Source organism: Ostrinia furnacalis, unplaced genomic scaffold (assembly GCF_004193835.3).
Source record: "Ostrinia furnacalis isolate ACB-3 unplaced genomic scaffold, ASM419383v2 OfSCF7395, whole genome shotgun sequence".
In the NCBI taxonomy this organism is placed as follows: Eukaryota; Metazoa; Arthropoda; class Insecta; order Lepidoptera; family Crambidae; genus Ostrinia; species Ostrinia furnacalis.
In genome coordinates, this window is record NW_021137634.1 from 179,217 (window position 1) to 323,395 (window position 144,179).

Consider the following 144,179-nt stretch of genomic DNA (forward strand, 5'->3'; position numbering starts at 1 on the left):
CTTAAAAGAACAGGATCTCCCGTAATATTTTTATAAGTAAACAATTTAATGAATTGCTCTATATTTTTATGAAAAACTTATTATTTCACTCTCAATATTAATTCGTTTAGGGACCAACTACAAAATAAGTTTCTACAATAAAAGACAGATATTCATATTCGTACAAAAGTTTATTAATAGATATAAAAAATGACAAATATCAATTTTATTTTATTTTAGAAGTTTATAATTAAAATATTCTTATTAATCTTGCAAAGACTCGTATTGACTAAAATATATAATAAAAAGTAAAATGTAAAGGTATTATAAAAACTTATGGATTATTATTTTTGGGAATTCTTCAATTAATTTTGTTATTAACGTTCGGGTGCCATCAACATGTCGTCATAACCATGTCTGGCGCCGCATCTTTCACACAGCACGATGAAATTCTGTAACAATTGAATGAACAAAATTAGGCTTATAAAAGTAGTACATTCGGCGTCAAATATTTCGTGACACCCAAAGTGGCCAAAAAGTTGATAATACAACCTTATTCCAATGTAGCAAAGACGTGTTGCGTAACTTGCGAACTTATTGGTTAGGTACTTTGGGTGTCATGAACTATTTAACGCTGACTGTACTTGCTCTCGAACACACACTACAACCCTAATTTCTTCAAAGCAAGAATGAGCAGACATCTTCTGGGCAAGCTCGCTTTTCTATTATTAGATCGCATTTGCACTCTTCGGGTGATATAAAAAAAGTTCAAGCCATCTTTTAAAGTTACTATCATGAACAAAAAAATGCCTAAAAGTTACAATTAGAAAATTTATGTCTATGGCATTTAATTAATATCATGATGATAGATCATTTAATAATGATAAGTACAGGTATCAGCGCATAGGATTAGAACGCGAGTTCGTGATTGCAGTGGTAGTTTTTCAATAGGTAGAAGTTGACTAAGCCAAACTCATGGGATTATGCAAGGAACTGATTTGAATTTTATCGAACAAATCTGTAATGATGTGATCCACAATAAGTATGAATCTAACAGTCATACTCTCTTATCTGTGCTAACAGCATAATGCAGTAGTTCGTAAAACACATTTCTTGAACAAAAATAAAATTTAAAATGCACGTCACACACAAAGTCTCACGAAACCCTGAAAAGTAGTAGTTACTTGGACTCTCATTAGTATCATTAGCGTAAGGATGTGACCCATTTTCGAAGAGTTTTTATTTTTGTTCCCCTTGGACTCGGATAATGAACATATTATACGTATAAAAGTGTAGAGCGCTTTTTATGAACGTTTCTTTCTCTTGCATAAAACCGGATCACTATAAGTGTAAACGCGAAATACGACATAAAGTCGTCTAGACCACATTATTGTTTTATAGCAATAGTTACGACTGTACACGTAGGTAATTAATTATAGTGATGAGCTATGCATTATTTTTGATGGTTTAATAATTGGCAACGTAATGGCAAAATTGTACCAGTGTTTTATTAGAAACTAGCGGCCGCCCGCGACTTCGTACGCGAGAATCCCGTTTTACCCCCTTCATCTAAGTAGGTATCTTACGCGATTTAGATTTTTTCATACAAATGTTTTTTCCCGCTAACTCCCGTTCCCGTAGGAATTTTGCAATATCCTGTTGTAACTAAACTTTAAGTTTACTAAGGTAGGTACCTGCATGACAAATTTCAAGCGTCTAACTTAAGCGGTTTAGATTTTTCATACAAAAGGATTTTCCCCTTAATTCCCGTTCCCGTGGGAATTCCTAAGTATACTATAACCTGCTCAGGAGTATGAAGAATAATTGTACCAAGTTTCGTTAAAATCCGTCGAGTAGTTTTTGTTTCTATAAGGAACATACAGACAGACAAAAATTTTACTGATTGCATTTTTGGCATCAGTATCGATCACTAATCACCCCCTGATAGTTATTTTGAAAATATATTTCATGTACAGAATTGACCTCTCTACAGATTTATTATAAGTATAGATATAGATTAATTCTAAATGGACAACGGTGTATTATTAATTAATATAATATACGATAAAACGCGAATTAATAATTATTATATACGAAATTACTTACCATGTTATACTGTAATCTCAAAAGTTCCATAGCGGTTTTGAAACTTTCAGCTACCGTCCTCCCTTTATTGGACTCTTGTTTTAACATTATCTCAACGGAGCGCCAGGCTAGCTCCTCGAGTTGGTGCAAGCTTGTGGGCTCGGCAATCCGCATCTCCTCGCGACGTCTCCCAAACCGGTGCCCCCACTGGCGGAAGCCCCGCTGAGCGCGCTCCCGACTCCTCTCACCCATTTCCCGTGCCGGCTGTTCATTTGGGCCTGGTAAGTTCACCATCACGAGAACACAATAAAACACCGCACCCAAAAGTTTCTTAAATATATACGAATTCAAACAAACGCTTTTCTAATTACTTAAATACTTAATAACGATGCACTTAACAATGATCTCTCATAAACTAATCGATTACTAATTCAAATAAACTACGAGGAAAGTATGTAGGTAAGTACTATCCCCTTCCGTAATTCGCGATAGAATGATTTGAGAAGCATATTTTGTTGAAAAATTTTAAGAAACCCTAAAATTACCACGTGCAAATAAAAGGGATTCAACAACGTGTTTACAATAGAAACAAGTTTCGAAAATTACCACGGGTGAAAACAAAAGAGTGGTGTAAACTCAGGTACTTACTTGAACAATTAAACAAATGACTGCAAGTGCCTAATCCTTAAAAAGGTATTTCCAGTCTGGTATTTGAGGCAGGTAGATGTTAATTTCGGAGTGTCTCGGTCATTTCGAAGATGGTGCAGTTGCCTGAGGCCGCGTCCGGCGAGGCTCGCCCGAGGGTGGTGCTATTCCAGTACGACCACCACCAGGTGTTCCTCCAATACGGGCCGATGCGACTGCTGGAGCTGGAATACCTGGCGGACATGGTGGCCTTACTCTTGTCACCCTACACTACCCATGAAACTAACTTTCGTCAGACTGCAATGAATAGGTTGCGACATGAATTCAATTTAGTAAGTGTTTATTTTATTTAAGGGCTGCTTTTTCAATAGTCGGATAAGTTTTATCTGAAGAATAAGTTTAGCATATTGACAGTTTCAGTATGGGAAAAATGTCAAGTTTATTCTTCGGTTAAAAGATATCTGACGATTAAAAAATCAGCCCTAACCCAATGAAAATAGATGCACCTTTTTTTAATTTTGTTGAATTTGTATGTCTTGGACAAATAGTTGTTAGGTATGGGTATGGCGAATGAGATTAGTCCAACTTAATTTTACAAGGATCAAACTAATTTTCTCAAATAACTTACTTATTAGTGACACTTTGAGTTTTTAGTAAATATTTAAGGTTTTTATTTCCTTACAATTACAGTAAACAACACGTATTTACTTAATTTATTTCGTTTCTTGTTAAATTCTGATATCGTTAACATAGCGCTTTAATTCCAGGAGTTCAAGTTACTCTGCGATGAGTGTAATCACTCCCACTACCAGGATGAAATATCGGCTCCAGAACGATAGGTTTTTGATAGTCCTAAATGGCTTCCAGCCAAATCTGCTCTCCTAAATATTTCCAAAAAAATATTTAAAAATATTGAAGCCGTAGTTAGAAAAACTATTCTATTATTGCAACATCCTACAGTCATATAAAACCGACTTTACATCGATAAAATAATACCTTTTAACTTTTAAAAAAAACTATAGTATCATTCTTCAATAGTTGTAATTAATAACAAATTGACCATCTAGAATTTAGGAGGTAGAAAATCAGCACCAATTATGTAAACTTAAGAACAAAATTGAGATAAACCAAAAATATACAAATTTTACCTACTTGAATGAATTTTTATTTTAACACCTTTTTGTATGGAAGTAAGGTAGGTATGTACAGTACATTAATTTCTTTCATTTCAACCCCCAATTTTTAAAAGCCTACTCGTACAATACTTGTATGAGCGCAGCATTGCTTGCATAGTAGGTATTCCTATCTTGTTGTTTTCTTTATTTTTCCCTTCAAGTTAGTCTAAGTGTCGTTGTTAAAAAATACAAAATTGATACAATGCTGCAATCGTCTATAACATTGTCTATAATAAAGATTTGCTATAATTCTTTCAATAAATTTACCTACTGTGATGAAAGAAAAGATGTCAATACCTTTTGTTTAGTTTTAGTCAAGAAATACCACAAAAAATTGAGTGAGAAAGTCAGTGTTGGGGCTCTACAATAAAGGATAAAATAAAAAAAAGTATAGGCAAATGTTAAGATTACCCGGGACGACTGACAAAGACGGATTTGAACCACAAAGAGGCGGCATTACGCCGGAGCCGCCGTAAGCCGGGCAGAGGCGGCAATTAAAATACTTATCCCGCCGGTCATAGTGATATGCTGAGTCGATTTTTCATTGAATCGACTTGGTAACTTGTGGAGAGAAGAATCTGGCTCAACGCTCCGAATACGTTCTTAGTAAAAGAGTGAGTAAGTACCTACTTATAAAAACCTTCTTGGAACTGAATCTAGAGTCCTACATTTATGGCGACCCGGCCTGGCTGCACACGGGGTAATTAAGAGAGGTGATTTTTCGTGAAAAAATGTTTAAATGGTTTGGGTCCAACAGATTTTAGTGTAGGTAATCCTACATAAGTGTACTAGTACGCATTTATTTTGTTCTGACCTAGTAATACTTATTTAACCATTAAAAAGTTACAAATTGTTAAGTAGGTATATTTCGATACAAAATTGCTAAAACCCATTAGCTAACAATTTTATTATAAGTTAGGTAGGATCATTTTATCGAATTCATGAGTCATCATCACTAAAATATCGCCGTAGAGAAGTATTTAAACCAATCCCAAATTGTGGCGCCCTTCCAGAATAAGTACAGTCGATTGCTATATTCGCTGAATATTTTGAGAGCAAAGGTAGGTAGGCTACATGTTTTTGTTTAATTTATTTCATGAATTATTTAAATACCACGGAAATCCATATTATTTGTTTAGAAACGTCTTTAAATAGTTCTTTAAACGTAAATAACATAATATTTTGAATGTTTATAAGTATTAATAATTTTTATATCTGTGAATTCATCTCTTATCGCTTCAATAAACAAATATTATGACCGGACAGAAAAACGTTCACTGAACTCATTTTTCCGTATCCCGTAACACAAAATCCTAGGGCGGNGTAAACTTGCCAAAAATCTGAGAACCTTTACAATTGTCGTATTCCATTCAGAAAGAGTGATCACAGTCCAATAAAATAAGCAATAATATACTGGTAGAGTAAGTAAAGGTTAGTTAGCTGTGCCCGCGACTTCGTATCGAAAATAGTTAGAATAATATTTCCAGTTTTTGCAAATTTATTTACTGCTCCGCATCTATTGGCTGTAGGATGAAGTCAAATGGGCTATTGGCGTAGTTATGAGATTAGTGTGTTCAAGCAAACAAACTCTTCAGCTTTTTCGGGTGGAAACGATAAATGATCTCATTCGATTAATTTCTATACTCATCTATCAAAAAAAATTAATGTTTCTAACTGAAATAGATCCAATTTATTCTGTTACGGTGTATGTTCTGTGTGTGTAAATTGATACCGTTTGATAGAGCTCGATAAGCACTTCTGGATCAGTAACCAATTTTTCGATATTTTGTATAAGTAGTTCAGAAATAATCGAATGAGATCTCAATAGGTATCGTTTCCCACCCTGTAGATGTATAAACCCCTCCCCATACAGGCTGCCCGAGATAAAGCCTGTCGTGCGGCCCCAAATTGAATGAATCTGTTTGCTTGGGAAGTTAGTTACGGGTTCAAGTAAAATATTGACATTATCCGGAAGTTCAGCAGGACACCGATACTCCGATAAGCTAATGAAATTCCCCCAAACAAGTTACTTATAGAACTGATAATGGACTTAGTTTATTATTGTATCAGTTCGGAGAGTAATTGATTAACTAATAAACGTGGTAATAACTTACCGTTGTTGTGATCTACTATAACTTTGTGTTATTTTGTGGATGAAAAAATAGTATAATTTAATGAAAATTATTCTTGTACGTATTACAGAGAGGGTCGAATAAATAAGTAGTCAATGTAAAAAATCGAATAGGTAAGTAGGTAAGGTACGGTTTTACTATTTTTACCCAATCACCGAAAAAGGTATAAGATACGTTAAAGCATAAAATATTCACAATAATTACTATTAATTACTTTAAGCATCTTCATATTAGAAGCTTGTTACATAACGACCTTGCTGGGAAATATCGTTAACGTAAATAATATTTCAATCAAAGCTTCCATGCATATTGCCGTTTGGTTCGAATCCTCTCGTTTGGCCTCGGCCTAATAAACTTTTGAATTGTTTTAATTAAACCTTCTTGCTTCGCGAAATATTAAAGCTTCCAGTTAGATTAAATTCTGCACAAGATTTCTATTATTTTGTTAAGATAAAATTGACTGACATTTATTTATAATGAGTAAAGTTAAATAATTACTTATCATAATGCATTTTTTTGCCGTAGAATTAAAACGCTGGCAGCTATTTCGATATGATTATTGATTTCGATATGATTTAATAACCTATCTTTTTGATTATTTTTCTCAATCAAAAGATATGTAATCGGTACGATGGCGATTTAGATAAATATTAGCCAATTGTAGTCATCAAAACAAACTAATTTTAGAACGTAATTAAAAAAATATTTTAATTATGAATAGTAGGTATGGCAAGAAACACGTTATCTGCAAGATTTCACGTTCCTAGATCCTAACGACTGCTCCGCAAGTGACGAAATAAATGCAAATTCTTGCCAATCCACTTATACTTACTCAAGTCTGACATCGTATAATCATATTATAATCTTTGTTACTCATAGGCATGCCCTCGGTCGATTCTGTGACGAGCATGAATATCCATATATCATCTTCTATCTTATCAACAACGTGACGCATATGTTACGAAAAACCTTAGTCACCTTATTTTCGGTTACGAATTATCTGAACATTCTTGCTTGATAAATGCATCCGCCATCCGTAGATTCATTAGTTAGCAATGTAAAAAAAAACTATACTTGATCATAAAGAAAATTAGATGAGCTTTCAAGAAAATGTTTGAGAAAAAGCATTATTTTGCTACAAAGTATGTTTCAGCATTTGCTAAGCTTGGATATTACACATAATAGAATGAATGATAATTAACTGTTTCAATCATGATAACAAACAGGTATCTACGTATTATTTCAAAATAAGTCTTAGATAAAACATCTATATATGTATATAAAAATGAAACCCGTTTTCCGTTGTCACGACATAACATGAAAACGGCTTGACCGATTTGGCTGATTTTTTTTTTGTAGTTTTCTAATACTCTGTACAAGGTTTTTACGGAAAAAAATATAAAGAAAATCTCTACGCTAAGGCGGTACGAAGTTCGCCGGGTCAGCTAGTTAGGTAATAAAAAAAGTTCTTAACTTATCAAATATCCTACTTATTATCTTATAATTCAATCATGTAATCTGAAACCTTACTGCGTCCGCCTGATAGATTGATCGATATAAATAAGTTACATAGGTACGTCCTCCTACCAACCACCTAACCTAATTTAGGTATGTAGATAAAATATGTCTTATTTAATTATGATAACAATCCATTTATTTACAATATAAATTCTAAATGTAGCATTGACGTAGAGTTAGATAGATCATCCTACTACCTAGTTACGCCTTCTTCCAGTGGCGTAGCGTGGCTTTTCGCCGCCCGGGGCCGTCCGGAAATCCGCCGCCCTTTATTTTAATTATAAATATTTTAAAGTTTAAATATTATATTGAATGGACTTCAGGTACACTATTCACCTTATTTGTTGAAAGTCAAAATAAACTACCACGCACTGCTTCAGAAGGAAAATACATTAAAGAGAAGAGAAGCAATGGCTTGAAACCCACAGGAAGTTTGATTTTCTTAAATAGCTCAGCTTTATTATGTAACACTAGGTATACAGTGTGAGTCACGTTAAAGTGTACATATGAAAATAGATTAAAATAGACCTATTTTTATCGACAAAAAAGAGGTCAAAAATTTTTTGAGACTTTTTTTGAATTTTTTATAGAATTTTTTTTCTTCCAATTACTTATTGTAAAAAAAACCTTATAACTTTTAAACTGAGCGGTATATCCTGATAAAATAAAAACAGTAATAATGCTAAATAACAGACGATACTGAAAAAATACATAAAATACCCAGAAAATGCCAACAAATAATAAAAAATGATAGTTTTTGAAAAAAATCTGCTTATAAATTCGTATTTTTTTGGTTATTTGATAAATTTCTCAAAAAAATGCTCCTATAACAGGTGGTTTTTATTACTTTGTATTATTTTCTATCGTATTATCTTTGTAAAACCAAAAATCGCATGTCTCTATCCCTATCACAACATTTGCTATGATCATTTGAACAAAGGCCTGCCACAACATTATTCTCCGCTACAGGTAGAGACAATTTTAATTGTAACTAAAATGCTTATTTTACTTCGAAATCTTTTGTTTTTATTTGAAATCTAACTTGTCTTTATCAAAATTACAAATCTAGAGCCATTTTCAGTTTCGTTGCAAACGTTGTGATAGGGATAGAGACATGCGATTTTTGGTTTTACAAAGGTAATACGATAGAGAATAATACAAAGTAATAAAAACTCCCGGTCATAGGGGCATTTTTTGGAGAAATTTATCAAATAACCAAAAAAACACGAATTTTTAAGCACATTTTTTTTCAAAATGTATAATTTTTTATTATTTGTTGGCCTTTTTTGTGTATTTTATGTATTTTTTTAGTATCGCCTGTTATTTAGCATTATTACTGTTTTTATTTTATCAGGATATAACGCTTAGTTTAAAAGTTATTACGTTTTCTTTACAATAAGTAATTGGAAGAAAAAATTTTTTATAAAAAATTAAAAAAAAAATCTCAAAAATTTTTGGACCTCTTTTTTGACGATAAAAATAGGTCTAGTTTCATCTATGTTCATATGTACACTTTAACGTGACTCACACTGTACAACAATAAACAATAATAACAAGTATTAAAGTATTTATTTGTCAATTGAGAGTAAATATTATTTTAAATTATACAGTGTGTCCGGGCATGTAGTGATCAAACTTTAAAGGCGTAATCTATGAACAATTTTATCGATGAAAATACTTCAAATTTGGGGCTTGACCCATTTCTCGAAAAATTACATCGATTTAAGTTTTTAATTTTTAGTTTACACCTCTTCTTTAAAAAAAAAGTGAAAGCGTGGGTAGCTTAACATTAATAGGCAAATTTTTTATATCATGCGATAGCCAATAAAATTATCTATTAGTAGAAGAAGAAAACAGACACAAATTTCATACATTTTATGGGAGTAAAAATGGATTGAATTAGAAAAATACATTACTTTTTTCACTTCTTTTTCAGTTATTTTCCAACACAAGAAAAACCAGGTCGTTAAGGTATGTTTTATTTGCATTGTATTATTAGTATTTGAGCTATTCTACAAAAAGAATGTAAGTTTATTAGTTTACGTCTATTAGTTTCGACGTAATTGTTGAACAAAGATACCCCTTCCCAGCGGTTTCCATAGCGCACGCGACATGCGAAAATGCACTGCCTGAAAGAATCACACAACCGATTTCGATTACTATGGAAACCACTGGAAAGGGGTATCTTTGTTCAACAGTTATGTCGAAACTAATAGACGTAGACTAATAAATTTACATTCGTTTTGTAGAATAGCTCAAACACTAAGAATACAATGCAAATAAAACATACTTTAACGACCTGGTTTTTCTTGTGTTGGAAAATAACTAAAAAAGAAGTGAAAAAAGTCATGTATTTTTCTAATTAAATCCATTCTTACTCCCATAAAATGTACAAAACTTGTGTCTGTTTTCTACTTCTACTAATACATNGCTTTTTGGTTTTTGTGAATTTTACTCAATATTTCAAATTTTTTGTATGAAAAGGCAAAAAGTTTGTTCTAGAAATGAATTCGCCATCCTTTAATTATCCGAAAATGATACCACACTTGCCCTAATACCCATAATTTTGAAGATATGGGCCTTAAAGTGAAGCGCGGCGGAAGGAAAGTTGCCCCCCCTCCCCCTGCTATCACAGGGGGGGCTCCCAATGTCTACCGACGGAAATCCACTCAGGAGCACCCAAAGAACCACTGTTGCAAAAATGAGCCTTCTATACCAAAGTGGAGGGGTTCTTGCACTAAATTCCCTACTAGTAAGGTATCCTATTATTTTATGACCGAGGTAAAATATTTAACGCTTGTCATAGCAACATGCTCTTATGTAATAAAAACTACCGATAATATTTCGGTGAAACCCTATTCACGCGCCCGGGGAATATCTAAAAAGGTCCATGTCCATATTTCAATAAGCTTCAATCCATATTTTAAGTATTCAATGCTTTTTCATTGAACATCTTATTAATTTTGAATAAGTGAATGGTTCCTATAAAATACAACTTCAAACGTGCAATTCAAATTAAAATGCCTATAGGTAGATATGATTGCAAAATTAAAAGAAAATAAATATTTTTAAACCTTTTGGAACTTTAGATTTTCATTTCAAATTCTGCACACTCAGGAAATACCTAGTGTGTATTGAGGCAAAGGTTTGTTTGAGATCATTAAACAGATCATCAATAAGTAGTCAGCAGGAAATGTTAAACCTTTTTTAAAACATGAAAGCCGCGTGTAAGTAAACTGTAAATTCAGTTAATAAGCTGCATAGACATAATGCGTATTTTCGGACAAGATTTGTATTTGATATTCAAACTTTTCTGTTCGATTCGATTCATCACTGCGCCATCGAGCCGTACAAACTTAGACTTAGTACTATTTTCAGTAAGTTAGTTACTTACTTAGTCGCTACAATTTCTCAAAGTGTCGCTAAGTAAGAGGTACTACCAGGAAGTAGGCAAGTAGGTAGGCTTAATTTAACGTCTGTTGTTCCTTTTCCGATCGTTCGGAAATAAATGATGAATAGTTAAATCGCTAAAGGCTACCTACTTGATTGTTCAAATTAACAAAAAACTTCTTTTGTTTGTTTTGTCAGTCTACCTAGTCGGGTGTGGCTTTCATAGAAAGAAATAAGTAGGTACTGTTCTTACATCATTGTTTGTGTGGTGAGAACTTTGGTAATTTACCCACAGATCGTGGAAAGAAAAGAACATAGTTATTGGATACCTACCTGTACCTACCTATGGAAATGGGACCTAGATACTTGCCTACCAGGACCGGTAATGTTTTCAATCTTAGGACCTTGGGAAGGTTATTTCTTTGGAATAGGATCTAGCAAAATCATNTTAGATTAATAGGATCTAGCAAAATCATAAATTAATGCAGTACAGTAATACTCGTAAGTACCCGGGAATTTTTTTTCGCAACCTATTTCTTGGGGGTCGATTCTTGATGGCTAGCTGAATGTTATCCTTGAACTAGAAACTGAATATAGAATCACGAGATAATATTTTCAATATTTCTTCAAAGTAAATCAATTATTTTAGTAATGATGAACAAATATTATCATTTAATAAAGGAATATTAAATGATAGAGCATAAAAATTCACATAAATTACAAAAAGTACTGTACTGTTTTCAAACGAAATTAAAATTTGTCTTTTGTATATTCCAATAAAGTAAGTGATTGACATGCATGGTATGATAAAGAAAGTCTATTGCACAATCTGTGGTCTATTGTATTTGGTACTGACTTACTGAGTGACTGACTATACAGGGTGGAATTTTGTAATGCCACCTAGAGGGAAAGTACTCTTAATACTGTAGATAGAAAATTTTACTCAAAGGAAACATTGTTTCATTTTTTAAAAGGAAAAGAACAGCATTCAAAGATTTCCGGTAATTTTTCTAAAATTCACCATCACCAATAGCATACATCTGTAAATAATTAAAATAATTTAAGATTTCATGGTTTTCCTTTCATTTAATTTGTTAAGATTGTTAGAGAGATTTCATCCTTCCATCATCACTAACGATCGATGCAATAAAAATACTGTAATTTTAACAGATTTTAGTTGGTTCGATTCCCGGGTGTGGCAAGCAAATGTTTGGAAAACTTTGAATGCAGTTCTATTTCTTTTCAAAAATAAAGGAATGTTTTCTTTGAGTAAAATTTTCTATCTAGATTATTATGAATACTTTCCCTCCAGGTGGCATTTCAAAATTCCATCCTGTATAGTGACTTGTTGAGACTCACAGAATCGGCGGCGTCTTTCATAATATTTCTTATCTGTAATGTGTACATACTCTGTATCCGTCATCGTCAACTGTCAAATTGACTTTTGTGATGGTACGACGACAGCTCATCGCTTTTATTTTTGATTCGATTGATGGTTTACATTAAAGTGCATTTTGATACCAATTCGCCTTAAAATCACAGAAAAAGTTATAGCACAATGTGGGATCCAACTCATGTTCAAGTGACTATACAAAGGGCTCGAGGACTTCTAATAAAAGGTAAAAACGGTACCAATAACTGCTTTGTGACCATCGCCCTGGGTAAAGAAAAATTCCAAACTTCCGTCAAACACAAAGCAACTGAGAACGTCGAATGGTTGGAAGAATGTGAGCTACGCATACCTACGCAAGGAAACACTGCAGAGATTGTATTGAAAGTGTATGATGAGGATTTTGTAAAGGACCATTTACTAGGTCAAGTATCGATTCCGTTAAAAGACCTCGATGTTTACGAGCGCCCCAGAAACCGTTGGTATGTCCTGCAAGGAAAATCAGGTAAAGAAAACGACAAGAAAAGAGGAGAACTTGAAGTCAAAATCGGTTTTACAGTCAAGGAAGGCAGTCTCACTGACCTCAGTAAGAAAGATAAACATCGATCATCTTTGTCGAGTATCGCTCAAAATGTCGGTGGCAGCCTCATGAGCATTGGAAGCATTGAGAAACGTAAAGGTCTGAAAAAATTCGCCAAAAATCTTGGCTCTAAAATGAACCTTAGCAAAAAGGACAAGAAGAGTGACTCATCATCTCTCAGTGGCAGCATAGGCAATCTAAAAAGTTCAGCACTTTCCACCCCTGAACATTCCACCCCTAAGAGGCTATCTGGTGATGCAGACCCTGGAGTAATCAGTGAAGATGAAGATGAGTTTGCTTTTGATGATTTGTCCCATAAAAGTTCAGGTAGTTCCTTGAATGTAAACACTTTACCTCGTGGACATAAATACACTCCATCTCCTATGAATGCTTCTCTAGAAAACCTTGGGGGTGGTGAAATTTTGAGAAGATCCACAAGCAGCAACTTGGCTAATTTAGACAAGGCCGCTCCACATAAACCTGTGCGCCTGAGCCTCAACTTGTTCACTCCACCACAATTACCCTCTCAAGTGGTCAACAAGGATGACGAGTGGTCCCAAAAATTATACTCAAAACCAAAGTCAAACAGTCAAACAACTATTGACAGAGAAAAGTCTTCAAGCCTTGAGAGAAACAACAAACTCGACAGTCCTAGCTCATTCAAAGAAAAACCCAGCCCAAAATTTTTCAAGAAGTTTGGAAATAACAATAAACAGAAGAAACTATTAGAAGAACGCATAATTGTTGGTGAAGAAAACATTGTTGAAGAAGATTCTGTAAACCCTGCCTACAGTAACATCCCTAAAAGTGTGGTTGAACAGTTTGATGGGAAATCCAGAGAAGATCTGATTGTTATGATTTACAATTTGCAAAAAGATGCTGAATCAGAGAAAAAGAAAAACAAAGACTTGGAAAACTATTTGGATGAGTTGTTACTCAGAGTAATGGAAACTACTCCAAGAATTCTACAAAATCCTTATGTAAGAAACAACAGCATGCATATTAGAAACAAATAAAATGGTCTGGTTTTGTTACCTGACAAATTCATCAAAAAATCCTTTTAGCATGTTTTACTTGTAAACTTGTTATCATTGTTATTTTTGTCTTGCATTATCTTATATCAAAAGTGTATGTATCTATACTTGTTCTATTTTCAATATTATTTTCTCATTACAGTAGACCCATGGTAATCTGACAAATGCTTTGCAAGTCGGTGACGGATTATCAAGTTTTCCGGATTATCGAGTGCTACCCCTTAAAGTCAGCAACTTATGGGAATGAAGTACCTTTTTAATCCGACAAAAATTACTAAAATGGTGAGATTGAATCATTATGTCAATACCTATTCCATCCATAATCACCACACTGAAATGACACATCATTTATTTTAGAATCATTCTATTAACATTATGACTGGCAGTTAAGGAAACTGAATACACTAACAAAATATATTTTTACTTAGTAGCTACTAAATTTATATATGGGATGTCGGATTACAAGGGTGCCAAACTAGCCGGGGGCTGGATTACTGCGGGTCTAGTTAAGAATATTATTTAATCTTGTCACATCTGAACTTAGTGCCTTAATAATGTAGTCTGTGATAAAATTGAAGTGTGTAAAAAGACAAATATAATTGATTGTAGTATCAAATACACTGAACTGTTCATCAACATTTATACAAAAAAGTCTGCCACTTATCAAAATATTTATCTATAGAGCATCTAAAGATTGTTGTTTGGAAATCACTAATAATATTAAGTGCCAAAGTTTTATCCTTTATCCAGTTAATATTTTAAGCAGTTTATTATATTTGTATTAAACTTGTATGGGGTTTATTAAGATTTGTAGAGTACGTAATTTTATAATACATATACTATCACACTGCTTTAGATAATTTTTCTTTTAATTTTAAAAGTGCTTAATTTCGGGCATTACACAAAGAACTGCATTATTAATTAGGTTAACAAAATAAAGATAATAACAGAANGTATCGCATTTTATGAAACAAAAATATATGAAAAAGCTAGGGTGGCAAACAGGTTTTTGTATGAAAGGTAAAAAAGGACTATTTTTAAAATATCTAAATATTTGGTAATAAGTAGGATTATTGCTATAATTCTTCGTTGTCTTAAAGATAAATATTCATACTTCAAAATTGTGTGTGTGTTTTTTTTGTGTGATGATTTATAAATATAAAACTTTTGAACTGTTTCAAAACACACTTTTTTTTTTCAAAATGTACATTTTTTTTGAGAAATACTCAGATAGCATGATTTCAAAATTAATTTTATTATTTAATGGATCCCTAATTAATATCACTTGGAGAGTGCTTTATTTTTAATGATGATTACATTCTCAACATTGATATTAACATCATTATTTAAATTTTGTTATTATTAAGTTAAAAAAGCTAACTACCTACCTGATTTTAGAAATTTGTTTTACCTAACAATGCCATTGTGCAATATGATAATAGTAGATAAGTCTATTGTATTCCAATTTCCATTAAAATAATCTTAGATGATATTAGGAATATAGGTAGGTACATTATAAGAATGTTATATTATAAGTGAATTGAGTAAGATATTTTCTTTGAATTTATTGAACAGGGAATGATCTGAATGATTGGATATTTAGTAATTTATGTGTCATATGAATGATTAACAAAAACAGTATAAATGTATGCCAAGATTAAAGGTATTTTGTTAATTTTCATTATAGTAAAAACTTATTCTTTAACCTAGACTAAAGCAAAGCAATGTTCAAACAGTAAATAGAAGAACAAAGTAAAGTAGGTTGTATGTTTAATGTTATTTACTGATTTACAATAAGCTTAATTTAGAAGATTTCAAGTTAACAGGTACATAAGTTAATACTTGCAATTTTAATTTAACAATTAAAAGTACCTAATGCATGCGTGTGAGCAGTAAGTCAATTGTTTAAAAATGTTTAAAACCTTATTGTTTGAATTATATGTATTCTGAAAACTATGTAACTACTCACAATGAATATAAACTACTTCCTCTTTGTAATTTAGTTTAAAATATTCTAAGGCATAAGAGAAAGTTAAGTTTATTTACATTTATATCATTTAATCATACTTGTGATGAATGATTATGTAAACAAATTATAAATAAATAAACCTTATAATTTATTGTTTTAAAGTGATTGAATTTAAATAAATATATTTTTTAAACACCTTGTTTCCTAATATAAACCTGCCCGATACATATAATAAGCATTATTCCACTGAAAAGTTAATCTGTTTGCCATTAATTAAAACAAAATATAAAAGAATGTATAAGAAATTTATTGTGACAATGATAATTTCATTTTATTCAGTACATGAAATTATTTGTGACGACGACTCTTGACGGGTGCTGCCGCTGGCACTGTAGTGCTGTAAGTTTTCTGTGATAACTTATTCATGTAATAAATAGTTATCAATGAAAATATCAAGCTGAAACAAAAGAAAAGTTTTTTATAGCTAATTTTAAATTAATATCAGGAGCATCTTGACTTCACATTATGAGTGACACGTGTTTTATGATTTACTAGCTGACCCGGCGAACTTTGTTCAGCCTTAATGGCAATAAATAAGCTGACTTTTTTTTAAATTTCGAACGGGATAAAAAGTATCCTATGTCCTTCTCCTGGCTCTAAACTACCTCCCTGACAATTTTCAGCTAAATCGGTTTAGCCGTTCTTGAGTTATAAGCGAAGTAACTAACACGACTTTCTTTTATATATGTTACAGGAAATGTATGAATTCTAGGAATTGTATACTATTCCTAGGAAATGTATACAATTCCGAAGCTATTTAGGAAATGTATAAAATATTGCTTCAGAGATTTTTTAATACGCACATATCCTAGGAAATGTATACTTTTCCTAGGAATTTTATAGAATTCCAATATTGTATTAGGAAATGTATAAAACTAAGCGGCACAAGCGCGGTCGCGTGATCGGGTGTCCCTCGGTACGCCTAAAATATCATTTAGCCAAACCACATTGGCCTATAGGTACTTTTAACTCACAATTATTATTGTTTAGCCTGACAGTTGTTTTCGCAATATTATACCTTTCTTTCGGCATCACGCATATTACGCTGAAGTATTGGAAATCCCTAATTTTAAAATCTCTTTTATTAAACTATTATTGACGTGAAGGTTTTAGTACTCCTGTAGCTGGATAACAAAGTCTCGGTTAGGTTAGGTTAGACTTGCGACCTTACACATACACAGCTGCCGCGACGCGGTAGCGCCATTTAAGTTTCGGAGAACAAAAAGTGGCGTAATAAAAATAATTTTGTGTAAAAAAAAACATCTTAATTACATTTCCGATTGCTGTTTAGGAAATGTGTAATTTTCCTAGGAAATGTGTCTAATATAATTTACATCACACATTTCCGGGTGATTTTAGGACTTATACACAATTCCTAGGAATTGTATACAATGACGGATTTCATACATTTCCTGTAACATATATATAGATATAGATTTATTCACTCCAATGATAGTCTCTGTGTTCATTCTATCGCATTCAATTTAGGAATCTGAACAAAGTTAGTGTTAATTAGTTTCGCTGCCAAGGTTTCGTGGTAGAAGTGTGCTACTGGTGTTAATGTTCACAATTAATTTGTAAAAAATGGCGCACGAGTTATTTTTGCGCAACGACGTACCTAACCAGCCGACTATACGTTTTTACAGTAGACTTAAACTAAATTGGCTCGCAAACAGCCTGAATCTGAACATTTGAATTTTAAGTAAAGACTAAATAATAATACTAAACATGCACTTGCCACCTTATTTGAACACACAAAAAATACTTTCTGGGTGGTAAAATAATTATGTTTTATTATTTAAAAGGTAAAAAGTTTTTGCATAAAAGTTAAAATAATTTTCAATCAATACCTACACATTACAGCACTAGTGAGGTAATCAGCAAAGCGCAGATGTTTAATGAGCCTCAAAATAGATGTAAAAAACTATTGCTCAATAGAATTCCCACCATTATAGTGCTAATAATTTATTATTAACTAGCTGACCCGGCGAACTTCGTACCGCCTTAGCGTAGAGATTTTCTTAATATTTTTTTCCGTAAGAACCATCCTTGGACTTCCACAAACATTTAAAAAAAAGAATTATCGAAATCGGTTCAGCCGTTCACACGTGATGCCGTGACAACGCGAAACGGGTTTCATTTTTATATATATAGATTANATTAATTGTGTATTAGCAATTATTTTAAAAACACAATGTTAGAAAAATCTTCTACTGTTGGAAACAGTAGAAGTAGAAGTGGAACTAGCAAAAACATCAATCATATTTTTTATTCAACTGCTAAAGATTATATTTATTGCTAGTTTTTACAACCTATTATTTTAACTAATTGACATTTAAAAACCAAATAAACATACATAATATTTTTAATTACTTTTTTGAGTAACAAATATTTTAGTTACAGACAATGGGAATGTTAAATTACTATGTTTTCAGAACGTACCATGTTGTGAAACAAATTCTATGCACCATACCAGCTGCAACTAATGACACTCCCATGGACAGTACGATTTCTGGAAGCTTCAATTGGAAGTTTTTGCCGAATAATGTGGCTTCTAAATTACCGACGGCCTGTGACATGCTAAGGAAATTATGTGAAACACACAATTAATTAAGTTTACATAACATAATGTTTGGTAAGATTTAATAGCATTATTACTTAAATTGTAATTGCTCAAGTGTTTTATTTTTTGTTAACTAAAAAGATTATGTAAGCATAATATGAATCAAGTCTGCTATATTACTACTAGCCAAACACCCTTAAAAATACACAGAAACATATTTTACTTGGTGGTCCATTTTATCTAATTGGACTCAAACAATTCAAAAGCCAAAAATTTAAGTTTCCTTAGGGCACATCATAAGGTATAGTTACAGAAAGTTACACAGTGTAACATTCTCTTCCAAACAAGCAAACCCCTTTTTTTACAAATTGTTTTGCTACGAATACTTTGATCAATATAATCTTGGTACAGCATTTAATTCCATCTCATTACTGATTAGCTGTTAGCTGCACCATAAGAGTAGGCGCACACTGTTGATTTTTAGTTGGCCGATAGTTGTGCCCGATTTTAATTTGTATAAAGAATCGGCCAAATCGAATCGGCGTAATGTGCGCACTCCCATACATGCCCATACTGATCAACTGCCCGACTAAACTATCGGCCGACGAAAAATCAACGGTGTGCGCCTACTCTTAGAACCAGGATTTCTTTTTAAAAAAGGATACAGTTACGAAAAACATAAACATCACCGATCCGAGGTAACCTCCAAATATAATCATTATTGGAGATTTTACAATCAGTGGTTTGTACATTTGCATTCCAGAGAATATCAGTAAAGCTAAAATAGACGATAATATGAAGGAAGTCGCACTATTCACCGCTGAAACAGAAAGTAAGGCTGGTTTAATAAATTATTATTTTTAATACAATGAAAGTTATCGATCAGCCAAGTCTCTTAGCCATAATATAAATAAGTTTTACCCATTTTTATGTAGTTTTAATTAAGGTTTTGTTTGTAAGATAAAGGTGTCAGAATATAGGATTAATCTTGGTTTTTGAGAACAGAAACAGTAAAACACAGTAAAACAGCAACACGTAAGCCGGCAACTGTAAATGTCAAAGTGACAATTTTGACAGTCTGACTGACCTTTTTTTTTAATGATGAAAGTTTTTTTTTTTTTTATGCATAACAAGGCTGAGCCCCGATTACGGTAATTTTTAACGTCAACAATCCAGACACGCTTCTCGATTCTGCGATACGATTGGTCGTTCAACAGCGTACGTCAGCTGTTTTGACCAATCGTATCGCAGAATCAGAAACGCGTCTGGATTGTACACGTTAAAAGTTACCGTAATCGGGCCTCAGGTATTTGACCACAATCGCACCTGATGTTAAGTGGGAATCAGTGGGATGCAGACATGCAGTCTAGGATGGCTGGATGGTACATAGTAATTTACTGACTGCCACTATGTTAAAGTCGGGAATCGAAAATCGAATCCGTTTGCGGATCGATTTAAAAAAAACGACGGTGCTTTATTATAAATTAAAGCCTTTCGACCGTCTATCGATATTACGAATAATCTGTGCAGCCCCCCTAGACAAGCGGCACATTTTGAGCGAATCGAAAATCGAATCCGTCAAAACTCCTTACAAAAAAAGGCTTTTCGAACATCTTTCGACAGGTCTGCGATTTTAACTCAAGATAACATTACTGACAATGACAATCCAACTGAATTCGAGTTTACTGAATGAAAATTTATTTATCAACAATTAAAAATTAATGTCCGCTTTCTATTTGTTCTTTGTCAAAATATCTACCGTTTCGATGCTCAACTCGAATTAATTTGAGCTAGCTAACCTTAATCTCAATACTCAATACGTTTATTTAATTTAATCTAAGGCTAGCCAATGCCAACGCGAGTTAACTCGATTAGTAAATCGAGTATAATACACTTAACATCACTAAATATGACTGAGGACGTTTGACGCACGCACGGGTTTTTGACGTTCGTTTCTTTGATTCGATGGCTGATAACTCGTCGTCGTCGTTATCAGTAACAATACAACTTTGAAAAACATGAAATAGTGAGATAACATCCGCGCGAATTAGACTTATTATTATCTTACCATAATTGGATGTCTCTAAGATAAAGTTACAATGAATTTCATCAGTAAGAATTCAAAATTGGCCCGGAATATTTTATTCAGCCGGAACTTGGTAAGTATATTTCAAAACTTTGTATGTTTACGTAAACTAAATTGACTTTATTAGATTTATTCAAAAGTTAAAAACTCATTACGCAATGTTATTTAAAAGAAAGAAAGCTGATTATTATTTATTAGCTGATCAGTGCTGTTTTACACTAAAGCTATAATTATTAGTCAGTCATCGCCGAAGTCGGTGTCGAAGACTTCATCGTTAAAGTAAAATATTATTAGTATTCCACAAAGCTACCGGAGTCTTATGTGCATTTCTGAATGTCTATTGAATAGTATTTTTTTAGTCTAATTAGAATTGTAAATTTTTTAGTAGTGGCACAACAAGGCATACAAAATAAATAGTATTGTGATAAATCAAATTTATTTCCTATTTCAGAGTTCTTCTACATCTCAAATAAGAATTTATGAAGTAGGCCCAAGGGACGGCCTACAAAATGAATCTAAACTTGTGCCGACAGAAGTGAAAGTGGAATTAATTCATAAGTTGGCTGAAGCTGGCCTAAAGGATATTGAGTCTGCTAGGTGAGCCTTTTGTATGTCCTCAAGATTTGGTCAACTTTATTATTTTCCTACATCCTTTACATACTTTTTTTACAGTTTGCCTTATTTTATGTGTAACCAATACTTAAATAGAGGAATTTTAAACTGCATTGCTGGTTATAAATTGTTATAGCTAAGCATAATCTTTATTTTTCATATGATTAGGTACTTTACCAAGATCACAAGCTTAATACCTATTTCAAGCTTATGGTGCAACTTCTCAACAAAAATGTAAAGTCTGATCTGCTGTTGATTTGGTAAATAATTAATTACTGTTATGTATTTTGTTAATAATATTAATTATATTTGATAAGCAGTTTCATGACTTGCTTCATTCACTTGTATGGACAATTATACAGCCTTTCTAATAGTAGTCCTACTTATTTCAATTCACACATATTGTTTTTGTTTCAGTTTCGTCAGCCCAAAATGGGTTAAGCAAATGGCTGATGGAAAAGATGTTATGAACACTATCAAAAGAGTTCCTGGAGTCAATTACCCTGTTCTTGTGCCAAACCTTAAAGGCTACAGTATAGCTGTAAGTAAAAAGGAATAAAATTTTTCATAATTAAATAATGTTATGTACTTTTGTTAATAATCAGTTCATCATATCAATACTCACTCTTTTTAACCAAGACAAGGTGAAAATGAAGTCCTATTTTGAACCCTATTCAGTGGAATTCAAATTAAGTGATGTAAATCTGTAAATATACATGTAAATAATTTGGAACTAATTTAATATAATTTTTATTTTACATTAATGCCAACTTACTGGACGTAGAATCTAAAAAACTTAGTATTGTTACCTCAATATCCATTTATTTTATTTCTTTATTCATTTCCCTTAGAGAGAATGCAATGTAGAAGAAGTGGCGATATTTCCAGCAGGATCTGAGGGATTTTCACAAAAGAACCTGAACTGTTCTGTGGAAGAAGGTCTTAAACGGTTCAAAGAAGTTGCTGTGCAGGCAGTAAAAGATGGACTGCGTGTCAGGGGATACATTTCCTGCGTGGTTGGCTGCCCTTATGATGGTCCAGTTAGTCCAAAAGCTATTGCCAAGGTAAATACATCAACACCATAAATTAAGTAATTAGCTAGAATGCCCTAAAAGAGCCTGTGGGACTGTAAAATAGATCATAATGATGTTGCTAACATAAATCAAAAGTTTTACACATACAAATAACATCATTTTTAAAAACTTACTGTAGTTAGTCCTATACTGGTTACCTGGTTAGGGTAATGGGGTAGTAAAAATATGTAATAAAAAATGTAACAAATACGTCTTCATTAATTTATTAACATAAAATAAGACAAGGCAAACGTCACTAATGACCCTGGCCTGCATACTTAGATGTTCATAAACACGTTTTAGAAAAAAAAATCATTGTGCTCTAAAGAGTTCAATTCTCTTTATTCCGAGCGTGTTCGTCACCGGACCGAATATAAACCGGCTGAACACACGCCCTTGTGATATGCTGATGAGCTTTGTTTTGTTTAGATAACCGAGGAGCTGTTATCCATGGGGTGCTATGAGGTGTCCCTGGGCGACACCATCGGCGTCGGCACCGCGGGCTCCGTGCGGCGGCTGCTGCGAGAGGTGCTGACGGTGGCGAAGCCCCAGCAGTTAGCTTTGCACTTCCACGACACATATGGCCAGGGCTTGTCCAATTTGCTCGCTGGATTGGAGGTAAGGACGACTTAGAAAGATTCCACTATTCCATTTAGGGCCCTTGCCCACGGCGACTTTTGCGACAGCATCGCTGCTAACGCGCGTTAGTCGCATTTGCAACGCACTACAGAAGTGATGCCAACGCACTACTGACAAAGTGAAAAAGTCGCCGTGGGCGAGAGCCCTTAATCTTAAGACGACAATAGCTCATCGTAGTAGTCCACGATGCTGAATGAGGATTCACTCGAGCGTCGTAGACACCTATGGGCTGCGAGGTATCCCCCCCTGTGTCTTTATCTGCCGCGCTTTAGTAAATCTAAAAATCACCGCTTGAGTCGGTGACTATTTTATATCGGTGTCAAAGTCAATGGTCGGGCTACCGATTGGAGGGTCGGTAGTTCAACAATTTCCGCCATCTGCTGGACTATTGTTGTGAATCGACTCCTAACACAAACATAATATCTAGAAAGAGTATTATTTAACGAGAATAGTACTCTTTCTAAACTCATTCAGCAAAAGATGTGCCTGTCTCATTACATGATAACACAAGTTAAATGAATTCCAAGGCTCATAAATGATACTTTCGTTTTAGTTTTGTCAATCCAATTAGTTTCCAATTATTATCTGTATTTTTAGATTTTTAGTTCCATTTAGAGTAGGCGCACACCGTTGATTTTTAGTTGGCCGATAGTTGTGCCCGATTTCAAATTGTATGAAGAATCGGCAAAATCGAATCGGCGTAGTGTGCGCATTCCCATACATGCCCATTGCCCATACTGATCAACTGCCCGACTAAACTATCCGCCGACGAAAAATCAACGGTGTGCGCCTAGTCTTAGAGTCTCCGCTAAAATTCGCGCGACTGCACGCGCGAGTTTTTGTCAATTTGACACTATTGATCAAGAGTTCTAAGATACAATTTCCTTAAAAGCACTTTATGTTAGCCTTTATGTGCTGTAAAACTTGATTTTAGTAGCTTTGAAATTAATACTAAATCTATGAGAGTAACACGTTTTAACTTACGTCAATTAACTATTGGTGTCAACAACCTTATTTCCTGGTGGTGTCAACAACCGATGCTTCCTACCACCATACCAATATAGCAATATAAAGTAAGCAAATCTTGTAGATGTGATAAATAACTATCACCGTTACCCTAAACATTATGACTGCGAGAAACATCATAAGTCACACTTATCATTTAAAACCCTACGAGATTCAAACCATAACCACGGCCATAACCGTACCCAACCGCCACTCAGCTCACATAACTTTTGTAAAACCACGAATTTAGTTTTTAATTCATTTATCTACTTACGAATGTTAAGAAAAATAAATGGTTTAAAATTATGTAATAATGGTTCGTGGGTGAACCATTATCTCATATTTTTATCAAAATAGTAGGTACCTACTGTTTGTTGACATTGCTGAAATCTCGTGTTGGTAATCCAAACATGGCTCTCAGCAAATACAGATATTACTATCGGTTGATACGGTCCCTTATCTTTCGAATAAAGTAAATTCTTCATTGTGAATATAATGAATGCCAAAAACAATCGCGCGAAAATTNGTTTCCTGCGTGGTTGGCTGCCCTTATGATGGTCCAGTTAGTCCAAAAGCTATTGCCAAGGTAAATATATTTTTAATACATCAACACCATAAATTAAGTAATTAGCTAGAATGCCCTAAAAGAGCCTGTGGGACTGTAAAATAGATCATAATGATGTTGCTAACATAAATGAAAAGTTTTACATACACATACAAATAACATAATTTTTAAAAGTTTACTTACTGTAGGGTGATCGCTATAGTAATTAGCCAATACATAGTTATTGACCAACTTGCCTAAAATAAAAAGAAACAAGCCTAATAGAAGTTATTAAGAGAGGAAAAGAGACAAATATTTTTTTGAGCAATATGCAGTCCAATGTAGTAAATATTTTTGTCTCTTACTTATTACCAATCCAATATACCAATAACTATGTATAGGCTAATTACTATAGCAATCACCCTAGTTAGTCCTTTACTGGTTAAGGTAATGGGGTAGTAAAAATATGTAATAGTATTAATTTTCTTTTTGTTTCTTACTTAATTGAGACAGGTGAGACATTCAAAAATTACCTGTAAGAAAGCTTATTTACTACAGAGGTTTAAAAATGATTATTAATGAATATTTACAACTCATTATTATTTTAATAGACTTTTAAATACATACCTAGTTACAATATTAATATTTTTATAATTAAGTAAAATAAAACAAATATGTATTACCTAATTAATTTATTAACATAAGACAAGGCAAACATCACTGATGACCCTGGCCTGCATATTTAGATTTTCATTGCACATTTTAGAAAAAAAAAACATTATGCTCTAAAGAGTTCAACTCTCTTTATTCCGAGCGGGTTCGTCACCGGACTGAATATAAACCGGCTGAACACAACGCCCTTATGATATGCTGATGAGTTTTGTTTTGTTTAGATAACCGAGGAGCTGTTATCCATGGGGTGCTATGAGGTGTCCCTGGGCGACACCATCGGCGTCGGCACCGCGGGCTCCGTGCGGCGGCTGCTGCGAGAGGTGCTGACGGTGGCGAAGCCCCAGCAGTTAGCTTTACACTTCCACGACACATATGGCCAGGGCTTGTCGAATTTGCTCGCTGGATTGGAGGTAAATACGACTTAGCATAGGCGCAGACCACCGATTTTTTGTCGGCCGAAAGTTGACTCTGGCTGTTAATCAGTATGGACATGTATGGAAGTGCGCACATTACACCGACTTGATTTTCATATAAATTAAAATCGGGCCCAACTGTCGGCCGACTAAAAGTCGGTGGTCTGCGCCTAGGCTTAGGAAGATTCCACCATTACATTTATTAATCTTAAAGCGACAAACGTCCCTCGTAGTAGGGGAGCCCACGTTGCTGAATGGGGATTTACTCGAGCGTTACGACGCTCATCATCCAACCACCATCATCACTATGGAAACCTATTATGGGTTGCAAGGTATCCTCCTGTGTCTAAATCTGCCGCGCTTTAGTAAATGAAATCACCGCTTGAGTCGGTGACTATTTTAACGGTGTCAATGGTTGGGTTACCGATTGGAGGGTCGGTAGTTCAATCCCGGCTATCCGATGGATTATTGTGGTGAATCCACTTCTAACACAAAAAACATAATATCTAGATAGAATTAATATGTAACGCGAATCTCTTTCTAAAATCATTCATCTTTGTGCCTTTCTCATTACATGATGACATAATTAAACGAATTCCAAGGCTCATAAATAATACAGTCGTTTTAGTTCTGACAATCCAATTAGTTTCCAATTGTCTGGCTGTCTAATAGTCTTATTAGATTTTTAGTTCCATTTAGAGTCTCCGCTAAAATTCGCGCGATTTTTTGTCAATTTGACACCATTGACCAAGAGTTCTAAGATACAATTACTTTAAAAGCACTTATGTTAGCCGTGAAAACCGATTTAATTTTCAGTGCCGTAAAATTTTATTTTAGTAACTTTGAAATAAATAAATAGTCATAGGTTCCTCAGCCATACCAGCCATACTAAATCTATGAGAGGGTCACGTTCTAACTTACGTCAATTAACTACTGGTGTCAACAACCCTATTTCCTGGTGGTGTCAACGACCGATACTTCCGAGCACCATACCAATTTAGCTATATAAATTAAGCAGATCTTGTAGATGCGATAAATAACTATCACCGTTACCTTAAACATTATGACTACGAGAATCATCATAATCGTCACACTTGTCATTTTAAAACCCTACAAGATTCAAACCATAACCGTACCCAACCGCCACTAAGCTCACATAACTTTTTTAAAACCACGAATTTAGTTGTTAATTCATTTATCTACTTATGAATGTTAAGAAAACTAAATGGTTTAAAATTATGTAATAATGGTTCACCCACTTATCTCATATTTTTATCAAAATACTGTTTGTTGTCATTGCTGAAATCGCGTGTTGGTAATCCAAACATGGCTCTCAGCAAATACAGATATTACTATCGGTTGATACGGTCCCTTATCTTTCGAATAAAGTAAATTCTTCATTGTGAATATAATGAATGCCAAAAACAATGCACGAAAATTGCCTGCGATACGATATATCACACGCCCATGTTGTTTTCATGACGTCATCGCTTTTTTGTACAACAAAACTTATTTTTGCAGTTCGATATTACGACTGTGGACTCGTCTATCTCCGGCTTAGGAGGATGCCCGTACGCGAGGGGAGCCAGCGGCAATCTGGCTACAGAGGACTTGGTTTATTTCCTCTACGGACTGGGCGTCAACACCCACCTGGACCTAATGAAACTCGTCGAGGCGGGCCGCTACATATCCAACTTCCTAGGCAAACCCACCGAGTCCAAAGTGAACCGAGCACTCAGCGACAAGTTCAAAAACCACAAAGACGTCGCCCGGATGGCCTCCTGCGCCGTTTGAACTTTAAACGCGTAATGAAATATGAAACATTACCGCGATAAATACGTACCTACGCAATTGATGTAAATACATGTAAATATGAAACATCTGTTGTTGTGTCTACTTAAATAAAGTTTTATACGACGCGAATGGTCCGCTTATTTGTGTTTACGAGTCGCGGGTGTGTGCGTGGTCACAGCGTCGGCCGGCATACTGGTTTTTTATCAATTATCATGCGAGCGGGTACCGCGCCTCGGCCAGCGCACTAGTGCTGCGGGCGCGCTCCCAACAGCTCGCTTTATATTGAATTGACCTTATTTACTCAATCTGATCTTGAGCGAGGTCGATAAACCCTCGTATTGCGAGTGACAGTCCCTTTATTAAGCTCGCTGCGTGTCCACGATCAGTTTCGTTTGTTTGTGTCTATGGAATACGTGCATCAGCTGTGAAGATGGTCGAAGTTACGATTAGAGGCAACATTAAAGTTGGCGGCAACAATCCCTGTTTTATAATTGCGGAAGTTGGACAAAACCACCAAGGTGACATTGAAATCGCGAAAAAGTTGATAAAAGCAGCGAAGGTGAGTACTGACTTACAATACTTTTCTTTGTTACACAGGAACGACGTTGTAGTAGGAAGCAAAACAATGAAACTGCATTTGCGAATTGCCTCACGACTCGATGTAATGAGAGAATTATGCACAGACTTGTAAATCATTGCATAGCGTCGTGGAATGCTTAAATAATAATACCGATAGGTACCTACTTATTAACATACCAAATCAATGTAGGTACCTACTTTAAACAAACATTGCTGATTAGTCTCTGTTAGTTTGGTATGTTGAAGTATTGAATGTAACACATGAATCACTTGTATCAGAGCGCAATAAAAGAGATTTGAAGGATAATCTTATCTTCAGAATATACTCAACGTCGTTAGTTTATTCTAAACTGCATAAAGAATTTTCATTGGTATCTTTCTAAAATGTGTGTAAATGTTGGATATTGTATTTCTGGTTTCAGGATGCGGGTGCTAACTGTGTCAAATTCCAAAAGACTTGCCTCAAAGATAGATTTACGAAGAAATACTTAGAGAGACCGTATGAAAACCCGAATTCATGGGGGAAAACGTACGGGGAACATAAAGACCACTTAGAATTTAATGAAAGTCAATTTAGAGAGCTGTTGAAATATGCGAATGAGGTTGGGATTCCGCTTGCGGCCTCTGCAATGGACATGGTAAGATCTTAGCTCTAACATTACAGGTTACCCCAATGATCAGTCACTTGTGTGATGATTATCATTATAATATCTACTCTTCTAGATATACCTACTTAACAAACTATAAATTTATTAAAGATTATCTAACATGTTACTAAACCAATTCATAAAACATTATTACTTTCTATTAAAAACGCGAAAGTTAGTATGGATGGATGTTTTTGTTACTTTTTATGCAAGAACTTTTTTTTACCCTTATGCAAGAACTACGTAATAATTTAAGAAAATACATATAAAAGTAAAATACTAAATACATCAAAATATACTCATTCCAAACCAGTCCACTCTCGCCTTCTACTTGGCGAATTATGACTAAATGACTTTTTGGGTTAAAAGTGTAATGAAGGTAGAAATTAACTTCTGTCAATTCTTAAAATTCCAAGTTACTTATAAATAAATTAGTTAAGCTTGAAAAACTTACATCCAGCTAACCGTTAATTTATGACGATATTAATTATTTATTTCAGGTGTCATTCGATTTCCTGGTCAACAACAAAGCGCCATTTATAAAAATAAGTTCTGGGGACTCCAACAACCCCTTATTCCTGAAGTACGCAGCATCAAAGAACGTTCCTCTCATCGTATCAACGGGGATGGTGGACAAAAAGGCCGTAAAAGCCATTTACGACATCATATCGCCTTACCACAAGCAGTTCTGTTTGCTGCACTGTATCTCAGCGTACCCTGTTCCTTACGAGGACTGCAACTTGGCGGTTTTGCAAGACTACGAGAAGACGTTTGATGTGCCCATTGGATATTCGGGTCACGAAGTCGGGACGGCAGTTGCATTGGCTGCTGTTGCTTTGGGGGCTAAGGTATGGCTTGTTTTTTTACATATTAAGAAATGGGTACCTAATCGTAGGTAGGTGTTTATGCGGTGCCGATTATGACTGTTAGGTATTGATTAAGGACTACATCAAAATTCATTTAAGATTAGTAAAATACCTCCATCTGTTGAACCATACTTTATATGCCACTATGCGCGTGCGCCTATAATGTAAGTTTAAAGAAATCAAAGTTAAGAATGTATTATTAATTTTATACAATTTTTCTGTCTGATCCGGTTATCTTCAAACACTTAAGTGTTTTATGGCCTTTTGTCTTGATAATAAATTTATATTTATCTTGGTGTCATGGCCATACCATTGCTAAGTGTCCAATCAATTTATCAGTCAATAATTTGTATTGTTATATCTTCAACTAACTGTCTCTACAGTCACATAATGGATCACTATCAATGAGGATAATAAATATTATTCCGAGAAACAGTAAAAGATAATAAATAATGTATTTACACTTGACTTTGACCACTGTACCTACTGAGCGCATCGTTATGAACTGCCACGGAATTACTTTTGCGCATCGTCTTTGCATCTTTGTGTATTTCGTACAAGTACTATATTAATTTATCCTTATTATTTCAGGTTCTAGAGAAGCACATAACGCTTGATAGGAGCCTCAAAGGCACCGACCACGTGTGCTCACTGACCCCGTCCGAATTCCAGCAGCTAGTACGAGATGTGAGGATCATAGAGACCGCGCTAGGAACGCCCGTCAAGAAAGTCGTCACGTCAGGTTTGTAGTAAACAATGAAACTTATTTTCAAAGCATGAGAATATCAATTCGTGTGCGGAAGAACACAAATAGTTTTCGATATCCTATAGGTACGATTTGTGCAATTCGTATGCAAATTGAAATTCTAATGCTCTTTACAAAATGTCGTTTAGGCTACTTCATAAGTGTTGAAATCATGGTTATTGCAACGTACAACAATATTTCAAGTACTTTAAGACCATACAGAAGGCACAGACATTCCTAGAAAAGTTCTGAAGCCGTTATCTTTTCATAAATATTTTCAGAATTGAAGTGTTTTTACAATTCTTCTTCCTCGTTCCCTCACTGATGAGGATCGCGACCACAGATAGTGTTCCTCCACAGACTGCGGTCATAAGCTGTGTGTGTTTTTACAATATCGACATTGAAAATTAACTTCATAACTTTTTCTACTCCTGTTTACAGAAATCCCTTGCATCGACAAGCTACAGAAGTCGCTAGTGATGGGCAGCACTAAAAACAAGGGTGAGATCCTCTACCCTGGAGACGTCAAAATTAAGGTCGCAGAGCCGAAAGGTCTCAACGCACTGCACTTCGAAGAAGTCATCTACAAAACCCTCATCTACGATAAGAAAGAAGATGAACCTCTTAATGAGGGCGACTTCTGCTAAAACCTCCTTTAATTTAGGTGAGGTACAGTCAATGGCGCATCAGACTAAATATGGTAGTTGCCAAATAGCTTTTATTACAACTTTTTAGAATGCCATAGTGTATTGTTTGATGCGCTATTGTCTGTACAATCAGGAAAAACTTCACACCATAATGCCATGAAGATCACTAAGACTTTTTTATAAAGACTATCACTAAGATTGTTTTGCGGCCATTACACAATGAATTAATAAGAAGAATCTGCGAATAATGAGTAAATTGGCTCCAACACAAGAAGTCGAACTAAAATGTATGTATTTTATATGTATCGTAAATGTTACAGAATATGAAATATTGTCACAAACAGCTCAGTATAATAAAATAGATTTCTGATACAAGTTTGTATGTAATATTGAGTGCTAGCCAAAATAAACAACTGTATCAGTAAATTGTGTGAACATAAACAGATACCTAATAATGTCACTTTACAATAACATTTATTTTAAAGTAGGTACTTTCTTATGTAGACACGAACACGAGCAGTTATACAGGGTGGTTTTTTGGAGTGTGATGTAGATTTTATTTACAAAAGGTCGATTCTTAGTCATACTTAGGTCTTGAGACTTGAGATTTAATAAACCTTAACATCGTTTCACATACTGAGCTACGCATAAATATTAGTTACCTACTACTCCTCTTGTCATTTTAAAGGTATGATCTGGGCCATCATACCTACATCCAGATTATCTGCCCTTTTTAATAATTTTCTTTATAAGATTTTTACTCGTATTACATAATTAATGCATAATAACATTTTGTTGAGCTCAATGACGATAGGTATTAAGAATTATTGTATAAATAAGGTATATTGTTCAAATGGTTGTTTGTAAGAAAATACTCCGTTACTTAAGATGTTTTAAAATGTACAATACACACAAATGTATCAAGCATAATATTGTTGTACTTATTTCAATCCCTTTCACGATCTGAGGTGGAATTGTGTAAAGCAATCGTAATCATTCGACAGTTCATAACGTACGATAAAGTCAGTTAAACAAAGTGTTTGACAGAATAATCGTACGTTATGAACTGTCAAATGATTACGATTGCTTTACACAATTCCACCTCTGAATCCACTGTGAATTTTAAAATTCACAGAGCAGAACCTAAGAATGTCCAGAGATCGTCCCAGCAACGTTAATATCGTCGCAGATATTCATATTTACAGAAGAATTTGCCACGTTACGCACTTCGACGTCAACGCCCATTCATAAAGATGTGATGACGCGTGCCGAATTATTTGTAGAGGTATTTCTCATCCGTCGAGCGTCACAGGAGAGCTGCGCAGCGGCATATTGTCCAACGTCGGGGCGGCAGGCTGCGCGGCCGACGCCGAGCCACCCCGACGTGGCTTATTAGACTAGGTTTTATTTTTATTGTGGATCAGGATTGTGTGCGTGGTCGCGGGCGGTGGTGTAATAGAGCACTCGTGCCAGCGGGCAGTGTTGGCGGGCTGCCCGCGTCAGTCCCCGGAGCGCCGGCCCGCAGCCGCCCGCCTGCCGCCGCCCAGAGCCGCCCGCCCGCGCTCTGTCGAGTGAGGAGCACCCGTCGCCGCCTGCGCCGGTACCCGCTTTCGCCGAGAACTAGTGTTCGCGTTTACGCGGCTAGAAAGTCCGACAACACTCCGTAACTCGGTCTGAGCTTCCGATTTAGGTCGCCCGGTTCGGTGCTAGCAGCGGGATATTTTTATTGCCACCGTTGGGTGCAGACGTCCGACGCCACGGGCGCGCCGCCGGTTAAATAAATTATTATTTATAGAGTAGAATCGTAAAGCTCATTCCATAAACGTTAACATTTGTGCATTCGATCCTAGTTTTCTCGTCGGGCGGAATGCGGTGCCAAGACGCGCGTGCACGGTAGGAGTAGGAGTGAAGGCCGTGGAATGCGTTGAGTGAAGGAGTCGGAGTCGGTGGCATTTAGGTGTAATCGTTGACATTTGTGAAGTGCATTTCGTTGTGTTAGTGTGTGAGCCCGTGAAGGATGCACCACCTGTACCCGCTGGCGAAGGGCGACCCGCTGTGCCCGCTGGGCTTCCACCCGCAGGTGCGCTGGCCGACGCGCTGCAAGCGCTGCTTCCGCGACTACAAGGAGCACGGCGGCGGCCGCAAGAAGGAGGACGACTTCACCGCCTCCACACCCAGCCTCTCTTCTTGGAACTCACCGGCGTCACGGTTAGTCACTCTGACTTGATTCTCTCTCTCTCACTTGACTCTGACAAGCCGTAGCGTGCAGGGTTAATATTTAAAACAGTTATCAAATTATGGCTTTTTCAAACCAGTTTTACGAAAGTGCCCTAATTGTTTTGCGTTGCGCCTGTACGAGCATATAAGCTAAAACTCATTCCAATCATTAGATTTGCGTTTCCTTTCCTGTGTAACATTTACTAGGTTCTTACTTGATCGGGACTATTATAACTTGAGTAAACAGACCAAAATTTACAAAAAGAAAGTAGGAGTTGGAAGCTTAAGACCGACCAGGACTTAAGATTTTGGAGGACAAAACTGATGGAATAACTAAATAACACCAACCGATTACCGGAACTTTGCTAACATCAGATATTCTTCATTGCCTAACGGGACACCTACCTACGTATCCTCGATAACCTGTTAAGCTCCTTTCACTTGATGCAAAACACAAAATTGTTCAAAATTTCTGCATAAAATTGACACAAAATAGATCAAAGGAATAGTCAGTCCTTTCTAGTTTGAAACAAGGGAAAAGTATAATTTTATGATGATACAAATATAGCCTGATATCTAAACGTTCAAATTCAAATTGTTTACAATAAAGCAACAATAATTGATTTTGAGAACCTATTAGTAAATATCAATGTATGCGTCTAGTAGGCATCAACAATAACAATCAACATCATTTGACGACATTCTTCGAAGATTTGGCCGAGTTCCTAATCCTAAGGATGATACGGTTTCGATTTGTTCAATTAACCTATATCTACCTTCGTTATGATAAGATGACTTTATTATTCTGGAATTAGTGAAACAATAATTGAATTTCAAAAATAAATTGAATTCCTCTGATGAACCGTATTAATTTTGGCCTGATTTCCATGGATGAAGCTGGGTCTTTATTGAACCAAATAAGTTGTTAGAATATGTTAAACTTGTAGAGACACATTGCATTGATAGGTCCATGGACACATTGTAGGTATATTTATTTGGTTTCCGTTTTTGTTGCTGATACATTCATTACTTATGTGGTTTCTATAGCATTGTTAGAAATCCTTTTATACCAAATATGTAATACGTCATATCAATTCCAGACTACGAATGTCCATAGCTCGGTAGTAAAGAGCAGTCATGGCAGGCGAAAGGTCGTGGATTCTATAACTAACTCAAACGAGTCTGAGTGAAAAGTCAAGTCCATAATATTCAATCATTTCCAAAACTCACACAAAAGTGTAAAACAGGAATCTGTAAAGAATCGTGGCACAATTCCAAAAATCCCAAGCGATTTAGCGAATTGTTTGTACTTCGTGATGCAGCACTGATGGATTGACGCAACCGCCTTCGTTACAGCGATACACGCCCGGCCATGTTGCCGGCACTGATTCAGTAGGTATAGCTTCAAACAACTGGCCTGCAGAGAGATTAAGAGCGAGTCTCTGATACAGAAATACAATGGAATTCAGGAATGCGCTATGTTACAATGTCAACAAAACTCACGCAACAGATTTGCTGCTGTAAATCTTGTAGGTGAAAAAACAAACATTTAGGACGGGATGATTATTGAATTAATTAAGATGATTTGACAGTGATTGGATAACATTTGAAAAATACTTCGCTACTTCGGCATCGTAATCAGCATTGCTAACTCAGCTTATCAGCTACCTTTTTAATAATTGCTACGGGTGAGCTATAATTTTGTCAGTTTTTTTTTTGCTCTCACATTGTATTAAAACTGGGAATGTTGGTGTCTCCTCCAGTTTCCTCCAAAATTATCAAACTTGGCCTTGACTGATTGTATTTTTATTGGCGGCCTGTCAAGATATCTAGAGGCTACACCAAATACACAGTAGTTACAGGGGGGTGGAAACTAGAGTTCCCATTCGGGTTGGTGTGTTGAAACTGAAAACAGGCATTAACCACTTGACTATCGTACAACCATTCCTGGTCCCTGAGGTTCAAGTGCTTAGGTACTTTGTGTTCGATTCTATGCACTATGAATAGCCGAACTTGATCACTTTGGATACGATGACAGTTATATGATTGTTACAGAAGTCGTGATGAAGATAATGGTGCAGAAGTGGAGAAGACAGGCCGCGGTTGGGCGTCCAGCACCAACCTCAGTTCCATCGACCCTTCCAAGAAAGACGCCTTCTCCACAGGTACTGCTGCACCACATCATGAGTCATTCATCATCATCACCATTTCAGTCACACCATCCACTCTAAACATAAGTAGGTGTCCAAATGATTTCCAGGTCATTCGAATAATAGTAGTCTGCATTAAGTGCCTTTCTTTATAAGATGATCTGTCCGCCTAAAAGACGGACGTCCATAAACTATTCATCATCATCATCATCAGTCATCATTAGCACACATTTTAAACATTCTGACTGAAGAAAAGGGACCTCAATTAAACCTTGAACCTCTTGCCAAATCATCACGCCCTTGTGTTAAAAAGCGGTCATGTGTTTCTTACTTGCATTTGTGGAACATGCAATTTATAAACGTGGGCGCAAACGATACGATCAGTTGATTCCAAATGGGCATAAAAATATAATCATTGGTGAATTCAAATCTATAAAATCGACCAAGTTCTATTTCTATAATTATGAATTTTCGTTAACTAACTTTTCACAAACCTACTCATCATGAGTGACTCATGAAAACATTGTTCATGTGAAAACTTTTCCAATTTGTGATTTCTTCCGAGTTTTCTTAGTTGTATTGTAATCATGTACAATTAAACTGACATTAAGACTTTCCAAATGGTTATCTATCCCTGCTTTTTAATTTTCTCATATTTTTCCTTCGTAAGTAAAAAATAGGCCACGAATCGAAAGGATAGGGACAACGACACGACGGAAACATCGTGAGGTTTTTTTAGGTAGGCTACTACTCGTCTGGTAGAATGAGCCTTACATTACCCTCTGTTCCTTGCCCTTGGAGTATTGGGTATGACTATGCAATTCAAAGCATAGACGAAAAAAAGATCTGCCTGGAAGACAATTGCTTATAAAACTCCGAACTGCAGTATGCCCTCAAACCATAATCTTCCAGCAGGGTTCAGCAGAACCAGTGCCTCGTGGACGTCGACGCCGGACTTGGGGGCCAACGACGCCGACGCCACGCACGCCGTCACCGTCAGCCTCAAGCTGCCCAAGCGCAGGCTCACCGGCCCGCTGCCGACCTTGGACACGGGGCAGAAAGATACCACCACCACCACCACTACTACAGGTAGAAAACCTCGAACGGGTCTGATGCAGAATGCAACTTCGCAAAATGCACACTTTTCTCATACTAATATTATCAATCTTTTCAGCTTTTGTATAGAAAAGTGCGCATTTTGCGAAGTGCACATTCTCTGCATCAAAGAGCCCCTCGAACTCCCTCCTATGTTCTTCTGATTAATTTCGTTGCGGGTCCAATGACAGTTATAATAACTTTCCCTCGGGACAAACTTGACCTTCACTGGTTGGGTTTTTATTGTTGGTCAAGCTGCAGATTCTCGTTCTCACTTCTGCTGCAACTCCTGCTACACAGGGGTTGGTGGGAACGGGAGGTGGAAATAGGCCCGTACTATAGGTTTGATGAGATGTTTTTCCTAGCCACATAAAATTCAGTTCAAGATCAAGCATATTTTATTTTGAGCATGGGCTATTTTATTTAAATTGATTGAAACATAGTCTGGTATCTATGTTTCATCATCATCATTCTCAGCCATAGGACGTCCACAGTCACTGCCGATCATAGGCCTCGGGGTCTCCTCCCTATCTAAGTACCTACCATTGAATTGAGTTGCATCGTTTTGAAATACACGACCTCTGCTAAGAACAAATGAGACATTTCACTGCTTTTTCCTACGTAATAGTAACATTGAATCCCCTTATGAAGAACTAGCTGACTTATTTCACGTGAAATTTCACGTTGGGGTTTAAAATACTTTGTTCTTAAGAGTTTTCTCATTATGTTACAGTAGTCCCTTGTTCCTATCGTCAAGCGTACCTAATGGGAATGTCTACTGCATTGAAAGCCCCGACATCCCATACCACCCATGTGCCAAGTCCATAAATCTTGTCTTTTCAACGAAACCGACGTCTATAATGGACGTTCGTGTAATTCATAGTCGCTGTTAGTAACAGTTGATTCACTTCAGGGAGTAGTAAACTTCATAATAAACATTAATAACGTCAATTTTTTTGATTTGCTAAAAATAAGCTTATTATTTGAGCGATAAAGTTGTATTTATAATGTGCAGACACTGTGACGCTGAGGCGGCCGTCGCCTTCGCCGCCACCGGTGTCGGCGCAGATCACCATCTCGAAGAACGACTCGCTGGCGGAGCGCGTGCGCAAGGTAAACAATCCGGGCGCACGTAAACACGCCCTATTTATTTTACGCACGGAACAGAACGGCATAACATCGATTAATTGTGTTGCGCAACACCAAAACAAATTCTGAAAGCATCTTTACTTTATAGGAACACTGACTTGTTTGTTTTCTATCCTGCATTTTTAGAAGTTGCGCGTAGAAGCAAAGTAGGTAGTCACTGGTTTTAAAATACGTGCTTATAGTAGGAACAGATACTAAGGTACTTTATGTACTTAAGTCACTTTATTATTATTATTGGTTTTTGGGCCTTTATTTGCGCCATCTCGACCAGATTTGATCTATTGTGGCAGCCCTTGTGTTTAGAGTTCACTGCTTAGTCCCGTTGAATCTATAAATTTCCAGATTCTTTGGAGCGTGATGTCTGCTATCTCATCCGGATGCATGATGTGTCGCCCGAGATGGATACTTCTTTTGCTCATAAGCGGGCCGCATGAGCAGAGAACATGCATGGCCGTTTCTTCTTCTGTATGGCAGAATCTGCACAGAGTTTCTTCGGTCATGTTCATGTTTGATTTGTGTTTGTTTAGTAAGTCACGTTAGGTATACTCGTACCTACTCACTTTCACATCAGGTTACACATCAGAGTAAAAGATTACCTAATAACAAATATTTAATTTCTTTTATATGTCCCGATACATAAAATCATTATATTATATCTAAAGTACCAACGTATGATAGCCTAATAATAGCATACACAATAGAACTACGCATTAATTACATGCCCACACGCGGCACTATTAATACGTTTACAAGGAAAGGTTTAACGCAACAGGATAGAAATATTTACACTTCTCACCTTGAATGTTTAGAAAAACATCAAGAAATAATTTAAGTGGGTCACGCCGATAGAACTGTCCGCGGATTGCTCTCGCGTTTGTGGTGCGTGGCCCGAAATAAACATAAAAGGTCGCCATCAACTTAGCTGGCAGTGCGCGAGACGTTATAATTAATTGAGGAAATGACCTGCTACTATTCCGCTTTACTTGCAGTTACGCAGACGTAATATATTACGCTAATCATACTTATGATCATTTATGAAGACAACTGCATAAACTGAAAGTTGTTTGGCCACTTAGGTGCAATGTTTTGACAAATATTTTGTAATCAATCGTACGCTTTGCGAAACGTGTTTCGCTACAGGCCAATTTGGGATTTCCTTCACAGAAATCATTTAGGGCGGTTGCTGATTTGTGCTATAAATGGCTGTGTGTAACTGAAAGCACATGGCCAGGATATTGTTACGCTTACATGGTTATATTTAGACCATACTTACGTATACATTCATTGTAGGTAATTTATTTAATGTTGCTGGAAATAAAGACTGGAAAACCATACATAGAATTGTCGGAAAAAACGTCTAACTTATCTAGATCAAGTTGTTATTAGCATTAGTAATCCACATACATTATTTAACTGTATGCTAATCTATTACCCTTCTTCATTGTGAAATTAAGCAAATCTTGTTGATTAATCGTAATAATTTAAACGTTTCAGATGAACCTAATAAAAAGTCAAAACAGTTTTGAAAAAGAATCCAGTATAGAGAAAGAAAGAGAAAAGCGAAGTGTATCTAGAAGTAGAGAAGAAAAGAGCAGAGAAGAAGAAAAACCGCCGAGACCAAAAGAAGACAGACCATCCAAGGATGACGTTAACTTTATGATGCAGGTAAGGCGATTATTTTATTAAAATTATTCATGTATGAATGTGTGAAAGTGTCAATCTCGCTATGAGTGAGAAACTTGGATAGAATACATAAAGACATATTAAACCGAAAATATGTCCTTTTCTTTGGTTAACTCATCTACACAAATCAGCAAAGTCAGTACCTTTGCAAAGTAAAAATATGTCGATGAACATTTTTTGATCGCAAGATCGGGTTGAGACCATGCTGAGGCAAGCCTTGTGTAAATTATAATATTTTCCAGATATGTAGGTAAAGTGATGTGTTGCGGAACCTCACTAGCAAAAGCTAGTTGTTGTTAGAATCCGAACATAGGGTAAAGTGGTGCCTATTGGGATCCCTCAAAAGGCAACATTTTACCACCACCTATGCATAGTAGTAGTCTCATATAAGTTAATGACATGAGATGTTCAATAAATTGTATATGAAGTACATTTAAATGCCTAAATTTAAAATTTCTGTTCCAGGTGAAAAGTTCGAGAGGGACGTCAACAAATTCCAAGCCACCGATGAGGGGCGGCCCCTCTCGGGACAAGGAGGAATCAGACGACGACACGAGTACCGCCGGCACAGTTACTACGGAGACTACGCTGGTGGACGCTAATATAAAGGATTACCAGGTAAATACATCTTGCTACTGCAACGAGAGCTAAAGATAAACCACCCAAGAATTAAAAAAAAATCTTCATAAAAATTATCTGGCGCGTTCGAAACCATAAGTTCGTTGGAAGTATCGAGAAAACACTTTGTCATACATTGCTGCTAGTAACGATCGATATACAATCAGCTAGGTACGAGTAGTTATAGTTCTTGCAACTCACGAAGGCGAGTGAGCTTTACTTGTGTGTGTACATGCACAAAACGACAGTGTAATGTCTATCAAAACTTTTGAAAAAACGAACAGTAGCGAGCCACCACACATGTAAAGCTCACTCGCCTTCGTGAATTGCAACAACTAAAACATTTCATATAGCTATAATTTATTATCGCGAATTCGCTAGTTTTACTACTGTAAAGAATGAACCACAATCTCAATAAATGTTTACTGTTTCATGTCAGTAACGGAGCCTGACGTTTTCTACATTGTTACCTAAGAATCTAAGATTGTTGTAGAACGTCAGGATCTAAGGCTTAGATCGACAGATACTACAATGGTTCAATTTATCGATGCCCGACGTTCTGATTTGCAATTATGAACACATTTTGGTAGAACCCAAAATACAACATTCTAACATAGAAAAACTGTTTTATTTCCAGGAGCAAGTCGAAAGTCTGAAGCAAGAGGTAGACACACTTAGAAAGCGTTGCGAGCGGGTCGAAAAGGAAAAGAGTGACATACTGCTAAGACGGCTGGCGAACATCGACACTGCCAATAAGTACACCTCAGGCCGCTCGTCGGAGGTCCTCAAACTGCAGCAGAAGGTCAACGAACTGACCTCCCAGAACGAAGACCTTAGGGATGAGAAGAAACACCTTTCGTTGAGGGTGAAAGAGATCGAGTGTGAATTGGAGGTGAGTATTATACTTACCCCTGGGCTACACACATCGCGATAACATTCGGGCCACAGTGGAGCGAAGTCTTGCGACTATACAAGAAAATACCTAAGTATACGCGAATACATGGCCGCACACCTCGCGTTAGTGCGAATCTTCAGGTTATCTCGTAGTGTGTGGCCCAGGGGTTACAATGATAGGTAGATAGATAGTATTCATATTATGAGAATCCGATAACTTTATGAAAACGAAATATCGTACCCAGATACATAAATAAATAAATATCCTTGGACATTTTACACTGCGCTTCTAGTCCCAAACTAGTTCAAAACATAAGAAAGATATAATAATGAAGTAATTCAGCATGTAATATCACACAAGGCAACATTATATCTGTGTACTAATCTCTTTCACTCTCTTAAATAAAATATTTCCATAGCAAATGATAACTTTAGATGCACTAATAATAATAACAATTAATGGTCGTATATTTTCTTAGTAACCACAGGTGGAATTGTGTAAAGCAATCGTTATCATTTGACAGTTCATAACGTACGATTATTCTGTCAAACGCTTTGTTTAACTGACTTTATCGTACGTTATGAACTGTCAAATGATTACGATTGCATACACAATTCCACCTCTTGTTTTGATGTAGTCTTAGTAGCATAATTGACTACCATTTTTCATAACAAACCACTTGCATTAACTGTATTTTTGTTTGTTTACATTTCAGGCACGACCGTCAGTAGAATCGCAAACGCGACAGATTGAGCAGTTACGAGCGAAGTTACTGGCAGCCGAGACTCTTTGCGAGGAGCTGATGGACGAGAATGAGGACATGAAGAAAGAACTTCGGGACCTCGAGGAAGAAATTGAGGAGATGCAGGACAATTTCAGGTCATTTTTGTAACTAATTCTCAGCAAAAAAAATCTCATACTTAAACTTAAAAGTCATATGTAAGTGCAAGTAGACTTTAATAAAGCATTTTGAACCTTAAAACCTTTATGTTTTAGAGAGGATCAAGCAGACGAATACTCGTCACTTCGAAGAGAGTTGGAACAAACAATCAAGAACTGTCGAGTTTTATCGTTTAAGTTAAAAAAGACTGAAAGGAAAGCGGACCAGCTCGAGCAGGAGAAAGCGGACCAAGAAAAGAAACTTCTAGAGGTAAATACATAGGCTTTACAAATGTTTCTTTTTATTTCTGGTTTTAAACCCATATCAACATTCATGCATACTTGTAAAGAACATGAAAGATGCGTAGAAATTAAATACAAGCCTCATACGCCTCGGACTGAGGTGCGCTTTCTCTCCGACAAACACCATAACTAAATGTATCTAATGTTTTATGTTATACACCAATTTTAATGACAAATAGTACTTACCTATAGATTACTCCAGGGACCAGCGTGTTAAATAAGAAAATGCTAGATTGTGGCTTAATTATAGATAATTTATGCTTGCATTAAAGATTATGACAAAAGTTTAAAAATCTCTGACTTAATTTAATGTGTCTTGCAGATAGTCGGCGGCAAAGATGGTCTTCAGCGAGAGAACCGCATCAAGGAGTTGGAACAAGAGTTGTCGCGCTCCAACGAGGTGGCGCTGCGGTTGCAGAGAGAACTAGCTGACGCCGTAGCCAAGTTGGGGGCGCCACCTGCCAACTTGAAGAAACAAGCGCCGCCTGCCGATGGGGTACGTAACTAACTGTTCCATTTTCCATGGTAATCATCCTGAGCGTATAGAGTTCATTGCTTAACAAATGCCTCCCCTAATACGAGACAGTTTATCCCGTCTTCGGCTTGTTGCATTGAGTTTTTTCTCCACTTTACCTATAGTCTGGTCAGCGAGAACGTAGAATTTTGTCCAATGACCCCAAGCTACCCATCCTTGTCGCTCGCGCGTAGTAATGTTGCTGTCGCGCTCGCACACTCACTGCGGGCGCCCGTCACACAGTCGCGACAGCAACATAATTACGCGCGAGCGATAAGGATGGGTAGCTTGGGGTCATTGGACAAAATTCTACGTGCTAATTGCATTCACCAATTGGCGCCACTGGCAACTTCTTCTTCTCACCTTACCCAACAGTGGCGCCAACCTGGTGGTTGAGAATGCGATAATCCTCCTAACGTTTCAACGCCCCCTTGTCTCAGCCACGAGCATGTAAAAGGACTGTGGCACCAACTGATGAGTGCAATAAAATAAAAGAAACGCTCATTGAATTGTTATTGTTAGTACCCACTCTTTAACAAATGTTAAAAAAAACGTAAAACATGTTCTGTTTGTTGATATGGTAAAACCTGTATGTATAACTCCTAAATTCAAGTCGAGGGAGAAAGTACCCCTTCTAATAAATACACATCAGAGGAGTGCAGCTGTGCACAGCCACTTGAACAAGCTTTGCTTACTTTAGAACTAGATGGCGCTGTAGGTATAATATGATATTAATCTTGTTGTGTTTTACCAAAGTAAATACAAATGAGTAGGTCATCTTCATAGAAACGCACCGAGCGCGGTTTGTATGTGAGCGCTCCAATATACGTATGCGGCGCGCACGCACACACTGACAAAATTCGGCGCAACACCCCGCTAATACACGCTAAATTTTGTCAGTGTGTGCGTGCGCGCCGCATACGCATTGGCGCGCTCACATACAAGCCGCGCTCGGTGCGTTTCTATGAAGATGGCCTACTCATTTGTATTTACTCTGACACTACAGGCTTGGCTTAGTTTAGGGCTAGATGGCGCTGTGTCCGAAGTCCAATGATATTAATCTGATAGTTATGTTGCACAGCAAAAGGTGTCCCGGTCGTCTCTAACGCGCGGTGGCAGCCAGGAGGACCCGGCGCAGTTGCTGCGGGACCTGCAGGACTCGCTGGAGCGCGAGGCCGACCTGCGCGAGCAACTGCGAAACGCCGAGGAGGAGGTAAAACAACTTCAACCTTGTTACAAGCGGATAGAGTTCAAAATCTATGTTTTACTTTACTCCTCATTCAAGTTGAACTTTGTTATTAAAGCCCGGTCTCTGAGCAGCTGCTCGCGCAGCATCTCTANTTTTTTTTAAATGCCTATTATTTTGAAAATATGCCACATAGATTTTTTTTTATATTTTTCTGATAACCAGCACAACTTGCTCCAACACCCAGTTCCGGCTTGACGTTACAATACGGGACACCCTGTATATGTGGGGGGGGGGGGTGACCGCCCGGGGTGCCAAGCCATGCTACGCCGCCACTGGCGTCAACATTTTTTCATATTTTTGGATCTTAAAAAATCCATCAGACTCCGCCCTAACGCTATTTTAGGGGTGAGCCTTAGCAGTGCTGCAGTGGGAGGCCTGACACACTACGTTTTCCGGCCTGTGATTGCTAGTCGCTACTCGAGAACTTTTATACCCCAATGGCCATCAGATCTACGAGCTACGTGTCCCGGCTACTGCCATTAAAGTTTGACAATTCCTAACAAAGCATTACCATAATAAAAACTCGTGAAAGTACTCGGGAAACTCTTTTTAAAAAGCTAATTACAAAACAAAATACTGTTAATCAACGGCTTCGTTTGCTCCCAGTCATCGAAGTCCCGCTCCCGATCCGCGACTCCCGAAAGCGCAGAGACCAGCGGTGCGGACGCGGCCGCCACCGCCGCGCGCCTGCGCCGCCTCACCGACGAGCTGCGCGCCTCGCGTATCGCGGAGCGCGCGCGCAGACATAACGCTACTGCTCGACGGTAAGAGATATCGCATCGCCGAGTCATCTTTTCAGCTTNGTCGCCGAGCACGTAGAATTGTGTCCAATGACCCCAAGCTACCCCATCCTTATCGCTCGCGCGTAATATTGCTGTCGCGACTATGCGACGGGCGCCCGCAGTGAGTGTGCGAGCGCAACAGCAACATAATTATGCGCGAGCGATAATGATGGGGTAGCTTGGGGTCATTGGACACAATTCTACGTGCTCGGCGACCAGACTATAGTGCTATCGTGCTATGGCTAATATTAATTTATGTAGAGATGCTGCGTGAGCAGCTGCGCAACGCAGAGGAGGAGATAAATAACACTTCTACTTTATTACAAGCGGATAGGCTTCAAAATCCATTTTAATGTAAACGCCTTCACACTTCACTCCTCCCTATAGTTGAACTTTGTTACAAGCGGATAGGATTTAAAAGCTTTAAAGGTCAATATTACTGCTGAGCTGAGCAGTTTTGCTAGGCCGAGGAGTAGGTAAATACACTTCACTACTCACTAAAGTTGAACTTTGTAGATATGTAGAGATGAGACGCGAGCAGCTATGCAACGCGAGGAAGCCCGTTATTGTATGTAACTCACGCCCGTTTGAGTCCTTTACTTTACAAGCACATCGTAGATGCATTGACAATTAAACTTTGCCATCGACTGTGAAAATGCGCATGACTTTGTGGATAAAAAATATGCATACATGCAGAGTTAATTCAGGATTCATTCATTAGTATTTGCATATTATTTTCGTAAAAAAAATATATTTCTCCAAAGCATAAATAAAAGAATAAAAATAATTTCCAATCATTGGCAAATACAATAATTAAATAAAACAAACAAATATATTTTTCGTTGCATGCGTTTATTTTCGATTTCTTTATCCTTATTCTAAAATAGCTCTAGTAAGCATGGTTGGCATCTTGTCAGAAAGTTCAACTGAATCTGACCCTGCACCTTACACGACGAGCGCCTATGACGTAAATAAATATGAAGGCAGACTTTTAAGTGGACGCAATTTACAACGCTACAAATAGAAGTAGTAAATCAGCACTGGTTAATAGCTTCACGACTATTACAATTATTTCTCCAATTACTTAGTTTTACTAGAGAACAATTGCATTTAATAGGGCATTAGCTCTCGGCGGCCGCCAGATGGCACTCTGCCAGCGCCCGCTGACTCATCGCGCGACACAAATATACAACCCATAAATAATGAATGATACCCAACAAGATATTATTATATTTAAAGAACACTTTATTTGCCGTCCCGCCAACCCACTGCCGAATGCAACAAGTTTATACAATATTATTTTCGAACAGGCGAACCGATATCGGCAACGCTTCGGAGGCCGCAGAATTCCTCCGCCGCCGAAACTTCCTTCACCTTTCCATCCTGACCTCATACCACCTCAGTCCGCTAACGAAAGTTACGACAAAGATAAAGAACTCGAAGAAAGTACTACTCGAAGAATTATGGAGATGCAATTAGCATTAGAAAAAGGGTTATCGTCTCTAGAAGTCAATCATATATCAATCGGAGTCAATCAAATAGCTCAGTCGCCTCAAGATCTAATACTCCGTTATGCCCAAGGTTGTCAGACTGACCTTATAATGGTCCACGACGTTGCTACAGAGACTAAAAAGATTACATTAGATTCCTCAATACAGAGCGATAATAACTCCCTAGAAATGTATACTCAGACGGAAATAGCTTTCATGAAGAACAAAAACGTGCAGACTGGTTTCATGAGAACCAACGGTTTCACGCAAACAGAGAAACCTAAACAGAGAAGTGCTAGTGTTCAAACACCTAATAAACTTTACAGCGACAAATGCCAACAAATTTTAAGATCTAGTATTGAATATATTGAAAGCAGCACACAAACAGATGTAAAATCGGATATGTATAATCAAGGAACTTGTATGGAAATCGAATTAAATGGAGAAAATGGGCAGTTTGTTGATAACCTTAGTTTAGAATCGGTAGTACGAAAAGAAAAGTCTGAGAGTCCACCACTCAGCCGCGACAGAGAAGTAGCGGGTCCCTCATCCCCGCTCATGTTCCCTTTCGTATCATTGTTCAACCCACTGGCAGTAAGATTGCCGAACATAGGTACATAATATCAATTTTCACAAATATTTTACATGTTTATCCCATAAAAAATAACGTGTCCGTAACAAAATCTTAAATAATACTGTAATTAGTTTAAAGTGTCCAATAATAATAACTAACGAATATTTTCAGGCAAATAATTTACGTAAAACTGCGTCACGGGTCGAAGATGACAATGAATCGTTGCTTCTACAGCTGAAGAAAATGGCTACCAAAGCCAGAAGTACGTCAACATAAATGTTTTTAAAATTCTTTTTAGTTATTTTATTCAAACCATGATGCATATCCGTATGTAAACATTATTAATTAAGATCATAACATTCCACATCCTTTAACATCCTACTATCTTTGCTGATGTTTTATTACCTGCCACCTTTCAAAATTACTAACCCGCTTTTTAAGTTCAGTCGCAGGAGGCGTATCAATGGTAGCCATTTTCTCCGGTTATGTTAAAATATATGTTGTACATAAACAAAAGAAATGTATTTTTACCATCACGATGCTTGATTGGGCTAAATTAAAACCCGCGATGATATGCGGCATATAATCCTACTAATATTTCCTAAATGATATAACCACTAATTACATCGTATTCTAATTTTACCCGAACGATTGTTTTGTGATTGGATTTGTTCTTGTAATAAATTAATAAGCCCACATCATGTGTAAGAATGTGGTGATTTTGTTCAGGTCGTAAACTCTCACCAACGCCTCCAACTAATAGACTGTCAATTGAAGCACCCAACGAAAAAGATGAAGGAATATCTGATGAAGAGGATCCAGCGGAATTGCGGTTGCTTCTAGAACTTAATGAACAGGTATTAAACACATAATCATTTTTATAAAGGCTAAGTTTATTGTCGTAACTAATTAATATATTTCATATTATTTGCAACAGGAGGCTGCAGTTTTACGACGAAAAGTAGAAGAACTAGAACAAGACAGAGATTCACTGAAGAAACAAGTCAAAGAACTTACCGATAAAATAGCTAACACAAATTCCAAAACTCTCACAAATTCCACTACTACTGTTAGGCGTAACACAACAAAAAGTAATAATTTAGCGGAAGAAAAAGTTAAGGTGCGTTTATTCCTTATTTAATAAAAAAAACTAAAGTTAAAAGTACCTAATGTTCCCCAAACTTATAATTTTGTTTGCTTTCAGGTATTAGAAGATGAAATAGACGAGTTGAGAAAGAAACTCATAGAAAAGGAAAGAGACTGTGAAAGATTACATGCTGAATTAAGTTTAGCACAGAAGAAACCGAAGGCATCCCTTAGCAAAAGCAAGTTAGTAAAAAAAAAACAATATTATAGTCGTAGTAATATTAAAGCAAATCATCTTTGGATTCATTGACTTTATCTAACCAAATATTCCTCTTTCATTAGATCTCTGGATAGTAATAGCGAACAACAGAATGTCGACCTTAAACGGCAACTGCAAGTAATTGAGCAAGAAGCTAGCGTACTAAGAGCTAAAACGCAAAGTCTTGAATCAGATAACGAAAAACTTCAAGCTGAAAATAAGAAATTACTGGTAAGTTAATATAATATCATTGTAATCACATTACAAATTTTACGATATTATGCTAATCTTTAAAATCTTTTGCCTAAATTTTAGTTGTTGAAGAATACCAAAACATTACGATCCGACAAAGCTGTTGAACAAAATGCTGTTAAAGTGACTCAACTAGAAAATGAATTGAAGGAAGCACTGGCCAAAATCAAAGAATATGAAAGTAATAAAGACAAAGATGAAAAAATAGAAAAGAAAGTAAGATTTGGAGGAGAACTTACCAAGAAAGATGCTGACACTCTTAAAGCAAAACAAGATGAATTAGATAGACTAAAACTAAACTTCACTAAGGTAAGCAAATTGTTTTTCAAATTTAAGATTATTCAGAAAATGTTGTACCTAATTCAAATATTTATATTCTAGCTGGAAAAAGAAAATGCAAAACTACAAGCAACATTGAAAGCATTAAAGGAAGATGCAATGAAATCATTTAAACCACGTACACCTAAAAAACTGACTGATCTCACAACTAAATTACAAATGAAAAGGATGGTAGAAGACTTAGAAAGTGAAATTGGTATTTATTACGTTTTATTTGAAATTTTAAACTGTTTCTTTAAAACTACAAAGTATTTACTTCCGTGTCTATGCTAATCTTATAATGGTCGTATCTGTTGAACAGGGGAATTATACGTGGTAATGAAAAATGCTGGATTATCTTCCAACGAAATCAACGCTAAAGCTCAACTAGAAAAAGACATTGAGGAGATTAGAGCAAAGCTGTCCAAAAATGAATCTGAATTCACCAATGAAAAGAATAAATTACAAACGGAAATCGCAAAGTTAAAAGATCTCAATAGTAAATTAGAAGGTGATAAAAGTAAAGTCACTGATAAATGCAAAAGTTTAGAAACAGAAAAGGATAAATCACTCAATGAATTGAAGGCATTGAAAGATGAAAAGAAAATCCTTGAAGCTCAAATCACGAAACTGAATGCAGATCTCAGTAAGAATTTATTATAATATTCCATTAATGTTAGTGTAATTAGTGATTAATTCAGAATCAACAGACTAAAAATATCTAACTTAATTTTCAGAAAATTCTAGCTCTCAACAGACAGCGATGGCTGATTGTATGAAGAAGATAGAAGATCTTAAAAAGGAAATGGATGCAAAGGACAAAGAAGTTGATAAGTTGAAGAAGCAAATAGAAAATATAAATAAATTGGAACAAGACAAAAACAAATTGCTCAAAGAGGTATGTAAAACAAGGATATAACTTTTACTTCATGGATGACGCAGCTTTTATATGGGTGATCAAAAGCTTAGTACAATTATTTTTTTCCAGGTTGGAGATAAAACTAAGAAAATAGGAGAGTTAGAAAAGAAATTCAAGGAATCAGAGGAAAAGTGTAAGCGCATTGAAAAGCAACTGTCAACACGAAAGGATCGGGTAGCTAAATTAGAAAAAGAAGTAAGTTTCACTTATTTTTATTTATCATGCATTTAAGTGTCATAAACAATACTAAACATTTATTCATATTAGCTCTCAGAGGAAAAGGAGCAAGCTGAAGCGCTGGCTAACTCTCATAGGCGGCTTTCTGTTGAATTTACTTCAGAGAAGGACGAAATTCATACAAAACTCATTAAATCTGAAAGCAAACTCATAACATTAGAGACAGAAATGAGAGAACTGAAGACTGATTACGAAAGTAAATTAACTAATTTGGAATCGACTATAGCAGCTAAAGACATTCATATTAAACAACTGGTACAAATAAGTTACGGTTATGGCGTGGAATTACAGACCACTGCATGCCCCCTTCATTTTACCCTTTGACTTTTATGCACCTTTGAAATAGTCACCCTTAGCGTAGGCAGTGTGTGAACTTGTTAGAAATCCACACAATATGCATGTCACATATTCCCATTGCAACTAGTAAATGTACACCAAATTTTTCAGAGTTAGCACTACTTGTATTATAAACTTTGGAACCCATTTTGCGGACATAATAGATTCATTATATTTTAGGAGGATGCTTTAAGAGAGACGTCAAATCAAAAATACGATGAAGCCATATCGTCAGTGGAAATGGCACAAATGCAAGATAAATTGGAAAAAACAATAAGAGATCTTCAAGAAAAAGAAGAAGAATTATCTACTGCTAAACAAGAACTGAGTAAAACAGAAAAAGAATTGTCTTCATTGCAAACGGAAACGTCAAGAATAAAGTCTGATCTTAGTAAGCTAGAAAATGAAAAGAAGGAGCTGGAAAACAAATTACAGACTGAGAAGAAAGAGTCAGGTTACTGGGAAAGTAAGGCGTCAGAACTTGAGACTGATCTACAGGTAAGTAGTAATAATAGGATTGTTCCATTATAACATGTATATGAAATTGAATAGAAATTGTGTGATGACAATGATAATATTTTGTATTCTTCTGTTGCACTCCTCATATCACAAATACTCATTTCCACTGTGCGATTTTCCGGTAAAAATTGTACTACTTTTCAACTAAATTTCATAAGTAATTGTGAACCAATTTTAAAACCTGTGACTTATCCCTTACCTAAACAGGCAGAGAGAAAGAAACTGGAGCGTATGCGCATTGCACACGACAAGGATGTAAAGAACAAGGAGGCTGAACTAGCCACTTTGAAGGGCAAACTGAAGGTCCTGGAACAGAGCACTGGCGCAGGGGTCAAGAGGATTGCTGACCTTAAACAGGAATACGAAGAAACTGTTAAAAGTAAGTTATATTCATTTTATCCGACTACGGCAGAAGGAAGGTGTTATTTATTGTAAAGTTTTAAGATTAGTGTTTTAATTGGGATTATTTAATTTCAGAGTTAGAACACTCGCTAGCAGTAGAAAAGGCAGAGTACGAAGAATTGACAGGCAAATATGAGATATTGGAAGAGGAACATGTAGTCACTAAAGCTCGACTGACTGTTGAGAAGGAGCAAGCTCAAGGGTTCGTAATGCAAATATTTTTATTCTTTTTAGTTTCTTAAGCCACCTTTTAAAATAAAGCAACACTATGATGAACGTTTGATTTTTCAGGGAACTAATACACGTGCAAAAAGAATTGACTGCAGCGTTAGCCGAAATAAAGAGTCACCAAGACTCCTACGAATCACAGTCTTCAGCGTGGCACAAAGAAAAAATGGAACTCCAGGTACGAAATTGACCTCCTTACTACTACACTTTTACTTTAGAATCCCGATTCTCAGGGATTAAATCACCTGAACCTCCTCCTATAAAATCACGTTAGTTAAAAATGAGTTGTGCACAATGGGGTGAATAAGTATCGTCTAGACTTATAGAATACTATATTTGTCAAAGTAATAGTGTTTTAAAGCCTTTTTGCAGTGAATTCGCTGCCTACTGCTGTCTTTCCCGATCATTATAATCCGGGCCTTTTCAAGGCGAGAGTGAAAGGCATTTACAGGGCAGATATGTACCATCCTAGACTGCATCTCAATCAACACCAGGTGCGATTGCGGTCGAATACCTGCTGTTATGCAATGAAAAATACTTTTATAACTTTTTTAACATCTGTTTATTTATTGATTACAGACCGAAATATCGTCCCTTCAAGAGCGGCTGTGCGGCGGCGGCTGGGAGGTGGAGAAGGCGCGGCTGACGGCCCGTCTGGATCAGCGCGAGAAGGAGCTCCGGTCCGCCACCGACCAGTTCAATGTGGTGACGCATCACCACGAACAGGCCAAGAAAGAGGTACTACTAAATGCTTCTTTTTTTATAGATCGTTTCATCCACGAAGACGCGCCCCACCACTCCGCGGTCGAGGGAAGCGCGGGGTGCGGGGAGCCTGATCCGACCAATCCGAGCGTCATCATTGTAGTGAGCGCCTGCACTCACGGACAACTATCCAATGAGGGCTATCGTTTTTATACTTAACAGTTGGCACCCCTGGCGATTGACAGGACCTTACTCTACAGTGGCGCCATCTCGATTAGTGCAAATACGATAGTCCTCCTACCACTTTAGCGCTCACCAGTTGGTGCCACTGTCTTCGCTACTAGCAAGTGACAGGACCTTACTCTACACTTCTACAGTGGCGCTAACTGGTGAGCGCTAAAACGATAGCCGTCATTGCAACGCTGCCAATGCCAACAATGACGCTCGGATTGGTCGGATCAAACTCCCGCACCCCGCGCTTCCCCCGACCAAAAAGTGGTGGGACGCTCCTAGAGGATGAAACGATCTATGCCTTCATCTCTATTCTAGATAGTGTCAATGAACGTGCTACTACCAGTGCAGCCCCATCAGATAAGTAGCAAAATATGACAGTTGTAATTTTGAAACCACTTCACAAAGCGAAGTACCTAACAACACACAAAAAACGCCGTAGCGAAGGGATTTCAAAATTACAACTGTCACTTTTGCCACTTGTATAAGGGGACTGATTCGGTCCCCGTTGCGTTCTTTAATAGTGTCTGAAGAAATCCTAAACCAATCTTACCATACTTCCAGGTCCGAAGTGTCAGGTTTTGTAACTCAAATTGAGCGAATCTAATTCGTGTCTGTCATACATTATTTGACTGTATTATTTAATATTCTTTAGCTGGAAGAAATAAGGCAGAAACTGGAAGACTACGAACGAGTGTCCAAGATCCAAAGGAACTTGACTTCTGAGAACGCCGAGTTGGAGCGAGAGGTGGCCGCTGTGAACGCGCGCCTCGACCAAGCAGAGAAAGCGAGAAAACTCGAGCTCACCGACACTAAGATGAGATACGAGGGACAGATGAACAGCATGCGGGATGAGCTGAAGTCTTTGCACAACCAGGTAACTGGCACGAAACGTTCACAACAGNCTGCAACAGTAATTGTTTTATAAAACAGCGCAGAGTAGGACGTCCAGTCACAAGGTAGACCGACGACCCCATAAAGGTAGCAGGAAGGTGCTTGATGCGGGCCGCTACCAAGAGGTCATTATGGGAATCATTGGGGGAAGGCTATGTTGAGCAGTGGACGTCCTATGGCTGAAATGATGATGATGACGCTTTACCAGTATTTTCTTCCACATAAAATATATTGTACACACGGCCACACTGTTAACTATCCATTTCGTTCGTTCGTTTTTGCTCTCGCTCTAATCAAATGGGGATTCTTTGCGATAGAACGAGATGACATGACTGGCAATGGGCAGTTAACACTGTTGCCGATAGTACATAGCATAGCGCTTTGTAATTATTTTCCTCTTTGACAAAAAAGAATGGAATAATAACGCTTGACATGATTGTTTTAGGTGTCCAGGTTCAGACGAGAGAGAGATAACTACAAACAAATGCTAGACGCCGCCCAAAAGACAATGGCGGAAATAAAGAACGGCGACAAAAACACCAGAACGCCGAGGACTTCCATATCGAGCACTGATGAGGTTAGATTACATGATTTCTTTATTTGATTTTCTTTTTTTTTTTAATTTGTCCCGTTAGCCCCTAGTACTAAGCTAAATATGCTTGTGTAGTGGGTTCACCACAATAGTCGAGCGGCGGCGGGATAAAAAACCCGCGTTCCCTGGATCACGAGTCAGCCAGTCCAACGCATTGAACGGTCGGCTATCGTGGCTTCGTTATTATTAATGTGACTGACTCACACACTCATCACAAAATCTCGGAAACTACAAGTGCTAGGGGTCTCAAATTTTGCATGGGGGTTCCTTTTAGAACGTAGGTGTTCACTAAGACGGGATTTTCTAAAATTTTAACCCTAAGAGGGTCAAACGGGGTCCACGCGTACGAAGTCGCATTACGGTATGTTGCGTTTTGGGGCAGAACGACTGCTCCATAAAGCAGGTTGAGGATACCGGCTCCCTTACGTAGCCATTAACCATTTCATTCAACTGTTTAAATCAAACAAAAATAGATTAGTTTAGCAAAAACTTTACCTCTTCCCAGGAGGAATACCGCAACAAAGTGGCGACATTAGAGCAGCAGACGGCGTGCCTTGAAGACGAGTTATGTGAGGCGCGGCTGCTGGCCTCCAAGCTCAAGACCGAGCTCGTCAGCGAGAAGTCCGCCGCCGAAGTGCGCATCGCTGAGATGCAGTCCCGGCTCAATGAGGTAAGGCTAGCAAGTGGCAACTACATATTATACAGGGTGTTAGGCAAATGGGTATATGCGCCGACACTAGCTAGCCCATGTTAAAATGGGCATATAAATGGTATAGTGAAGTCAGAAAATTGATATGTTCATTTTAATTATTTAAATTTTCACACAAATCGGGTTTTATAAAAATTATTTTGTAAGTATGAAAATTAAAAAAAATAAAATGATGTTATCAAATTTCTGACTTCGCCATACCATTTATATGCCCATGTTAACATGGGCTAGTGTCGCCTCATATACCCATTTACCTAACACCCTGTATATTCCACATCGAACAAAAATAGGATCACGTAAATCGGATCTCGTATCTAACGGCCGGTTCACACACGTCTCCGTTTTACTGTTCCGTTTTATCGTCTACGTTTTTTTTTCGTCGATGTATGTATTACTGTATATAGAATACTGTGTCATGTGTGAAGTCGCTCATACAACTACATACGCCATCGACGAAAAAAAACGTACACGATAAAACGGAGACATGTGTGAACCGGCCGTAATGGGTGTAAATACATTAAAAAAAACACCAATCGAATTGAGAACCTCCTCCTTTTGTTAGTCGGTTAAAAAAGAACGAGTCAGTATTAAATCTCATTTTTAATGGCATTATTTAAATCGAATATCATAATCTGGTTGCACCCGAAAATCCACATGACCAGATATTTTTAAATCAATATTTTAATTTCGTTTAAACTCGACGACGACGTAACAACCGCTCTATGACTCGAGCGGTGAGGGAAGGGATGGTGCAGGGTGGGAGGGCAAACCATAAAATTAATATTCCTCCTATGAGGCAAACTAGCACGTAGCGAGCTCAGTTTGCTTCGTGCGCCCGGACCGTTCACACGTTTAATTATTACTCTGACAAAAAAAAACAACAAATGGAATATCTGTGTAGTTAATTAATATAGTGTAAATTTTGCAAATAAAATGAGTGATTATTTTCTATGTGTTTTAATAGTGGCTTTAAAAATCCTAAATGTTCTTTACTGATTTAAAAATCTTTGTTCCACCCAGTACGAAGAGGAGCGGCTTCTGTCTTCTGGGAGGGCGCGAGTGGCAGGACTCGCCACTCGGATGGAGCTGGCGTGGCACAAGGAGCGCGACGAACAGCAACGACTGTTGCAAGAAACCTCCACGCTCGCGCGTGACTTGCGACAGACGCTCTTTGAGGTGAGTTTTTTTTAAATAAAATTGATTTTGTTTTTCACTTTTTCAATATTTGCATGACTAATTAAGTCAACATGTGGACATGACAATTGTAATCATATCTTGTAAAAAAACATGTTAAAAGCAAATAAAGAATCAGAATTAGAAAGACACCGTGTCTCGGGACAATAATGTAAGTCAGTGTTGAGAAAATCAGTCACTATTCTCATCTTCTTTTCCAATCTAATTAAATATTTTGTAATGGTACTGTTTAGAGTACTTAAGTACATAGATTAAGTTTAGTGTCCAATTTATTTATTTAATTCCCTTTTGGCACCTTTTGGGTTGGATCACTAAAAGTACACAACTATAACTTGTTTTTTTACAGGTGGAACGCGAGAGAGATAAGGAAAGGTTAGACATGAAGAGAAGAATAGAACAACTAAAGAGAACGACCGAAGAGGAGACTGAAGAAGCTAAGAAGAAGGTATGTTATCATGTTCATGCACACTGTTTTAAAGCGCATATTTGGCGGGTCTGTAAGATTTCAATTTCGATTTTAAACTTCTGCAATCTACAGCCTTATCCTATTACATTTTATGACTATTATCCCGTGCCAGGTATCCGAGCTACAGTGCGACCTGCTAGAACTTCGTGACGCGCACGCTAAACTGCGCACGGCCAACGAAAAGCTGCGGCGCGACAAAGAACGCAACGACCGCGATCGCGACCAGAACAAGTTGCTGGTTGCCTCGCTGAAGCGCGCGCAGCAGGTAACAAGCTATTTACACCTTTAAGTCAATGCCCTAGATCCTTTATTCCCGTTGTTCGCCTATAACTACGACGCGCACGGGCAACTTCGTACGGCTAACGAAAAGCTGCGGCGCGACAAGGAACGCAACGACCGCGACCAGAACAAGTTGCTGGTTGCCTCGCTGAAGCGCGCGCAACAGTTAACAAGCTATTTACACCTCTAAGTCAATGCCCATAGATCCTTTATTCCCGTTGTGTGCCTATAACTCCGTGACGCGGACGCTAAACTTCGTACGGCCAACGAGAAGCTGCGCGCGACAAGGAACGCAACGACCGCGACCGCGACCAGAACAAGTTGCTGGTTGCCTCGCTGAAGCGCGCGCGCGGGTAACAAGCTATTTACACCTTTAAGTCAATGCCCATAGATCCTTTATTCCCGTTGTATGCCTATAACTCCGTGACGCGGATGCTAAACTGCGCACGGCCAACGAGAAGCTGCGGCGCGACAAAGAACGCAACGACCGCGATCGTGACCAGGTTGCTGGTTGCCTCGCTGAAGCGCGCGCAACAGGTAACAAGCTATTTACACCTTTAAGTCAATGCCCTAGATCCTTTATTCCCGTTGTTCGCCTATAACTACGACGCGCACGGGCAACTTCGTACGGATAACGAAAAGCTGCGGCGCGACAAGGAACGCAACGACCGCGACCAGAACAAGTTGCTGGTTGCCTCGCTGAAGCGCGCGCAACAGGTAACAAGCTATTTACACCTCTAAGTCAATGCCCATAGATCCTTTATTCCCGTTGTATGCCTATAACTTCGTGACGCGCACGCTAAACTGCGCACAGCTAACGAAAAGCTGCGGCGCGACAAGGAACGCAACGACCGCGACCAGAATAAGTTGCTGGTTGCCTCGCTGAAGCGCGCGCAACAGGTAACAAGCTATTTACACCTTTAAGTCAATGCCCTAGATCCTTTATTCCCGTTGTATGCCTATAAACTCTGTGACGCGCATACTAAACTTTGCTCGGCCAACGAGAAGCTGCGGCGCGACAAGGAGCGCAACGACCGCGATCGTGACCAGAACAAGTTGCTGGTTGCCTCGCTGAAGCGCGCGCAGCAGGTAACAAGCTATTTACACCTTTAAGTCAATGCCCATAGATCCTTTATTCCCGTTGTATGCCTATAAACTCCGTGACGCGGATGCTAAACTTCGTACGGCCAACGAAAAGCTGCGGCGCGACAAGGAGCGCAACGACCCCGACCGCGACCAGAACAAGTTGCTGGTTGCCTCGCTGAAGCGCGCGCAGCAGGTAACAAGCTATTTACACCTTTAAGTCAATGCCCTAGATCCTTTATTCCCGTTGTTCGCCTATAACTACGACGCGCACGCGCAATTTCGTACGGCCAACGAAAAGCTGCGGCGCGATAAGGAACGCAACGACCGTGACCAGAACAAGTTGCTGGTTGCCTCGCTGAAGCGCGCGCAGCAGGTAACAAGCTATTTACACCTTTAAGTCAATGCCCTAGATCCTTTATTCCCGTTGTTCGCTTATTACTACGTGACGCGAATGCTAAACTTTGCTCGGCTAACGAAAAGCTGCGGGCGACAAGGAGCGCAACGACCGCGTAGGGGCAGCAGATTTCAGATGACGCTTACTCGATTTCAGAAGATAAAAGTTAAATAAAGATCCAACCCACCCTAGTCTACGGGCGGCAAAACTGTAAGAATAGGCGCACACCGTTGATTTTTCGTCGGCCGATAGTTTAGTCGGGCTGTTGATCAGTATGGGCATGTATGGGAGTGCGCACACTACGCCGATTCGATTTGGCCGATTCTTCATACAATTTGAAATCGGGCACAACTATCGGGCAACTAAAAATCAACGGTGTGCACCTACTCTAAATCCGCCAATGCAAGGAGCGCAACGATCGCGACCGCGACCAAAACACTCGTGACCTCGCTAAAGCGCGCGCAACAGGTATCCTTTCTTTACCAAGGGCAAACAGAGTGCAAAAATCTGTCTTACAAAATACTAATATCCCTGTTAATATTATTCCTAGAAAAAAAAGGAATCGTTAAGTTAACGGACATAGTTTGCATACATACTGTTTTTTTACCGAAATAACTACATCATGGATGGTATGGTAATGGTATTCATATGTAAAAATATTCACATAGGTAATAATGAAATGCATATTTCCCACTACAGGAAGACGACAGGATCATAGCGCAGCTGCTGGAGACAATAGAAGACCTGATGAAGCAGAGCCCGGAACTGTTCCGCAGCGAGCCCGCCGTCAAGCCCGAGAAGAGCTTGCTCACGCCTACTCCGCCCAGGCGAAACAGGGTATGTTATTTTATCACTTGGGATTCTATTTTAAGAGTCTCCCAATTCAAAGATTTTAGAGCGTCAACCAGTAACGGCGTAAGGGGGGGCGGTGGGGGCGGTCCGCCCCGGGTGCCAAGCATCAGGGGGTGACAAAAGTCGCGCAGATTAGTACTCACTGGCGCATCTGCATGACAAAGATCATGATACTTGGGTGCGATTGGTATCATTATAGCTGATTCGTATCTTTTTTCTTCAAGTCGGTAACCCAAAACTCCTGGGGGGTACCAGACCTGACCATTCTGGGGTGCCATAGCCCCGAGATATACAGGGTGTCCCGTAATGTAACGTCAAGCCGGAACTGGGTGTTGGGGCAAGTTGTGCTGGTTATCAGAAAAATATAAAAAAAAATCTATATGGCATATTTTCAAAATAATAGGCATTTAAAAAAAATCTAAAAATTCTACTCCAGGTGACGGTTCTTTTACTCGTGTTGCCACAAATCTTCACTTTTTCCAATTTTTTTTTTGTTATGTAACCCTGAATAATGCTTCTCTAAATCGTTATCAAAATTACAAAACCAGCTGCTCCAGCTTGGATGAAAAAAATACATTATTCCCAAAAAAAATTTCAAAATAAAAATTTTGCCTAGTTTAAACTGACTGTACTGAAAAAAAATTGTACTACGCGAGTGTGGCAAGTGACATCATAATTTGGCGCATTTAGTAAGGATCCCAAAATGGTATAACACTTGGTAAATCCATGCTGTAATTGTCGACAATTTTTGGTTTTTTGGAAATAATCCCGTTTTTAACTTTATCTACCTTGGTTAAAAATATTATTCTAATGTGCCCAAAATTCAAGTTTCTGGCTTAAGTGAGGTGGAGAAGCCATTTTAAAAGGTATGAGCGGGACGGAGAGGGCCATCTTACCAAGCAGGGATGTTATGGATATCCGTAACCGTAACCGAAACTATCGGATATCCGAAATAAAATAATATCCATAACCGTAACCGAAACTGATTCAAAAGTTACGGATAGTTTCGGATAATGGCGGAGTCTTAAGGGTACAATTCCAAACTTCAAAACTCTATGAAATCTGCAGTATACACGCCGCAGCTGCAATGCCGCGCTGCCGATTTCATAGTTTTGCAGTTTGCGGTCTGCGGCACGTCTTGGAATTGTACCTTAAATCTTAATATTTGTTACCAACTTGTCTGGCATTCCCTGGCACCATCTAATATGCCAGCCTGTTTGACCTTTATCATACATAGGTGTCGTCTTAGTTGGTACATAAAGTAGCTATGTGGGTCACGCAGCATATTGCTATTCCTATTTCTAATAACTCCGTAACCGAAATTATCCGAAACTTTCGGATAATCTGAAATGATTTCATATCCGTGACCGTAACCGGAACCGGTATAATATTATTCTGCTGACTGTACGGTTGTCAGTCACAGAAACTTGAATTTTGGGCACATTAGAATAATAATTAACCAAGGTAGATAAAGTTAAAAACGGGATTATTTCCAAAAAAACAAAAATTGTCGACAATTACAGCAAGAATTTACCAAGTGTTATACCATTTTGGAATCCTTACTAAATGCGCCAAATTATGACGTCACTTGCCACACTCGCGTAGTACAATTTTTTTTCAGTACAGTCAGTTTAAACTAGGCAAAATTTGTATTTTGAAATTTTTTTTGGGAATAATGTATTTTTTTCATCCAAGCTGGAGCAGCTGGTTTTGTAATTTTGATAACAATTTAGAGAAGCATTATTCAGGGTTACATAACAAAAAAAAAACTTGGAAAAAGTGAAGATTTGTGGCAACACGAGTAAAAGAACCGTCACCTGGAGTAGAATTTTTAGATTTTTTTTAAATGCCTATTATTTTGAAAATATGCCACATAGATTTTTTTTTATATTTTTCTGATAACCAGCACAACTTGCTCCAACACCCAGTTNCACAACAGATATTGCATCACCTTAACTTTAACCGTAACTATAAATTTTACCGGTGTTTCTGTATGGAGTTTGGCGGACTTTTGACGTTTGTTATAGTTAAAGTAAGATGGTGCAACCCAGGGTTATTGTTTCTTAAAATTAAGCTTTATTTTCTTCCACAAATTTGTTCATAGCACTTTTTTTTTCCCCTCTTTGGCAAAAAAGAATGGAATAATAACGCTTGACATGATTGTTTTAGGTGTCCAGATTCAGACGAGAGAGAGATAACTACAAACAAATGCTAGACGCCGCCCAAAAGACAATGGCGGAAATAAAGAACGGCGACAAAAACACCAGAACGCCGAGGACTTCCATATCGAGCACTGATGAGGTTAGATTACATGATTTCTTCATTTGATTTTCATTTTTTTTTAAAGAATTTGTCCAGTTAGCCCCTAGTACTAAGCTAATAATGCTTGTGTAGTGGGCTCACCACAATAGTCGAGCGGCGGCGGTATTCGAACCCGCTTTCCCCGGATCACGAGTCGGCCAGTCCGACCCCTTCATCGTTCGGCTATCGTGGCTTCATTATTTATTATTAATGTTATTTTTTTATTATTAATATTCTGCGCTCCGGGTGTTAGGGTCGCCGCACATGGGCTTCACGCCTCAGCCACAAAACGCCGCCACTGGCGTTACGGTATGTGGCGTTTTGTGGCAGAACCACTGCTAATAAAGCAGGTTGATAATACCGGATCTGTTAAGGTTGATTTACACGTATTTAACTTAATTTTAAGTGATCAAGTTGCATTGTAATTTTAAGTTTATGTTCAAACGTCAAGCTCCTGTTTACTATGAAACTGCTTGTCAAAACGTGTCAAGTGACAAGCTCCGCCCACCAAATTGACATAAAAATTAAGTGAAAATTCAGTTACCTACTTATCTACTTAATACGTGTAAATCAGCTTTTACGAAGCACTACCATTTCATATTCAACTGTTTAAATCAAACAAAAATAGATTAGTTTAGCAAAACCTTTACCTCTTCCCAGGAGGAATACCGCAACAAAGTGGCGACATTAGAGCAGCAGACGGCGTGCCTTGAAGACGAGTTGTGCGAGGCGCGGCTGCTGGCCTCCAAGCTCAAGACCGAGCTCGTCAGCGAGAAGTCCGCCGCCGAAGTGCGCATCGCTGAGATGCAGTCCCGGCTCAACGAGGTAAGGCTAGCAAATGGCAACTATTCCGCATCAAACACAAATAGGATCACGTAAATCGGATCAGAAATCTCGTATCTAATGGGTGTAAATACATAGAAAAAAACACCAATCGAATTGAGAACCTCCTCCTTTTGTTAGTCTGTTAAAAAAAGAACGAGTCAGTATTAATTGCCATTTTTATGGCCTTGACAGTTTCATCAATTAATGAGGGTTTTCGCGAATGAAAGATCCGCTAGATGGCGGGACGTGGATGTGGGGTCTGATTGCTGCGTGATTGGTGGATTTTGACATATCTGTCAATGTCATGTCAAAAATAACCAATCATGCAGCATTTGGACCTCGCGTCTACGTATTGCCATCTGGCGGATTTTTCATTCGCGAAAACCCTCATTGTCCAAAATCGAATATCATAATCTGGTTGCACCCGAAAATCCTAATGACTAGATATTTTTAAACAAGAATTTTAATTTCGTTAAAAAAATGCCGCTCTATGACTCGAGCGGTTAAAGAAGGGATGGCGAAAAGTGGGGGAAAACTATCACATAGCGAGCTCACTTTGCTTCGTGCGCCCGTACCGTTCACACGTAAAAAAAAAACAATTTAACAGTTGGTGTTGTTTATTAATATAACCAGTCACCAGTGTAAATTTGCAAATAAAATTAGTGATTATTTTCTATGTGTCTTAATAGTGGCTTTAAAAATCCTAAATGTTCTTTACTGATTTAAAAATCTTTGTTCTACCCAGTACGAAGAGGAGCGGCTTCTGTCTTCTGGGAGGGCGCGAGTGGCAGGACTCGCCACTCGGATGGAGCTGGCGTGGCATAAAGAGCGCGACGAACAGCAACGACTGTTGCAAGAAACCTCCACGCTCGCGCGTGACTTGCGACAGACGCTATTTGAGGTGAGACTGGCTAGATAAAAACCCAAAAAAAAAATAGGACATGTTTACGAATGGGATCGCGATACATGCTCTTGTCGTGCTACGAATAGAGCGACAAGCAACAACGCCTTGCAATAGACGCTCTTCGAGGCGACATTGATTTTATGTTCACTAAGTATAAAGACGGATCAAGTGGGAATCAGGCAAGCACATGAAAGGATCCTTAAAGGGCTCGCAAATGGATTTCCGTTGGCACCGTTTGGTTACTTTTAGCAACTATCGTAAAATAAGATTTTTTTGTTTTCACAGGTGGAACGCGAGAGAGATAAGGAAAGGTTAGACATGAAGAGAAGAATAGAACAACTAAAGAGAACAACCGAAGAGGAAACTGAAGAAGCTAAAAAGAAGGTATGTAATTATCTTCATGGACACTAATGTTATCTAGCTTATATTTAGCGGGTATGTAAGATTTCAATTTCGATTTTAAACTTCTACAGCCTTATCCTATTACATTTTATGACTATTATCCCGTGGCAGGTATCCGAGCTACAGTGCGACTTGTTAGAACTTCGTGACGCGCACGCTAAACTTCGTACGGCTAACGAAAAGCTGCGGCGCGACAAGGAACGCAACGACCGCGACCGCGACCAGAACAAGTTACTTGTGGCCTCGCTGAAGCGCGCGCAACAGGTAACAAGCTATTTACACCTTTAAGTCAATGCCCATAGATCCTTTATTCCACCTACAACTACGACGCGCACGCTAAACTGCGTACCGCCAACGAAAAGCTGCGGCGCGACAAAGAACGCAACGACCGCGACCGCGACCAGAACAAGTTGCTGGTTGCCTCGCTGAAGCGCGCGCAGCAGGTAACAAGCTATTTACACCTTTAAGTCAATGCCCTAGATCCTTTATTCCCGTTGTTTGCCTATAAGTCTGTGACGCACATGCTTAACTTCGTACGGCCAACGAAAAGCTGCGGCGCGACAAAGAACGCAACGACCGCGACCGCGACCAGAACAAGTTGCTGGTTGCCTCGCTGAAGCGCGCGCAGCAGGTAACAAGCTATTTATACCTTTAAGTCAATGCCCTAGATCCTTTATTCCCGTTGTTCGCCTATCACTCCGTGACGCGGAATCTAAACTTTGCTCGGCCTACGAGAAGCTGCGGCGCGACAAGGAGCGCAACGACCGCGACCGCGACCAGAACAAGCTGTTAGTGGCCTCGCTGAAGCGTGCGCAGCAGGTAACAAGCTATTTACACCTTTAAGACAATGCTCATAGAGCTGGGATCCTGTATTCCGGTTGTTAGATGTTATAACTCCGCGACAAGGAGCGCAACAACCGCGACTAAAACAAGCTACTCGTGACTTCGCTAAAGCGCGCGCAGCAGGTAACAAGCTAATTGCATCTTTACAGTGCTTATAAAGATGAAACTTCAGAGAAATACTTTATTCCTAACTAAATGCAGTACCTAGCGTATACTTAGTTGCGCATGTCGCATACGAGCATGGCACTCCAATAATGGCATAATATTATGTCTTCTTGTGTCTCTTCTGCGATCGATTTCCCGAATAGGGCACGGAAACAGCATGCAAAAACACTTGAACCTGATTTCTATATTCCTATAAAATACTCTTTGCTGACGGACACAGTTCTCATATACTCTTTACAATTTTAACTGGTATTTCCAGAGATCGCTAAATCTTGGGTAAAAATATTTAATGACATGCATATTAATTGCCACAACAGGAAGACGACAGGATCATAGCGCAGCTGCTGGAGACAATAGAAGACCTGATGAAGCAGAGCCCGGAACTGTTCCGCAGCGAGCCCGCCGTCAAGCCTGAGAAGAGCCTGCTCACACCCACTCCGCCCAGGCGAAACAGGGTAAATTTTTATCACTTGGGATTCTATTTTAAGTCTCCCAATTTAATTATTTTTTCAGCGTCAACAATTTTGCATAGTTTTGGATCTTAAGTCAACCGTCAGACCCCGCCCCATAAGGACGCTAACCCTAGACAAATGCTAGTATGGTGTGAGCCTTAGCAGTGGGAGACCTGCCAAACTACGTCTTCTGACTCATGGTCGCCGCTTGAGAACTTTTCTACCCTAATGGCCACGGCCATCAGTTCTACAACCTATATTATGGGCTCCGCCCATTTCCACTTTTAGTTTGGCAATTGGGATGTTTCCTGGGTCGAAAAGCAAGAGTTTTAATTAGTCCGTCAGTTAACTTATCAAAAAATACTCTACACGTANAGAGTGTGGATCCGCGACTCCCGAGAGCGCAGAAACCAGCGGCGCAGATGCCGCAACCACCGCCGCGCCCCTGCGCCGCCTCGCCGACCCCATAACGCTACTGCTCGACGGTAAGTGGCTCGAGGCATCATTTCATATTATAGAAGTCTATTTGCCTTCAACCATCGAAGTCCCGATCCTGCTCGGCCACACCGAGAGTAGCGGCACGAGGCCTCGTGAATTGCCGAACGCGAGCGCAGACATAAAGCAACTGCTCGTCGGCAAGTGACAATACTGAGAAATCTTTTTAGTGTGTAAAGGTCTATAGCTCCAGTCGTCTAAGTCCCGCTCCCGATCGGCCACACCCGAGAGCGCAAAGACCACGCGCCTACGCTGCCTCACCGATGAGCTGCGCGCCTCGCGTATCGCGGAGCGCGCGCGCAGGCATAACGCTACTGCTCGACGGTAAGTGGCTTCACTGAGTCATCTTTACAGCCCATGGAAGTGTTATATAGCTCCCAGTCATCGAAGTCCCGGTCCCGATCCTTGACGTCTGAGAGTGCAGACTAGCGGCGCGCGCCTGCGCCGCCTCACCGACGAGCTGCGCGCCTCGCGTATCGCGGAGCGCGCGCGCAGACATAACGCTACCGCTCGACGGTAAGTGGCTTCATTGAGTCATCTTTACAACCCATAGAAGTGTTATATTGCTCCCAGTCGTCAAATTCCCGAGATCCCGATCCGCGACGCTTGAGACCGCAGAGACAAGCGGCGCGGACGCCGCCGCCACCGCCGCGCGCCTGCGCCGCCTCGCCGACCCCATAACGCTACTGCTCGACGGTAAGTGGCTCGAGGCATCATTTCAGCTTATAGAAGTCTATTTTCCTTCAACCATCGAAGTCCCGATCCTGCTCGGCCACACCGAGAGCAGCGGCACGAGGCTTCGTGAATTGTCGAACGCGAGCGCAGACATTAAGCAACTGCTCGTTGGCTGGTGACAATACTGAGAAATCTTTTTAGTGTGTAAAGGTCTATAGCTCCAGTCGTCTAAGTCCCGCTCCCGATCGGCCACACCCGAGAGCGCAAAGACCACGCGCCTGCGCCGCCTCACCGACGAGCTGCGCGCCTCGCGTATCGCGGAGCGCGCGCGCAGGCATAACGCTACTGCTCGACGGTAAGTGGCTTCACTGAGTCATCTTTACAGCCTGTAGAAGTCTATTGCTCCCTGTCAGCACCAATCCGCGTCACACCGGAGAACAGCGGCACGAGGCCTCGTGAATTGCCGAACGCGAGCGCAGACATAAAGCAACTGCTCGTCGGCAAGTGATAATACTGAGAAATCTTTTTAGTCTATAGCTCCAGTCGTCAAAGTCCCGATCCCGCTCGGCTACGCCCGAGAGCGCAGATAATGGATGGATACTCACCGACGAGCTGCGCGCCTCGTCGTATTGCGGAGCGCGCGCGCAGACATAACGCTACCGCTCGACGGTAAGTGGCTTCATTGAGTCATCTTTACAACCCATAGAAGTGTTATATTGCTCCCAGTCGTCAAATTCCCGATACCGATCCGCGACGCTTGAGACCGCAGATACAAGCGGCGCGCGCCTGCGCCGCCTCACCGACGAGCTGCTTGCATCTCGTATTGCGGAGCGCGCGCGCAGGTGAGTGGCTTCACTGAGTCGTCTTTACAGCCCATAGTAGTGTTATATAGCACCCACTCATCGAAATCCCGCTCCCGATCCGCGACTCCCGAGAGCGCAGAGACCACGCGCCTGCGCCGCCACACCGATGAGCTGCGCGCCTCGCGTATCGCGGAGCGCGCGCGCAGGCATAACGCTACTGCTCGACGGTAAGTGGCTTCATTGAGTCATCTTTACAGCCTGTAGAAGTCTATTGCTCCCAGTCATCGAAGTCCCACTCCCGATCCGCGACGTCTGAGAGTGCAGAATAGCGGCGCGCGCCTACGCCGCCTCACCGACAAGCTGCGCGCCTCGCGTACTGCGGAGCGCGCTCGCAGGCATAACGCTACCGCTCGACGGTAAGAGATATCGCCGAATCATCTTTTCAGCTTATAGAAGTCTATTTGCCTTCAACCATCGAAGTCCCGATCCTGCTCGGCCACACCGAGAGCAGCGGCACGAGGCTTCGTGAATTGTCGAACGCGAGCGCAGACATAAAGCAACTGCTCGTCGGCAAGTGACAATATTGAGAAATCTTTTTAGTGTGTAAAAGTCTATAGCTCCAGTCGTCTAAGTCCCGCTCCCGATCCGCGACTCACGAGAGCGCAGAGACCACGCGCCTGCGCCGCCTCACCGACGAGCTGCGCGCCTCGCGTATTGCGGAGCGCGCGCGCAGGCATAACGCTACTGCTCGACGGTAAGTGGCTTTACTAAGTCATCTTTACAGCCTGTAGAAGTCTATTGCTCCCTGTCATCACCAATCCGCGTCACACCGGAGAACAGCGGCACGAGGCCTCGTGAATTGCCGAACGCGAGCGCAGACATAAAGCAACTGCTCGTCGGCAAGTGACAATACTGAGAAATCTTTTTAGTGTGTAAAGGTCTATAGCTCCAGTCGTCTAAGTCCCGCTCCCGATCAGCGACTCCCGACACTCCCGAGAGCGCAGAAACCACCGCCGCGCGCCTACGCCGCCTCACCGACGAGCTGCGCGCCTCGCGTATTGCGGAGCGCGCGCGCAGGCCTAACGCTACTGCTCGACGGTGTCACTGAGACAGCATCACTTTAAGCTACTAGAAGTCTACTATGGGACAAAAGCCTCCCAAGGAAGGGGGCTACCAGCTTTCTTATTGAGGTACACATCGGTCCATCGCGCCATCAGCACATTTTTCACGCAGACCCATACGTTAATTCAAAGCTGGAGATATTGTCGGTCTCACAATATTCATTTTCCCGATTTCAAACACTAAAGATGAAGCGTGTTACGGGACTCGCTCGATCATCTAAACGGGTTCGAAACGTTACGAGTCCAATGAGCTCTTCCCTCAAAAACTTCGGCTATGGTCTTATAGCAAATAGCTTTAGGTTGTAAAGATTACATTTGCATCTATCGGAAAACCCATCTTGATGTTATTCTAAAAATAGCATGAAAACTTTTTAAATTCTACTTAAAATACATATTCCAGCGCAATGTCGACGGAGCCGCGCGACACACTCTCAGTGGCACCAGCTAGCCGAACACCATCGCGCGCTCCTTCTCTCAAGAAACGATCCGTTTCCTTGGAACAGACTACTAAGGACCAGGTATGTACTGCATATTACTTATACTTATTAATAATGATTGCTACAGGTTATCTGAATTAAGCGAAACTAAAAAATCATTTATTGTACACACAGAGCGTAATTTGGAAGACGGTGGATGACAGCAGCGTATCTTCAATGCAATCCTTGGATGGAGACAACGACGTTCGCTTGTTCACGATGCAACGCGACACTAGTATGGACAGGTATTTACTAAATATGTACATACAAAAAAATCTATTTTGTTTTTAAGTCCAGTACGAAATAGGTCTATGATATTTATCTTGTTTCAGTCGACTTTCTGGTGGATCGGCCCAGAGTGACGTACTCCCAACAGATAAGAAGAAAAAGAAAAGCATTTTCAACAAACTGAAAAAGCTGACCAAATCGCGATCTATAGATGACCAAGTGGACTCCGATACTGTTGATTTCAGGCCTATCGGCACAGTATCACAGGTAATATACATATAACAGATCTCGTTCGGGTGTAAAATTGTTAAGTAAATGAAACTGTAACAATGTTTTTGTACCAGGGTTCGGATTCGGACATGAGTGCAGCAGGCAGCAAACGAGATTTACGTGGTCGACTGTCAGACATGTTCAGTAGGAAAGGGCAAGCGTCTCGAGGCAACAGGTAATATAGTAGTGAATGACGTTTCTTCTTCGCTGATGTATGTACTTACTAATCGAAATATTTTCGTGGTATTGTCAACATAATCATTTCTTGGATGTACTATAAAGTTTAAATATTTTCGTGAATATGTCTGGTTTATGTCAAGCTAAAAATGTATAAGATTTTAATGCTTTGTTTCTCAGCAAAGAGAAGAGCCCAGAGCGGCCGGCCAGTGCGATGGCGAGCGTGGGCTCCCGGCCCATGCTACGTAACTCCAGCAATTCGCTGTTGCCGCGCGCCTCGCCCGCTAAAGCCGTATGTATCGATCACACCTGCTAGTAGTGGCTTATTCCACTATTCCCCGTTGACAATCCCCGTTAACGCCAATTGGAGCTTATAATGGGGAATAATGAACTAAAAAGTTCATTAGTCCCCGTTATATTAGGATTTTATTTTGAACGTTCCAATAAGTTCCAATTTAACGTTAACGGGGAATAGTGAACAAAAAGTTCACATTCTATTTATTTTCACTAATTTTTGCCCACGCCCGCGTAAATTCAGTTTGTCGCAGATCGTTATAACTGCTATCTTTTTCTGATGTTTAAACAATAATACTGTATATCATCAAAATCCGTTCAGTAGTTTTTGCGTGAAATATTAACATTCTTACTTTTATGATGACATAGTCTTAATCATGTTAAACTGTAACGTGATCATATAATTACTTACGTAGTTTTCTTCTCCAGATTGAAAGTTTGTTGTATTTTGTGTGCTCCGCAGAACGAAGTGCCGAGCTCAAGGGCATCCAGTGCGACTCCCGCCGCGAAGAGAAAAGGGAAATAACTAATACTATTCGTGTTTCGCTTCATTATTGTGTATTTATCCATTCTCCTATGACTTCCACATAGCATGTAATATCACAATACATATCAATCTGTATAACTATCGACAACACGGTGCCGTAGAATTTTTCTAAATATTTTTAGCAACGCAAATTATAACTCTCTTGACATATAATGCGGTACAGTAAAATTAATTTTACTTATTCCTAAAACAGAACGATAATAATCGGCGAGTAGAATGAGGTTCTCGTCCGACCTACATCAAATAAAAGCTTGTAAAATATCAGTCGTATTTTTTTTACTAGAATCTGCAGTATTTAAACGATTATTCTACTATCTTCTAAATGCACTGGTGATAAAATTTTAATTGAACTCCAATTTTACATTAAGTACAGTCGTTAAAAGACGAACACTTTTAATAAACGTAGCCAGAACAGGTCGATAGTTATGCAAGGCTAGTCTTACATTAGTCACAATATATTTCTACAGTGACAGCCTAAATATTCCTTATTCCTACGTCCTCTCCTTAGTGAATATCGCAAGGATTCCGACGTGTCTGTACGTCGGGAAGTTCAGTAGCAACGTTTGTAGTTATGTAATTGTAATTTTTTAATAAAATTGTTGATCGAAATTTTGTCTTGTCATTTACAAAGTAAGATTTTAAACTTTCGCGTTCCATTTCAATTAAATAGGAACACATTAAGTAACTCGTATTTAAATGTCGTTTTTCTCTAATTTAATTACAAAGTGCCTCCGTAAGATAGCGTTTGTAATATCTAGAAAAAAACACCAAAACCCGCCACGACTCGATCGCCCAACTAAATAAAATGAAAATAAATGTTGTATCATCTGTCTATTTCGAATGTTTTTACAATATAAGCCAGATGAGTGAGTACCGGTTCGTATAGAAACCAAACAACGAAATAAACTAAAGTAAATGTGAGGAGGCGTAGGAGGTGCGCGCGCGGCTAGCGCTAGCTCTGGTCCATGAGGTTGGCGTCCACGCCGCCGCCGCTCGCGTCCTTCAGGATGGCCTCGAAGATGGGCTGCAGGTCCGGGAACGACTTGATCTGCGTCACGAAGTCCATCAGGTGAGGGTTCTTTTCTGTAAATTAAATTATCGTGACGTAAAATATGCCCTCTAGTCAAAGTAGGCTTTGAAGGTAATTTCAGAATTACAAGTGTCAAGTTTGTGACTTTGTCTAGGCACCCTGGTTCTAGGTTCTGGTATACCTAGGAACATAACAAGGATCACTTGAATAAACCATAAACACGTTCTTCTATTGTACTTAAAATCGAACTGAAAAGAGACTGTGCCTTACAATCCCCTAAGATCCACATTTGGAGATCCACAAGCTGGAGCAAAGCAGAGAAATGTTTTGAATAACCAATCAGATTTCATTCTATCAATTCGAATGGCTGGTTTCCCTGCATGATAGATAAGATAGATTCCCTTGCTCCTCGATATACCCATGAGTTTAAGGCTCCCCGCAATCTACAGACTTACGCCTGTATTCACAAACATTACTATGAGGTCTCACAGTGCGCATGGATGCACCAATCACAGAGCTCTATTCAACGCTGTGCGTTCGATTTGCTGCTTCACTTAAGCAAGCATCGTTTGTGAATACGGGCGTTAGTTTGGTAGGGCTGGGCTTACCGGCTTCAGGTATCTGCAGCAGCGCGGCGGCCGCCCGCAGCGCGGAGCGCTTGAGCTCGTCCTGCTTCTCGTACTCCTGCTTCACCGAGTTGGCCTTCACCTTCATCGTGCACGTCGCCCTAAGAGGCTCCACTAAGCTTTCTAGCCCTGTAAATAAATATTAATATGAATAGAACGAATAAAAAGACACGTGGCATGTTTATGTGCTTGAAAAATAGGTTCTCGAATTGATAAAATACGTCTCCTAGTGCACAAGGGTTCAAAAATGTAAAAGGAGTCCTAATTTACACGAGGGGGCAAAATGAGACGCCCAGTATGTCCCAAGGCGTAAAATATAAGTCGCCTAGTCGTGCGAAATGAGTTCCCACTAATCTCCTAGTCTTGATCTTCAAGCGTGGCGTCTACTAGAGTACCTGAGAGTGTATTCTAAGTACGGGACAGTGTATTCTAAGTACCCGAGAGTGTGTTCTAAATACCCGAGACTGTATTCTAAGTACCCGATACTGTATTCTAAATACCCGAGATTGTATTCCAAGTACCCGAGAGTGTATTCTACTCACTCTGCAGCACGACAGCGGGGCACAGCTGAGCCAGCCGCGCGCACATGAGGTAGGTGAGCATCTTGATGTCGTAGTGGTCGCGCAGGCCGTCCTCCACGTGGCGCAGGAACTCGAACACGTCGAGGCGGTCCAGGCAGCTGCCGAGCAGTGTGTACATGCACTCGAAGGCCGCCTTGCGTAAGTCCAGGCCGTCGTCGACCGAGTGCTTGAATGGACCCATTTCTACTTCGCGGATGAGCTCTTTCTGTTTTGAAAAGAGAATGGGATTATTAGACTAATCGCGGGCAATCTTTAGGTATAGTAACTTAGCACAACTGTTTTTCTTATGTCGATGTGGAAGCAACGGTGACGTGTTCACACTAATCTTTACAGGGCCCACGTCATCTGAAGACGTCAGACTAAACGTTGGCTTTTTCTGGAGCAAGCATATAGTTTCATGGCAGCAGCAGGTTGGAGATGAGCAAAGACTTCAAGGTGAGGTGGAGGGAACACGTCAGATTGAACTAATGCATAGCATACCTTGACATTGGTCTTGCTGTAGATGGTGGGCAGCTGGTCGTAGATGAGCGGATGTTGTGCGTAGCGGAGTTGAACGCCATATAAGCTTCTTCATGTCACCAACTTTGCAAATGCCTTGTCAATAATCGATAAGATACCATACCTTGACTTAGGTCTCGCTGTACCCAGGTGGGCAGCAGGACCCGGACAAGCGAGATTCCATGCTGAATATAAGGCACACATTAAAATTAACTTTCGACTTTTTCTAGAATGACGTGTTAGTTGTGGAAGAGTTCCCGTACCTTGACTTTGGTCTCGCTGTAGATGGTGGGCAGCACGCTGGGCAGCAGGTCGCGGATGAGCGAGGGCTTGTTGTGCGCGGCGGAGTTGAAGGCCACCAGCGCCACGCGCCGCACGCCCAGCGCCGGGTCGCGCAGCGGGACCAACAGCTCGGCCATGCACGCGCGGAGCAAAGGGTCGATGGCTTGTGGCTGCGTAACACGAGAATGGACTTATAATAACAGTGGACTCGACAACAGCGAGTCTGTCAGCTAATATATGAAACTAGCTTTTGCCCGTGGCTTCACCCGCGTGATGTCTAGTGTCACAGATCGGCATAAATTATAGCCTATATGTTAATCTTAGGGTTACAAACAATAATACTGTAAAGTTTCAACAAAATCCGTTCAGTTTTTGCGTGAAAGAGTAACAAACATCCAGGCATCCAAACTTTCGCATTTATAACATTAGTAGAATTGACAAGAGTAGGCGTCTAGTCGTCGCGATTGTCACCCAGTGTGCGCAGTCGCTCACTACACATATTATGTATTTACACAATATTTGACAACGTTAAAACACGCACTAAAAACGATGATGAATGAGGGCTACCGTAATTGCGATTATTACTCATGGTGCCACTTGCACTGTCTTGCCAGTAACAAGCGACAGGAGCTTACTCGCTTTGCTCCCCGAAGCGGTAGGAAGACAATCACATTTGTTGCACTCACTGGGTTGATGCAGTTGTATACTATTTGCAATGTGTATGACTTTTTAAAATATACAATTATAATGATTTGGCCAAAGCCGTGGCTAAAGTAAATAGCGTTATAACTATAGCTTTTTGTAAACTTGACAAACGCTAAGTGAATTAAATTATAGCAGAAGGCTTTAGTAAACATTCGTACAGTGTGATAGGAATAATAAACGTATGGTGATACAAAATACAAATAAAATAAATTACCTGATCCGAGATGGTGAATTTGACGGCAGTTACAGCGGTTGTTCTAGTCAGTGGCTCGGGCGATTTCAGGAACTCTTTCAAATGCGGCAATAAGTCTTGGGGTTCTAACAAGCATAATTTTCCTAAGCATTCGGCAACCTTGAAAAGAAATACATTTTGTTATTTTCTAACGAATACAACCCACAATGTTCATTATTTTATTAAATTCAAATAATACTTACAACATTACGGGATCCTTCTTCGGCACATTGACAATGTTTAGATAGTTGCACCCAGATTTCAGGGATAAATGGCCTAAGTGCTTCTACACCTTCAGGTGTGCAAGATTCACATGAAATAATCTGTAACAATAAACAGGTGAGGTTAGCAAGGTACTTACTTCTTTCTCGTATGTTAAAATTCATTGCTAAGTAATATGCGTGCTTCATTTTATGAGCCATACGGCCCAAACTCACGACAAAGCATGTTACGTGGATTATCAATAATATTTAGACTTTAAGACAAAGCAGTAAAGTTCAAAATATGTTGACAATATGTTGCCCATAAGGTGGAACAACACCTCACAAAGGTAGCACAAAGGTGCTGGATGCAGGCCGCTACCGACCAGTCAATATGAAATCATATATTGGGGGAGACCTATACTCAGCAGTGGACGTCCTGTAGCTGAAATATTATGATGATGATGTATGTATGTATGTATGTAATATGGATCAGCCTTTGAGTTAAGCTTATACATGGTGTGGTTTTTTTTTTTTTTTCATTTATTTTCATAGGACCACAAACAGATTCACAATCAGAATTTATATAAAGAAGATAGTATAAAATAATGTACATTATTATTATGAATCCAACAGCGCTGGTCTCAGTTTACTTATCAACTAGTGTTAAGGTGGAGTTCGTCTTTTACATAATTTTAACTAAGTATGCATGTAAAATAACTTATACAAAGCAATATTTTGTACCTACACAGTAGATAAATCAAAACAGTACGGAAGCTTCATACAAATGCTCGAAATCAGACTCACGCACACAGACGCACGCTTTACACGAGCTCTAAGCGAACCTCGCAGTCCATCCGTCGCGGGTGTCGCGCGCGTTGCGTTTTTAATAATAATTTTTAGGCATCCACTGTCCGCTGTATTGTTAAAAACATGCCACGAATGTATTGCGTAGTATACGGCTACTTTAACTCGGCATCTTCAAGACCAGAACTTACATTTTTTAAACTTCCTAATAATTCTGAATGGTAATAATGATTAAATATTACTTTTTAAATAAAATGCTTACATCTGATATGGTAATAGTTATTTTTAAATTACGTAATTACGCTTCTTAACAATTTGTGTGTTCTATTTGATAAAGTAATTTGCTCAGCGCGCTTTTGTACTAAGTGATGAATTGTACCTAATTTAATATTTTTTTAACTACTTAGTCAAATAATTTATTAAATTACGTATTTGATAATTAAATAACCTAAATAAACGTTTTAATAAATAAGTAAGTAAAAACCTTATCTAATATATAAAGATTAAGAGTGACAACCCTAACACTCAGTTGAAGTGTAGGTATTTAACTCGACGAAAGGGCTTAGTTTCCGTACTGCTTTAGCTCATATATTTACTGTGGTACCTACATAATTTCAACAACCCAACCGTGCATGTTGGTTGGCGATGTGCAAGAGATACCACACACCTGTCCGCCCTACGGTGATCGAAGTGAAACCTTGGGTTCAGAGGCATTTCTCGCGAGTGGGTGCATCTACAGAGCAGGCGTGTGATATCAATTATAGCCTGACCAGGNTTCTCTCCTTAGTGAACATCGCAAGGATTCCGACGTGTCTGTACGTCGGGAAGTTCAGTAGCAACGTTTGTAGTTATGTAATTGTAATTTTTTAATAAAATTGTTGATCGAAATTTTGACTTGTCATTTACAAAGTAAGATTTTAAACTTTCGCGTTCCATTTCAATTAAATAGGAACACATTAAGTAACTCGTATTTAAATGTCGTTTTTCTCTAATTTAATTACAAAGTGCCTCCGTAAGATAGCGTTTGTAATATCTAGAAAAAAACACCAAAACCTGCCACGACTCGATCGCCCAACTAAATAAAATGAAAATAAATGTTGTATCATCTGTCTATTTCGAATGTTTTTACAATATAAGCCAGATGAGTGAGTACCGGTTCGTATAGAAACCAAACAACGAAATAAACTAAAGTAAATGTGAGGAGGCGTAGGAGGTGCGCGCGCGGCTAGCGCTAGCTCTGGTCCATGAGGTTGGCGTCCACGCCGCCGCCGCTGGCGTCCTTCAGGATCGCCTCGAAGATGGGCTGCAGGTCCGGGAACGACTTGATCTGCGTCACGAAGTCCATCAGGTGAGGGTTCTTTTCTGTGAATTAAAAGATCGTTACATAAAATCTGCCCTCTAGTCAAAGTATCATTCCCGAGTCCATAAGAGATACTAAAAACGCGGAGCGAAGCGATTTATTACAACTGTACTCAAGCTTGTAACTGTCTAAAGACCGGTCGCCGAGCACCTAGAATTTCGTCCAATGACCCCAAGCTACCCATCCTTATCGCGTTATTCAAACTCATCCTTATTCTATCGGATCTAAAAAGCGACTGTGCGAGCGTGACAGCAATATAATTACGCCCGCCACAGTGCATTATTTGTATGTATGCTAAAAGTTTAAATAAATAAATAAGATTTATTATTTATTTATTATTATTAAGGATGGGTAGCTTGGGGTCATTGGACGAAATTCTGTCTGCTCGGCGACCGGACTTTAGGCACCCTGGTTTTTTAGATCCGATAGAATAAGGATGAGTTGTGAAATAAACCTTAAAATTATTATACTTTAATCGAACTGAAAAGAGCCGATGCCTTTACAATCAGATTTTTTTTAAGCTGTTTCTCTTGCATGACAGTAAAGATATTATTATACTCTCTTCTTCTCCTTCCTTCGATATACTCATAGGCTTAAACCTTTTTCTGGTGGTGACAGGAATTGATGCCACCATAATTGGAACTTTAGTTTGATAACATAACGTTCGAAACCAATGAAAAATATCTTCCTTACCGGCTTCGGGTATCTGCAGCAGCGCCGCGGCCGCCCGCAGCGCGGAGCGCTTGAGCTCGTCCTGCTTCTCGTACTCCTGCTTCACTGAGTTGGCCTTCACCTTCATCGTGCACGTCGCTCTAAGAGGCTCCACTAAGCTTTCTAGCCCTGAGAAAAGATATTATTATAAGTAGAAAGAATAAAAAGGCACGTGGCATGTTTATGTGCTTGAAGATAGCTTCTCGAATTGATAAAATACGTCTCCTAGTGCACAAGGGTTTAAAAATTAATCGCTTAGTGTATCTGGGGGGGTAAAATGAGTTTTAATCTACGCGAGGGTGTAAAATTAAACAGTGTTCCCAAAGGGGTAAAATGAGACGCCTAGTATGTCCCAGGGCATAAAATAAGTGTCATGAGTCACCTAGTCGTGCAAAATGAGTTTCCACTAATCTCCTAGTCTCGATCTTCAAGCGTGTCATCTACTAGAGTACCTGAGAGTGTATTCTAAGAACTAGAGTGTATTTTAGGTACGCGAGAGTGTATTTCTAAGTACCGGAGAGTGTATTCTAAGTACCCGAGACTGTATTCCAAGTACCCGATAGTGTATTCTAAGTACCCAAGTGTATTCTACTCACTCTGCAGCACTACAGCGGGGCACAGCTGAGCCAGCCGCGCGCACATGAGGTAGGTGAGCATCTTGATGTCGTAGTGGTCGCGCAGGCCGTCCTCCACGTGGCGCAGGAACTCGAACACGTCGAGGCGGTCCAGGCAGCTGCCGAGCAGTGTGTACATGCACTCGAAGGCCGCCTTGCGTAGGTCCAGGCCGTCGTCGACCGAGTGCTTGAATGGACCCATTTCTACTTCGCGGATGAGCTCTTTCTGTTATGAATAGAGAATGGGATTATTAGACTAATCGCGGGCAATCTTTAGGTATAGTAACTTAGCACAACTGTTTTTCTTATGTCGATGTGGAAACAACGGTGACGTGTTTACACTAATCTTTACAGGGCCCACGTCATCTGAAGACGTCAGACTAAACGTTGGCTTTTTCTAGAGCAAGCATAAAGCTTCATGGCAGCAGCAGGTTGCAGATGAGCAAAGACTTCAAGGTGAGGTGGAGGGAACACGTCAGATTGAACGAATGCTTCAGTAGGTACCACTTTGGACTCTTTCTGACGTTTTCTAAATGAGATAGCATACCTTGACTTTGGTCTTGCTGTAGATGGTGGGCAGCTGGTCGTAGATGAGCGGATGTTGTGCGTAGCGGAGTTGAACGCCATAAGCTTCTTCATGTCACCAACTTTGCAAATGCCTTGTCAGCAATCGATAAGATACCATACCTTGACTTAGGTCTCGCTGTACCCAGGAGGTGGGCAGCAGGACCCGGACAAGCGAGATTCCATGCTGAATATAAGGCACACATTAAAATTAACTTTCGACTTTTTCTAGAATGACGTGTTAGTTGTGGAAGAGTTCCCGTACCTTGACTTTGGTCTCGCTGTAGATGGTGGGCAGCACGCTGGGCAGCAGGTCGCGGATGAGCGAGGGCTTGTTGTGCGCGGCCGAGTTGAAGGCCACCAGCGCCACGCGCCGCACGCCCAGCGCCGGGTCGCGCAGCGGGACTAACAGCTCGGCCATGCACGCGCGGAGAAGCGGGTCGATGGCTTGCGGCTGCGTGACACGAGAACGGACGTATAACGTCATTGAACGTTTACTCTACTCATATTTATATAAGGGTATTTGATAACGTTAAGGCACGCACTAGAAATCGATGATCAAAAATGAATGAGAGTTGCCGTATTTGCGATGTTTTTTTTATTATCATTAATCATGACGTGACGGGGGCTTACTCGCCTTGCTCCCAAAGGAAAATCACATTTGCACTTACTGGGTAGATGCAGTTATGTGTGTGTAAAAAATGTAATTGAAATACACAATGATAATGATTTGGCAAATATAAATAGATATAGCGTTTTAACTTTAACTAAAGCTTTTTGTAAACTTGACAAACGCTAAGTGAATTAAATCATAGCAGAAGGCTTTAGTAAACATTGGTACAGTGTGATAGGCACAATAAACGTATGGTGGTTATTGGTGGTGCAAAATATTTAAATAAAATTTATCAGTTTTAAGTATTTCTATGTAGTTTAAACCACAAATAATACAACCCAGTCACAGTTCCCTTACCTGATCCGAGATGGTGAATTTGACGGCAGTTACAGCAGTTGTTCTAGTCAGTGGCTCGGGCGATTTCAGGAACTCTTTCAAATGCGGCAATAAGTCTTGGGGTTCTAACAAGCATAATTTTCCTAAGCATTCGGCAACCTTGAAAAGAAATACATTTAGTTATTTTATGACCCACAGTATTCATTTTATTTTACTAAATTGAAATAATACTTACAACATTACGGGATCCTTCTTCGGCACATTGACAATGTTTAGATAGTTGCACCCAGATTTCAGGGATAAATGGCCTAAGCGCTTCTACGCCTTCAGGTGTGCAAGATTCACATGAAATAATCTGTAACAATAAACAGGCAAGCTTAGCAAGATACAATTTTAATCATAGTACTTTTTTCTCATATGTTACATTATAATATTGCTAAGTAATATGCATGCTTCATTTTATAAGCCATACGGCCCAAGCTCACGACAAAGTATGTCACGTAGATTATCAAGAATATTTAGACTAAGAAAAAGCAGTAAAGTTCAAAATATGTTGCCCACAAGTTGGAACGACACCTAATAAAGGTGGCAGGAAGGTGCTGGATGCAGGTCGCTACCAACCGGTCAATATGGAAATTAATTAATAAATTTTCGCGGGGGTGGAGCGGGCGGTAACAAGCGCCGTCTCGAAAGTTTTAGGAGACGTTCAAACAAGATGTTTTACTAATAATTTTCTTGTAATGACTTTCATGTGTACTACCACCTAGATGGGCGCGGTTTTATAAAACCACACCCTGTATTATTACAACCTACTTCTCTTCCACGTTACCTCTCTCAGCGAGTGCAGCAGGAGGTACTGCCGCTTGGGCTGCGCCTCGATCTCGCGCAGGATGAAGGGCAGGAACTCGGGCAGGTTGCCCACCGCCACCGAGCCCAGCGCGTAGCTCGCGGCGGACTTCACCTCCTCGGAGGAGGGAGTGAACGAGTTCAGCAGCACCTCCTTCAGGTTCGGGATCGAGCTTAGATCTCTGGGGGAGGGAAAGCAACGTGTTAGGGTATGTTAACGTTGCTACGTAACGTGCACAGGTCATGCGTAGTTTACGAGACAGCAAATTAATATATGCACCGGTTGTTTTGAAATTTTCTGTACGTAACGCCGCTTACATAGTTTCTATTCTATCTGTCACTGTCGCTCATGCTGGCATCTGGGTTTGAGTGAGAGGGATGGATTAGAAATTTTAGATAACGTTTTTGGGACAAAGCCTTGCTGCATTTTGAGAACAAGTTCTTACTTGTCGAGTTAACTTGAAGAAATACAGCTCATAAGAGCTTAGCTAGCCTTTATAAGCACGTGAGCAAGATTATTTCACCTGTCTTATACCTCCGTAACTGTCATAGAAAATAGAAGATACAAGAATGGGATCATGATGCAGAGATATTCTAACTTGTTAATTATTATTATCTATGGGAAATACTCACAGATGGCGCCCTGTCTCAGCGAGTGCGAGCAGCGCGAAGATATAGGAGTGGGAACATGAGGCAGGAATACTCTAACTCGTTGGATATCTGTGGAAGGTACTCACAGATGGCGCCCTATCTCAGCCAGCGCCAGCAGCGCGAACATATGCGTGGGGTCGCTGGGCGGGTGCGCGGCGTCGCGCAGGAAGCCGCGCACCACCTCCAGCGCCTCCGCCTGCCCGCCCGCCACCACCACGGCCGCCACGCACTTGCCAGCGAGTGTAGGTACTCACAAGTGGCGCCCTATCTCAGCGAGTGCGAGCAGCGCGAACATATGCGTGGGGTCGCTGGGCGGGTGCGCGGCGTCGCGCAGGAAGCCGCGCACCACCTCCAGCGCCTCCGCCTGCCCGCCCGCCACCACCACGGCCGCCACGCACTTGGCCAGCGAGTGGAACGCCTGGAATAAACACACGTTTTTAAATACTGTAAGGAATTCAAGTAAGCGAATCAAGATGCGTGACTGTAAACTTATGATCGCTTCAATGAGGGTTTTCGCGAATGAGAGATCCGCTAGATGGCGGGACGTGGATGTGGGGTCTGACTGCTGCGTGATTGGTGGATTTTGACATATCTGTCAATGTCATGTCAAAAATAACCAATCACGCAGCATTTGGACCTCGCGTCTACGTATTGCCATCTGGCGGATTTTTCATTCGCGAAAACCCTCATTGAATCTGTCACATGCTACTTTATCTACCTGCATGCTTTTATCGCCGGTGGTGAAGTAGAGCTTCTAAAACTCTACGTCACCTGAGAGACAATATATCCCACCACACTTCCACCGCTGTAACTCCTATGTAGCCAGGATCTACATCTTGGCCTACAATAAAACCCAACCACTGCAGTTCCTCCACCAGCACGCTCAGCATCGCCTGCGCTACTGTGCGTCTCCTGCTTGATGTGGAGGGCGCCGCCTGAATAAATTAACAAAATGGCTAATCTCAATATCAAATGACGAACGACGGAGGAACGAAATTGACGGTTTTCAAAAACCCTCAAAACTTGCGTAACTTCATAACCTTCGTTGTAAAACTTACTTTCATCATTATTTATAAATGGACCTTGAAAATGGTTATTTTCAGATAGAAATGAACTTCAGAAATCAACGAACCAATATACATTTGTCATGGATAAAGTTGTCTGCAAATCAAAACTATGTTTTTAAGGTTTGTTAGTGCCCCTTAGCAAAAGACACATAAAATATCTGTTCATATCTGAACAAAAATTTGTGTATATCTTGATGACATCATAACTGTGTGTCAAGCTCTTGGTGAGCATTTTGTTTAGCATAGCTTTCTGGAAACGGTTTGAAATCAGCTTTAAAATAATAACTTATTTATTAAATTTTTTACTTGACGTATTATAAAATACCATAAATTAGCAAGAGCTATCATTGCCTAAGACTAGACTAGAGAAGGACTGGCTGCGATATAAAACTCGCGCTTCGAAGATTTACAGTGGGACCTGTAAGTGAATAAAACATACCTTGCAGCAGCGGTGACTTGGCTAGCGCGAGGATATTAGGCGTGAGCGCCTGGCGGGCGTCAGCCGTAAGCGCGGCAGGACAACGCACGCATGCGCCTCGAACTAAAGCGAGCGCTGTCTGCGCGCAGTGTAGATCCGACTCGCACACAAGCGGCGGGACCTCCATTAGCACCTGTATACAAATACAATTACATTTTAGAGATGTTTATAGCCATAGTAATATGGAATATTTTTGCTAACCTCTCGAGTAGCCACCGGATTATAATAATAATGGTCCTCATAATTCGTTTAGATCGCTCTATGTTGATCCAAGGCAGCAGGGCGCCTAAATGAGCTACATTATGCATGTTCCATGACGCTCATTGTTCTATGGTTCTAATCAGTGCTAGGTGCACATATAGTTAAACATCATAATATGAGAAAAATGAAAAAGTAAACAATGTTAGACATACCTTACTTAGTAATTCTATACTGATATCATTACTGTAATTTTGGACTAGTGTGTCCAACAACACCAAGGTAGATAATTTCAGAGCTCGTTGGTTCTTTCTCAGGAAAGAGCCAAGGATTGGCACCACATCAGACTAAAACAAACAAGTTATTATTAAAATTAATACCTATACAAGACATACATAGATATGTTAAGTAAAAGATGTGATATCATAATACGTACCAAAATAGGTCGTAAATCGATGCGTAAAGGTGATGAAGCTATTTTAGTAAGAGCCTTAACAGTAGTTAGGCGTGTGATTTCGTTTCGCAGTCGCTCTAAGAATATTGGAAGGCACACTGGAAGTTCGTTCTGTAAACAAAGAAAGATATTTTAATAATTTAAACATAAGTGTCCTATAAATTGACGAAGTGCTAAATAAGGTCTAATTTTGAATCATAACACCAACACTTCACGGGTGATATCACGATTGTATTTCATAATCTCAAGGTTATTTAAATGCTGAATTGGGTCAACTAACAAAATAAATCAGTTAATGCAAGTCACGAAATAATGCAGTCCTAAAAACCCTATTCAATTACCTGTATTTGTTTTTTAGTTGCAAATCATTAATAGTTGGTCAATGAGTCAAATGAGTGGTCAAACGATTTTTTTAATAGTTCGAACTCCATCGCCGCTGGACTATTAAACGATGGAGTTACTTCACTCCTAACACAAGCACATGTATATTTTCGCTTCGCTGGAGAGTTAATGGGACTTCTAGCCGCGCAGACCTGCAAATAGTCGCCGAAGTGGCAGATGAGCTGTCCGCAAGTAGCGATGGCGCGTTCCTTGACCTCTTGGTCCATGTCGGTGGCGCGCAGCCGCACTAAAGTACACTCGTACATCGCCGGGATGAACTGCTGCAGCTCTTCGGGCGGCGGCTCCACGTGGACCTCGTCGGAGCCCTCGATCATTTCGATGTTATCTGTGGAATACAGAGTTGTGAAGATCCATATCTCAGACTAGCTTCAGAGATTAATACTGAGAGGGACTGAGCGGAGCGGGAACGAAGAAATCTCTCACATCTCTATTCCTTTTTGCTTTGGTGGAGATATCTACCCACTATGTCGAGCGACATAATCTAAGTCCTCCTCCTTCTCGATGCTCATCTGCAGCACGATCCTTAACCAGAGGTGCGATTGTGTAAAGTTGTTCATGGATGGACAATGAATACAATTGATCATCGANCACAATACTGTATGATATTATTACCGTGCCAGCACCGCCGGCGTCAGCGCCGCCACGTGCGCCCGCAGCAGGCACACCACGAACACCAGAGTATCTTCATGGAGGATGCTGTGCGTTTGTCGCTCACTCACCCAGCGGCCGGATGACCTTGACGAGTGTCTGCAGCACGCGCAGCGCCTCGGCCGTGACCTTGTAGAAGGGGTCGTGCACGCACGCCAGCANAAGGCGCCGCCTGAATAAATTAACAAAATGGCTAATCTCAATATCAAATGACATGACAATACTAACCGATTTGTCAGATACGGAACGAAATTGTCGGTTTTCAAAAACCCTCAAAACTTGCGTAACTTCAGAACCTTCGTTGTAAAACTTACTTTCATCATTTATAAAGGATCTTGAAAATGGTTCTTTTCAGATAGAAATGAATTTCAGAAATCGACGAACCAATATGAATTAGAACCAAGATAAAATTGTCTGCAAACCAAGACTATGCTTTTAGGATTTGTTAGTGCCCCTTAGCAAAAGACACATAAAATATCTGTTTATATCTCAACAAAACGATTATGTATATCTTGATGACATTATAAAAGCGTGTCAAGCTCTTTGTGAGCATTTTGTTTAGAATAGCTTTCTGGAAACGGTTTGAAATCAGCTTTAAAACAATAAGTTATAAAATACCATAAATTAGCAAGAGCTATCATTGCCTAAGACTAGACTAGAGAAGGACTGGCTGCGACATCAAACTCGCGCTTCGAAGATTTACAGTGGGACCCGTAAGTGAATAAAACATACCTTGCAGCAGCGGTGACTTGGCTAGCGCGAGGATATTAGGCGTGAGCGCCTGGCGGGCATCAGCCGTAAGCGCGGCAGGACAGCGGACACATGCGCCTCGAACTAAAGCGAGCGCTGTTTGCGCGCAGTGTAGATCCGACTCGCACACAAGCGGCGGGACCTCCATTAGCACCTGTATACAAATACAATTACATTTTAGACATGCTTATAGCCTTAATCATAAGTAATATATTTGCTAACCTCATAATTCGTTTAGAAAGCTCTATGTTGATCCAAGACAGCAGGGCGCCTAAATGAGCTACATTATGCATAATTCCTGCCACTCTTTGTTCTATGGTTATCTTCAGTGCTAAGTGCACACAGTTAAACATCATTATTATGAGAAAATAGTAATAGTATACAATGTTCGACATACCTTACTAAGTAATTCTATACTGATATCATTACTGTAATTTTGGACTAGCGTGTCCAACAACACCAAGGTAGATAATTTCAGAGCTCGTTGGTTCTTTCTCAGGAAAGACCCAAGGATTGGCACCACATCAGACTAAAACAAACAAGTTATTATTAAAATTAATACCTATACAAGACATACATAGATATGTTAAGTAAAAGACGTGATATCATAATACGTACCAAAATAGGTCGTAAATCGATGCGTAAAGGTGATGAAGCTATTTTAGTAAGAGCCTTAACAGTAGTCAGGCGTGTGATTTCGTTGCGCAGTCGCTCTAAGAATATTGGAAGGCACACTGGAAGTTCGTTCTGTAAACAAAGAAAGATATTTTAATAATTTAAACATAAGTGTCCTATAAATTCACGAAGTGCTAAATAAGGTCTAATTTTGAATCATAACACCAACACTTCACGGGTGATATCACGATTGTATTTCATAATCTCAAGGTTATTTAAATGCTGAATTGGGTCAACTAACAAAATAAATCAATTAATGCAAGTCACGAAATAATGCAGTCCTAAAAAAACCCTTTTCAATTACCTGTAAAATTTGTTTTTAGTTGCAAGTCATTAATATAGTTGGTCAAATGAGTTGAGGCTTGGGGTCGCGTATTGGCCGAGCGGCCGATTCGATTTTTTGAATAGTTCGCACTCCATCGCCGCTGGACTATTAAACACGACGGCGATGGAGTTACTCCACTCACACAAGCACATGTATATTTTAGCTTCACTGGAAATGGAAAGTTAATGGGACTTCTACCCGCACTAACCTGCAAATAGTCCCCGAAGTGGCAGATGAGCTGTCCACACGTGGCGATGGCGCGTTCCTTGACCTCTTGGTCCATGTCGGTGGCGCGCAGTCGCACTAGCGTACACTCGTACATCGCCGGGATGAACTGCTGCAGCTCTTCGGGCGGCGGCTCCACGTGGACCTCGTCGGAGCCCTCGATCATTTCGATGTTATCTGTGGAATACAGAGACTTGTGAAGATCCATATCTAAGACTAGCTTCAGTGGAATCATTTGAGCAGAGATTTGTACTGAGAGGGACGGAGCGGAGCGGGAACGAAGAAATCTCTCACATCTCTATTCCTTTTTGCTTTGGTGGAGATACTCTATTCCCTTTTCCTTTGGTGGAGATACTCTATTCCCTTTTCCTTTGGTGGAGATATCTACCCACTATGTCGAGCGACATAATCTAAGTCCTCCTCCTTCTCGATGCTCATCTGCAGCACGATCCTTAACCAGAGGTGGAATTGTGTAAAGCAATCGTAATCATTTGACAGTTCATAACGTATAATAAAGTCAGTTAAACAAAGCGTTTGACAGAATAATCGTACGTTATGAACTGTCAAATGATTACGATTGCTTTACACAATTCCACCTCTGGACTTCGTACTAGACGATTTAGTTTCCCTGAAGTGTAATCTCCCATTTTCCTCTTGGTTTTCCTGGGTTTAGTTAGTATTTTATCATGATTTCGGGTGTGAATAATCTGACTTTAAAAACATAAGTGATAGGCGGGAATATATTTGACACACCAGCAGCGCGCTAGGTAAGCTGCATTATCTTCACTCACCCAGCGGCCGGATGACCTTGACGAGTGTCTGCAGCACGCGCAGCGCCTCGGCCGTGACCTTGTAGAAGGGGTCGTGCACGCACGCCAGCACCGCCGGCGTCAGCGCCGCCACGTGCGCCCGCATGGCGCCCGCCGCGTGCCCGCGGAGCAGGCACACCACGAACACTAGAGTCTCGATCTTCATGGACGATGCTGTGCTTTTGTCGCTGTAATAGACATTTAAAGATCACTCTTTATATTGGGAGCCACAATTTTACCGCCAAGCCCAGCCTGTCAAGAAAATTATCGACGATGATCAATCTGGAGCAGTGAACATCTATCATCCTGGCTAGCTACCACCATCTTACCTAAGTCTGCCGCCATAACAACAATGTTAACAGAATTGTTGTATACCGGCAGTAAAGAGGTAATATAGCCAATTCCCCTGTGGTTGAGGATTCCGAGTGAAATTCGTTTCTACCTTCGGCCTGCAGCCTTATTCGCGTAACAAAACTTCAACGACAACAAATAGCTGAGTTGCGATCCTATCGAGTAATCGTTATAACGATATGACCCTTGTGAATACGATTTAGAATTATTTTTCAATAGAAAGACTTCGAAACGTCAACGAGATTTTGACTGTGTCAAAATACGTGAATTGGGCCACTGATCATCACTTACCATCAGGTGAGATACAGGCCAAGAGCTTCCTCGTCGTGGTTAAAAAAAATCTTACGGCCGATAATGATAATGATGAATTCCAAAGATAAATACATTCCAAACTCGTAAGCGCCGCCGCACAAAGCTTGGTTTGATTTCCTCTTGCGCTTACGCTACGAATCAACGGCAAGAATCGCACCGGTGGCTGACGATGGCTTCGCAATGCATTAGATTCTTTTCATAACGCTCGGCTGACGTAACGTCACACTAAAAGGAACGCCTTACACTAGTTTGATGCAGTACGTACGTAAGAGCAGGTGTCAAAGCGCGAACGACGCGAGCGGCGTGGTCGGCAAGACATCCAGGCGCGGCAGTGAGTAGTTCACGCAGCAAGGCTAGCGCGCAGCCTCGAGCGCGCACGCTGCGCCCGCGAATCACGCGAAGGGCGCCACGCACTACTCCCGGGACCTAAAGAAGTAAACAAGTAACCAACTTATGTTGTACAAGTGAGTAGTTGTTGACACCAAGACACAACTTCCATAAAGTTCAATCTTCCTCAGAAAAACAAAGTTAGTTTTCAGCTGTAAAATTAGATTTTTAGCAGCTTTGAAACCAGTAAACCAAATATTTTTTTTTTTTATTTGAAAGAAATACAAGCAGGAAAAACATAGATACGCAATGAAGGAGATACACAAATTAATGTACAGATAGCTGCTTGCTGCTGCTGCTTAAATCTATACAATCACATTTTGATAGCTCATAAACAGTATGTCAATTTACTAGGGCAGGGCTTCCTAAACGGTTCCCGACGATTACTCGCGATGCACAGAATTGGCAGGGACACAGGTGCCCTTGGGATTCCCAAGGGCGTCACGGTAAAATCAAGTTTGGAAAGTCCTGGACTAAAAAGAAAGAAAAGTCTGTGAACTTAAATCTTTTAAACTACGTCGAAATCAAGAGTGATTCAAGAGAAAGGTGTATACTACATTGTAAGCGTGCGAAGCCGGGAGCTAATAAAGTACATAGAAAGTAGATCTCACCCTCTGGATCAACAGTGCTTGCGGGGAGTCGGCAGCAGGCGCCATGTTCAACTGCAGCGCGGGCGGGGGCCGCGTGGCGCGCAGCAAAGCGGTGTAAGCGCTCAGGATGTCGCATTTCACGTTCTCCTCACGCTCTAATAAAACATACGTACATAAATTAAGTGTTTTAAATGTGTCAATGTACTGATAGGTTCTCTTGTCTTTGCTAGGGATTTATATGAGCATTTTGTCGTCAAAATTTTACACTTCCACATATAAAGCTAACTAAAACATTAGATTAAACTTGTATCACTTATATTAAATAATCTTCACATGGAAGATAGTAGGACAAATGGACAAACAATCTTCTTACCTTTGAATCTCGCAATCAAAGCTGGGGATACAGATTGATACATTTCCGCTAAAAGCTCATGGCGCGTTGCAATGACAGACTCTAAACACTTGGCAGCCGCGCGTCTCACCTGTTGGGTAGATTTTTCTTTGATAAATAAAAAAAATTGCAGACTATTTATTAACATTATCAACCATGCTTTTTAGCTTCAAGCAAAGGTACCATTTTATTCTGATAAGATATAAAACTTATCTGTAGTCTTAGCAAACCAAAACATTTTTATCTAAAAAGTTTTTTTTTAGAATATTTAGACACATTTTTTTTAATTGTGACATATCCATAAAGAAATAAAATCTATTTTGTTTCGTTACCTTCCAAGACATGTCATCGTCATCAGAATATTCCTCAGAATCGGACTCGGGTTCAGCATCTGGAGCAAAAGATTCATCCTCCATCTCCTCATCCTCACCACCACCGTCTTCTTCCTCATCCTCATAGTTGTAGTTTGGATCATATGTGATCATTTTCAAGCATAGGTCAATAATCTGCATAATGAAATCTAGAGTTAGTAACATAAAACAGTAAAATAATAACAAAAAACATATAACAATGTTTCCATAAGTTCATGACTCATTACCGTTGGAATATGAGGTTGCACTTCTTTGGGGCATTTCAAAACAAACGCCTCCAGGGCTTGAAGACAGTGCTCACGCAGCTCCTCATCAGCATCGTTAGAATGTTCCAGAACTTGAGGCGCGACACGCCACAGTTGCTCTCCAAATCTATGACCTGCTTGACGACTACAAAACAAATTTGGATAAACATTTTGTAGACCATAATAAAAAATATACCAATAAAATTTCAGACAATTTTCACATAAATGGTTATTAGATATTTCTTACCATACTGAAGCAATGCATTGTATGTGTGTACGACTGACACTGGAAGACGTAGAGGATCCCAGTCCTTCCAGAAGATGATCAATGAGTTTATTGTACAGAGATGCATTACAGGACATGACCAAGTGGGACAATGCAACTATTGTGCGTTTACGTACAGCCTGAGGAGGACACATTGATTATTGCTTTATACATCATTCTATAATTAATAATAATTTTAGTTATGGTTAGGGTTAAACATAATAGGTAGTAAAATGGGTTACTTGAGAGTTAATCTCTTGCAATGAGGGTTCTCACAAACTTAATGCTACACATAATTAAAATACGACAAGTTCTCTCACACTATCCAAATACCAGTTTAAGTTTGTAAGAAAAAATAAAATTCACATAACTCAGGGTTTCACTGTATATCATATAACAACAAAAACAATGTAGGTGATGGTTTTTTATAGACAGGAACAGAAAAATCTAATGTTTCTAGTTACTATACATACTTGGCGAGGAGAAGCAAGTTGAGGCAGTAGGGAGTTTAGCAACAATGGATGGAAAGATATGAGCAGTCCACCAAATCTGCTCAACAGGTCAGCTAGGATGTCTAATGCTTCCAGTTGGACCGACACATCCTCTTGCTGAAATAAAAGGAGTACCTATTTACTAAATAAAATAACTTGTTACAGAAATGGTAATTAATTTTCAGCTTTTTTTTAAGAAGATTGTCTTAGCCAATTAATGAATGTGTTGCATCTAAAGTAAGTGCACTTGCACTCATAATAAAACAAATATTTAATTTGAGGAAGTCTATGCTTCGTTACAAATTCACCCAAGAAGTACTTACTATATTTTATGAGTTTAAATATTTATTTACCTTCTCAATAGCACTACTCAGTCGTCCAGTAATTTTCTTACAAACATTAGCAGCTAAAGTATTAGAGCCTAAAGGAAGCTCTGAAATTACAGTTTTTAATCCAATGCTACTGATGTCACGTAGTTGTTCCGTATCTGAGAGCATATTAGCACAGAGAGTTTCGACAATGCTTTCTACTTGATATTCCTTTACTTTGTTTACAAGAGGACCAAGGCTGTAACAAAACAACATTCAAACGCAGCAGAATTAATCATGAGAAATCACCAACATTAATACAACACTTTTGTGGATGCTGTAACTTTTAATGCATACCATTTCACTGCTAAATTTTGGACTTCACCATTCTTGTCTTCCAGTAAACGTAACAGCATCTTTACTACCTTTCTTTCAGAATCATCATCAAGTTTGATGCTGTCCTTTTGTAACTCAGTCATCAAGTCATTAGTAGCCATGAACCTGAAGTCTTTATCGCTAGATGTCATCTGCCGAAAAACAATTTTGAAAATTGCAAAGTGCTCTGAGAAGTGAAATTTCAACGAAAACAAAGAAAAAGAAAAGTTAACGCCGGCTCACCTTCTCGAGAAGATTTGCAATTTGATACGAGACACTAGCCATTTTGAGAATTGTTATGGCTATGATAACCAGTAATCAAACTATCACTGTTTTACAACACATAAAACTACACAATTTTTACAAAATGCTGGTGTCGAATGAACATCTGAATGATTACCCACTGGAATAATCAACCCAGGAGGCACCAGCACAACCATCAACGACCGAAAAAATAAATCCATCAATTTGCGACTGACATGACATGACATATGACATCACAGATATGGATATAGTTCCAAAATACTGGACTGTCCTGTCGATGACATTGACAGTGGGGCGCCACCGTCAATACCGGATCGCTGGTTCAGATTTTTGCCATGTTGGAAACCATATAGTTGAACGATGGTAGCGCCCCCCTGTCATTGAGTTTGGCGGGACAGTTCAGCGTGGGTCATCTATATGACATCCACACAATACAATTCAATGCTCTATAATCTGTGGTTTTCAACGAGCCATTGACTGTATAAATAATGAGATTGAGCAACCAATTCAGTGTTGTTCTTGATACGGCAATTGCCGTAATATACGGCATTCAGGCATCTTAGGCACCATAAATACGGTATACGGCAGCACTTTGATTACCGTATCAAAATATACGGCAATTGAGTAAAGTAGAGTTTTTAGAGTTTTTCATGAGTTTTAGTAAACAAAAAATAAATATTTCGTCTAATGGAACGCAAAAACTTGTAAGACCATAGATGAAGTAGAAGCGCCACGAAAAGAAACGCCAAAAATGCAACCATATCTCCGAGATTTTAATGTCTAAAATCGTTATTTCCTCATTTTGGTAGATTCTTCACTTTTTTTCGGGTAGGTTCTTGGACTAAATTATTCAAAACCTTAAAAAGTGAAGAATAAAATAAGTAAGTTTAAAAGTAGTATACGCATAGTACATAATACATCACTTGTATTTTTTAAAATTTAAACCTTCCAAATAAACATTTTATACAATACGGCAATTTTCTTAGTTTTCCTTAAAAATCCGGCAATTTTAGAATTAGAATACGGCAACCCTAAATTTGTCAGGAACAACACTGAACCAATTTAAATACACGCAAGTCATGGTTTTATGCATGGGCCATGTTTGATGTATACATTTTTCACTTTAAATTTCACTCACTGTACAAAAAATGAACATTAGCGAGAAATTATACATTGTAAACACGGATTGCAGAGGCATCATTTATTTCTGTATGATTGGCTGGCAATGATTATGATTTGGCCATATTAAATTTTCCAAAGCATTGCTTTTTATAAAAAAAAATACAACGTCATTCATTCATTCGTTCGACGAACTCACGTCAAAAATATAACCTACAAAAAACCACACAAAAAACACATGTAATTTGTTGTAAAACTTATTTATTCAGTTGAATAAAATTTTATTTCATTCAGCCTCAACTGAATGCCTCTGCACTATCTACAAATTTTAATTGTTTCATATAAAATATTATAAATGCGCTGTAATTGAATCACTATTACGTGCTCTGTGATTGAATCGAATAACGAAATTGGGAGTTATGGATTTATTTGTTATTAACAGGTATTATTTATGAACATTTAGTGATTATAAGACTAATTAGCGATTATTCTTACTTATAACTATTTATTTCATAATCAGATATAGAGAGGATGAGGACAATAATATTGTCAACCAGGAAACAAAACATTTGGAGAAATTGAAAAAAGATATAGAAGAAAGAAGAAAATTGTATGCCAGCACACACACTTTAGATGTAAATGTAAAGTCTAGTAAACCATCAAGCGAAACAAAACAAAGCAATGTTGTTAAAGTTGTTGAGAAAGTTTTAAAAGATGAAATTCAGGTGCAAACTTCACCTATCGAAGTTGACCTGAAACCCCATAGGCAAGATAAAATAACACATGAATTTAAAGTATTAGGGGGAAACGATTTTGAACAGAAGCCCAAGGTAAGACTATAAATTCAATTAATAATACAAGAAATTTTAGTAGTCATTTTAATAGGTAACATTTCTAATGTTGCTAACATATTTTTGTTGTATTTCCTACTGTTTTACCATATTTGTGAAAAATAAAAATAAGTAATTTTCTGTACTTTTGAGAACAATAATATTTTTTTAGGTTCATAGGATTTTACCATATTGGCTATCACATCCATACAGTGTGTCCAGGAACTTGCAAAATAAATTGCATGCCATTGCTGATCAGACTTGGTTACACAGTACCCTAAAATCAACTTTAGAAAGTGATGGTATATCCCATTTGTTTCCTGTTCAAGCCGAAGTAATTCCTTTCATTCTTCAAGAGCATGAGTTGCCACAACCTCTTTGGCCACATGATATCTGTGTTTCTGCACCTACAGGCAGTGGAAAAACATTATCTTTTGTAATCCCAATTATACAGGTAAGTGTCACATTGCCTAACATTCAATTCAATGAATAAAGTTTTATTTCAACTGCACCTTGTGATTGACTTTACTTTTCTTGGCAGGTGTTGATGAAGGATGTAGGACATCATATCAGAGCCATGGTGGTATTGCCTGTACAAGAACTAGCTGCTCAAATTTTTAAAGTGTTTAAAAAATACTGCCAGAGAACTGGGTTAAAAGTGGCTTTGCTGAGTGGTTCCATCCCACTGCATCAAGAACAGCAACAGATTGTTCGTTATAGTGAGTAATTTTTGATATATGTAGGTACATAAAAATATACTGACCCCAATTCTTAGGCATAGTTCATTTAAATTTTATTAACTTTATTGGAGCTAACTATAACTTATTTTGAACTTCTTGTTTCAGCTGAATCACATGGTTGGATCAGCGAAGTTGACATCATAGTCTGTACAGCTGGTCGCCTGGTGGAGCATATTCAAAACACCAATGGCTTCTCTCTGAAGCATTTAAAATTTTTAGTAATAGATGAAGCAGACAGAATCATGGAAAACATACAAAATGACTGGCTCTACCACATGGATAAACACATAAAATTAGAAAACGAGCTTTTGTCTGGAAAAGTACCAAACTTAAATTGGGACTGCCTCATACGACATAAAGCTCCTCCTCACAAGCTGCTATTTTCAGCTACTTTATCTCAAGATCCTGAAAAACTAGAACAGTGGGGATTATTCCAGCCCAAATTATTTTCAGCTGCACAAGTTAATAAATTTGAAGATGAAGATCACATAAGAAAGTATACAACTCCAGATGAGTTGAAAGAAAACTTTGTTGTTTGTAGTGCGGAACATAAACCCCTCTTACTTTACCATTTTCTGCTTGAAAAAGACTGGGACAAAGTGCTTTGTTTCACAAACGCAGCTCAGTCTGCTCATAGACTCACAGTACTTTTGAATACTTGGAGTAAGGGAAAAATTAAAGTTGCCGAGTTATCTGCTGCTTTAGATAGAACCACAAGAGATGATGTTTTAAGGAAATTCACCCAATCTGAAATAAATGTGTGAGTACAGTAATCATTAAAACAATTTAAAAACATCAAATAATACAATTAATATTTTAAAAAGAAAGTTATTGCGTTTTATAAAATGTTGTAATGCTGCTTTTACACTGTGCGGAAATCAGCCAAGTCAAGTCAAAAAAACAGTGGGGTGGGGATGAAAAATGAATGAATTTCGTCCCCACTTCTCTGTTTTTTTTACTTGACTCGGCTTATTTCCGCATAGTGTAAATCCAGCATTACATTGTATAGTTCCAAAATACTGGACTGTCCTGTCGATGACATTGACAGTGGGGCGCCACCGTCAATACCGGATCGCTGGTTCAGATTTTTGCCATGTTGGAAACCATATACTTGAACGATGGTAGCGCCCCCCTGTCATTGAGTTTGGCGGGACAGTTCAGCGTGGGTCATCTATATTACATACCTACCTACACAAAGCGCCATCTATATTTTATTTAGTGTGATTTGATCACCAGTGAAGAAATTAATGTGAATTTTATTTGCAGTCTAATTGGAACAGATGCTTTGGCACGAGGGATTGATATTCCTGACTGTAATTATGTGATATCATATGACCCACCAAGAAATATAAAAACATACATACATCGCGTCGGCAGGACCGGTCGTGCGGGCCGCATAGGACATGCTATCATAATGCTGTTACCCAACCAGACCAATTTATTTACGGTATTTACAGTTTTTTTAATGTATTAAACTTTTCAATTTGTGGCACTACTTTTTTGATTTGTGGAAGTAATACCTACTATTTATAAAAATAAATGGCAACAGGTTAAAGATTTGTAGTTAAGCTATATTTTTATTTTATTGCAGGAGGTATTGAAATCTGGTGGAAAGTCTGAAATACCTGCAATGAATGTACATCCTGATGTATTTAGTAGATTAAATGGAAGTTACGAGAAGGCTATTGAAGAAACTAAAAATTTAATTAATTCTGAAATCCATCTCAAAGTTGAGAAATCAATTGAATTAAAAAGAGGATTTAAATCCAGAAAACGTAAGGCACAATAAAATTGTTTTTAATATGAGATTAATTGTTTATTTGTTCATTAATCCACCACATAATTGCTGAGTGGAACCCCATCAGTAGCCGGTTGTTTCCAGTCGTCGCCACGAGCGTCATTCCCACTGGCAAGGGCTCGCGCGCTCGGGTGACTTGTCGCCGGCACTTTTTTGTCATCTTCATACATCTGTATGGAGGGTCAATAAGGCCTGGTTTCCACCAAGGCAAAGTGGAGCAGAGCGGAGAAGTGTCATGTGGACTAATTTTTTCTATAGATTTCGACGGCGGCGGCGCGCGGCGTGGCGCGGAGCGGAGCAAAGAGGAGAAGTGTAAATAATGAAATCTGGTTGGTTATTTAAAACACTTTTCCGCTCTGCTCCACCTTAGTGGAAACTCTCTTCTGCCACTGTCAAGTTGCTACGTACGGGCCAGTAAGGGCATCGGTTGCCAAAATAATGTGTTAAGTAGCCAGTTGGTGATGAATTTATATTGTTTTTCTTTATTCAGTAAACCACAGCTATTATTATTACAAACAAGTATTTTTAATGAATGAGATGAAAACATCCCATTGGAACTACCTACTGCTGAACTGATTTTGAAAATTATTTTACCAGTAGAAAGTCACCTTTGTTGCAAGTCCTATAGATTTTTATCAACCCGAAGAAAAATCAACTTTCTGTGACAACGAACGCGGGCGAAGCCGCTGCAGCGCTGGTAAAAGCTATAATAGTTAAATAGTACAAAATGAGAAGTCGGTCGTTCCCATGGAGAGGCCATGAAGCTATAGATAAAAATGGAGGCCACACTCCGAATACCTACTTGAAGCACAAACTATGTATCTATCTCGCTCTCTGTGGGCAGAGTCTCTATTTCTAAATAAACAAAAAATATAAATTTGCTCAAAGTCAATGAAACTCAATGTAAAATCTTTATTTCTTGACATAGGTATCATTAAATAATAAGTGTAAATACTGGTTGCGGGCAGGACCGTTCATTGTGGAAAACCTTGGGGGAGGCCTTTGTCCAGCAGTGGACGTCATTTGGCTGAAACGAATTTAGAAAGAGAGTCTGCCCACAGAGAGCGAGATAGTGATACATAGGTTGTGCTTCAAGTAGGTATTCGAAGTGTGGCCTCCATTTTATCTTCTTCTTCTTCTTTTATTAATGGCGATGAACTTGTGTATTTTCGCCACAAGGCACACTGAACCCCGATTACGGTAATTTTTAACGTCAACAATCCAGACACGCTTCTCGATTCTGCGATACGATTGGTCGTTCAACAGCGTACGTCAGCTGTTTTGACCAATCGTATCGCAGAACCAGAAACGCGTCTGGATTGTAGACGCTATAAAAGTTACCGTAATCGGGGCTCTGTTCCGCCAATATCACGTGCGCAGCTTTTACACAATGTATTTGAGAAATTTAAATTCGAGCTTCATGCTTAGAACTCTAGGGCTTTTGAAGAGAGCTGAGCCCCGATTACGGTAACTTTTAACGTCTACAATCCAGACGCGTTTCTGATTCTGCAATACGATTGGTCAAAACAGCTGACGTACGCTGTTGAACGACCAATCGTATCGCAGAATCGAGAAGCGTGTCTGGATTGTTGACGTTAAAAAATACCGTAATCGGGGCTCTGGAGACAATAATATAGCAGGCCAAAAAATTGCCTATATTGTGGCAATGTTCCTTTCCTAAATCGTGTATTTACCGAACACGTTTATCTTGTTATTATTATTATTCTGTCTAATGGCTTAATGTCTAATCTATCTTATGCTGCTTTTACACTATGCGGAAATTAGCCGAGTCAAGTCAAAAAAACAGAGGAGTGGGGATGAAATTCATTCATAATAATTCATCCCCACTCCACTGTTTTTTTGACTTGACTTGGCTAATTTCCGCGCAGTGTAATCGCAGCATTTAAGTTAAACCCGATCCATAGTTTAAGCGTCAATGCTCGTTCCGTTCACTCATCGGTTCATTCTATGTCAACTGTCAAAACATACACTTGTTCACACTTGTTTGTTTTTGTGACTATCATCATTCATCACTAATAAATTCTCATCTTTATTAAATAGGCACCAAAAATGTCGGATTCTGATGATTCAGATATTTATCAACACCGTGCATTTCGCGAAATCCATAGGGCTATCAGGAATTATAAAAAAGATCCGAAAACAGCGGGGATGTTTGTGTCAGGCTGGGACGATGCTGACGAGGGTGTAGATGAAGTGGAAAACCCTGAAGGCAAGTTACTTTTTTGTAATACCTCCTAATTACACCCATCGTCATTTTGGTCTTCACTGCAGGAGCGCCGTTTCTATTTGCTATGCAAGATTTCTAGCAGAGCAGTATAATATTGTATGGAAGTCATCATCTCATGATAATTTGCTATTTTAATACTTTGCTACTGTAATTTTTATAATAAGTATCACTTGTTTTTGTAGCCAAGTTCACCAAGTAGTGTTATTAATAAACTGGTATATTTTTTTAGACAATCCAACTGATCATATACTATGGGCTGCTGAAAAAGGCGATGTGAATACTATCAAAGAGTTACTGACAAAACAACCAGACTTAGTACATGTGCAAGATCCAGATGGATATACACCATTGCATCGTGCTGCATATGGAAATCATGCAGTTGCTATATCATACTTACTCAGTGGTGGAGCAAATATACACGCTGAAACAGAAGTAGGATGGACACCACTCCATTCAGCTTGCAACTGGAATAATTATAATGCAGTAGCAAGGTTACTAGCAGCAGGTGCTGATCCAAATGCTATGTCTGCAGGAGGTAAGACTTGTCTTGGTCTATTTTCGTCTAAAAACATTTTTATTTTGTGGAATGGACAGTATGTTTGTTTCAGATATTGTCCCGAGTTACATGTATTGAAAAGTAATAACCATACATTCGTTATAAAAGTGTTTTTTCTTTACAGGGCAAACACCAATGCATTTAGCTGCAGCAATTAGCCACAGTAAATCTACATTGGTGTTGTTGTTTCTTAGAGATGATGTGGTTCAGGCGGCCGAAAAAAAAAACATTTCTGGAGAGACACCCAAGCAATTAGCACTTCGTCATGGAATCTATGCTCCATTGTTTGAAATGGTTATGCCTGCTATGTCTTATATACATTCTGATGCATTTACGTTTAATCCCTTTATTCAGAAGCAGGTCATGATTGATAAATCTTAAATCATAAACTAATCATAATCATAAATAACTTTATTGAATTACCAATATTACAATGATTACAATTTCTCTTATAATATTTACTCTCTAGTTACTAATTTCTGTAATAAAATAATTTAATACTAAAAATGCTTTGCAATCTAATCATTTCTAGATACTCTCTAAACATGACGATGAAAGAAAATGTAGATTGTGTTTTGTGGTTTTATGTTGTAAATAAAGTAATTTAAACTGCTTATATTTTTTAGTTACATATTGATTTTTTTTTATGTTACAGAGTTACATCTCAAACTAAATTATTAATATTAACTTAAAAAAATGTAATTGCCATTTGCCAAAAATAAGACTTAAAATATTTTACATTTCTTATAAAATAAGTTTATCTTTGTTGACCTTTAAATGACATATTTTCTATTACATACATAGCACTTGAGACAAGATAAGTCTCAGCATGCAAGTTCTTCAAACTAGCAATCAAGTTTCTCTTATCAATTCTTTGTAACTCAGATAGTGACGACCTCGTTTTAGAAGTCATATATGGTAAAACTAAACATCCTATCCCAACACATTTACATCTTAAACAATTCTTCCAAATTTCTAATAAATCTTCATCTTTAATTATAGGACAAACAGGTAGTAAATTAATAGCAGTAAGGCAGTGAATTTTTTGGCGTTCCGTTATAGGATAATCAGCACGCTGGAATGGAGATACTATAACTGCGCGCCATGCTGCACAAATAACTTCATTAGGAGGCGAAGAAGCTCTTAGCAGTAGTGGTGTCATGACTTCATATAAACCAGCACGTAGTAGCAAAGGTATGAGTTCTCGAATAATTTGTACGTTGCCATATCTTCGTGCCAATTCAGCAGCAACTTTCAATCCTTCGACATTGGTACCAGCTTGAAGCAACTGTTCAATGGCACGTATTTTGTCTTGCATAAATGTGGAAACCACCCATGGCAAGTCCTCGTTTTCCAAATTTACAACGCTTAGTAGCTCCAAAAGGAACTTCCATAAATCTTCCCGTCCACGATTTGTAACCTTCACAGCAGTATCAGCTTCTATAACACTCATCAAACACTGAAGAGCCCGCAATTTCTTACATTTGTTGAAATCGCTTTCATCGTCAAATACGATTCGCGACAGATAAATTGCTCCCATTTTGGGACATGTTGCCTTTAATATGTACTTTGCAGTTAACAGATCTTTTCTGTTTAATCCTGAATTTTTCTTATTTTTGTTTTCTTCGTACGTTTTATCGAGAATATTCTCCAAAATTTGAAACCTAATAGAGCTTATGTTTATTCCGTTTTTATCAGCAATTTCAGTAGCAGCACGATTGATATCATGTCTAGACATTTTCTCAACAAACGAAGGATGAAGATACAATGCGCGAATAAGTTGAGCAGGCTCGGTAGAAAGGCGAACGAACTCTTCACAAACCCATTCAATTTTATGTAAAGCATGTCGCGTAGAAAGTGTTAAATGCAAACGTTCCATTTGTCGGACAGCTCGATTACCAGGCTGAACAGCGGCCCACCGCTGTGCGAACTGATAACACAATTGTGCTGCAGCGACTTGATCAGCACCACGGGCACAACCTTGAAGTACATAGAATAAACATGCACCGGCCCATTCCATATTTGCAATATGTCGCACACATCGATGCGCAGAACGAAGCAAAGGTTCTTCTCGTGTCGTTAATCGCCAGGGTTCATTTTCCGATGCCTCTATATTACAACCATCTGAATTCTTCCGTGAAGTCATTGTTTGTTTCAATGCGTTACTACAAATCATATCTCTGGCAGTTTGTAGATCAGCATCTAAAGAGAGCAAGGCAACGACAGGTATCCACCGTTCATATGTTTCTAGAGTAATTTCTGATTTTAAATTAGACCACATGTCATCACGCATAAATAGAGGAAACGGTAAACGATAATACCCAACTTCAGGAAACATACCCTTAACGGAAAATAGCTCAAATTCGTATTGTTTAGGAGGGCTTTTTCTTCGGTAATCTTTCAAAAAGTTGAGCAAAAAATATTCTTTCATGTCCCTTAAATCCGTAGATTTCCCAAATAATAAATTAAATATGCACAGATATACTTCATAGTAGTAAGGATTTATAGAGATTGTCCGACCATGTAAACAGACTTCACCATTTTTCCAAAAATCATTCAATATGTCCTTTATCAAATCTTTATCATCAATATTCTCCCAGATAATTAAACATTGAGACATTATCTCTTTTTCCGTATTTCCAAAAGATATTTGTCGACAGTTCAAGTTATCATTGAACAATTTATAGTTAAGCTCCCAAGACGATAGTAATGATACCAACTGTAAAGATAATCCATCATTTACTGAAATATTTAATGTGCGGCAAATCTGTACCAGTTTATCAAAAGAAGTATTGGGATATTGTTTTAAAACACAAAATAGTATCACTTTAACGTCCCAAGTCTCTTCAGTGTTTTCAGGAAGAGCTATATCTGCTAAATTGATGTTAAATTTTACCTTGAGTAAATGTTGTGGTTGGTAAGGAACTGTATTGCCAAAACTATCCTCCAGTGCAAATGTACGACGAATTACAGGCGAAGAAAGGAAGCGAACAAAAGCAGGTGATAAAGTTTCCCCTTGACCTTTTAATGTGTCTATTAACCACATCGAGTCGTTTACTTCTTCAAATTTACTCAAAATGAGTAATAGATTTGTTAGTAATACTTCATCAAGGTCTTGAGATAGTACTGCTTTAGTCAATACTTTTCGAGTTATTTTGTCACGCATTGCGTATAAATCTTCCGTGAAAATTTGTCCAGTAATAATTAAATCTTGAATAATGTAAGAAACCATTCGAAATGGAATAAAATCATGACCATCCAAAATGTGACAAGCATCAACCATTAAAATATTTTGAGAAATATACTTTTCAATGAAATCAATAAATTCATTCATGCTTTTGATAGACGACATTGGTAAATAAATGTATTGAAATTTCCATGCTACTGACAAATTCTTTAACTTAGTGTCCGCATTCAGTAACGCATTTAATATAGACAAGTATTTTATCAAATAGTGCATATAACTCTCTTCGCATTTGATGAGGAGTTCAACTAGAATCCTGAATGAATTCATTAATAATAACGAATTTTTGCCATTTTTGAAACTATTCAAAGCTGATATTGCATCATCACTTGATTGGCTATACAATATATTCTCCAGTAATTTTCTAACATCATGGTTAGTCGAAGTCCGCCGTAAAAGATTTGATAAAATAGAATCGCGGGACTTTTCTGTGCGTGTGAGTTGTGAAACGCATCCTCCTTGAGCAGAGCTGGCTGTATGTCCATCTTTACGCATCCAGATGGATGTGATTCCAGATATAGCTTCTTCAATGTATAGGTTATTAAGAGTTACTGTAATATCATAAGAGTTTTTCAGATAGTATAGGTTTTCAATAGTAGTTATTTGGATTTCATTCAAAAGTTGTGTACCTTTGAGGAAATCTAAATAATTCTTTTCCAGAGTTAAATTGCAAGTATCTCCACTTATAATTTGCTCATATTTATTCATGACTGTTTTAATCAGAATAGTTTTTTCTTTATTTGTTAAGTTATTGAAGTAATCTAATGCGTTTCTTGTTTCACAGCTATGAAGGCATTTGTCTATAAACAAAATGTTCCCATAATTTTTAAAATTTGTCATGACTCCAGTAATTATTTTTAAGTCATTTAAGTCAACTGGTGTTGCTCTCATTATCTTATTCAACACTAACATGTAATCAGTGCATGTTAGAGGAAAATTATACTTTTTCAATACAACTTTCACATTGGCATAGTTAAGTTCTTTCTGCACTTCCTGTGCTAATGTTCGATCAATATCAGTGACAGTAAAATCTTTAGTTGCAGAGGCAGCAGCAGCAACAGCCAATTCAAGGACGTTTGAGTCCCATGGAACATGTAACACTTTCAATACTTGCAGCAAGCATTCTAGTTTTGAAGTTGTTGAACGAAAGGCACTCAATACTACTTTTAAACGAAAACTATCAACTCCACCACCGCTAAGAGCAGCTTCACTTTCTATAAATGCCCTCAGTGTATCATCTAGTTCAAACAAATGTCGAGCAGCATAAGATGGTAAATAATCACGCAAAAATATTTCTAGATCTTCATTATAACATCTTCGTAACATTATAAGAGCAACTTCATTAGGGCTTTGAGAGCTTAACTCACTTAATAACATGTTAATTTTATATTTCTCCTTTAACTCTAATATATAGTTTATGCGATCTTTCAGTATATCCAAGTCATCCATAGACACAGGACGAACAGCGATCATTTTTAATGACAACTCCAAAACATTGATGATGTCTTCAATAAATTTTAAGCCTATTTTGGGCCAATACCCAGATTGCTCCAATTTTAGAATTCTTTCCATAGTCCATTTAACAAAAAGATCTATGAAAAATGGATTCTCATCTAAAAGCAAAGGCACGAAATTTTTAAGCCAAATTAAAAGAGAACCCATTTTTATATTGTGTGGTATTGAATATAATATTTCGAGGACATCTTCCGAATTTATAGTTAACTTGACTTCATTGTATTTCAACCAACATATAGAAGCTAAATCTAAATCATGATTTGAAATAAACATTATACAAAGTTCTGTCACATCCTTATCAAATAAATTGGTATTCTGATAATTCTTGTTATCTTTAAAACAAATATATTCCAATAAATCAACTTTTATAACAAGATCAGCCAGTTTAGTAACTAAATCAGTATTTCCTGCAGCATACACTTTATTCTGAAGTGAGTATAAAATGGATTTATATGCAAGATTATGCTGACAAAGCTTATAAGCTGCAACAATGAGGAAATTATAATCTTCTATATTATCAAAATATGACTGTAGTTGTGTTACCTGTATAGGGTTCTTTTCAGTGATGATATCTTCAGTAATTGCCGTAAGCTGTATTTTGAGTTTTTCTTGAGAAGAAATTTTGGCTATACTTCTGTCCAATACTTCATCAGCTAAATTCCTCAATGGTGACATAGATGTATTCCTTGCACAGCATATTTGGATCTGGAATAATAAATTGAAAATATCAAATAAAGGAAATTTTATTTTTCATTTGCTTCTTAGTAAAAAATAAGTAAATAAAAATATTAAATATTTTTACTGTTCAATTTAATTATTTACTAAAATTTCAGGTGTAATTAAATTAATTAGGGTGTAAAAGAATTGAACATAATAATATTACCTCTGTAGCCTTGTAAGTGATATAGTAGAGAGTGTAATCATGAATTGACACTGGATAACATTTTAAGCCATTGTTTGGGAAAGTAAATAAAGATTCCCCATTTTTCAAATCAGCGACCCACATATTTTGATCATGGGCTAAAACAATTGCCTCATCCCATGGCACCAAGTGATGTATTGGCATGTTAACAGAAATAGTTGCAGATAATTTGGTAATTGGACATTTCACAACAATATTGTTTTCATTTGTGAATTCTAGACCTAGTTGTGGATTTATTAAGTTGTTGTATTTGATTGCATTATGTTGTACTGGTGCTTTTTCTAAGACAGCTATTTCTTCTGTTGAACCAGCCTTCAATTTTAAACTCAGTTCTTGATCCTTGTAGGGCAAATTCAGACATTCACCACTTTCACTAATTAAAAATACTGTCTCGGATGTTTTTAGAAAGTGGCTTAATTTATGATTATCAACATAAACAGTAGATTTAAATCCATTATCAACATCCATAACCACAACTTTATTGGTCCTCAATATTAGCCATACGTGATTGTTATGAAAAACTTTGTCGATTATCTCGTCACCAACAAAGGAATATTCGGATTTGTCAGGTTCTTTCACATTTTTGGTCAGTAAATCCAATACATGCACAACATTTTTGTTTTCAAATAGGATTAGTTTGGGGTAAAACAGCACAGCTTCTAAGTTCACCAGATTTCGGGATAACGTAATTTCTTGTAATGGTGATGTTATTATAGACATGTTGAAGCAGCTAAAACAAAATTTTCTCACAACACAATAATTTGATCTAAGCAGCTAGCCACACAGCTAGCATCACTGCGGCAAAATGCGAATCATCAGTTTCAAGTTTGAAAATCCTTCCAACGAACTTTAACTTTTTGTCCGCCATCAACCATCGTTAAAAACACAGATGAGACGTCAATTGAAATTTTTAAATAAACCGACGGCACGACGAATCCACCAATCGTTCAATTCCAACCCAAAGAGTTTATAAGCGTTAATAGAGAGAGTAATTTTTAAAGCCTACATCCATTCGGGTTATATAGATGACCCACGCTGAACTGTCCCGCCAAACTCAATGACAGGGGGGCGCTACCATCGTTCAACTATATGGTTTCCAACATGGCAAAAATCTGAACCAGCGATCCGGTATTGACGGTGGCGCCCCACTGTCAATGTCATCGACAGGACAGTCCAGTATTTTGGAACTATACCGTCAAGAGCTACACAACTTTTTATCTGGCACATAAAGTTAATATAGGAATATTAACTTTATGATCTGGCATAACCATGGGCACCAATGGGCAGTGGGCACTGACTACTAGACTCTAGACCAGTGTTGCCAGTCGGGTCTTGTCAGAAATTACCAGAAATATAAAAAAATGTAACCTTTTTGAATAAAAAGTAACCTTCATGGGGGGGGGGGGGGCGGGGCGATGGGGTAAGGTTTTCCATGGAGGGTTAATGTTTTCTTAAATTCGAATTTTTACCCTTTCCATTAANGTTAATTCTACAATTTCTGAAAAATCACCTAAAAGTAACCTTTTCATTAGTGTAACCTAAAAGTAACCAATGCAGTTCAAAAGTAACCTAAAAGGTTACAAAAGTAACCTTCTGGCAACACTGCTCTAGACTGAAGTGGACAGCCTTTCCATTTAGAAAGAAAGAAAAAAATGTTTATTCAGTATCATAGACAATACGTATTTACGTCAGTTTTCATACTCTATAATTTGTTAGAACGTGAGTAATTAACAATACGAAAATATAGATGACCCACGCTGAACTGTCCCGCCAAACTCAATGACAGGGGGGCGCTACCATCGTTCAACTATATGGTTTCCAACATGGCAAAAATCTGAACCAGCGATCCGGTATTGACGGTGGCGCCCCNGGCGCCCCACTGTCAATGTCATCGACAGGACAGTCCAGTATTTTGGAACTATAATAAATAAGGCAAACTGGCAAACACAATGACAACCTAATGGAAGGCATTATTTATTTAGCATCGCATGAAAAAGAGCGTTCATTTTTTTTACTTCTGGCTACACTGCAACTCGGCCATGTTTGGAATTTAGAAATAATTTCAACATGGCGCCCGGTGGTTCGCAGTGTGTGTGTGTGTGAAAGTGCAGTGAAATTATGTTATTATCTAATGTTTTTAGTGATAATTTTAGTGTTTAGGTGAAAATAGTGTGCATTAATGCAGCGGTTTTTCTATCATGGCATTGGATTTACGCCTGCATTCTCCGGCAGGCGCGGAACCTATTGTTTATACATGGCCCCTCACTTCAGGTCATGGTTCGGTAAGGAAATCGTATTTATCGTTTTAGGTTGTTAAATCTCACGTTGACAGTGGCGTATTTTGTATCTATTTCGTTATGTGGTCTTGGTGAAATGATAGATAAAAATAGTTCCTTACGATTTATCTGTACTTTAGCTCTAAAAGTCATTATCGTGCCTACACAGTAAGTTTAGAAGGAATCTAATTATTTTTACAAAATTGATAAAATGCGTTGTTTATCCTACACCTATCTATCGTTTCTGATTATGAAAGTAGTCTCAATAAAATTGGTGTCAATGAATTATGCTATTCTTCATATCACATGGATCTTGTAGCAGAGTGTATTGACCTCGTGTTTTGTCAAGGTGTCGTCGGCTTTTTTTAGATATGTACACACTGTTGCGTAGTTTTCACTAATCTAAACAATCTTCGGTCCTAATAATAATAATAATATCAGCGCCTACAAAACAACTTGGTTTGTTTACACAACTTTAAACAATTTTAATGTATATTCTGCTTATGAAGATGCACACAAGCAGTACTTTTAAATTAAGTACAACACAATGAAATTTTAATTTATTTAATGTATACTTTAAGTTTTATCAAGCTGGGAGTAGAATGAAAATAAAAATCACTTAATAATCTTATGACTCTTGATCATAGTGTTATTGACCTTAATAATTAGTAATGCATAATAAGAAGGGATCAAAATAATCTTGCCAACAGCCGACCTTGTAGTAGCAGATCAAGGATAGTAAATTATAGCCGAAGCCAGTCAAATAAATGGTCAACATACTTTATAATAAACATAATTAATATTTTCACTCGTATCAAAACAAGCCCTTGCCCTACCTGTCATTGATTTTATATTATCATACACAGTCATCCCTCTTACCATCATATTTGTATAGGTCAGTTGGGTATTCATGGAGATTTCGGACATGACCCATATTTATAAAACACAATACCAATTTTATTACTACTGGTTATTAAACCAAGTAAATTAAAGACATGGTAACAGTGACATAATCCTACTTCCTACTAATATTATAAATGTGAAAGTTTGGATGTCTGGATGTTTGTTACTCTTTCACGCAAAAACCACTGAACGGATTTTGGTGAAACTTTACAGTATTATTGTTTATAACCCAGAATAACATAGGCTATAATTTATGACAATTTGTGACAAACGAAATTTCACCACTATCTTTGCACATGGTTCACTGGTGATATAATGCTAGTTTTGCTTATGGGAAATTTTCATATTTCTTTTTATTTGAATTACCTAATTGTAAATTAATAAAGTTTTTAATTGGCTATTGTGTTGTTTGGAATGTTAAAAATGTTCATAGTAGTGCTAGACCAAAGGCCCTTAAAAATTGTTAGCCATTATTACTGTTGAAGACTAGAAGAAAGAAGAAAATTTAGGCTTTTAGAAAAAGTATGAGCTAAGGTTTCCCCACAGTGATTCAGTTAGGGGAAAAAATACACATTTTTTTTTTAAATCTTTTACAAATTTCACCTTGCCTACAGCCTTGATGGACTCAAATAGTCTTGGTGGGATGGGTAATGATTTTCCCAGTTACATAGGTACATGATACCTGGGTCTAAGGTATCAATAATAATTATTATGAATAATAATAAAATTGAAAATAACACAACACTACATTAAAATAAAAAACATTTAAAAGCTATCCCTAAGGACACATAAATAACATTCTCTGGAGATTTAAATAGGTATTTAGATGTATTGTTTCTAAATAAATGTACCTACTTTAACCTAATTAGTTAAGCCTCTAGTACCAAAAAAATGTTGAGTTGATGTAAAAAAAATATAAACTTAGTTATCAGTTGTGTGTGTAATTCCCCATAAATATTTTGATGATGATGATGATGATTTCGAGAGGTGAATTTTATTATGCATCACTGAAATGGAATTTCAGTAAAACCACTTGACATAATTAGAAGTTTAAATAGGCATGTATCATAGTAGCATTTACAACACGTTGCATTTAGTGTTAACACAAACCTGTTATTTTTTCATAATTTAATTTATATGTCATCCTTTAATGACATACAAAAGGCCACAGTTACAGATACAGACTGTAGTGTATTGTTGAGCATTAGAGTATTAAACAAGCATTTCCATGAAATAATAAATTAATTAAAAATTCTCTCTAGCATTTTTAGAACCTTGGCAGTTGAAAAATTCATTCAGTTGTTATGAAAATAATATTTTACTCTTAACTTTATCTTATTCACTTGAATGTGTCATCCAGCGTTGCCAGACGTCCCGATTTTGGCGGGACGTCCCGATTTTTTAATCAAATTTAAATGTCCCGCGCGGGACAGGCTCGGTCCCGCTTTTCGGAGAGAAACACTCACTTCACCAGACTTCTTTTTTTATTCTAAAGACGAATTTAATGATAGAGTAAATCTGTACCTCTAGCATGAACAACTTTCGTCTTCGAATCGTTTGCGTGTTCAATAAAATTCGATACTCAACCTTCTAATTAAACGATAACGTGACAATTTTGATTCTCAAAATAAGTTTCGTGTAACCATTTCTTACACTAAGTTCACTTTACGACACGTCCACAAGGGTGCTGTTGTAGTTTTCGCTTTTGATGGCGATTTGAGTACGCAAACGATTTGAACTCGAAAGATTTTCGTGCTAGCCGTACTGATTTAAAATATTATTTTTTTGTTAAAATACATTTTCTATGGCTACTTTTGCTATCTATTGTCACGTAAACGTAATTTTAAGTCAAATAAAAAGATAAATATTTGAAAATCTTTGATTATAGTATACGTTTTTTTACTATGTCCCGCTTTTGACTGAAGAATCCCGCTATTTTCACTCAAAAAGTACCAAAGTCCCGACTTGGCGAAAAAAAAAACTGGCAACGCTGGTGTCATCCCTGAAAAAATGTTGAATGACCTAGCGCCCTAATAGTTGCGCGGAAGTAGGTTAACAGAGTCAGTAAAAGAAAGGTCATAATAGTTTCTTAAATTGTGAGCATAATCAGAAATTTCACTTATGAAACACGATTTGACTTAATTTTCTGGAGAAAGCCGCCTGAACTCTCAGCTATATGCTCAGTTTTTTTTATGTTTAATCAGGGTTCGAGGATATATATCAAGGGATATATATCAAGATATATATCGGATATATATCCGATATATATCAAGCCGGTTTTGATGATATATATCAACTTTAAAAATTTGTTACTGTATTTGTACTTTTTGACATAAGATTTTTATTTTTTTAGTTGATTTTGTCGTATTTCAAAGATATTTTATGTTTTTGCTTTATTTGTCTGATTTTAAGTTTTAAAAACATTAAAAACATGTTTATGTAACACATATGCAATAGTATTCATGAATAGTACAATAAAATAATACTATGGCTTTCATACAAAATTGATATATATCAAAGTTGATATATATCGGATATATATCATAAATATCCGATATTTTGATATTTATAATAAATATCGGATATTTTCGAACCCTGTGTTTAATGGACCTTAAAATGGTGAATGAATTGTGACGTGTTTGGCCCACTAATGTCCTGCGTCACATCACATTATGCCGCCCTTTTTATGTCTCCATATAAGTACAGCTATGGCTTCAACCTCGTCGTTTGGGTATTCCGAGTTCGGTGCGTGGTGAACATGACATGACCTTGAGCGAATGTTCCGAGTACAAGTTTATACGACAGTTCGAATCACTGTCGATGGTCACCAGATTGTTTGTTACTGAGAAATTGCAGACTATGATAAACCTAACACCTTCCTTGTGGGATGGGGCTATGGGGCTTGTTATTTTCGCCATGCTTGGCAGATCAATTCTTGATTCCATTTCGAGCACGCGTCGAGGCTATCTTCACGATGCACGTGTAGCGACTAAAATATGTCTGAAATAAGTACCGAACACCGTAGCAGCGGCGGTTGCACCTGCAACGACTGCGTGCACCCAATCGTATTGGAACTACTGGTTGTAAGTTACGTATTTGTACGAAACAGTCGACAGCATCTGCACACGCAACCTGCAGTTGCGGTCTGCCACGTGGTTCGGAACGGCACCTCATCACGAACTTTTTCAGATTTATAAAATATCATTTTTCCTTTGTGTAACGAGAGAACGAAAGAACGCCAAATCACGCTAAAATTAATGGGTTGCAACTCGCACGCAACGCTACATAATCATCGCAGGACAGTTTCAATACAAGTGGTCAGTGACGCGTTTCAGCAACACTAATGTGTTTATAAAAACACTGACTACTTACTTATTTAAAAAAATACCAACTGAATTGAGAACCTCCTTCTTGTTAAAGTCTGCTAAAAACCTTGTGACTCTTTCAATTTAATTGATGTATGAATGAATTTCTAGGTTTATGTGACTTGTAATACTATAGTTTGTCAATATTTTTATTTGTTTTATTTGCTTGTTACAGGAAAAACACGATGGGGCCTTGGAGATAGTAGAAACAATAAAGTATGTCAATTTTATTTGAAACATCTTTTTATTGCATAAGTTTAACACTGTGATTTCAATCGTAAGGTTACTTTGGACGTAAGAATTTCACTTTGAACTTCAAAACTGGTGTCAAACTTAATACTGATGTATTGATGATAACTAAAACAAGTAACAAACTGTTTTAAGTTACCTGTCGATTGAAAATGCGGCCTTTTTTGCAATTTCTAATAACTAATGCACAACAAAATTAACTAAGTAATTTTTTTTTTTAAGAAATTACTAGATCTAGATTCTAGATATAACAACACCATAATATACATGAACACCTTACCTACCTAATGTACAAAGCCTGCATGAGACATTTTAATTAGCTACTATTTGGTGTGGTAGTACTGGTAATAATAGATGACTATACCTACATACAGTAGGTAGGTACAGTAGTAACATCTGAAATTGTGCTAAATAATAATACTTGTAATCATGAACACTTGCAATAGTCGGTAGGTACATCTAGAAATCATGTGATATAATCTTCTATAATATAAAAATGAATCGCAAAATGTGTTGGTAAGCGCGTAACTCAACAACGCATGGACCAATTTTACCAATTCTTTTTTTTAGTAAAGAAGAAAAAAAATTCGAATAATTTCCGGGAAAACCCTAAAATCAGCCCTTTTTTACGTAGGCGAAGCCGCTGGCGGAAAGCTAGTTAAGCCATAAAAATAAACGGAACCCTTGGAATAGGGCGCGGGTATTATTAATGAAAAGTGACCAAGTTCGTCAAAAATGACCGCGGGAATATCGGGCTCATCAATTTTAACATAATGCTAATGAAACTGTTGGTTTTGTAGTAAATATCGCGGGATCTAATTTTGATTAAAAAACGAATTATTGATACATTCTACATGTTTGTTGAGTGAAGGACGCGAGAGCAACGACCGGAACAATTTCGCGCGCACTGTCGAGTAATCACAACGTCGCCCTACTGCCCGACCTGCGCAAATTAAGTTCCTCCTACCCGGTTGATGACTTGAAGTGCATTAAATACTAATAATAACACAACTTTTACGGCTTATCTGACGTCAAAAAGAAGGACAAGACAACTTTTTACACTCGGATGAATCGAGTTTTTAACTTTTTATACTATTTCATAGGTATTAGCTGTGTACCAACCATTTCCTTGTTGCGATTTTGGTGACGTATAGCTATAAATCATCAAAGAAAACGATACGACGGGCGAGTGTACTATTAGAACCATATTTTAATTTAATCTAAACACAGCATGCCACTTATCGATACATGTGGCAGGGCGTGACATTACATTTTATGTGTAACAAGTAGATTAGTAGACTAATTAATGGCGTTGTATTTATTAACGCATGCAAGTTTTGATATTATTCTACTATGTAGAGACGACATTACAACTGCGAACGTGTTGTTCATTAATTTGTTACCACTCAAAAGTACATAATTTTATTTAAATAAAGTTAATAGGATGTGTAAATAATCCTGTTTAAAGAAATAATAGAATACAATACACCTCCTGCGGTCTCACCTGTTCCCACAAGTCGGAAATAAATCCGGAACCGGTTTGACGAGTACAGGGGATTCTTGATTCGGCCGTCCCCGAACGGTTGGGATTGGGGTCGCGGGAGAATTAAATGTCTCCAGTAGACCTTACGCCGTCCGGACGTTTGTTCACGCTACCTTGATGACCTTGAAAAATCGTCCTTGGTGGTAATTACAGTGTCTAAAACAAGTTCTTGAGAAAATGATAAAGACTACATCAACTAAAAGATTTTTCGTATTGCTAGAATAATTTTTTGAAGAAAATTTTATTTATTTTCTTTGCAAAAAACTGACTATGTCCAAAACTAGGAGAATGTCTGATGATTGAAAGCTTTACCATTTGAGAGGTTATTGTCTATCTATTTCCTTCATTCCATGACATTATTATTACAGTAATAAATTATGTAAATCTAGAGTAGGTCAATCATATTCTGTAATGATAAAAGTAACAAGAACCGAAAACTTTTTGGATTTTTTTATTATTATTATTCCCATTAACGCCTCGAGCTAAGCTTAACATTATTATGCTTTTGTTACAAGTTGGTTTACATTGATGATCAACTTTCTCGATTGTCCAGATGGGTGTGCGACGATCTGCCGGAGATGAAGGCGGCGCTGGAGAACAACATCCTGTGCGACTTCGACACCCACTCGTACGAGAGCATGAGAGCTCTCTGCGACCGATTCAACCGCGCCATAGATTCCGTTGTCGCTTTGGTGAGTAGTTAAAAACTTATTACCAGGTTAAAGATGAGATTACAGCACGAAGCTCAAAATTCCATTCAGATTCAAGCTTTTATTTACCAATCACAATACAAAACCTTGATTTAATTGAGTTTTGAACGTCGTTCTGTAATACGAATCAAAATGCTTATTTTGGACTACTTACCAAAAATCGTGCTTCATGTAGGATGAATTCCTTACATTTCCATAAGACATCCCTAAAACTGTAAAAAACCCATCTAACTAGGTGTTCACAACATTATTTACCATTGACATTGCTAGCTAGAGAGCCAAAGTTCCTAGAATGTCAAAAACAGAGTTTATTTTTTTGTAAAACTAGCCCTGAATTTAAGTGGTGAGTTACATAGTTATCAAATATTTATAAACTTTATCCAAAGCATGGTATTAAAGGCGCATTGATAACACGGAGCAAAACGTGACACAATTAGGTAGACGACCGTGAATAGCGTGCGTCATTCGCGCCCTGACCTCCACGCGCAGTAGTTTACACACACTGGTCTGGTGACTAGCACTGCACTGGATCACTTCCCGCTTCATCAAAGCCGCTTTAACAAAATTACTCATCAAACTTCATAATTAGCCTGAAAGAGATATTCATTTTAGTCACTTCACAGGCAGGCATTATACGGTTTACGTATACGTATGTAATTGGCACACATCAGTCTGTAGTTAAAAAGCTGCTATTTTAGTTACATTGGAAGTAAATATTACTAATGTATGACTTCCGGAAAATATTGAATGAAGGAAGATAATTGTATTGCTACGTTGTGTGTGATTAATGCAAGCAACATTGAATCCAACTTCATATTTGTAAAGCACAAATCATTATGAAATTACACGAATATAAGTTGTAACACATTGTTTAGTTTTTGTAGATATCCATTCGAAAGTATTATTGCAGTTATGCATTTGAGTCTAGTTGTAAATTCTGCTGAAGCTGCTATTCAAGTGGCAGACCGCGAGGGGGTAGCATAGCAACCAACGAAAGTGAAAAAGCATCAAATAGGGCGGGAGTTAAAACGGGGCGCAACGCAGGGCTTGACCTGAATCTGTCGCCGCTCGTGTTGATCTGTTTCCCTAACCTACATAATTTCACGTTCACTACCTACCACGTTTTTAATGTTTTATTTTTAAATTANACTGTAGCACCAATTGTAAATAAATGGATAAATTGAAGATGATTAAACAGATAATTTCTAAAACAGAATATTGTATATTTATTATGCAATTAAATTAAGTCAACGATCGGCAAAATCTTGCAATTTATTATTGTATTATCGTCACTCGTCACGATCATCATCATAAGGTACCGGTTCTCATTAGTAAACGCTAACTAACTTGAACTAATTAACGAAGACCGAGTGGCAGGTATGATTTACAATTACGTTAAAATAAGTGAGTGTAATGGGCAGGGTTCGAGGATATATATCAAGGGATATATATCAAGATATATATCGGATATATATCCGATATATATCAAGCCGGTTTTGATGATATATATCAACTTTTAAAATTTGTTACTGTATTTGTACTTTTTGACATAAGATTTTTATTTTTTTAGTTGATTTTGCCGTATTTCAAAGATATTTTATGTTTTTGCTTTATTTGTCTGATTTTAAGTTTTAAAAACATTAAAAACATGTTCATGTAACACATATGCAATAGTACTCATGAATAATACAATAAAATAATACTATGGCTTTCATACAAAATTGATATATATCAAAGTTGATATATATCGGATATATATCATAAATATCCGATATTTTGATATTTATAATAAATATCGGATATTTTCGAACCCTGGTAATGGGTAGATGAGAGTCATACGTCACAACGTCACTGTGGCAGGGGCAACGTCGAGGGCTACGCCCCCGTGGCGCGATCAATATTGTGTGTACTATTAAAAGCCGAGGTGGCGGGCGGTCGGCCGGTGCACCGCGCCGCAACGGGCGCGGGCGACTCGGGTGCGTCGACCAGCAATACCACCCAGCCGACCCTAGCCACCCTTTCTTGTGTAGTGTTTACCTTATTATAAAACAGGTTCATCGATCGTCGCTTTAGCCTTCATTCACAATTTAATTCGGATTCAATTACAAATTAATTGAAATCAGTCGTAGTTACTAGGTTGTCTTGTTAAGCTACTTAGACTTGGACGGATTAACGGGACACTACAGTCTGTAGTTTTCGTCTAATCTTTTGTCACGCATCAAGACCTTTGGCACAGTTAATCATTTCGCATTATCATTATAAGTTGAGTTGTCAGAATTAATTACCGCCTAATATTGACGATCCATTGCACCTTTTTGTCGTGTTAAAACTAGATATTTATCTTTTTCCATTTATGGTTTTGACTTTTAGGAGTTATGAATGGACTCAATTAAAAAATACTAGTACGCCTACAATGCGATGAAGAATATTTTATGTATTTAGTCGAATTGTTCATCACATAATTGTCATTAATGAGAGATTGCCATTATCGATGCAATGATATCGATACGCATGAATGAAAGAGGTAATTAATTATGGACTTACTGATTTCACAAAATATATTATTCTCTACTTATTACTTTATTTTATTTACCACATCAATCTATAAATAAAAACAAGATAATCCGTCTGTTTCAAAAATCAAAACCTTTAATTTCTATGAATACCTGCCTAAATCGAAATCATCTGTTTGATATGGGATGGGACCAGTCCATCTTTCTTTATTTACCTATTAAATAATTTATTTGTTATAAAACTACAATATTTCCATAACGTTAATATTTACATTTGATTATTGCCATTTGCATTTGAGTTTCATAATTATTATGTACTTAGCCTTTGCCCACGGCTTCACCCGCGTGAAATTTCGTTTGTCACAGCTTGTCATAAATTATAGCCTATATGTTAATCTGGGTTATAAACAATAATACTGCAAAGTTTCAACAAAATCCGTTCAGTAGTTTTTGCGTGAAAGAGTAACAAACATCCAGACATCCAAACTTTCGCATTTATAATAATTATTAGTAAGATATCTAAAATTCCTTTTTCCTGTAATCTATAAAAGTATTTTCATTTTAATGTACTGATAACATCTTCGTCGTTCATTCAGTCAACGTTCATCGATCCATTTATGTATTTACGAATTCAGCAATTAAGTCTATCAATCAACATGAACTGCCTCTGTCACTTGAAATTACTTAAATCGGGATTCATTGAACTATTCTAGCGTTTTTTCGTCACTTTCGAATTAGTCAATTACATGTATAATTAATAAAAATAAATCATGTGTTATCTACGAGTATATTTTTATGCATTTGAACGTGTAAGAAAATGTTTCAATGAAATTAAATATGACGTGAGTTTTTTATTTTTATACAATTAAATGTCATGATGATGTCTTTTATCTGGATAAACTTTTGTATGTTCTGTTTAGAGAAACAAGTTATTGTACTTCTTAATCGCCCAAGTAAAATATAACAACCAAGAAAGTAAAATTATTACTTGAAAGTAGATAACAATAACCGGCCGTCGGAAATGAGCAGTGAACGAGATGTCGGCAATATAAAATAATATTTTTTAATTTTCCAATTTTCACATTCCGAATATTAAAAAAAAACTGCTAAAAACAAAATAGCTCCAGCTTTATTTTAAATAGAGTCCAGAAAACTAATTACATATTTTATAAATACTTTAAGGCGGAAAAGTCAGTTGTGCAATTAACTGAAAAAATACTGTAAAATCTATCATTAGCTAATAAAACTTTCCAATATCTTTTTATCGAGGAAAACGTCGCGATCACTCTTACCTGTGGCGCTGTGATGGGAATGACTTATAAAACGTAATGAAACTTTTAAAAATGTTCTCTTCTATTAATCTACAAAAATAATAGTTTCATTATTATACGTGTGTTCGATATCCAAATATGAAGAGGGCAGAAGTCAAGCGAAAAATAACAAAACATACAATTATTCATTGTTGCTACATAGCAATCACACTTGGCATACTTTCCACTTTGCGGAAACATCGTCAATGTCACCTTCATCACTAGTCTCTGCCTATTTTCTATTTATAAACTTCCTACAAGATTCTTGGGCTGCATGTGTATGTTTTGTGATATCTGCCGATGCTACACGTTTTACGTTTATCTTTATGAAAATATGTATCATGTTTAGTATTTTTATTTACTGGGCACCTAATTCTCTAAGTTCCTATTTATTTTAATGATGACAGTCACTATTTTTTCTGTGACGAGTGTTAACAAATTATTACAAAACTTGATTAAAAAAAAAACAATCAATTCCTACTTTTATAATTATTTATTCATAATAATAATCGATTAATTGCGTAAATTATAAATTAATAAAAAAGTAAAAACGGATAATTTTTAGTGCTTTTTTTTTTATAATTAGCAATTTTGGCTCGCACGAGCTTCTGCTCCATGATTGTTGACTTCATTTTACACAAACCATAGTCGCATTGTACAACATAATTTATCGGCCAAACGTGGTGATTTGAATTCATACATAATTCACGAAGAGCATACAATATTGAAAAGAAAATCGTGGTTTTTCTTGAATACTTGACTTTTAAGCAAGCACAATAAATTTTCTCGATCGTCTAGCAGTTTGCGCGTTAGTAAAGATATTAAAAGGAAGTTAAAATCCTTACTTTGGAGCTATGATGTTATACTAGTCGTCGGTAATGCGAAGCAACTAGCTGGCTAGCAGTGCAAATGCGAAACGATGCGGTGAATGTGGGGCAATTGCGGGGAGTGGGGCGTGAGCTGCAGGAGGGAGACATGAGGGCCAAGATGGCGGCGAGGACGCAGCGATCGATGTCCACAGACGCCGCGCGTGGCTAACTCTATTTATACACATTGCATGCTACTTCACACACTAAACGTGCGTAAATTAAAACAAGCCGTTAAGCGGGAGTCTTCGACAGACTTAATAAAGCTGAAATATGATACAATGTATCTTGCTTTAAAATATGCTTGTTATTGTTACGTTGCGTGATGAATCACAAATGAGATCTGTAGAGAAAAGAAGTTGGCTAGTCTTACTTGGTTAAGATTAGGACATTACAGTTAATTTTTGTTTCTATAAGGAACATACAGACAGACAGACAGACAGACAAACAGACAGACAGACAGACAGGGGTTTTACTGATTGCATTTTTGGCATCAGTATCGGTCACTGATCGCCCCCTGATGGTTATTTTGAAGGTATATTTCATGTGCAGAGTTGACCTCTCTACAGATTTATTATAAGTATGGATAAAGTGTATTCTGTATTTTTCTTATAAGTGAATATAATTGTATTCTTTTAGAAAAATAAATATCTAAAACCATAATTAAAGTATGTAGATGGTATGGAAGAAAAAGGTTCTAGTGTGGGTGGGTGATCGAATATTAGTGGTAAAAGTGACCAGCCCACCTCTGACAAAATGGATAACCTATGACATGTGGTTTCAGAATCAGATTTGGTATTCTATAGTTCTATACCAACACTCTTTAGCAGTGAACATACACAGCTATTGATTTTCATGAATTAACTTAGTTTCCTGGTTTGTCTTGTTTGGTTTCCTCGTTAAATTCAAATTGATTTTTAAATTGATAATTTATTATAGTCTCTTAAATTCTACCATGTTGGTGATGGTGAAAACGTAGCGAAATCCATCCAATTCATCATTTAAAGGAGATACCTACTTCTCTATTATAAAGAAAATATTTAAATATCATCAACCTTTGGTCAACTTTTTATATTACCCCAAGAGATATAAAGTAACCTTTTGTATTTATTATCAAATAAACGCCCGCACCAGCAGCTAAATAGCCCCAGCAGGCCTTATTTCAAACACCTGCAGGTTCGCCTAGTGAAGAATAACACGTACCTACATTGCATAAATTAACGCATGCATGCACCTGCTCAGTTAACTTTCTAACCTTTCAGTTAGAAGTTAATGTGTAACAACGGACCGATTAGTTACATTTTAATCTGATATTTTGAACAACACACTGAAGTTGACATGAAAAGACTAATTTGCTAACATGCAACTAACAATAGCTCAATAGCAAGGTATGTCGTACACTATAATAGATCCATATATTATTCTGTAGGCTAGCTAGGTGATAATCAGTTTATTTTGTATGTACGTATATTGCTGTTGGTGAATGATGTCACGAGGTGATTGATGACTGGCATACTAAAGCGCCGTATAACCTTGTACCTATCTAATTTGTGTGTAGGAACTTATTAACATTAGCAATTAGACATGTACTTTTTTAACTTTGTAATTGATTTTACATTATCCCTTGGTACATTTAACTTTTTGTATATCTAAAATTTATTGGAGGAGTTGAGAAACAGGGAAGGGAATACAGGGCATTTAACACGTATTTAACAACGTTTTGTGTGAGCATTGTTTTTGTCAGTATGGACAAGAGTCATTTATTCAGTTTGATTTAGTTTGAGTTTAGCACATACCTGAGTATGTGCTCCACTAAGTTAACCCCTGGATCCACAGGGGTTAATCAATAAGATATTTTCTATAGACATTGATAACACCCACAGTCTTACACAATCAATGTGTTTGGTTGGTGCACGTTCATGCGATTTCCATATAAGGTACTCATTAACGTAGTTTTCGTTTAGTTTGTNTAATAACGTACTAAATATAAATAAGTATACGTGGATATCTGTTATTGTCTTTCTTGCATAGTATTAAGAGTAACATTTTTCTATCATAACGAAATAAACGCAACACATGACAAGACAACCCTAGCGCGACGGCCGAGCGTGCGAGCGAGAGAGGTATGCAAAGCGAGGTACATACATGAGTTTACCTTCTGTTATATTTTGTGCCTTGTACCTATCTAATTTGTATGTAGGAACTTATTAACATTAGCAATAAGACATGTACTTTTTTAAACTTTGTAATTGATTTTACATTATCCCTTGGTGCATTTAACTTTTTGCATTATGAAACAGGGAAGGGAATACAGGCCATTTAACACGTATTTAATAACGTTTTGTGTCAGCAAGAACATTGTTTTTGTCAGTATGGACAAGAGTGATTTATTTAGTTTGAGTTTAGCACATACCTGAGTATGTGCTCCACTATGTTAACCCCTGGATCCACAGGGGTTAATCAATCAGATATTTTCTATAGACATTGATAACACCCACAGTCTTACACAATCAATGTGTTTGGTTGGTGCACATGGTTCACGCGATTTCCATATAAGGTACTCATTAACGTAGTTTTGAATAGTTTGTCTATTTTATATTTCGATGATCTTACGTTTCAAGTAATGATTTCATACCGAACGCCGCTCATGAGGGCGATGACCGCAATATTGAGCGAACGCGAATGTCTCACGTAGTGTTAATGACCTTTTTTTTGGCTGCGCCATCGTCGATCCGTCCGTTCACAAGCATGAATTGGTTAATTTTGGATCTCAAAGCTTTGATTTTAGGGAAGAATCTATCAGGCAAACGTTCTTGCTGGATGAAATAGCAGACCCACTGCAGTAATATAAATTTTTTAAAAGTCCTTTGCCTTGGTTGTACTCGTTTCTGCGTATTTTATTAAGAAAACTTGCTTTTATTCCTACAAAATAATAACTTATTTTCTTTTTCTACGTCCATCGTAAGTATTGAATCATCAACCACAACTTCAAGTCAAATAAACAAGTAACTTGTAACAACAATCGAATAATTTTCGTAAGCATTACGTAAAGACTTTCCCAGTTTTCTTCAATGAAATTTTTCGGGAAAGGTGGGTCGTATCGTTACGTAACTTTACAGCTTCCATGGCATCATCTCCCGTATTTTTGTGTTGTTAAGTCTTGGATCAATATCCAACATCTTGCTGATTACGAAGTAATTATTAGACCGTAATTTGTTCTTCAGACAGTACGATAGGTACGATGAAGTGGCCTTTATCTTTTTCAATGCACTTGAGAAAAATTACTTCCGCGTCATTCCGTACATGCATGTTTTGGATATAATGTTATGGTATGGAGTATGGACGCTTTCTAATTTTCACCGAATAGGTACTAAATGACGCAATGCCAAGCGCAGCGTGTACATGTGCTATTTAGACAACGCGGCCCTACGAAAGCCGATTGCGTCACCGTTCTACGGTTCTCGGCTTCAATACCACAGCTAGCTGCAATAGATGTACCTACCTACCGATCTATTCTGTATTCTTTATGTATTTCCATTTTCTTCATATTGTAGGAAGTCCTACAATTTACTTTTAATTGAACTTAGTCTTTATCATAATAACGGGAATACTTTCAACATAAGAGAACCATGTGTTTTTGAAAATCAGGTCGACAAGACGATGCGTGTTGTTGAATGTAGGTACATTTGAATAATTACAAAGTGAGGCGGGGGAAACAGTTTGAATGCAATAGTAAATAACAAGTGTTAATATTATTGGAACTTGGGTGAATGAAATGCTCGCCAAACGTAAACAAACAAACAATGAATATAGATACCACGCGGCCGCGCCATAACCCGCCACCCCCTGGCCACCCGCCTTGGGATGGGAAGGTGGTCGGCCCGCGACTAAGCGCGTGCCGCAATCGTCCGCCTGCTTATAGAGGTCGTTATTGATTTTCCAGTCTCGGCTAAATATAGCCGCCATATAACTCTAACCTTGTATAGTTCATTCAAACTTGTTCGAGATGATAATAGCAGTACTATTAGGTAATGTTAAATTCTTTCTTCTAGGTACTCTACTTGATTGTTTACGAATGAAGTCAGGCAATTGAACTTTGATTAATAAATAAGCAATATCTCCCGATTTAGCGCGGTTGTGTAATGAAAATGATGAAACGAACAGGAACAAGTGAAAAATCGATCAATTTTGTTGATTTTGCAAAATAAATTAACTTGTAGGAACATTTTGAAGGAAATTGGGAAAGCCTCAATTATTTACTCATTATTGTAGATATAATAATAGGGTAAACCACCCAATTATTGGCACTTTAAGCAGCTNATAAAATAATGTTTTAAAAAGGCAGTTAATATATTCAATAATAAGACAAAATGATTATGTATAGGGACAACAAAATAGATTTGCATTTTTTTTAAAGATTATGATAGCTCTTACCTTAGTAAAAAACGAATATTTCGATTGTTTTTTTCACACAGGTCGCGGTTTGTCAAACAAATGGTTGATGCGCCGCGGTGTTTGAAAAAATAAAAAACGTGTGTATCCAGTTGAGTAATAAATGATATTTCTGTACAATTTCTACTAAAAAATATAAGGTTTGGCTACAAAAAACCTTAATTTTCTTAAAAAACTGGAGCATGCCAATAAATTGGTAGAGTGCCAATGATTGGGTGGTTTACCCTATGTCCTTTTTTGGATTTTCCCTGATAACTAGTATTTGAAATTGCTGATGGACTTTCGATCACTTTTATAGGTCAATACATTTTCTGGCTCTATGCAATTGAAATGTGACAAAATATAAATGCATATTTTCTATGAATTTGAATAATGTATATATTTTGACACAATCATAGGAATAATCATTAATAAATCAAATAATAACTCAATAGTCGTCAAAATAATGCAAAACTAACAATACAACTGCACCGTTACTTCCTGCTGACTCGAATAGTCGCTGTGCGCAAACCATAGTATGCTCGCGTCACACGTCTTCCTCGCACTTCTATGTATAGCAATGCTAATGACCGCTTGTCTTCATTATAGAGCGGTCCATATTATAATCGTAACTTACTGCATGGAAACGAATAAAACCTTGAATCTTGTTTTGATTCAAGGCCGACGACATTGCTCTTAAATGACGCAGTGCCGGTATCGATCGTTCATATTATATGGCCACCGCCAATGTCAAGGTCGCACAATACACATACATAATATTAATGTTCCGAAATATAATTTTGACCGTTATTATTCATGAGTAACAGCAGCATCTTTGTTTTGATGTTACGATATTGCGAAAAAAAACGAATTTTTATCTGATATTTTGTCTAGGTAGAGTAGGGATTATGAAAAGTGTCTCTGACCTGTAGTCTGGGTCTGGGTTGATGTCTGGAAATGATCCCACAAAAGTTCACGGGCAAGGTGTCGTTGCCTTTTGCGGACACGTGGTCCCAGTCCTTTAGCAGATAAAATGCAAGAGCAGGTCACATTAAAATCATTTTATTTTATGAGAATAATATTGATATTATGAAATGTTGGAAAGTCGGATAGATATTACTTCTAATTGTTGTGAATGTAGTTGCCTAAATTAAAATGTGTGTTTTTTATTATTTTACAGGAAAAGGGAACTTCACTGCCAGCTCAACGTTTAAACAAGTACCCATCAAGAGGCTTATTGAGACATATTTTACAGCAGACATACAATCAAGCAGTCTCAGACCCAGATAAATTAAATCAATATGAGCCATTTTCACCTGAGGTTTGTATATTTTGGATATTTTTTTCTTAATCCTGTTCTAACTGTTATAAATAACATAGTGTTCAATTAATATGCTATCGACATAACTACTTTACATGTTAGAAATGTGTAAAAAATATTCACACAAACCTAAATACATATTTTACATACCTTCAGCTAATGAACTTTACCATTATTTTTGTTTCATCTGTGTGGCCTCATTATCATTCTACCAAAAGAGTAGAGTCGTTCAACTGAAGCAAAACCTGGTAAACAAGTATTATTTTTGATACAACAATCATTACGAAACAAGAATCGGTAACCATTTTCATTTTGTTTTAGGTTAATACATTACTAGAAACTATTTACGATGTGATGTTGACTTAAAACAATTTATCAAGTACATTTTATTGACTTCGAGAAAAGAAGAATACCGAACAAAATCGAAATAACAAGATCACAAAAAATAGTTACCACCCGTCAAATCGATCGACATCTAAGATCACAAAAAAATAGTTCATGGATCTAAAAATGATTTTTTTTTATCTTTTAGTAGTGGGGTAATTGATGTCTGCTGCATTAATGAATACAAATGAAATGTTCAAGAATTGCATTTTACTGATATAAAATTGTATGTTGAAGTATTTTAAATGAAAATAAATAAATAAAAAAGATTTCAAAATCAATTTCTTAAATGTGGCAATAAAAATAGGTATCATGCTTTGTTAACGTTTATATACTTTATTCTGATACAGTTATAATATTAAGTTCAAAACAACGTCACTAGATGGCGCTTTACTACTTTACATCGCGATGATAAAGTATTTTTCTGAGTCTACAAGGACGCATACTTAAATACACATATAAATATTTCAACATAATTTTTGATGTTAGTATGTTTTGATGTTAGCCATCTACAGATTGAAATATCTCCATAAAAGTTCTATAAACTTTGCTTTATTGTATAGTAGTAAACCATGTTGGTTTTAAAAATTATCTAAGGTGCAATTCGTTTTAACTTACAGGTATATGGTGAAACTTCATACGAGTTAGTATGCCAAATGATAGATCAGATCGAAATCACTGCCGAAGATGTGTTCGTGGACCTTGGCTCGGGTGTGGGGCAAGTGGTCCTGCAGATGGCGGCGGCGACACCCTGCCGCATCTGTTTTGGCGTGGAGAAAGCAGAAGTTCCTAGCAAATATGCTGAAGTATGTTTACTTTTAATCAATAGAAGTTTGGTTCCGTAATATTCCTGCATGCTGCACTGCACATCGTCTCCGCACTAAATTCTAAATTAAACAATTTGAACATTAACACTGTTGTATCTTTATTTTCAGAGCATGGATTTAAATTTTAGAACTTTAATGCGGTGGTACGGTAAAAAGTTCGGTGAATACAAATTAATAAAAGGCGACTTTTTGATGGATGAACACAGAGAAAAAATAAATGCAGCTACGATCGTCTTCGTAAACAACTTTGCGTTTGGCCCAAATGTTGATCATCAGTTGAAAGAAAGATTTGCTGATTTGAAAGACGGAGCAAAAATTGTATCATCGAAAAGCTTTTGTCCATTAAACTTCAGAATAACAGATAGAAACTTGAGCGATATCGGCACTATCATGCACGTCAGTGAGATGTCGCCTCTGAAGGGATCAGTGTCATGGACGGGGAAGCCAGTCTCTTACTATTTACATATTATAGATAGGACTAAATTGGAGAGATACTTTCAAAGACTGAAAAATCCGAAACTCAAGGTCAGCAAAAGGGTCTGTTTCCAATCACATAATATCTCTATTAATTATGTTTATGTTTATTATATTTTTTATAATAGTAGTTTATTTATTACAGTAATGAACTTGATCATTCATTCTCAAGTACATAAATAAATAATACATACATATCATAAAATGCAATAGATGTTCTTATCTATAACATTATGAATATTTATTTATAAAACCGAAAGAATTTATAAATATTTTATGTGTATTGTATATTTATCAATGTAAGCCAATCGTAGTTTTAATTTATGTACGGCTATGTAAATAATATAAAACATGCAATTTCATACATGTATCAAAATGATTTTTATACTTTATCTGTGACAGTGTAAGTAAACAGGTGAAGCACGCTTCGAATTCTTTGCTAAAGCTTCAACTACACCGCCATCGCAGATCGCCATTGCCGGCGCGATCATAGGCCAATGACAGGACGCGCGACCCATGACAGTCCGTGCATTCATTGGCCTATCATCGCGCCGGGATGGCGATCTGCACGCGTTGGTGTTAGTGTCCGACCGAAACTAGTTTTACGACCGAAACCGAAACCGAAAACGAATTTCGGCAACGGTGTCTGTTTCGGCCGAAACCGAAACCGAAACTTCCTAACAAGGATCATATTTTGAGGAAAAAATAAAGAAAACGTTATTATAATCGGTCAGTCTTTATTGTTTTCTCTTTCAATTGCATTAAAATTGAACTTATAAAGCGCCTTTTCGAATCGCTAAAATAAAGTCACAGTGGGCGGGGCACATAGCTCGTAGAGCTGATGTCCGCTGGGGCAGGAAAGTTCTTCCACTAGGTGGACCGACGATCTGGTGAAGGTCACGGGAGGTGCCTGGATGCGAGCGGCGCAGGATCGGTCTTCGTGGAAATCCTTGGGAGAGGCCTTTGTCCAGCAGTGGACGTCTTTAGGCTGAAACGAACGAAAGCGCCTTTTTACTCTAATAGGTATCAAATTATGTACCTATTAAAAAAGAAAAGTCTAGATTTTTTTTAATTACTCGCAATATTCAGGACATCTACATAACCCGTCCCATGGCCGGGTCTTTTACCTTAATAATTTCTCAATACAAAATTGGTAGTAGGTACGTAAGTTAGTATCTACTGTACTTGCCACTTGGATACCTTGGTGATAAATACTAAAATGAACTTTGAAACTCTGAATCCATGAAATGCACTATAGTCATAACTAACTACCTAACTAATGTTTGTTTACGTATAGCATTTGCGAACCAAAAAAAATGTATAGGTTAGATTAAACTTGATTATACTTTTATCAGTCATATTGAATNTCTTCGTAAACAACTTTGCGTTTGGCCCAAATGTTGATCATCAGTTGAAAGAAAGATTTGCTGATTTGAAAGACGGAGCAAAAATTGTATCATCGAAAAGCTTTTGTCCATTAAACTTCAGAATAACAGATAGAAACTTGAGCGATATCGGCACTATCATGCACGTCAGTGAGATGTCGCCTCTGAAGGGATCAGTGTCATGGACGGGGAAGCCAGTCTCTTACTATTTACATATTATAGATAGGACTAAATTGGAGAGATACTTTCAAAGACTGAAAAATCCGAAACTCAAGGTCAGCAAAAGGGTCTGTTTCCAATCACATAATATCTCTATTAATTATGTTTATGTTTATTATATTTTTTATAATATTAGTTTATTTATTACAATAATGAACTTGATCATTCATTCTCAAGTACATAAATAAATAATACATACATATCATTTAATGCAATAGATATTCTTATCTATAACATTATGAATATTTATTTATAAAACCGAAAGAATTTATGAATATTTTATGTGTATTGTATATTTATCAATGTAAGCCAATTGTAGTTTTAATTTATGTAGGACTATGTAAATAATATAAAACATGCAATTTCATACATGTATCAAAATGATTTTTATACTTTATCTGTGACAGTGTAAGTAAACGGGTGAAGCACGCTTCGAATTCTTTGCTAAAGCTTCAACTACACCACCATCGCAGATCGCTATCGCCTGCGCGATCATAATGACAGGTCGCGCGACCCATGACAGTCCGCGCAGTCATTGGGCTATGATCGCGCCGTTGGTGTAGTTGAAGCATTATTCGCTGAAAGACCCTTCGAACAGTATGAACAATGAAATGTTTATATAGGGTGTTCAAGACGAGGGCGAGACGAGCGGCAAGAGGAACCTGAGCGCGCCGCCCACGCGCCAGCCCACGCCGGACCTGCTCAACGGGAACAGCAACCACAGCACCGGCTCGCTGCCGGAACGCCGCCGCAAAGTCGCCAGGCAGCGGCCCGTCAGGTAATTAAGACAAAAATATTTAAAGTAACATGGCACACTACGAGCCGGAAGACCTAGTGTGGGCCTGGATGCGGGCGATGCAGTACCGGTCTTTGTGGAAATCCTTGGGGGAGGCCTTTGTCCAGCAGTGGACTTCCTTCGGCTGAAACGACGACGACGGCGAATGGTGCTCTACTACGGTCTAAGCTAAGATGCAGGTAAGAAGCTAAGAAGTCACTATCGTTATGTGATTCAATTTTGCAAAAACTCGTCGTTTCAGCCAAATGACGTCCACTGCTGGACAAAGGCCTCCCCCAAGGTTTTCCATAATAAACGATGCTGCGCTGCCCGCATCCAGGCTCTTCCCGCGCGCTTGCAAAAACTTACGAATAAAAAAAAGGTAAGGCGCATGATTGGCGCCACTGGCAAGTGACGGCTCATCAGTGGCGCCAACTGATGATCAAAAACGATAGCTCTGATTTTGGTCTGTTTAATGTTATTTTTGTGCATATTCTCACTGTAAGCCTGTATAAACAATACTCTTTGCTAAGATATCATTTGTAATCCCACAGGGGAGAGAACGGTCGGACGCGAGCGCGCGCGGCCGTGGCCAAAAGACGCGTGGCGCGGCGGTCGACGGACGAAAGCGACGAGGAGTCCAGCGGCACCGACGACGCGCCCCCGGGGCCCGAGCCCGCGCCGCGCGAGTGGGGCGCGCCATGGGCTTCCTCTTCAGATTCAAGTGAGTGAAATGTCTTTTGAACAGTGTTAGGCACTTAGAAAGGCAACAATGATTATTAAGGTGGTCCTGGTGGAGGCGAACATCTCTCATTATCTTTTAGAATTTATTTATCCTCCCGGCGCTTGGAGACAAACCTAATGGCATCCAGAGAAGGCACCGAAACAGGTGATCCTGTTGGAACGTCGATCGAAACAGTTGAACTTTTAGTCCACCACTACGGGTTGCCGGTGGCAATTTCGCGCCGCCAACTTAGTTATCATCTCGCATCATTCTCTCAACCTCTTCTCTTGTCTTTTCGGTCCTTCAGGAACATTAGAGACTACGCGGTCTGAAGGTGGATTTGGTCACTGAATTTGGATTTTATTATTTTAATTGCTGTTCTATGACGTTTATACGGTTTTGTTTAATTGCGATGTTTTTTTATGGAACCTTGTAAACTAAGGGTGGATTCGATCAAACAAGAGTAAAATATTAATCTCAGAATACATCGTTGGTTTTGGCATATTTCCCATATACTGAAACTGTCAATGTGCCATTTGTATCAGGAGTTATTCTCGGATAAAAGTTTCATCAAATCGGGACTAAGTCGATCAACCTGACGCCCTAGCTGTTTACGAAAAATCTAAACGCAGTCTGAGTAACATCATTTGTTTACGTCCCCAGATCGGAGTCGGCGGTCGGCGAGCAAACGCAGCGCGAGCGCTGGGGGCGCGCGGCGTAGGGCCGCCGCCCGCGCCAAGCGCCGGCGCGCCGCGCCTGCCGCCATCGCCGGCCTCGACTTGCTACACTCCACCACGCTCGCTTCCACTGCCCATAATGGCACCGTGAGTATTATCTATTTATTAGTAGACTTGTTTTAATCGTTATAAAGTCAAGAACCATGTTTCTTTTAACTAACATCGATAGGAGTTTTGGTTGGGGTCAATATGCTCGTCGACACGAAAGAAGAGGAAAGACTATTCCCGATTATGAGTCTGAATATCAGTGGATTAAATTGCAAACACCCTGACCAACAAGAACACTAGGGCTTTTGCAAAGATTAATCTTACTTTACCGTCATACTGCGATACGCGGTTGTGATGGTACTCGACGATCATCAGTTTTTTGGCTAAAATCAGTTATCCGAATTATCAATACTCCCGAGCTGTACTGTAGTTTATACATTTTCCCCTGTCAGGTGACGGCGCCGCCGCCAGGTTGCGTAGAACAGCGGCTATCAGCTTTGGGCGTGGCTTTACAACCGGCGGAGCGCTTGCACTCAGAGCTGGACATCCCGCGCTCGCCGACCGCGCCCTACAGCCTGCAGTTACTATTGGATATGTTCCGCGACCAGTACCTCGCGCTCGTCCGCCGCATGGCCACGCCCGAGTATGCCGATGAGATCCGCCACCAGATCGACAAGGAGAAGGTAGGACTGACTACTGCATGCGTGACTGATTTAACGCGCGGTTCACAAAACAGTGGGTAGCTGACAAAATAAACCAATAATTAGGAACTTTTCTAAAAAAACACTTTATTCTAACCATAAAAGCTCAATTTGGTTTAAAATACCTGTAACTCTAAACTTAGCTTTTGTTANGTGAATATCATTAGTCAAGTATCTTTTGACTAATGTTAGGCACACCATCGCGTGCAGATCGCTATCGCCGACGCGATCATAGGCCAATGACAGGTCGCGCGACCCATGACAGTCCGCGCGTTGAAGCATTAAGAACGTCACAATAATTATTATTGTGCCTAACATTAAGGTGGTCCTCAAGGGGGCGCTAATATCTCTCATTATCTTTTGTAATTTGGATCCTCCCAGCGTTTAGAGACAAACATAATGGTATCCAGAGAAGGCATCGAAACAGGATCAGTCCACTACTGGTTGTCGCCAACATGGTTAACATGAGATATTTTATAAGTTCTTCCAACTTTCTCTTCGTTTTCTTCAGGAACATCAGAGGCTACTCGGTCTGAAGGTGGATTTGGTCACTGAATTTGGATTTTATTATTTTAATTGCTGTTCTATGACGTTTATACGGTTTTGTTTAATTGCGATATTTTTTATGGAACCTTGTAAACTAAGGGTGGATTCGATCAAACAAGAGTAAAATATTAATCTCAGAATACATCGTTGGTTTTGACATATTTCCCATACTGAAACTGTCAATGTGCCATTTGTATCAGGAGTTATTCTCGGATAAAAGTTTCATCAAATCGGGACTAAGTCGATCAACCAGACGCCCTAGCTCTTTACGAAAAATCTAAACGCAGTCTGTGTAACATCATTTGTTTACGTCACCAGATCGAAGTCGGCGGTCGGCGAGCAAACGCAGCGCGAGCGCTGGGGGCGCGCGGCGCAGGGCCGCCGCCCGCGCCAAGCGCCGGCGCGCCGCGCCTGCCGCCATCGCCGGCCTCGACTTGCTACACTCCACCACGCTCGCTTCCACGGCTCATAATGGCACCGTGAGTATTATTTATTTTAGTCGTTATAAAGCCAAAAACTATGTTTCTTTTAACTACGAGCCGAAATTAACCGATTCTCTTTCCAAAGGTCGATGTGCAATATTTATTGCCGGGTATTGTAATGTAATATCGATAGGAGTTTTATTGGGGTCAATATTCCCGTCGACACGAAAGAAGAGGAAAGACTAACACCGACAAGATTGTAAAAACAAAATTGTAGAATAACTCTTCAGATGTATTAACTAACTTTAAGATCAATGTTTATTTTACCGTCATAATATGATGCGTGGTTGTGATAGTGTTCGAAGACGACGATTTTTGGCTAAAATTAGCTATCCGAATTATCAATACTCCCGAGCTGTACTGTAGTTTATACATTTTCCCCTGTCAGGTAACGGCGCCGCCGCCAGGTTGCGTAGAACAGCGGCTATCAGCTTTGGGCGTGGCTTTACAACCGGCGGAGCGCTTGCACTCAGAGCTGGACATCCCGCGCTCGCCGACCGCGCCCTACAGCCTGCAGTTACTATTGGATATGTTCCGCGACCAGTACCTCGCGCTCGTCCGCCGCATGGCCACGCCCGAGTATGCCGATGAGATCCGCCACCAGATCGACAAGGAGAAGGTAAGACTGATTACTGCATGCGTTACTAAATTGACGCGCGGTTCACACAACAGTGGGTAGCTGACAAAATAATCCAATAATTAGGCACTTTTGTAAAAGAACACTTTATTCTAACCATAAAAGCTCAATTTGGTTTAAATACCTGTAACTCTAAACTTAGCTTTTGTTATGCTTGGTAATTTAAAGTTTGTAAGTTGAGTTAGCAAAATAGTGAAATTGTAGGATAATCTAAAGCTTATAAAAAGCACATCAATTGGTGGTGTCAACTACCTTACTGAATGTGACTGCCGCTTAACAAACATAGGCTGCATTTATTGTGAATGTTCCATCCTTCCTTCTTGACTTTTCATTAGTGCTATTGAATTGCAACTTTTCTTTTAAATTGGATTCATATACGGAGAGATTATTGTGAGTTGACGTATAAAATTGTATATTACTTTTTACATTGTTTGTTTTAGACGAGTTAGCATAAATATTTACTTTGGTCTCTAATTTTGTTTATAAATTCAATTAAAATTTCTGCTACCTTGTCTGAATCAATGTCTGTGTGTAGCGAATCATTGTTTTGTGTATTTTTATTAATATGTTTTAATTCATTTCCTGCCACACTACCAAACTAATAAATAACCCAAAAATATATGGTGATGTCCATTTTCAGGAAAGAAATCAGAAATTGAAGTCACGTGCGTCACAATTAGATAAACAGATTAATGTGCTTATAAGTGACAGTGTCGCACTACTAAAAGCACGTATGAGTGAATTGGGTATACACGCCAATAATACGGTGGATTTACTCGCCAAAGCTAAGGAAATCGTGGGCAGGCACAAAGAACTGCAAAGTAAAGCTAGCAAACTGCAAGCTCAGGTACCTAGTCCTAAAATTTTACTCGTGTTGTTTTTTTATAAATTTATTGAAAAATCCTCATATTTATTGGAATGCATGCACATTTGCTTTAACCCTTTCAGACCTGAATTATTTTTTTTCATCCGATCAATTTAGTAAAATTTATGCAACTAAAGTATAGTAAGGTATGTAAGAATAAAATAATGAAAAAAATCCTAGTGTTATACTTTTCGAGAAAATGCATTTTCTTTTTATGTCTACAAATGTGGCCATCCGTCCCACGTGAAAAAAAACTTATAGGATTANAAAAGAAATTAAAAAAATATACGTATCTAGTGAATTGAGTGAATAAAACTTGTAAATATTGAATACATTTTACTTTAATTTCAGGTAAACAGTATAGAAGCTGAACAAGCTATTCTTGTTAAGCAGAGAACGTTTGAAATAACAGAAAAATATAGACAGTTAGGTCACATACCGCCCGATGTAGAGATCACTCAGAGCATGGCCCATGATTGTATATTGAAGGAGATATCGGCTACTTTGGCTCATAGAAAACGGTTACATGCGCAGGTTGGACACCTGCAGAATGAAATAATGCAAATGGAGAGGGCTAGCGAGCAGCAGAAGGTGGTTCCGACCGCCGTGCCGGTGGCCACGGTCAAGCCGCACACGGTCAACTCCAAGCCCAGGAAGCTCCGCGAGCAGCGCTCGCGCTCGCAGGAGTGGCCCGACGTGCCCGCCGTCGTCAAGATCGAGGAGCAGAACCCCGAGCTGCTCGCGCAGAAGATCCTCGAGACCGGCCGCCAGCTCGAGGCCGGCAAGGGCGCCAAGCCCAACGTCGTCGTCAACGGCTACGCGCGCGAGCTCGACCGGCATATAGACCTTCACAGGCAACAGAAAGGGTGAGTTCAATGGTCTTATTTTTTTTTAGGACTTCCCATTAGCTAGTAAAAGGNGCCTGGTCCGTGAGCACGTAGAATCCCGTCCGATGACCCCAAGCTGCACATCCTTGTCGCTCGCACGTAATTATGTTGCTGTCGCGCTCGCACACTCACTGCGGGCGCGCGTCGCACAGTCGCGACAGCAATATAATTATGCGCGAGCGATAAGGATGGGTAGCTTAGGGTCATTGGACGGGATTCTACGTGCTCACGGACCAGGCTTTAGTAAAAGGACTTCGAGACGGTTCCTATTAGAATTTATTCCCGAATGAAGCCCTGTTGGTTTCTGACTCCCATGGATTATCATTATAATATGTATTTATTACTAGCTGTCCCGGCGAACTTTGTACCGCTGTATTTTTCTTTTATAAGAACTGTGTCTTTTCACCGTTTAAACCTTCCCTGAACTTTCACAAATATTTCAAGACAAAAATTTGCCAAATCGGTCCTGCCGTTCTCGAGTTTTAGCCAGACTAACGAACAACAATTCATTTTTATTTATAAGAAGAAGAAGAAGATTAACGTGCGTTCCTTAAAATTACGCCAAGATATAATACACCGTATCCACTCTGCTGTAGGGCACAGGACTCACCTCATCCCCATCTGTGGGGTAATCGAATACAATTATTTCGACTCGTAGACACCTTATGGACAGAGGACTCGCTTGCAGGAGCATGCAGCCGAAGGTGTCGCCGCTGCAGCGCGCGCCGGTGGCGGGCGTGGCGCGCGGGCCGCAGCCGCCGCCGCTGGCGCCGCGCCACTCGCCCGCCAAGCCGCAGAAGCCGCTCAACGTCGTCGCCAAGGTGCAGGAGTCGCCCAAGGTCATCAACTTCGAGGACCGCCTCAAGAGCATCATCACCTCCGTGCTCAACGAGGACCAGGAGCAGCGCAAGGTCAGTCCGCTAACTAACTGTTGCATCGTGCTCACGTTGAACACGATGCCCCGTTCAGGTTGTTTTCATGGCTATTGGCTCGGAACTGGTCAATTATTATCAGTGATCGGATAATCGGATGGATATTTAAGTATGGTTGGTGGGTGATGAGGATTGCGATTTGGTGTTTAAAATCCTATTTTAAATACGTATAGGTAGTCTTTTGAGAAAAAATCCAAAAGATATTTACCCACCCCCACTTATAAATTGTTCTAATTTACCGCTGCTCTAATGGACAAGCTCCTGGAATGGCGAAAACGCGACATCAGGTATTTACGCGAGTATTTTACCCCAATTTTCGAAATGCCCACGGCATTGTGGTTATGGCTGTGATGTTGTGTGAAAAAAACAAACAAACCATGTCCTGTTTCTACGCTCATGTTGTATCCCTCTGTGTAATGAATGGTTGGGAAGATCAATTAGAAACCAAAGAGAAGGAAGATGAGTGTGTCTATGTGCCTGCAAAATTTTGAGCATTTTATGTGTTTCTGTTGGCTATTATTTGTGGACATCGTTGGGGAATCTATGTTTTGTGGTGGACGTCTTTGAAAATGAACTTCGCATTTGATTATCCGATCACTAGTCATACTTTTCCATAGTAAAGGTCACTTTGCTTTTAAGTTTTGTTCAGTATTTTCTTAGAAAAACCCCGGTTTTTATTATTTACGTCTTACTAGATTTTCAGAAATTTTAATAGCATTAACAAAAACATTTTATCGATTTATTTATCTTGATTTTTTTTATTATTACTTGTCTGAGATTATAAATGGACTTAAATGAAGAATTGAGGAGTAATTTTTAAGATGTGGTATTTCTCAAAACTAAAATAAATAATGCTTATAAAATCTTTAGTTACAGAAGAAATATTTTATGTTTTATAATAAAAATAATCCTCAAATGAAATAACCTGCTCAGATGTATTTGGAGGAAGGTCCTTTACATTTTTTATTTTACTTCTGATATTTAACAATTGTGCGTGTGTTTGTGTCACAACCAAAACCATCAGATCGAAGACGTCCACGGCAGATCGTAGAGACTCCTTCATAGAACGTCCACCTTGAATGTTATCTACTCAATGCAAAGATGACCAAATGTATGTATTAAAATTGCCTTGTAGCAGTAGCCGCAATAAAAAAAAACGCATAAGTGTGCTGTCGTAATCTAGCAACTAAGTGAAGTACTACATCATTGATAGCGCCCGGACTGGAGGTTCAAATTCGAAAATACTATGGGCTGAGTGTGAGTTTACATCAAACGTCCTCACTAGTGAGCGCGTTAATTAAGTCGTCACTAGTGAGCGCGTTAATTTAAGATCTGTGTTATTGTATTATCTATAACTAACACAATAAATGATTATTTGATTTGATTTGATTTGATAAAAAAATGTATGAAAATTTTAGTTCTTGAACGTTTCCGCTAGGGCGGCTGTACAATCCGTCATACATTTAATGACATTTTTTTACGCGCCAGTGAGGACGTTTGATGTAAACTCACACTCAGCCCTCTGAATCGGTAACCTACAATCTCGACGCTGCCGAGACGGGTCGTTGAACGGTCGTGTGAATCTGTGCAGGCGGCGCGACAACCGACGCCGAACCACGCGTACGCCAACGGGTACGTGCGGCCGACGAGCGGCGGCGGGGCGCTCGCGGGACACGGGGCGGGCGCGTTCGGGGCGCGAGCGGGGCCGGCCGCCGCGGCGCCCGCGCAGCCGGGCCCGGGCTTCGCGCGCGCGGCGCGGGACTTCCGGCGCGAGCGCTACCCGTTCGAGCGCGCGCGCCTGCCCGCGCACCTGGACGCGCGCCCGCCCGACCTCCGACACATATCGCAACCCGACTACACGCAGGTACGGAAAAATACGCCATCCTCTGTTGTGTTCGAGGTAGACTTGGATATTATACAGGGTGGAAACGATAAGTGATCTCACTCGATTATTTCTAAACTACACAAGATATCTAAAAACTGGTTACTGATCCTGTAAGTGGTTCACGAGCTCTTTCTAACGCTATCAGTAATAGGTTACAAAATTTACTGGATCTATCTAAAAATTCAATGTTTTCAGCCTCCATACTAAATGTATGCCAGTCACACAATATTGAGTGTTAATTTTTTAAATTAAATAATAAACACTTAAAAATGAACTTGTAAACTGCAATCTTATTTAAAATTATTCATGGAAAACATTGGTTCTAGGCTTTACTTGCCATAATATTATCAAGACATGAGTGCCATGAATGTGGCTGTACTAAATGTATGGAAGCTGAAAACATTGAATTTTCGGATAGATCCAGTTTATTTTATAACCTATTATTGGTAATTGTGAGTTTGAATATGCCTGGATACGCAACCGGGTGCTTAGGTTATGCTGAACAAAAAAAAAATACGCGTCGGTTAATCCTCCACAAGGTAGTAAAAAGTTATGTAAACGTCAAATGTATGGAATTTTGTCTAGTTTATTTTTGTATAAATAACTTTATCATGACTGTATTAAATAGGAATAGGCATTTTTTTCAATATGGCGGCGCGAGCGGCAACCGTACGAGGTCGCAAAGTTGAGCACATCAATATCTATATAAATAACAATTTTCAAAATTCCCGGAAAACTTAGCAGGTAAAACTACTAAGGACTGGACTAATAAACCTTTTTCCTGCTAGTCGTTGAAGTTAGCAGGAGTACCAAAACCGCCCAATAAATGGACGTAGATTTGCATGGCTAGTATAATGAATAACAACATTCTTATTCTTACTATAACAAAATTAATAACAATCAAGACATATTGTATTTGTCGTGTTTGAAGCTGATCGTCCACAAAATTGTGTCCTGATTTAATCCTAAAATGATTCTCATTTCAATGCACACGATCGTATAAATGAACATGATTGAGAAAAGGGCAGAATTTTGTAGACAATCTACTAACATTATTTTGTGACTGTCATGCGATCGCTCTGTGTACCGAGCATTCGCGCCGCGATCTCGCGACGTCTCGGGCGAGACTTCGCGAGGCGCAAGCTATACGTCATTGAACAAGAAGAGCGACCGCTCGGCAGGTCTCCCCGGCTAAACTGGCGCTGCGTCGGCATCTATCGCAGGAGCGGCTGGCGGCGCCCGGCGCGCGCACCATCGGCGACCTCGTCAACGGCGAGATCGAGCGCACGCTCGAGATCTCCAACCAGAGCATCATCAACGCGACCGTCAACCTCAGCGCGCGCTACCACGAGCCGGCCTCCGCGCACCAGCCGCTGGAAGGTCAGTGCTCAACGTACACGACTAGTCTTGAAAATCACTAAAGTGGCTGAAGTTGACTGACCGTCATTTACGGTCAAATTGCTCAAATTTTTTTTGTACTTTCGGCCAAATCGGAGTTTATTAATTAATTGTTCCAAGCTTAGCACAACTTTTCTGAACGTGTGCCATGGATCATATTATCTTAGTATCAAATGACGTAGGGTTTCTTACGGTCCCCTCGTACTATAAAAAGAATCTATTTAAGCTATAGAATTTCCTACAGGCTTAGCTGCATGTTTACAAGCGCGCGTGCTGGCATCGGAATACTGGCGCGGGCGCAACGGAGCGACGGCGGGCCCGGGCAGCGGGAGCGGCAGCGGCAGCGGGGGCGGCGCCGGCGCGGGCGACGACGAGGCCGCGCGGCGCCGCTCGCCGCCGCTCGACCCGCACTCCAACACGTCCACGCCGCTCGTCGACGAGCTGCCCGACAGCGCGCGACCTGCAGGTACGATGATACATACTACTTTTTGGGATTTCTAATAGACATTAAAGCATAATATGCGTGTTCAGATAAACGGTAACGACTTTTGATGAAATCGCATAACCTGTCAAAATTTATCTCTCCCGGACGCCTCGTATCCTGATATGATCTTTTCGAACTCAGATGGCGAAGGAACCGAAGAGGTCGACGAAAGCAAATGGCAGGACCGGATAGCGTTTCGCTTCGACCAGATAATTTCGTTCGCTTCCACCGCGATGGAGGATAAACGGCGGCGGTCGGACGAGGCGTGCAATACGTCTCCGGATTCGGGGATCGGACACGGCGAAGCGGCTCGCGGGGTGGCGCGGGCGGCGGAGGCGGCGGGCGGGGCGGGCGCGGCGGCGGCGGCGGGCGCGCCGGGCGGCTCGGACGCGCGCTCGCCGTCGCCGCTGCCGGCGCACCACTTCAAGAAGCGCTTCTTCCGCCGCGAGCAGTGGGGCGCGTGGAGCGGCGCGCCCCCGCCGGCGGCGGTGGACTGGGAGCGGCCGGCGATGTGACGCCCGAGCATCTAGCGCTGCGACGTCTGCCGCTTCGCGCACTGACGACGCAGCCGCGCGGTCGCGACCCGCTCTGTGGGCCGCGGTCCGCGCCGTGACCCCCGGTGCCAAAGTGGCTCCCGCGCGGCCGAACGCCCGTGCGCCGAAACGCGACATAGGTTTGTGGACCGAGCGACGTCTGGCCGCCCCGGCGTTCCGAGGAACCCGTTTCTATGCAGACCTCGGGCTCCTCGGTTGCGCCCGTGCCGCCGGAGCCACGCGCGCCTTAGCGTAATTATCGGAACACTGCCGACGCGAGAGAATGTTTGATGTAAATAAGAGTCCCGATCGCCCGCCGCCGGCCGCCTGACGGCCGTGAGTGCGCTCGACCCCTTCTCGGATGTTGACTGTGTCGTTTTTTGTTATATTTTCGAATATATAATGTAATTATGTATATTATTGAGTTTATTTTACGTTTAAGATTTGTAATTATTTAACACTAGGTTTATGTCGCCGCTCCGTCTGGGCGCAGTGAAGAACTGTAGCGCCGCGACGGTTTGTATTTCATGTGTTCATTTAGGTCTTAGAGTTTGAAATACATGATTCGGTGACGATACAGCGGATCGTTCTTACGCCGGTCGTTTGATGAATGTTTGTTGTTTTATGTGTTTCGTTCTCGATGTTGCGGAAAGCTCACTCTCTGAATAATGTTCATCATTTCTTTGGGAAAACCTTACATTTTATAGCTTTTACTGCTAACGAATGAATAGATTACGTATATATTGTTACACAATACATTGTATTATACCAAACTATGACATTTTTATATTAATAGGTCTGAAAAGGCTAGTGCTACCTTATACATTTTACTGTGTAAAAGAATAATATGCATGTTGGATCCGTTTCCAAGACTTTCTACTATTTCTGGAACTAAAAAGACTGCAAATCTTAAGAACCCATCAACAATCAAGAAAAAATAAAGTATACATTATGTATTATTATGTACATCATATTATGTACTTCCAAATGCTGATAACTCATAAAAGATTGAGTTATAAATGGTGAAAGTCTGTGAATCGATCCTGTCGATTTTTAATGAAGTAATTATACGATACATTTAAAATAGTTTTATTAAAAAGTCTGTAATAAACACTAGAAAACAATTATTGGCCACTCTTTAATCAATTATTAAGAAAATAATTGTTATTATGCCTACCTTATTCATATGAATAGAGTTTAAATAGGGCGGCACTTATTCCGCTACCACCAGGTAAAGGAAAAGATAACTGCTTCATTAAAAATCAAGTGGTACATACGTTGTACACATACTTGTATGTATGTACCACGTATCCCAGAATAAGAAAGGGTCCAAAGTTCAGTGGCTCAAAAACTTGGTTAAAATTCCTTTCATGAAAAAGTTACCTGAGATTTTTGCGGAATTAATTTTGCATGCAGATTTTATCTATTTATAATAGTACTACGGTACTTCTTTCATGAAAAGTACTATGATTTTCATCAGATAAACGCGGCATTATTATGTTATGATTGGTACAGCTACAAAAGTTAGCCAATACATATAAGCACGCTATTTTAAACCTAATTGACTGGTATAAAGAAAAATATTTTATACTACAGAACATTGCAAAATAATTAATTGCAGACTAGTCATTATGCACTTTACTAGTTGTGTCATTAAGGCTTGGGCAGACCAAACGCGGGGCAGTAGCAGCGCAGTTTGAATACGGGCCTGTGCAAGTTGTAATACAAAAAACTCTTTTAAGTGTGTAACACCAAATTTGAACGCGGGCGCGCGCTCCAACCGCGCCGTTACTGCAACTGCCGAACGACAAACGAGGCGGCGCGGGTGCGGGACAGAAGCGGTGCGAACGCGGGCCCGCGCTGTTGTATTACTATGGCGGCCATAATAATATTAGCATGACACACCGGACGCAGGGCGGTATCAGCGCGTTAAAAGCGGTATTCGAATATTTAAATTTTTGACAACCGCCCGCGTTGCAACTGCTTTTAAACTGCGCTGCTTTCAGTGCCTAAGCCGCGCTGCAACTGACCCGCACTGCTTCTGACTCGCGTTTGGTCTGTGGAAGCCTTTAGCGTGTTAAATTTGGCACCTGAAATATCCCGTTTGATCAGTGCAAATAAGATCATTTATTTTTATAGTCATTGAAACATGACTCATTTTGACATCCAAAAGAAAGAAGTTTTTGAGGTAATAACAAAAGTAAAATTTGTCACTGGCCGTATTTTTTTTTACGCAGAATGCTATCCAGTCGCTAATTGGACTCGCCCCATCAGTAGTTCGCATATATTACAAAAATATTGTAACTTGTTCTTCTCTTGGGTTGTAAAATGCCTATCGCGCTACACTTTTCATCGATCTATTTAATTTAGTGAAAATGTATAGTGTCAACACGCACTTTGGGGGAAGATTTATTTAATAAAAGCAATATTTTTATTTTAATATTGGCCACTTTTGTGGTCAATAAGGTTGATTAAATAAATAATTATGACGAAACTATTAGCATGAGAAGTATAATTCTTGTTTTGCTCTAATACCAAACGATAGTACATTTTGATGGTATTATGGCTAATGTATCTATTTTTTACAGACTTCAAAAAGAAGTATTTATTTTTATTTTGTTGATTTTTTTAATTAATGTAACGAGTAGAATAAGGTGAAGGATAAGCTAAATATAAGCGTAACACAACGGTGCAAATAAGCGGTTAGATGTTAATTGTCTTAATATTCAAGATTTTTGTTATTGAAACTGGCGTCTTCCCATAACTAGACTCACGTGATTAATTTTATTACAATGAGACGAACAGGACTTTGTAACTACGTTATCTGTGACAAAACCTGGGATTTTATTAGTAGTAATTAATGAGCATAGGTTTAGCAGAAATCATTTTGAAAAATGATAGTTTCGAATTGGCTTGAGGTAAATTTGTTCAAGGATAATAATTGATAGCTTTAGGGTCCGGTCATTATAGTCACACAAAATATTCCTATTAATTTGGTTTAGTTATTTTATGGATTTTCATATTCCATGCTACAATTGTAAAAATCTGATTTGGTATTGCATCAGTGAAATTAATATTCCTGATTTTTAACGTGTAATAAATTGTTTATTTATTAGTTTTCAAATTATATTATATAAATTGGCATTTTAATACATATGTTATAGATTATATCGTGGCTTTCACTAACAGCACTTTTAGTTGGTGGAACACGAGGTCGTTTCTGAATTTATTAACTTGTAAAAGCTTGGTTGTGATTCAATTGTAGTATAAAGCAGTACCAACATCTCATTACTTACCACCAGTTGCAAAATATTGATTATAATTGGCTCATAATTAATTAGCATGTCAACTAAGTAAGAAGGACCAAGTTTAAACCGCTAGATATTTTAAAGGTCTTCGTCGTCGCAATAAAACATATTAAAATAGCTTAGTTGCTATTTTCATAGGTTAATCATTAATTGTCACACGCACATTGGTATTCATAAATAATACTTTTCGCTCACGAAGATTATCCGCCTTCTAGGTTTAAGACCGAAGTTTAAGAGAATCTGAGTTTTCTTAGACGTGTAGTTATAAAAATTGTGGTACTTACTTAATCTATTTCTTACATAAAGCAATATTTGGTCTACCAATTTTATTAATTAATCTTTGTTAAATAATACTTAACCGCCTTTAGGCTTGTAGCCTATTTTCATTAAGATGTCACTAGTACCATTTCACACGTGAATTTTAGATCTCTGCAGCATTTGATTTGGGACTTCATAAATGTGGTTCTTAATTCGATCAGGGGCCTTATTACGAGAGTACTTTTGCAATCGTTGTTCCGAATGCAGTTTGTAATTATGGATAGTACATATATTTCGATAACATAAGAATTGTTTTTACTGTATTGAACAACGATCAGCAAAATAATTCAAACTTTACAATAGGAAACGTATGAATAATTTACTATCGGCAACAGTGTTAACTACCCATTGCCGGTTATGTTGTCTCGTTCTATCGCAAAGAATCACCATTTGATGAGAGCGAAAGCATAAACGGAAATTGATAGTTAACACTGCGCCCTGTGCTGCGGCCGTGTGTACGTAGTTTTTGTCATTAAGTGAACAAAGTAACAATCGGATAATCAAATTGAATTACTAAATTAGGTAACCGTTATATTAAACATAACTTGTATGTTAATTTAGGGAGCTTAAATTTTATTTGGATGGATTGTACCACTAAGATTGTACTGTACCAAATCGTTAACAACTTTTGTTTTTAGAGTTTGAGCTAGAAGTCGATTTAAGCATTAAATGTAGATAAAATATTTTTGAGAGAAAAATAGGCATAGTAGAGTAAAATAGAATTGGTTTGAAATACCTACCCGAAAAAAGTAAAAACATTGTTACATACAGTTCAGTGATACAAGTATTTTGAATACACTTCGTCAATTGCAATTTTAAATATCAGCATTGAAAACATAAGGTTTTTGAGACTTGAATACTTATACAACATAATATTATTTATTTACTTTTGTTTAGTTTGATGTACACTGTACTTGTATATAGAAACTGTTAATATAATTGTGTATTAGGTAATAGATACTGAATTTGAGCAATGGTAATAATTTGAGACCGACTATTATAGTGTCGAAAGAAGGAAAATATAAGATACATGTTCATAATACAAAATATGCGGCATTTTAAAATATGTTTTACAGAGATGTTAAATTCTTATCAATAAAATTGTGTTGTTATGTCAATGTCGTTATTATGTATTGTGAACATAGGAGTGCACCGGTTTGATTGTGCCTGATAAAACTCATCAATGCCGCTCCAAACCTCAAAATTGTGTATGTATTCGTATATAATTAAGGAATATAAAATCGATTTCGCGTACAGTAGTTATATTGTATTTATGGACTACGGCGTATTTTGAATGAATTGCAAGATGGTTGCCTTGAGGAGTGATAACATTATTCAGTTAAGATTTTTTTTGGAAATGAGCTATACTGTGTGACGTTAGTGTCTAAAATAGTACAAATGAGAAGACTTATTGTCATAAGCCTCGGACTATTCAACATTGCAAATGCTAGGTTTGAGATGTATCCCTGTGTACTAGTTTTATTTTGTACTAAAAGTTAAAAATAAATGAGTAATTATATATTTTGTTGCCTTTGATTCACTCCGTTCTCTATTGAATAAGGCAACTTGGAAATTTAATGCTTCCATCATAATAGTCCCAAAGCATTGGTATGTTTGCTTGCGAAAGTATACAAAAATGGGTCGAACAAAACAAAAGCAAACCACAGAAGAAAACTTAGAGAAAAAAGTATTTATAGCCTGACCAGGAACATAAAAACCCTCGCCATGTTGCGGAAAACTAATGGTACTAATTTCTTTTAATGGCAACAGTAACTGAAAACTTCATTGACGTGTCACCATGCATGTCAGTCTATTGTTGTCAAAGTGTAAACAAACTTTATTTTAAATGTGAATTAAATTGCTAAAATATTTTTATAGTCGTGAAAGAAAAGTGGTTCACGATGTGTTAATGTATTTGTCGAAGAGAAATACTAAGGGTTCGGACAATATTTTCATTGAATAATGTTTCCGACAAAGGTTGTCAAATTGACTGACATGTTTATCGTATGGTACAGTCCACTATGAAAATTAGCTGTAGTCTGTTTCAACTACCTATTTTAAAGTTTTTTGTCACTTTCTAAGTTTTGAATTTTTTGGAATTGGGAAAGAAGTACCGAGTTTGAAGCGTTCATGAGCAGACATTGCAGTTGAATATTCATGTTGTGAATTTGATTATTGATGAATAATAAAATAAATCCTACTAGCTCGATTGATGGTTTCATTTAATTTATTTAAACCAGGTTATCTTTAATAATATTTTTCGTTAATTTATGAAAATATCAAATTAGCCCGTAATCCTGAATCCTGATACATAAATTTAGCCTATTAATTTAACACATGTACGACTGTACTCAGTGTTGCACTATCAAATGCAATTGAAGCGCCTCTGTGCCAGGGTTTTTATGTTCCTGGTCAGGCTATATCTATAATATTCATGACCTCATAATTTTGTTTCCAAAACGAATTATGACACCCCTTTTTAGTAGATATTATTAGCTTATTTATTCTGTCTAATGGCTTCAATGGTGCGAATTTGAAGCACACTGGTTTTGCCAATGTCGAGTGTTTAGAGTAGGCGCACACCGTTGATTTTTCGTCGGCCGATAGTTTAGTCGGGCAGTTGATCAGTATGGGCATGTATGGGAGCGCGCACACCATGAAGCTAAAGATAAAAATGGAGGGCAGAGTTGGAACAAAAACTTGAGTCAAATACCTACTTATATCTATCTCGCTCTCTGCGGCCCTACCTCTCTTTTTAGTGTGAACTGTAGTATTGCTATCTTCTGATTTAAATCTTGTAAATTCTTCGAAATAGCCAATT

At 38.6% G+C, this 144,179-nt stretch overlaps 11 protein-coding genes across 17 annotated transcripts; 7 read left to right on the plus strand and 4 right to left on the minus strand.

The window, feature by feature from the left end:
* Nucleotides 1-212: 212 nt before the first annotated feature.
* Nucleotides 213-2,566, minus strand: LOC114364420 (uncharacterized). Its single transcript, XM_028320589.1, has 2 exons — nt 2,086-2,566; nt 213-431 (listed from the first exon to the last, which is right to left on the minus strand). Exons 1-2 carry the CDS (start codon nt 2,356-2,358, stop codon nt 357-359), a joined length of 348 nt encoding a protein of 115 aa, XP_028176390.1. The 5' UTR covers nt 2,359-2,566; the 3' UTR covers nt 213-356.
* A 9,788-nt stretch (nt 2,567-12,354) lies between these two features.
* Rip11 (Rab11 interacting protein) lies at nt 12,355-14,534 on the plus strand. Its single transcript, XM_028320553.1, has 2 exons — nt 12,355-13,874; nt 14,071-14,534. Exons 1-2 carry the CDS (start codon nt 12,483-12,485, stop codon nt 14,071-14,073), a joined length of 1,395 nt encoding a protein of 464 aa, XP_028176354.1. The 5' UTR covers nt 12,355-12,482; the 3' UTR covers nt 14,074-14,534.
* A 1,649-nt stretch (nt 14,535-16,183) lies between these two features.
* LOC114364389 (protein KRTCAP2 homolog) lies at nt 16,184-19,587 on the minus strand. Its single transcript, XM_028320532.1, has 4 exons — nt 19,442-19,587; nt 19,186-19,340; nt 18,400-18,527; nt 16,184-16,354 (listed from the first exon to the last, which is right to left on the minus strand). Exons 1-4 carry the CDS (start codon nt 19,443-19,445, stop codon nt 16,246-16,248), a joined length of 396 nt encoding a protein of 131 aa, XP_028176333.1. The 5' UTR covers nt 19,446-19,587; the 3' UTR covers nt 16,184-16,245.
* Nucleotides 19,588-20,509: 922 nt separating this feature from the next.
* On the plus strand, nt 20,510-27,487 carry Hmgc (hydroxymethylglutaryl-CoA lyase). Of its 2 annotated transcripts, XM_028320531.1 has the most exons (7): nt 20,510-20,679; nt 21,058-21,203; nt 21,636-21,759; nt 22,070-22,222; nt 24,462-24,521; nt 25,373-25,561; nt 27,086-27,487. In XM_028320531.1, the coding sequence occupies exons 1-7, from the start codon at nt 20,620-20,622 to the stop codon at nt 27,356-27,358; spliced, it is 1,005 nt and encodes a 334-aa protein (XP_028176332.1). In that variant the 5' UTR covers nt 20,510-20,619; the 3' UTR covers nt 27,359-27,487. The 2 variants fall into 2 exon arrangements, with proteins under 2 accessions (XP_028176332.1, XP_028176331.1); XM_028320530.1 differs by lacking the exons at nt 24,462-24,521; nt 25,373-25,561 and adding an exon at nt 22,721-22,909 and having other exon boundaries at nt 22,070-22,282.
* NANS (N-acetylneuraminic acid synthase) lies at nt 27,441-31,757 on the plus strand. Its single transcript, XM_028320529.1, has 5 exons — nt 27,441-27,917; nt 28,360-28,575; nt 29,085-29,432; nt 30,042-30,192; nt 30,637-31,757. The coding sequence occupies exons 1-5, from the start codon at nt 27,789-27,791 to the stop codon at nt 30,840-30,842; spliced, it is 1,050 nt and encodes a 349-aa protein (XP_028176330.1). The 5' UTR covers nt 27,441-27,788; the 3' UTR covers nt 30,843-31,757.
* Nucleotides 31,758-31,976: 219 nt separating this feature from the next.
* Nucleotides 31,977-69,982, plus strand: LOC114364413 (thyroid receptor-interacting protein 11). The gene is made up of 42 exons (XM_028320568.1): nt 31,977-33,050; nt 35,115-35,224; nt 36,122-36,298; nt 37,320-37,417; nt 38,948-39,118; nt 39,602-39,754; nt 40,392-40,646; nt 41,365-41,528; nt 41,646-41,799; nt 42,154-42,327; nt 43,427-43,558; nt 45,687-46,479; nt 47,170-47,297; nt 47,378-47,560; nt 47,645-47,769; nt 47,869-48,016; nt 48,101-48,346; nt 48,419-48,572; nt 48,678-49,001; nt 49,093-49,253; nt 49,344-49,469; nt 49,542-49,766; nt 50,028-50,345; nt 50,574-50,745; nt 50,844-50,970; nt 51,060-51,174; nt 51,576-51,734; nt 52,585-52,806; nt 53,269-53,400; nt 53,921-54,085; nt 55,145-55,300; nt 55,665-55,763; nt 55,897-56,049; nt 58,243-58,380; nt 65,164-65,182; nt 66,376-66,487; nt 67,782-67,899; nt 67,993-68,102; nt 68,190-68,352; nt 68,430-68,530; nt 68,713-68,824; nt 69,290-69,982. Exons 1-42 carry the CDS (start codon nt 32,860-32,862, stop codon nt 69,350-69,352), a joined length of 7,146 nt encoding a protein of 2,381 aa, XP_028176369.1. The 5' UTR covers nt 31,977-32,859; the 3' UTR covers nt 69,353-69,982.
* A 5,443-nt stretch (nt 69,983-75,425) lies between these two features.
* On the minus strand, nt 75,426-90,636 carry Cand1 (Cullin-associated and neddylation-dissociated 1). The gene is made up of 30 exons (XM_028320546.1): nt 90,390-90,636; nt 90,129-90,298; nt 89,817-90,030; nt 89,446-89,580; nt 88,955-89,112; nt 88,690-88,852; nt 88,424-88,597; nt 88,074-88,182; nt 87,722-87,855; nt 86,989-87,149; nt 86,043-86,248; nt 85,235-85,428; nt 84,645-84,773; nt 84,424-84,555; nt 84,009-84,180; nt 83,560-83,623; nt 83,348-83,448; nt 82,760-82,953; nt 82,209-82,337; nt 81,988-82,119; nt 81,536-81,707; nt 80,888-80,964; nt 80,284-80,570; nt 79,362-79,560; nt 78,768-78,887; nt 78,554-78,691; nt 77,849-78,037; nt 77,002-77,245; nt 76,388-76,534; nt 75,426-75,696 (listed from the first exon to the last, which is right to left on the minus strand). Exons 1-30 carry the CDS (start codon nt 90,429-90,431, stop codon nt 75,566-75,568), a joined length of 4,617 nt encoding a protein of 1,538 aa, XP_028176347.1. The 5' UTR covers nt 90,432-90,636; the 3' UTR covers nt 75,426-75,565.
* Nucleotides 90,637-91,736: 1,100 nt separating this feature from the next.
* On the plus strand, nt 91,737-94,905 carry Dbp73D (putative ATP-dependent RNA helicase Dbp73D). The gene is made up of 7 exons (XM_028320567.1): nt 91,737-91,971; nt 92,050-92,359; nt 92,532-92,813; nt 92,901-93,078; nt 93,205-93,859; nt 94,366-94,546; nt 94,691-94,905. The coding sequence occupies exons 1-7, from the start codon at nt 91,949-91,951 to the stop codon at nt 94,886-94,888; spliced, it is 1,827 nt and encodes a 608-aa protein (XP_028176368.1). The 5' UTR covers nt 91,737-91,948; the 3' UTR covers nt 94,889-94,905.
* Nucleotides 94,906-96,869: 1,964 nt separating this feature from the next.
* On the plus strand, nt 96,870-98,313 carry Ankrd49 (ankyrin repeat domain-containing protein 49). The gene is made up of 3 exons (XM_028320543.1): nt 96,870-97,127; nt 97,375-97,680; nt 97,826-98,313. Exons 1-3 carry the CDS (start codon nt 96,968-96,970, stop codon nt 98,080-98,082), a joined length of 723 nt encoding a protein of 240 aa, XP_028176344.1. The 5' UTR covers nt 96,870-96,967; the 3' UTR covers nt 98,083-98,313.
* On the minus strand, nt 98,164-104,379 carry rod (kinetochore component rough deal). Its single transcript, XM_028320542.1, has 2 exons — nt 103,344-104,379; nt 98,164-103,165 (listed from the first exon to the last, which is right to left on the minus strand). Exons 1-2 carry the CDS (start codon nt 104,100-104,102, stop codon nt 98,459-98,461), a joined length of 5,466 nt encoding a protein of 1,821 aa, XP_028176343.1. The 5' UTR covers nt 104,103-104,379; the 3' UTR covers nt 98,164-98,458.
* A 1,059-nt stretch (nt 104,380-105,438) lies between these two features.
* gpp (DOT1 like histone lysine methyltransferase grappa) lies at nt 105,439-139,184 on the plus strand. Of its 6 annotated transcripts, none has more exons than XM_028320523.1 (18): nt 105,439-105,664; nt 110,102-110,142; nt 112,272-112,410; nt 122,729-122,869; nt 123,874-124,059; nt 124,189-124,367; nt 125,977-126,226; nt 126,782-126,936; nt 127,488-127,657; nt 128,321-128,481; nt 128,835-129,065; nt 131,389-131,595; nt 131,965-132,479; nt 133,189-133,411; nt 135,024-135,296; nt 136,499-136,697; nt 136,960-137,181; nt 137,341-139,184. In XM_028320523.1, the coding sequence occupies exons 1-18, from the start codon at nt 105,581-105,583 to the stop codon at nt 137,712-137,714; spliced, it is 3,750 nt and encodes a 1,249-aa protein (XP_028176324.1). In that variant the 5' UTR covers nt 105,439-105,580; the 3' UTR covers nt 137,715-139,184. The 6 variants fall into 6 exon arrangements, with proteins under 6 accessions (XP_028176324.1, XP_028176328.1, XP_028176329.1 ...); XM_028320527.1 differs by having other exon boundaries at nt 136,541-136,697; XM_028320528.1 differs by having other exon boundaries at nt 132,148-132,479.
* The last annotated feature ends 4,995 nt before the right edge of the window (nt 139,185-144,179 follow it).

Excerpts from the sequence above, each read along its gene's own strand:
- rod (XM_028320542.1), bottom strand. The coding sequence starts at position 104,102 with ATGTCTATAATAACATCACCATTACAAGAAATTACGTTATCCCGAAAT. Across the intron at positions 103,166-103,343 it reads TCACTTACAAGGCTACAGAG|ATCCAAATATGCTGTGCAAG; the intron begins GTAATATTATTA and ends TTATTATTCCAG.
- NANS (XM_028320529.1), top strand. The coding sequence starts at position 27,789 with ATGGTCGAAGTTACGATTAGAGGCAACATTAAAGTTGGCGGCAACAAT. Across the intron at positions 28,576-29,084 it reads CGGCCTCTGCAATGGACATG|GTGTCATTCGATTTCCTGGT; the intron begins GTAAGATCTTAG and ends TATTTATTTCAG. Across the intron at positions 30,193-30,636 it reads CAAGAAAGTCGTCACGTCAG|AAATCCCTTGCATCGACAAG; the intron begins GTTTGTAGTAAA and ends TCCTGTTTACAG.
- Ankrd49 (XM_028320543.1), top strand. The coding sequence starts at position 96,968 with ATGTCGGATTCTGATGATTCAGATATTTATCAACACCGTGCATTTCGC. Across the intron at positions 97,128-97,374 it reads TGAAGTGGAAAACCCTGAAG|ACAATCCAACTGATCATATA; the intron begins GCAAGTTACTTT and ends ATATTTTTTTAG. Across the intron at positions 97,681-97,825 it reads AAATGCTATGTCTGCAGGAG|GGCAAACACCAATGCATTTA; the intron begins GTAAGACTTGTC and ends TTTTCTTTACAG.
- LOC114364389 (XM_028320532.1), bottom strand. Across the intron at positions 18,528-19,185 it reads TGTTTATGTTTTTCGTAACT|GCCGTCGGTAATTTAGAAGC; the intron begins GTATCCTTTTTT and ends AGCATGTCACAG. Across the intron at positions 16,355-18,399 it reads AGAATTTGTTTCACAACATG|CTTGATATTTTCATTGATAA; the intron begins GTACGTTCTGAA and ends CTTTTGTTTCAG.
- Dbp73D (XM_028320567.1), top strand. The coding sequence starts at position 91,949 with ATGGATTTATTTGTTATTAACAG. Across the intron at positions 92,360-92,531 it reads ATTTTGAACAGAAGCCCAAG|GTTCATAGGATTTTACCATA; the intron begins GTAAGACTATAA and ends ATATTTTTTTAG. Across the intron at positions 93,860-94,365 it reads ACCCAATCTGAAATAAATGT|TCTAATTGGAACAGATGCTT; the intron begins GTGAGTACAGTA and ends TTTTATTTGCAG.
- gpp (XM_028320524.1), top strand. The coding sequence starts at position 105,581 with ATGGCATTGGATTTACGCCTGCATTCTCCGGCAGGCGCGGAACCTATT. Across the intron at positions 128,482-128,834 it reads CCACTGCCCATAATGGCACC|GTGACGGCGCCGCCGCCAGG; the intron begins GTGAGTATTATC and ends TTCCCCTGTCAG. Across the intron at positions 129,066-131,388 it reads ACCAGATCGACAAGGAGAAG|GAAAGAAATCAGAAATTGAA; the intron begins GTAGGACTGACT and ends GTCCATTTTCAG.
- LOC114364420 (XM_028320589.1), bottom strand. The coding sequence starts at position 2,358 with ATGGTGAACTTACCAGGCCCAAATGAACAGCCGGCACGGGAAATGGGT. Across the intron at positions 432-2,085 it reads TGAGATTACAGTATAACATG|AATTTCATCGTGCTGTGTGA; the intron begins GTAAGTAATTTC and ends CAATTGTTACAG.
- LOC114364413 (XM_028320568.1), top strand. The coding sequence starts at position 32,860 with ATGCACCACCTGTACCCGCTGGCGAAGGGCGACCCGCTGTGCCCGCTG. Across the intron at positions 49,002-49,092 it reads GAAACTGAATGCAGATCTCA|AAAATTCTAGCTCTCAACAG; the intron begins GTAAGAATTTAT and ends CTTAATTTTCAG. Across the intron at positions 49,254-49,343 it reads AAAACAAATTGCTCAAAGAG|GTTGGAGATAAAACTAAGAA; the intron begins GTATGTAAAACA and ends ATTTTTTTCCAG.
- Hmgc (XM_028320530.1), top strand. The coding sequence starts at position 20,620 with ATGAATTTCATCAGTAAGAATTCAAAATTGGCCCGGAATATTTTATTC. Across the intron at positions 20,680-21,057 it reads TTTTATTCAGCCGGAACTTG|AGTTCTTCTACATCTCAAAT; the intron begins GTAAGTATATTT and ends TTCCTATTTCAG. Across the intron at positions 22,910-27,085 it reads ATTTGCTCGCTGGATTGGAG|TTCGATATTACGACTGTGGA; the intron begins GTAAGGACGACT and ends TTATTTTTGCAG.
- Rip11 (XM_028320553.1), top strand. The coding sequence starts at position 12,483 with ATGTGGGATCCAACTCATGTTCAAGTGACTATACAAAGGGCTCGAGGA.